General features: G+C 45.5%; 2 protein-coding genes across 10 annotated transcripts; one reads left to right on the forward strand and one right to left on the reverse strand.

Annotated features, from left to right (window-relative positions):
- Positions 1-5,519: 5,519 nt before the first annotated feature.
- LOC149342581 (DNA (cytosine-5)-methyltransferase PliMCI-like) lies at positions 5,520-117,841 on the reverse strand. Of its 9 annotated transcripts, none has more exons than XM_089544939.1 (34): positions 116,863-117,839; positions 116,487-116,706; positions 115,763-115,858; positions 102,127-102,255; positions 99,635-99,745; positions 93,845-93,931; positions 91,008-91,283; positions 83,483-83,552; positions 81,624-81,706; positions 76,438-76,556; positions 72,531-72,620; positions 71,784-71,935; positions 70,728-70,915; positions 69,436-69,631; positions 65,885-65,983; positions 64,811-64,932; positions 64,074-64,179; positions 62,600-62,706; positions 58,628-58,739; positions 55,435-55,587; positions 53,383-53,507; positions 49,152-49,225; positions 47,779-47,894; positions 44,129-44,194; positions 43,882-43,948; positions 35,235-35,386; positions 34,223-34,354; positions 33,108-33,310; positions 29,413-29,506; positions 26,632-26,781; positions 22,760-22,923; positions 13,446-13,668; positions 9,953-10,069; positions 5,520-8,057 (listed from the first exon to the last, which is right to left on the reverse strand). In XM_089544939.1, the coding sequence occupies exons 3-34, from the start codon at positions 115,855-115,857 to the stop codon at positions 7,989-7,991; spliced, it is 4,047 nt and encodes a 1,348-aa protein (XP_089401065.1). In that variant the 5' UTR covers position 115,858; positions 116,487-116,706; positions 116,863-117,839; the 3' UTR covers positions 5,520-7,988. The 9 variants fall into 9 exon arrangements, with proteins under 9 accessions (XP_089401065.1, XP_089401064.1, XP_089401069.1 ...); XM_089544938.1 differs by having other exon boundaries at positions 116,775-117,839; XM_089544943.1 differs by having other exon boundaries at positions 9,953-10,045; positions 116,487-117,840.
- Positions 37,858-39,281, forward strand: LOC149342582 (uncharacterized). The gene has a single exon (XM_089544947.1). The coding sequence runs from the start codon at positions 37,998-38,000 to the stop codon at positions 38,868-38,870; it is 873 nt and encodes a 290-aa protein (XP_089401073.1). The 5' UTR covers positions 37,858-37,997; the 3' UTR covers positions 38,871-39,281.
- Positions 117,842-139,946: the final 22,105 nt, after the last annotated feature.

Here is a 139,946-nt window from a genome sequence, read left to right on the forward strand (position 1 = left end):
GCAGCAGCCGAGATCGAACCTTCGTTCTTCAGATCAGCAGCTGAGCACCATAACGAACGAGCCATCGCGGTGGCTGATCCTAGTAATACTTGGTTTGGTTTATTGGGGTTTAACGTCCCAAAGCGACTCAGGCTATAAGGGACGCCACAGTGAAAGGCTCGGGAAATTTCGAACACCTAGGGTTCTTTAACATGCACTGACATCGCACAGTACACGGGCCTCTGGCATTTCGCCTCAGTCAAAATTCGGCCGCCGCGGCCGGGATCGAACCCGTGTCGTTCGGGTCAGCAGCCGAGCGCCGTAACCACACACATGTTGCAACCACACACAACTATGGAGGTCAACCATGCTTTCTGGGACATAAGTGATGGGCAGCATGAAATAGCCATAGGGAAAATGTCACACCAGTGGAATGTGTATCGTCAGGAATTCTCTCGGGGCTCAGCCATCGGCGAACGAAGGGAACACTGGAATTCCAGGAAGAGTGGAAAGTTCTAGTATGTTCTAGAGCGGTGGTACGGGTGCGCTGTTTTTTTTTTTTTTTTAAGTAGAGAGTGCAGGCATAGCCGACTCGGCGACGCCTGTCAGGAAGACCTTTTGCGTTCCCTCCTGCTCTCCCGCGCGGCGCTCCGAGGGAACTTCGCGGTTTAATGCGTCCCCTCTGCCCCGTCGTCACCGCGTTGACAAAAGCGCCCCGATGATGAGGAAAAGGGAAGAAGTATGCTATCTGCCGGCCCGTCCAGGTTGCAGAGGGCGGTTGGCACAGTCGGGAGGAAATAGGCAGCTGAAGAGGTTGGGTGGTGTGTTTGCGGGCGTGGAGGGCCGAGTTACCGCGCCGAGGCACGCGTTCCATCGCACAAGGCCCGCCGCCGTCGAGCCATCGTCGCATCCACAACCACCCGAACCAGAGTCATCGCCGCAGCCCCCGTATGTGAATTGTCCGTCGGACTTTCCGCTTTTCTAGCTCTAACTTTTTGTATATTACTTCTTTTCATGCCCTGTACGCCTTCTTGTTCTCTGTAGTTGGATTTGTGTGTTCTTTGTATTGTCTCTCTCTTGCTTGTCGCGTTTCGTGTTTTGTATAGTTTTTCGGCTACTCCTCTGTTCGTTTTACCTGTTTTTGTGTTTTCCTGCATTCGAGTAAATATTTCTTCTAAACCCGCAACCCCTTGAGTTCCTTTGGAGGACTGACGCACCGACACACGTGCACCTCGCACGGGCTGACCGACCTCAACAAATAAATGTTGCACAACGCTCGCTTTTAGGCCACAGGGGAGCGTAAAGCGGCCCCTGTGCCTCGACGGCTTGCACCAGGCAGCCGGTTGGTGGGCGATAGTTGTGACAATAATTGGCGTCCGCGCGACAGGACCGGTCAGCCGCGTGTCGGGGCTGAGGCTCCGAAGGGACTAAGGAGAGGGTCGTGCTAGTGGTTAGATATCCACTGTTTCCTGAGCATGATGGCAGAGGTCGAGTTTGACAAACTGGTCGAGCAGGGAAGAAGCTTCGGCTTCGACGGGAAAGAACTGTGCTAGGCGCCGAGAGGAGAGAAATGACGCACTTGGCGCAAGGAGGAAACCGAACGCGAAGCACGTATGAGAGATGAGGAGTTGGAGAGGCAACGAGAAGAATCCAATATAAGAATGGCTTTGCTAGAAAAGGAAAAGGAGGTGTTACTGTTGAGGCGGGAACCTGCAAGTGCCTCTGAAACGGACTCCAGGTCCGACTCGGAAGAGAGAGGGACGATGCAGGGGAACAAAGTGAACCCGCACAAAGTTATGCCTATTTTTAATGAACAGCGCGATGACCTCGATGCCTATTTGAGGCGTTTTGAGCGCGTGGCAGAGAGCCAAGGTTGGCCACGGGACCAATGGGCCACTTATTTGAGCCTGTGTTTGAGCGGCGAGGCTCTAAACGTTTTTAGCCGAATGTCCGCGCGATTGTACGAGCTACGACAAGCTGAAGCAAGCTCTGATGCTGCGATTTCGGCTGACGGAGGAAGGATTCCGAGAGAAGTTTAAGGGGGCATCGCCCATGAATGGAGAAACGTGCTCCCAGTTTGTGACTCGGCTTAGGAACTTCCTCGAGCGGTGGGTAGAGCTTTCCAGCACAAAGAAGGAGTATAAGGCTTTGTTTGAGCTGATGGTGAAGGACCAGTTCCTTTCAAGCTGTGCGGCACCGCTGGAGCTCTTTCTTAAAGAGAAAAAGGACCCTACCCTCGAGGAAATGATAGAAAGAGCGGAGCAGTACGTGGACGCTCACGCATGGTCGAATTTTTCAAAACTTGAAGCGCCAAAGAGGGAGCTGTCAGTTAGAGCCAGCTCTGAACAAAGAGGCGAAATGAAAGACGGGAGCAAGTCGGTTGCGATGCCGAATGATTGGAAAGTTCAAAAATGTTTCATTTGCTCACGCCTCGGACACCGACCCGAAAATTGCCACGTGGGCAGAATGGAGGGCAACAGACCACCTCCGAAGTGTTTCAAGTGCGGGCGAACAGGCCACACTAGCTGGAAGTGTTGGCAGAAGAGCTCGACGAAGCCAACAGACGGCGCTGAAGGATAATCATCAGTATGTATCGAGGATGGATACATTGAATTGAAAAATGGGACAAAGGTTCCCGTTGTTGGCGCCGCTCTGTCTAACAAGACTTTAACTATGAGTGAGAAGCTTCCTGCAGTCACCGGTTTGGTTGGCAAACAAAGGGTTCGCGTACTTAGAGACACCGGGTGCAACACGGTGATAGTGAGGAGGAGCCTGGTCGAAGATGCCGATCTTACAGGATTCAAATCTCCCGTTTACCTCCTCGGTCGGTCGTTTCTCATGCTTCCGGAGGCTTGGGTCGACGTTGACACCCCTTGAGTTCCTTTGGAGGACTGACGCACCGACACACGTGCACCTCGCACGGGCTGACCGACCTCAACAAATAAATGTTGCACGACGCTCGCTTTTAGGCCACAGGGGAGCGTAAAGCGGCCCCTGTGCCTCGACGGCTTGCACCAGGCAGCCGGTTGGTGGGCGATAGTTGTGACAGAAAATAATGGCTGCAGAAGCCACACAAACATTTCATTCATGAATGTCACTTTATTTAATATTTTCAAACTGGCCAACAATTACACAAAGTCTATGAGGGAGCCTACTGTGCACATCAGTGAGCTAGAAGAGATTTTATGGGCCCATTTTGCTTTTCAATACTGTATTTTCTGGTGTATAAGACCCACCCTTGTATAATACCCCTGCCACACGGCAAATTTAATGTCATTCCCATCGAATGACATTCGTTCAAAACGACATTAGTTTGCTGCCACACGAGAAAATCTAATGTCATTCGATGAAAACGACATTAGGTATCGAATGAGTTCCCTGAACACATTCGCCTGCGACGTCCGAGCTAATGTGTTCCCTCGACACCAGAGACTTGGTGAGAATATACACCGAAAAACACGATTACAAAAACGGCGCAAGCACTGTAATATTTCCGCGTCCCCACGATTGTGCTGTCGTTCATTTATGTATATAAAAATGCCAAATAGAATTGGAAAAAAATAAAACTCACTCTCGCTGCCAGCCTTGCGTGGTTAACATTCGCAACATGGCGACGCCCAGCTCGCCCGCTTCGGACCGAATACTGCGTCGCGCTGCATTTTTCGACGCGATAGCTTGCTCTAGACGGTTGTATTCGCTTTTATTTTGTGCATTCTCATCCCTCCGTAACAATATAGGTTTGAAATATCAGTCGCTTTTGAGATAAATTTCAGAATTTCTTGATGCTAGGCTTAACTATGTACGGCGTACACTGTCGTCATAGCAACGACCCCGAGCGAAGTATTTCTCCAACTTTGCACTAGAATCTACATTTTCATTTCATACAATTGATTTACATTAAAAAAAACAAAGCCTTCGAATGCATTCATTACTGCCGTTAATAAAAGAGAAAAACGTTTTTTCGGCACTCAGTTCAGGAGGTTTGGCTTGCTATCGTTATGTTATGCTCCTCGCGCGCTACGCTAGTCACACCCAACCACCGTGCTCCCTACTAAAACTGTTGTGAGGATGGGCGGCAGTGCGCGCAAGGTGCGCCCGTAGCATGCGCAAAGCTTTTGCGGACGCACAGCTAATACTGTCTAATTTCACCATAGTACACTCTAACCATAGAGAGCATTTCACAACATGACGTCCCGCCATTTGCCTGCCGCCGCTGGCTGAGGTTTGGCTTGGCTTGGACTTGTGGTGGATAGCAGTGATCAACACGTTATTGAAATCAGCGCGCCTATCTAAATACGTTGATTAAAATGAGGATGAAGATTTTAGAATCAGTTTCCATTAGTAAAGAAATACTTTTTGCAACGTATTGAAGCATACATCGAAATTTTTGTATGCTGTACTCACTGTACTCTCTTTCCATCGCAATCGCCATCATTTGCAAATGACATTAAATTTGCCGTGTGGGACGCACCCGTGTATAAGACGCACCCCAATTTACCCAGTTAGGCTAGTGAGACTTAATTAAACACGCTTGTGCGGCTATCGCGAAATTCACGGTACCTGTGAGAAATTTATAAGCAACGCTAAGTGATCGAAAAAGGCACCGTGTTACAACCGCGGCATTGGTAGTGATATTTTTCGGTGAAAAAAGCTTGAACATGGACCTAAGTAATTTCTGAACTCGCAAAAAAAAACACGAAAAATTCGCGTATAAGACGCACCAGCAAAATTTTTGAAAAAAAGCCGCGTCTTACACACCGGAAAATACGGTATTATTATTATCAACAAAAGTAATGTTAAACAGGCACAACACATGTTAAGCTCAAGGCACATTTCAGTTTATCTCACTAAGCAGCTACTGAGTGTTAACTGCACACAAGACACAAGGAATCTACACTCGCTGTCCCATATGCATGCAGCCTCACATGCGTGTAGCCTCATTTTGGTGCCCTTCAAGATATTCCACAAAAAACAGAACTATTAAGTCTGACAAAACACACTGTGCTCTGCTATGAACTATAAAGTATAATAGATATATACAGTGAAACCTCAATACGTCCTAAAAAAAAAAGAGAAAAAAATCATCCGGGAAAACGTATTACCCAAACTGCCCGATTTTGAGAAACTGTTGAATAAGGTACAAAGGCATTGACTGCTCAGACAAATCGGGCACGGCCGCAGCCTTATCGCACTGCGAGCACGGGCAGGAATCATTCAGTTTTAATGAATAAAAATGTGGGACGTGTTTATCTGCTGCAACATGCTACAATGCAGGCACAAGGAATACCCCCATGCCAGGTGTCACTAGCATTATGGTGCCAAATGTCACTCCTCTCGCTCCTATGTATAATGTTATCGCGCAGTGTTGCCAGCCATTTTTACGATTTCTCTCGCATTTTTTATCTCATATAAAAGAAAATATGAAAATGAAAATTGGTTTGAAGAAAAGAAATAATGCAGTAAAGGTCTCATCCAAACTATGGACACCCGAACTGCTTTGTAAGGGATGGGATAAAGGAGGAAATGAAACAAAAAGATAATTTCGACCGCTTGGGGATCTTTAATGTCAATGCACAGCACACATGCGCTTTCTGCGTTTCGTCTCTATCGAAATGCAGCCGCCGCGATCGGGTTCGAACCCGGGCACTCCAGCTCAGTAGACAAGTGCCTTAACCACTGTTTTAACTGTTTTTACAACTTTGCAGTCAACTTGTTCAGCAGAAAGACATGAAGATCAGTATGGTTTTATTACCAGGCAAGCACAGTGTCCTTGTTTTTAGGCATGTATATTAGAACATAAGTCAGAGCCATATTTCTGTGCAATAGAAATAGCCCTGCAATAAAAGCCTACATATTATATAAATAATGGCTTCTTGTAGCAATTAAAACATGAAAATTGATTAATTACGATACATGATTCAATAGCATCTGATGCAGCATAAAGATGCAGTGAAGGGATGCTGACAGCTGAATTTCATTAGTATATCTCTAGTAGAACACTGTTGAAAGAGGACTGCTTTTAGGTAGTGCCCCTTCTCCAGTGTCCTGTTTGTGAAAACATGGTTATGAAATTCACTGGAAAAAATGACCAGGGGCAGAGGGGAGAAGGAAGGTTCGATAATATGCTTCCTGTAAAAAAATGTGTGCGCTTAGGTGTGCTGTAGAGGAATGTTTGTACAGCAGAAAAGGAGTTTTTGTTTTCGCCAAATGTGTAAGAAGGCGGCCTAATAGATGGAAAATTGCAAAAAGTAACCTTTTGCGCAAGCGATGCACTAAAAGCATTGCCTAAGTGCACAATGCCAAATGTCAGCACTACAGAAGCAAGTCCTGATTATGTATGTACAATACAGCTATATCACCTGAACATGCAAAGAAAAACAATGAATAAAGGATGCTACACTGCTACAAAACAACCGGATCACTTGAACAACACATATACCGCAAAGCTTCATGCAACACATGCAACAAACATAAACTTCAACCTAAACACAAACATAAAAAGTACATGCAACAAACACAAGTTTATATAAAAACAAAATCTAATTAATTGCACAGCTAAGTGGTTAATCATACTGGCTAGGAAAAGAGACCATGACTATCATGTTACCTGCCCATCCCACCCTTATGACTGCACACCACAACTCAGACAAACCATTTTAGACCAGATGGGGTAGTGAGTTGTCCATCAGTCATTCTGAACCTCTTTGCTCCAGCTGAATAAATCCACAGATTTTACCTCCAATCTGATCAAAGGAATTTTAAACAGAAGAGTAGCTTTCTAACAAGGAATTATTTATCGCAACATCTACTTGAGCGCAGTAGAGGCCTGTTCATTCTGCAACCAGGAAAAAAGCTTAAGAGGCTAGACTGCAATTACTGGCCTGCTTAGCTGATCTAGCAGATGAACCTGGTGCCAACTCTGCCAGTGAGGCCCAGCCATTTTCACCACACCCGCAAAAGCAGTGCAACTCGTTAAAGTGAGAGTGTGGCTGGTTACGTCACTGCAGGTTTGGTTTGCATCATAAACTCTCGATGCTGTGTCTCACTTTGGTTTGTTCACTCACAATTGACAATAATGCTGAGACTGATTCCTGTTGCACTCTGAAGTTCGACTAAAAGCCCTCCTGGCTACACAGATGGTCTCGCACTCTGTGTTATGTAAGTTAATTTATTTAAACTGGTAGCAAGGTTCATAAGCTGCCTTGCAGCCTGTCACAAGGGCAGTTTCACCGTACAATGTAACAAAGTATTGCACAAAATTTCACGGTTGTCGCCAAACGTTTTCACAGATATGTTACACCATGTTAGCAATACAGATCACAACTGAACCTTAAGCACGTTGAGCCAGCAAAGAAAGGCAGTGGAAATCAAAAAAGAACATGAGCAATGGTACCCAATTCTCATCAACAATATGAATCTATGACATTGCAACACACATTGTTACTGTACAATGTAACAAAGCATTGCATAAAAATTCACGGTTGTCACCAAATGTTTTCACGGATATGTTACACCATGTTAGCAATACAGATCACAACTGAACCTTAAGCACGTTGAGCCAGCAAAGAAAGGCAGTGGGAATCAAAAAAGAACATGAGCAATGGTACCCAATTCTCATCAACAATATGAATCTATGACATTGCAACACACTGTGACTATGGCAGTCTTCACAACAACGATCTGATGATTGCCTGGCCAATGGCTGCAGCAAGTTATATAAGTTAATTTAAACTGGTAGCAAGGTCCATACGTTGCCTTGCAACCTGTCACGAGGGCAGTTTCACCATACAATGTAACAAAGCAGAGTAATTAAATTTCACAGTTGTCACCAAACGTTTTCACGGATATGTTACATCATGTTAGCAATACAGATCACAAATGAGCCTTAAGCATGTCGAGCCAGCAAAGAAAAGCAGTGGGAATAAAAAAAAAAACATGAGCAATGGTACCCAGTTTTCAGCAACAGTATGAATCTATGACATTGCAACACACTGTGACTATGGCAGTCTTCACAACAACGACCTGATGACTGCCTGGCCAATGGCTGCAGCAAGAGGAGGTGGCACAGCATTACCCACCTACATCAAAAGAAAAAAATGAAGAAAAAGAAAACAAAAACATCAGTCAAATGCAATGGCTCTGCCATGCTGGTTATGACAGAATGTTGTGCACTGATCTTCCACATGCATGTGCTCTGGTTTGTCCAGGTGGCACTGGCACCAACGTGCAATGGTGACTAAGGGCAACTTAGTCGCATTGTTGGCAAGCATGCTAACTATTCTGCAACACTGGTTAAGGCACCCGGATCTGACCCAGACGACTCGGCCGTGGCGGTCGAATTTCGATAGAGGCAAAATTATAGAGGCCTATGTAACCTTGCATTGCCAGTGCATGTCAAAGAACCTCAGGTGGTCAAAATTTCCAGAGCCCTTCACAACGGCATCCCTCATAGCTGGAGTCACTTTGGGATGTTAAACCCCATAAACCAAACCAAACCTATTTTGCAACATCTCTCAAATGAACAATTTGCAGCAAGCAGTTACAGAATGCAATTTTGACGGCAGGAGAGAGAGTCAAATATTAGGGGTGTGCGAATATTCGAAATTTTCGAATATATTTCGAATATTATGTTTTTAGTATTCGAATTCGATTCGAAATCCAAGTATTCGTGTTGTGTCGAATATTCAACACGACGCGAATATTCGTATCTAGCCGAATATTCATTGTGAGCACCGGCGTTCATTTCGATCCGCAAGCCCTATCGACAGATACATAACAACATGGCGGCGCCTACACAGAAGGAAAATTCTTTCTTCCTCCAAGGGCCATGCCGTAGCTGACTGCGCTGGTGAGCTTCTTTGTGGCTACACCTGCGAAGCTGGTATAGTCAGAGCTGTGCACGAAGTACCTCGCAATACGTGCCAGGTCAGTGCCAAGTGAGAGGGCAATTTCTGTGGCTGGAGGAGTCGTTTCAGTTAGAAGGGAACCACTTCTGCCTGACCATGTGGTGCAGCTGGTTTTCCTTCACGACAACCTTTTACGACCTCCCAACAACGCGCTTTTGTGCTGATGGCAAGCTAGCCTTAATCAATGCTGTGTACTAGCCATCTTCTCTGATATTTCCACTCTTCTAAGAATAATGTTCGAGACTTTGATACTTTTTGTGCAGCCACACACACCTTTTGTGCTTATTTAATCATCGATAGTTGAACTGTGATGTTCGTCGGTGCCCAAATAAATGTTTTGTAGAGATTAAATGCGTATGTCCTTGATTATTCGATATTCGATTGATATTTGGAACTAAGTATTCGTATTCGATTCGTATTCGAAAAATTTGATATTCGCACACCCCTATTAAATATGAATGTACCTACAGTTCTGCACATTTGTCACGGTCAGACTCAGCCTTATCTCTGTACCCTGTTACATCACTATAATAACAGCAGCCACTTTGCTACACAGTTAAAACATTGCCATTCAGAAGCCTGTAATCATTCACTGCTGATGATCATTTTATTGAGATCTCTCCAGAGATTTATTTAGGAAATTTCAAAGACCATGACGCATCATGCAAACAATGCACAGGTTGCATGTGATACCCATACCCTTCCAACCGTGGTGCCAAGCATGAAAGGTGCATTGCCAAGTGAGAAATGTTCAGCGTGCCACTATTTTTGAACACCTGCGAAACGTCTCGTGCACTTACAGATGTAGGTACAGTTTTAACGAGCTTGAGCTTCTTTTGACAGAGCTGGTACATACAAGACTGCCTATCAAGAAAAGATGACAAAAACTAACGACAAAGAGGCACACTAGTCTGGAGAAGTTCCTTTGTGAGAACAAGTGATGTGATTTCACTCCCACTGAATCTTTAATGTGATGCATAGTTAACTGAATTAAGCACAATGCAAGGGTATAAAGTAATGTCAATACCTACAGACATCTCATTTAGTCAAATGTGGGTGCAAGTTACCTGCATGTACTTGTCGGCAGTGGAGCCCACAAACACAAAGCTGTCCGAAAAGCCTTGAATACGGGCACATTCTCGAACTGTCAGCAACCTGTTCTGCGAAGGGTGCAAGACTGCAGACTGAAAAGACCATACATGGTAAGTTGCAGCGCTCCTTCACAGTGTCTTCAAAGAAGGCCTAATTTTTACATCATTTTTGTTCAGTCATCCTACTGCTCATGAACGCAAGGGAGATGTATTTATAAAACCTTCATTTCAGAGCACAGCCTTGCATAGCAAGGTGCACCTTGTATTCTGCAACATGCAACTCCATTTAATCGCACCACACCTTTTGAGCTTCTGATTACAAATGCGTATGCCTATGAAGAGAAGAATCAGCTCTGGTGCTCGCTGTCAAACCATTGCCCCTTTCTCCACATAATTGACCCACATCTCAAGTCTAGACTGTCACCTATCTTCCTTGCCATCTGGAAACTGTTCATCGTCGTCTCCGTTTGAGCACCGCATTGCGACAACTGCTGCTCAACAAAAATAGTACGCAGAGTATGCGAGCGTGTTATGAACACTGTATGGAGCTGCCAAGTGCCTCTGACAGTGGACTGTGTGTTACGTCTCTTGGCCTGCTTTACGCAGCAGAGACATGCAATCAACTTTTTATTTGCATATTTAGACGACACTGGTCCACTCAACAAACTCTAATATTTCTGTAAATCTCATCATTATGCACTCCTCATGCATTGAACTTTATCATTCCCTTTGTAGGACATTGCACATCACTATTTAATATCTTGTGGCATTACTCGCTGATGCACTTCAGCCCAAATACAGTGCCCATTTATTTTTTTTTCTTTTCACTTCTGTTTCAAACTTCGGAATTTTGTGCACCTCTCTCCTTCTGTTGTTCTATCCCAAATTCTCTTCCCCAAGCAAAGTAGCATGTCAGCGAATTTTTCTTGCCAGCTGTAAGGCCGCACTTCATTAATGCCTCATTACCTTTTTAATTACTTTAGCTTGAGGCCACAGCACGCCCCTCCTCTAGTGTGGAGAGTTCTCGGAACTCCTTGCCAACACGTCTCCCGCAAGCATACACAAAAGAGTGGAGGTCACTGTCGGCTTAACAGCATTTCTACGATAGCCGAAGACCCCTAGCATTGTTAAGCGCGTGCATCCGCCAGCGCACCAAAAAAGCACGCGGAGGGTAGTAGGCGGACCCGCCGCAGTGGCTCAGTGGTAAGGCGCTCGTCTACCGAACCGGAGTACCCGGGTGCGAACCCGACCGCGGCGGCCGTGTTTCGATGGAGGCGAAATGCAAAAGGCGCCGTCTGCTGTGCGATACCTCCACTACGGCACCTCTTTCTCGCTTTCTTCTTTCACTCCTACCTTCCTCCCTTCCCTTTCAGGTGTCCGCTGATATATATGTGAGACAGATACTGCGCCATTTCCTTTCCTCAAAAACCAAATTTTTTTAGTAGGCGGCAGGTGGCGGCGCTTGATCCAGTTCCACAGAAACATGCGACACTATGAAGAGTTTCCCAGGGGCCCTTTCCTTTTCAGGCATTCTTGCCAGCACCCAAGCGTTGCTGGGCTCGTTTTTTGCCTCCGCCATCAGACACTTCCATTATGAGCCAGCAAATTACTCGCCCTGTCAGTTAGCTAGAAGAACTCGTCTTCCTTCGAGAAGTAACACGCAGGTGCAGCGGCAAAAAGGGGAAAGAGCATCACACGATAAGGGCAAGGACTCCCGTGAGGAGAGGGTGTTCGGAATATTTTCTCGGTGTGTTTTTTTTTTTTAGCCAGGACCAGGGCTCGAGGTTGTGCCCAACCTCCAGGGGCTGTGGCTACTTCGTATTAAACTTCATTGGTTATCGAAGTTTAGGGTGGGCCTTGAAACATGACCGCCCTAATTTCTTTATTTGCAAAATGTATAAAAATGCCAGGAAAAGCACTGGACAGTAGTACAGTTAGAGGCACCGTGCTTAGCATGTAGTTCAAGATTATCTAGGAATATATATACAGAGACCTTCAGTCGATCAGTTCCTTTAAGTTACACTTTGCTCAACTCGTCTGAGTGACTTTGCTCAGGTAACTTGAAGTTTTCACTATTGCAATTATGCAAATATATCCCCTCGTCTTCTCTTCATCATCTGTATCATCGGTCGTCTCCTCCTTTATCATTGTCAAATCATCCACATTTGGAGAGGCCTGAGCCCTTCTGAAGAACCCAACAAACCATCTTTAAATTTACTCCGGCTAAAAACTCTGCTTTTCAATAAAGGGTGTCTCTCTCTCTCTACCACAGTATATATAAGTTAATTTTTCCTACCATAACACTTTCAAGACTACAAGATGGAAGCAATAAAGGTCAGACATTTTTCAGTCATGTATAAGTTCAGGCTTTTGTGCTACTAGTGGCGGAAAATCTAGATGGCCGAACTGCGTGCAACAAGTGTTGCATTGCAGGCTGCTTTCATGAGCAAAGACTTCATTTCTAAAATTGATGAGTGCATGTTCTCAGCAAAATAACATCTGAAAATTTCCTATCAGGGGCACTAATTTTACTGTCACATATCCCATAGCAAAACTGCTGGAGATTTTATGGAGACTGTCAAAACAAGAGTCAAAGATAAACAATTTGCCAGTATGTTCTACACTGACTAGCGACTGAAAGCTTAAATAGGTTATGGTTTATGGTTTATGGGGTTTAACGTCCCAAAGCGACTAAGGCTATGGGAGACGCCGTAGTGGAGGGCTCCGGAAATTTCGACCACCTGGGGTTCTTTAACGTGCACTGACATCGCACAGTACACGGGCCTCTAGAATTTCTCCTCCAAAGAAATTCTAGCCGCCGCAGCCGGGATCGAACCCGCGTCTTTCGGGTCAGCAGCCGAGCACCATAACCGCTGAGCCACCGCGGCGGCTGAAAGCTTAAATATGCATTTTAACAACCTGAGGGAGTGCCAAATAGTCTATGCTACACAGCTAATCCCAAATCAACAATAATCAATTTGGTAATGAAAAAAAAAAAAAGTCCCAGTGGCACATGGATGAAAACAAAACAAAAAAATGACAGGTACCTAGCTGCCCTTTTACAAGCTTGAAGATGCAAAACAACGAGCACATGAAAAAAACAATGCAATAGCGCCACAGTCATTTCTACATCCCAACATGCACCTGAAAATTTTCTCCATCAAAGAAGGCCAGAAAAGACCTTAACACTAGAAATTTGCACACAAGCTACACATTGAATGCAAACCTGAGTCGGGCACTGTTTCTCAACAGAAACTCCTGAACCATGTGATTTTTCTGCTGTGCTGTTTCTTGTACTTGAACATAAAGATCAGGGAGGCACTCGATAAAGCAGCAGTGATTTTCAGGCTCTCTAAAGACTGAGAAGCACTGTCAAATCAAACTGTTCAAACCACTTCCCAACAGTGTTACCAGAGTGTAGGTATTAACAGAAAGGTTCTTTGCCAAGATTACGAAGCGTTTGCTGTACCTTCTGAGCACTGAGTTGAGTGCGGAGCGTTCCGGTGCAGCCATGCCACCGAAGGCGTGAATAGGCTACCTCCAGCTTGCACTGAGGGGCCTCCTGGCCAGCCTTGTGAGCCAGAAACCAAGGGATCAGCGTGCGCTTGCTCTTAGCTGGTAGTACGCTGCAGCTTCCACCAGCCGCACATGAGCACACTCCTTGAACACCATTGGGGTACGTCTTGAAAATCCTGCGCAACCAAAAGCCGCTGCCGTGGTCAGCTGTAGATGGCTTCCTCGGGGACACTCCCACTCCACACAGTTTATGTTCGAAGTAAAAAAATTGCTGACGATTACGTTACTTCCTAATGCGAAATTTGAGCGCAGCTCATCAGCTGCTTCAGCTTTTCGATAGATTGAGGCAAAGAATTCGAGCAAGACATGTATGTACAATTACTGGCAACTTGTCATTTTTCACACATGTTCCTTCTTCAAGAAACACTCCACTAACAGTTCCTGATTGTCATGAAGGAAGCTTTGTGGTCACAGAAATAGTTGGATATATGCTCGAATTGCTGCACCAATGCCTGGTTCTCAAAGACTAGGTCTACATAAGTATTTCGCAACTGAGCAGCGAGAGGAACGGATGCTCTCCCACATAAGTGGTAAGAAATTCCTATTTGTCTTTATAAGTACATTAGAGTCCCCACCCACCCTCGTAGATGGCAGCTAATGGTTCACCATTGTCAGCGCTTCCCCCTTCCATCACCTCACACACCTATAAGCGAACTGCAGCCCACATTACCCCTCATACCTATAACGGCGATTCAGGCGTCCACTTACCCAGAGAGCCAGTTACGCGCTATTCCTTTCCTTAAAATGACACAACATTGTCAATGCCAATGCACATCTGTCACTAATCCACATAGCTTAAAGCACGACTGAAGTGTCCATTGTTCTAAGAAGGCAGTTATGCCGCTCCATTGGTTTCCCAGCTTAAAGGGCGACTAAGGAGTTCACTGCTGGTTACAACTGACAACAGGGAGGACCCGAAACTCAGAAATGGGCACCAACGAGCTGCGCTCTAAAATACCAAAGACACTTTGAAAATTCTAAAGTGCGCTTGGCGAAAGCCTTGTGGTCGACCCACTGCCGCTTCCCTGAACCGCTTGGCACGGAATCACTGGGCCCCTTCGGAGCCACGCGTCTCACTCACTCGACTGCAACGAGACGTCTGGCAAAGAAGCGGCGGTGCAGCTGCCACCGCCGACGTGCGCGTGCTCGTTCTACCGCTACTGTGTGACGTCACGGTTGCTATGCACAGCTGCGCCCCCCACCGGCGCACCGGTTGCTGAGGAGGGGAAGTGGCTGCGTTTTTACTTTCTCCTTTCCAAGCTCCCGCTCCACTGCTTAGAGGGTGTCCACTGCTGGTTACAACAGACAACGGCGACACCGCGAAATGCAGGAACAGGCGCCTAAGAGCAGTGCTCGAAAAAGGTGGGAGCCAGGACGTTTATTTCAATATATTAGAGGAATCGGCTGCACAGAACAATAATTAGAAGCTTCTAAGTATGCTCAAAGTGTGCAGAACGAGTTATCGTGGTAAAAAAGACGAGCTTAGAACCCTCTTTTATGCACCTTTCACAATAATAAGCAATGTGCTTATCACATCTCTAGATTAATGTTGCTTGCGGCACTGCTAGTGCCTGGTGTAGAACTCCTGAAACTCTCATCAGCCCTCACTTTTTCTCTGTGACAGTGGCCCTAGTTCCTCCCAGATAACTAGAACATTAAAACATCACGGCCCTTTCCCCAAAGATCTCTAGAAAGTGTGTACAGTAAAAGCTCGTTAATTCGAACTTCACGGGACCGGGAAAAAAGTTCGAATTATCCGATGTTCGAATTATCGAATGGCCGCGAAAAAACCGGCAAGAACCATTTGCATTAAGGTATATGTCCCGTATTTACTCGCGCAACGAACCCACTCGCATAATGACCCCCCTCCCCATTTTTGCCAAAGAATTTGAAAAAAAAAAATGCGTCCCTCCGTTTCGCGTAGTCACGGTCCACAACGCATTTCTTGGCGGCGCACCAAGATGCTGCGCAGCGATAACATCAGGGTGTGTTTACTTTTGGCGTTAGCTCTAGCAAGGGGGGAAGCGAACTTGGCAGAGTGCCAACGCTTGTCGGGTTGTGCAAGCCTCGTTTTCAGTACGTTCGCCTTATCGTGCCATGGGCTTTTGGGGCGGACTGTGTCTACTGGCACTCAATCATTGGAAGGCGCGATAGCAGCAGCAAACGCCTTTTGCAGCGAACGATGCTAAAAGCCGGCGTCATGACTGCGCGGACCGTGTGCTTCCGTTGGCGACTGAGAGGTGGAAGGATGGAGGACACTCGCAAAAAAAAACGTTTTTCGCACGTAATTTGTAGCGCCCGTCCAAAGTCATAAAAGGGCGTCGGCTGGGACCGCGCCGACAGTACTTATCCGTATTTCCGAATTAACAGGGCTCAAATTAACGAGTATTTAGTTGCGAGTTCCGGAGGTTTAAGCAGCCGCCGCGCCGGTGATGGCGCCATATAGGCTTTAACCACTCATCCATGGTTTTATCTGGTTCCATCTTCTGACCCCGTTTAGGACTTGCGCAGCCTCTAACTATGCGGAGATGCTTTTTTTTTTTTTGGCGACGTGCTGGCGCGTAGTTCGAATTATCCGTAGCGGAACCGACTCGCTTTCGAATTAACAGGCTTTTTTATACACAGATCTCTATGGAGCTTGGCCGGACCAAGCAGTGTAGTTCGAATTAGCCGAAATTCGAATTATCGAGGTTCGAATTAACGAGCTTTCACTGTATATATAGCATGAGTACTACCACGGCCGCTTGATGCAAAGCGCAAAGCGAGGTGCGGCCAGCCACGTCGCGCCGCCGACAATGGGTGAGCATGTCCTGGCGGAGTTTACAGTCGCGGCCGCTGTTTTCGGTGGGGGCGCCACTGTTCGGGGACAGGTCCCGGGAGTGGACTCCCGAAGCGCTCCTTGCTTCGTCGTGTTCGAGCGCGTTTGCGTCATGTAAAACCGCGTTTGCGTCGTGTAAAACCGCGTTTGCCTTCCATATTCAATGCAAAATAAAAACCACTACTACTACTACTCACGTTCCTCATGTCTGCAGTGCTTTATTTGGATTTTCTGCTGTGCGCGTGAGTGAGCACGTTTGCCTCGCGTCTGCGGTGCTGGATTTGGACTTTTCGCGTGCGCGTGAATGAATGTTTGCCTCGTGTCTGCCGTGCACTCTTTGGGATTTTCGTGCATGCGTGTGTGGAGGTCAGGGACGTGTATGGGGCACGATGCCGCGCATCTGCCGTGTGCCACTGTCCGTCACGAACTCTATAAAACAGCCAACTGTGAGATATCATGAGTTTCCCTCTGAACTACAGCGTCGAGAAGCGTGGCTGAAAATATCGCTCGCCAAGGACTGTCAGGGAAAGGAAGAGAGTGGGTGCCAAGCGACAGGTCTCTGGCATGTTCCTTGCATTTTACAGAGAATGACTACAAAAAGTAAGGTCAAGGAAGGTTCTTGTGAATGGTTCCTTCCTTTCTTTTATGACCATGCAATAAAAGTGTCAAGTACTTTGTGGTTTTCTCGGCTGCAGGTGGGCTTATGAAGTTCCACAACTTCAGCTATGATCGTTTTTTTTTTATAAATTGCAGTAACTTGTGTATATAAGAGCCAAAATTCGATGTGACACGAAACGGAAATTTACTGCGTGTGACCAGCTGTGCGTGTCCGTCTCATTCACGGTCTACATGGGGTAGCGAGAAGTGAAAAAAATCAGGGAGCACTTTGACGATCTAAAGTGCGAAGAGGCGAAAGTCTTTAACCGCCTCTGTCGCTGCCCTCTGCTTGGCAACTGTTGAAGATCGTTTGGCGACTCTTGAACGCTTCCGTACGGCATCGCGAGCGCGTTTCGTAGCGGGCGACATTGGAGCGCGCGCGGGCTGCATCCTTCTTCGATCAACGTTCAGAGAGCACCTGAGAGAGCTCTCGGTGATACGGCCATTGTGCAAACTTTTGACGTCAGTGTACATGCGCCGTTGTTAAACCACCTGAGGATTGCGCATGGGACACTGCGCATGCGCAGTGTGCGCGTTTAGTGGGTATCATTAACTAATCATCATTACTGTTCGTACATCTACTGTTTCGCTCCTGTGCACCGTTAGCAAGGTAATGGAGCACTTTATTTTTAAGCATATAAGCAGTTTTCTGGAAAATAATAATTTCTTTTCTGAGGGACAGCACGGTTTTTGACGTGGCCTATCCACGGTTACGCAACTACTACACACTACTAATGATCTCATGGTAGCTTTGGATCAGGGTGGGCAAATTGATATACTGTTCCTCGACTTCGAAAAGGCGTTTGACCGAGTCTGTCACAAAAGGTTATTACTTAAGCTAAAAAGTGTATTGCAAAGTGAACAAATTTTGAATTGGCTTGATTGTTACTTATCCAATCGACAACAGTATGTCTGCATTGAAAACTCACTTTCTTCATCTGCCCCTGTATTATCCGGTGTACCACAAGGTTCTGTCCTTGGACCTCTTCTTTTTCTGATCTATTTAAATGACCTGTCTCTGGATTCCTCTGTACAATGCCGGTTCTTCGCCGATGACTGCATCGTGTACCAGGTCATCGAATCTGTGCAAGGTCAAATTGTGCTACGTGATTACCTCTCTGCAATTAACAGTTGGTGTCAATCCTGGCGTATGAACCTAAATGTCTCTAAATGTGCCCACATGATGGTCACAAGAAAGAAAAAACCGTTAATATATACTTACAAAATTAACAATGCTGATGTCAAGCGGGTTGACAACTTCAAATATCTTGGTGTTATAATTGACTCCAAATTAACGTGGAACGCACGTGTTGAATATGTTGTGTCGGCGTCACTAAAAAAGCTGTGGTTATTAAAGCACCACATGGGGCACTGCACTAGTGCAACAAAACTTGCAGCATTCACGACACTCGTTAGGCCAGTTCTTGATTATGCTGACACTGTTTGGGACCCTCATACTAAGAAAAACATCAATCACATTGAAGGGGTACAAAAGAAAGCACTTCGATTCATTTTTAACGCTTACCATAGAAGTATCTCTGTTTCAGACCTGAGAACACGAGCTGGGCTCCCGTCGCTAGAAATGCGCCGTAAACTACACTGCCTACACATGATGTACAGTATTGTCAACCACCATGTCAAAATAAATTTTCATACTTACATGCACTTCAACGAATCCAGGAAAACGAGAGGCAAGCACAGCAAAACAATTGTAATGCCGCAGGTTAAAACTAACGCCTACCGCTCATCATTCTTTCCTCGAACCACAGCCGAGTGGAACGCCTTACCCTATGAAGTAGCTGACATGCCCTCAGTTGAATCTTTTGTTACGGCCGTGTCATCTTATCTATGATGCAGCAAGTATTTCTTTACAACGCTTCTTGCTTTGCCGTCCGCCTTTCAAAGTGTATTCCTTCTTTCTTTTTTTGTGTGCTTTTTGATTGTGCACATTCCTTCGTGGCTGATTGTCAATAGCATGTTTTCTTTCTTTGCCGCTGTTAAACTCACCTTAGCAATTGTTCAAGAACAATGTATCCACTCCTGCTTTGACTGCCAAGAGGCAGTTGGCAGTATTTGATAAATAAAAAATAATAAAAAATACTACTACACCATTAACTATCATTACTGACTTTTCAAGTAACCATTATTGACAGCTGCCGCGGACGCATGGACGGACGGACACGCTGGCGAGTCACGAGCCATAAAAGGCTTACGCCTTAAAAGTAGATCGAAAGCTTCAGGCGCATTAATGCAACATCCTCAGGTACAGCCGCGCGCGCCGTCGTGCATCGTATAGGCGGCCGTTATGGACAGCGTTCAGGCATACACTTCCTACCTGCTGCGGTGATTGTGACATAATCGGCGTTTTCAATGACTACTTAAAAATGCAATCTTTAATGAGCAAGTAGAAAGTGCACTGTTTACGCCTCAAACAGTGAGCAACGGGCGTACCGACGCAGCTGTCGCGGCGTTTCCCTGCGAGCAGTTGTCCCCGAGCAGTGGCGCCGCGGCGGGCGCACGGAGAACTAGGCCCAAGACGCCGTTTTTGTGCGACGTGGCGGGCCGCACCTCGCTTTGCGCTTTGTATCTAGCGGCCGTGGTACTACATTTGGTTGGTTGGTTTAAGGGGTTTAACTAGGGGTGTGCGAATAGTGGTTTTTTGATTCGAAGCGAATTCGAAGCGAATAGCGATTTTCTTCGAATAATTTCGAAGCGAATAGTTCGAATAGTACTTCTGGCACTAAAAAGAGGCAGAGTGACAGTAGGCATTTCCAAAACCATTTATTTTCCCAACACACGATGCTATTACACACTGCACTGAGGCTTTATTTAAAACCACACTCCAAAATTTTAACACCTAGAGTGAAGAACAATTTTTACTGGCAATTTATACTGGAAGAACAACTTTTACATTCCCAGACTTGCATTCCCTCGAGCAAGAATGGAAACGGCTGTACAAAACTCACGCCGCAAGCGAAACGTCATTCGCACCGCTCGCGCGTCCTGGCAAAATTGTCCCTGGTAGTACTTCCGAGCTGCACTCAGCATCACACTTCCATCAAGAATGCTCTCAGCCTCCAACGTATGTATCGGAGTGCCCGAGTTACGGCGACGGAATTCGGCACACCACCGAAGATGGCTCAATGCCCTGATTACGGCGGCGTTCCGTTCCCATCAATGCGCAAGCAGTCAGAATAGCAAGAAAAGATGCCAGTCGTAGATGCCGAGCGTTAACGGCAGTAATCCTCCACGGGTGCACAATAAGCTTAGCGTTATCACACGCTAAAGGCGCCCTTCCCATTGACGTAAGTATACACTTCGGCGACATCGAGTCCCCGCACTGCCGCTGAATTTTTTGCGCCTCCGCCGGTAATATGATGGCTTGCTTGAAAGCTGCCGAGAACGGTCGCTCATGTTCCGTACGCATGATTCGTCACCTGACTGGGTGAAGCGATAGCGCGGTAGGGCTGCGTGTTTATCTTCGCATCTGTCCTATCTGGTAATCTCGGGGGAAAAAAATCGAGAGGCGGTGGAGCGGGCGCGGCTTCGGTGCTTATCTGATCTTCCAGCCAGCGTCCGCCGCGGCGTGTGACCCACGTCTTTTTTCGTTTTTCTTTCTTTCCTCTTATCTTTGAACTCTCCTCTATCTGCACGTGGCAGCGGTGGTGGCTCGGCTGGAGCCAGTTGGCAGGCCCGTACACTTTCCTTTTCATCCTTCGCTCAGTCGCATCAACAACAACAGTAAACTGAGGTTTCTTGTTTTGAAGCTTAGACGACTGATGGCTGTGCTCTTCCTTCTTTGGGTCTGCCTCCACACGGTAGCAGCGACGCGGCTTATGGCAGCCTTAGTGCGGAGGCTCGAAGACGGCCAGAACGCAGGATCTTCCGCAAGAGCGCGTCGCCCTCACCTTTATTTCGTTTGTAGCTGGGTTCGCACCCCGACCTGGTTGTGATTCGTGTATTGACTGACCCCCGAGCGTTGAAAGCGCGATAAAAAAAAAAGCCATCTATGCGGCAATACTCGGAACTGAAACCACATAAAGCAAGCGGGCAAGCGCCCCAGAAACACTATTCGCGCGAGGCGAATACTTCGAATTTTCGAATACCGAGAATTCGGTTCGAAGCGAATATCGAATACCGTGCTATTCGATCGAATATTCGAAATTATCGAATATTCGCACACCCCTAGGTTTAACGTCCCAAAGCGACTAAGGCTATGAGAGACGCCGTAGTGGAGGGCTCCGGAAATTTCGACCACCTGGGGTTCTTTAACGTCCACTGACATCGCACAGTACACAGGCCTCAAATTTCTCCTCCAAAGAAATTCAGCCGCCGCGGCCGGGATCGAACCCGCGTCTTTCGGGACAGCAGCCGAGCACCATAGCCACTGAGCCACCGCGGCGGCTTGAGTACTACATTTATTTTTCTTTATTTAGGGAGTATGTATATTTAAAATTTTGAACACAAATCAAATATGTTTGTTATTCGGTCCACAGTCATATCTGAGAAATTGATATCTAAGATTCGGCAGCGATCGATTACCACTTTGACTTACATAAATATGCCCGTGGCAAAATGACAATATCTGGGAAAATAATCGAAAACCAAGTTTAGGGTGTCAATGAAACGCTACAAAGAAGTCCTCTTCGCTTTCATCTTTATCCTCTATTGCGTTGACCAATCACATTCAAACGCTGCTAGACTTGGGCCTCATGCAAAATTCCGTAAGCGGGCTTGCCCACATATCACATATGATGCAAACAAGATGGCTGACCACTCGCTTTGAACAAGTGCAGTACAAAAGTGCGCAGCATTTTTGTTTTATCTTTCTATAATGTCAGACACATCTAACGCCCACACCCATGTCACTCAACCCGTCACCTTCGCACTAGCATGAGCTCCACTGCAATGTTTTGGTCAATTATGATACATGGAAAAGCTCCCTGGCGGAATATCACATCTACAGCATCTACTATGCGGTGCACAGCAAAATGCTCATCTCTGACAAGCACGCAATGGCAAGCATGGTTGGCCATGTAGTTTCAGTTTCTGAGCTTCGCACCAGCCCGCAGAGACAGCGGCTCTCGGCTGCGCGTTCGCCAACCGTCCAAACCCACCTGCACGCAGCTTTCAGACACTGATTGATGTGTCACTGGACATGTACATTCCCTTCGCTTATAGATAGACAGGTAGATAGATAGACAGATATTCCTTATTTCAGACAACAAGGTCTCGGACACAAGGGCAAAAGGCAGATGTACTCTGCCTGACAGGGCCCAAGCACCCGACACAAAGCTCAGTACAATGTCCACATTGTTCTTCCAGCACGATGCATTTTGCACTCGTCATGGGCTTTTCGCTATTTATGTAATGGAGCGTCTTCTCAAGGCTTGACCGCACTTCCGCATATTCGACATTTTCTTGTTTTAGAGGGGGGGGGGGGGGGGGGGCGAGATGCATTTAATAACTCGGCTTCGAATAATTAGGGCATTTCTTCCGGTCTCCTGTAGTCCATGTTAATGAGTTTTTACTACTCATCATGTTACCTTTAGTTGCTAGCTGCGTATCATTCATGGATTTTATTTTGTTACACATTCTTTGTGACCACATTACAAGCTGCATACTGTTATGCTGTCTAATAAAGCAGTTTACATTTCTGTACACATAGTCAGCAGCAACACATAACATGCACGCATGTGGAAACAGTATGCCACAGCTTAAAAGACTCTTACAAGGTGTCTGTGTAGGTTCCATCTGAAAGCCGAACCCTGGCGTTGGGCAGGTCCCTCCAGTTGGCATCCGGAAGGTGAGGGATGCGGTCCACTCGTGCTTGCTCAAGAGGCGACAGAGTCTGCACCTCATGGTCTCGAATGGGGCCCTTGTAGTCGCCTATCACCTGCAGTTTTGTTGCCAGACCATGATGAACAATAGGCCTTTCACCCAAATAAAATGCACTACAGAAATCCACATTTCTACTTTTCAGCTATAAGGGCAAATCTTTCATGTGCAGTCCATTCACGGATACAGAAGACTGCATCTGTGAAGATAAAGTGGGCTAAAGATCTTGCCCTTTTTCTCCATATAATATACATTTAACAGTATGGCGCTTGTAACTACAGTCAAGTCCACTTATAACAATACTGGTTATAACAATATATTGGATATAACAATGGTCGGTCATGGCACCATCAGCTTTGCCATGTGTTCTATGGTAAAATAAACTGCTTATAGCAATGCTGTCAGGGCACATTATTGGTTATAACAATTAAATCTGGTAATTGAGTGTCAACCATTACAGAAAAAGAAAAGAAATGCTACAACCACACCAGCAAAACTATGCTTACAACACAAAAGCATGCATGTGTGGGGCCGACCAATGGACTAAGCTGGCGCAGCAACGCCACGAAAGCAAAAGAGGCAGGCGTCATCGCGTCAGGAGAGCTGCTGTACATATTGCTGCATTGGCTACGCACGCCATGCGTACCCCTAATCAGTCAGTGCAGCGCGCGTGCATGCAGCCAGCGCGGTTTTTCTCTTGTCAGCTGTCACCGCACCCTTGGTTCTGCATGCTTCTTGAATTTCGCATAAGAATAGCTTCCAAAAAGCCGGCTTGATTCCTGTGACGTGGAGGTGCACTAAGCTCCCGGTGGCGCAGTGATGGCGGTGCTTTGGTCATCGGTGAACGGTGAACATTGTTCCGGTTCCCTGAAGTTCGATTTAACGAGCTTTTACAGGCATTAGAACAATCAAACCCCTCTGGGTATTTAATGTCAATAAATGCTCTGAAGTTTGTCATCCTTTCTTTTTTTCGGCACAACCCTGTTATAACAATTATTGGTTATAACAATGGTATTTCCATGGCACTTGAATATTGTTATAAGTGGGCTTGACTGTAGATACATTAATTTAAGAGGAGAAAGTCAAACAACTTTTCTTCACTGATTAAAGAAGTTATTGGGTCAACTGTAGTATACTTCGTCAAGTAAGCAAATAGTACTGCCACATCTAAGAACAATATCATATGTTTTATTCTGACGAGAGATCCATGAGAAAACAGTTACACTTAATGAGCACTAGACATGATCACTGAAGTTAGAACATGAATCCTGCCAGCTGATAACATGCCCCAGGTAGAAATTTGGAGCGTGCATTGTGGTTTATATAAGCTTTTTGTTTCATCGTGATCCAGACGAACAAGACGCAATTCATGTGCACATTCAGAGGCTCAAAAGATGGATGTGAAATTTATTAAATTATAAATAAGAAATGCACATCTGGAAAAAAAATATATGATACAAGATAAAACTCAGTTAGGGACGTGCAGATAATACTCCTTCAATAGCGAATCAAATACAAATAGCGTAGCTTTGCTGCCGAATCAAATATGAATGAAGCAGCTAATAACTGAATGGAATTTGAACTGAATAGAAAATTAAATGAATCAAATATGAATTGATTATTGGATATCCAATTCGACTTGCAACATGTGAATGAAAACAGTGAAGCACTAGCAGAGGCGTGCTACTTATGAAGTTTCAGCTAGATCTGGCAAAAGACACAGCTTTGTTCTTCAGCAGGGGAATACATCACAGTCAGATTAGTAAAGGGACACTTATGAACAATTTTTGTTCTCAATAAAAATCAACTGTGCAGCACTATTGGCTACGCTGGTGTTTGTTCAGTGGCAGAAGACACATTTATTGCATCAAAAATAATTTCAAAAGGAAACAATTTTTTTCCTGCCTTTTGATTCAATCTGGTGACAACAGGACTGAAAAAGGCTCTACAAGGTAATGACAGTGTCTGCCATTCACTTCTAAGTGGTAGACCTGTGCTAAAAACTGTTCTGATGGCACCACCGCTTCCCTAAGAAAATGACCAGTGGCAGTGATATCCGCATCTCAGTTTTTCTAGCTTATTCAAGCTCTCTTTTCGGTGAAAGTAGCCCTATTTAATATCAGAACGCGGTAATCTATCCATAAGGGCAATTTGTCCTCGGTGGCCCTTTGACTCTTGATCGCTGTGCCATATGCATAAAAAATTAACTTGAACTACTGGCGACGACAGTGAATGAACTAACAGTATAGCTCACTAGATGAGAGGGATATGAGAGAAGCCAACAGCCACAGAAACCAAGGAGCACATGGGATTTTAAAAATTTTTTTTTTTTTTGTGGTGTTGATCAAGTAAGAATATTACTGTCGCTTAAAGCTAATTGATTAGAAAAGCAGAAGAAAAAACAACCACATGCCGCCGGTGGGATCTGAACCCACGACCTCCGAATTACGCGTCCGGTGCTCTACCCCTGAGCTACGGCAACGGCTGTCAAACCTTCTGCTTTCGGGGGTATTTATGTTTACAAATAACCTAACCTTGAGAGTGTTCATCAGCGCCACCCATGTTCATAAGCGGCGGACTTGGAACGTCCTGAGTTACCGCTGGTGTGACGTAGAACGCCATCGAACGGCGAGGGTGGTAGCTGTGTGAGGACCCTCTTATGCTTCCTATGGCATCAAGGCTGCCAGAACCGAGGCCCTCGCTAAGCAATTAAGTAAACAAGAGAAGGGGAACGAAGGGCTCGTTATAAATATGAGAGAATGAATATGCGAGTTATGACTGAAGGTCTCGGAGATTGGACATTGAGGCAGGGTTAGCTAAATTTGGCTGAAACCTGCTGCGTCGCCAAACCCTGGAGGTCCTGTATGAGCATTATGAATGCTGATGCAGAAATGGACCACGGTGCGGTGCTGAACCTTCCAGCCCGCATAAACCCCTGTGGCAGCACGCGGTGCAGCATAACAGTGTGCCGCTTTCTAAACAGACGTCGATTCATGTTTTTTTTCTACTACTATTTGAAAAATATTTGAATACTTCATAACATATTCAATTTGTTTCAAATAATTGAAAATGTGCACTATTTTATTCGTACAGCGAATCAAATAGGAGTTATATTTTCATTCCCTATGTGAGAATTTTGAATGGTCGCATACCCCTAGACTTAATGCTACAAGTTGTCAGTGAACACGAAAAAGTCTGCAGTTAAAAATCGTCATTTTGTGTACATTCCAAAAACCTCATCACCCCTAGAAGTATAAAGTCCCCACCATCACCAGCGCCATCATCATTAATATGACCCGTGCCACCATGGTGGTGGTGGTATACCCTGCCCTCCCAGAGAAGATTAATTGCGCAATTTCTGTCAGGTTTTCATATCTTCACATCAACACTGAACACTACTTTCAGGGTTTTAGCTAACTCATTACTGTCATGCGAGGTTGTTATGTAAACCACTGAGCACATTCTAACCTAAAGCACTTGCACCTGACAAACAAGGAAACGAAAAATAGCACTAACCAGAGTCATATCAGAGCTGCCGTAAAGCACAGAGGCACCCATATTTTATAACGATTTCATGCATTCATTTTGCATGCCCGTCTTCAGATATTTTCACATGACTCGTCACAAATGGCTCCAAACATACGCTTCCGCCGTTCACACCACATATTGTCCCAGCAGTTACTGAGAGAGACACCAAACAAATTATGTGCACATATGGCAACGCTATGACCGAAACAGTTAACAAAGAGGTAAACTTGCAACGCACCACTTGCTGGTAGTGCGTGATGGGCTTGTGAGTGTTGCCTCCTCGTCGCTTCCCTGGCTGCACACTGGACAGGTCCGAGATGGCATCATACAAGGTGACAGCTCGTAGTGGTGCGTGCGCAAGCCACTTTGTCCCTCGAGGAAACTGCGGCTGTCCACAGAGTGGCATGGTATGCTCGAAAGCTCGACAGCAATCACATTGCAATTTTACGCACACAGCACAACATGTAATTCAGCATGGCATACAAATGCGACAAAAAGGAAAACATAAGTGGCACTGGAACTTTACTATATTGCAAATTCGGCAATTATTATATAAACTATTTGTAGCGTCTACACAATTTATCTAGCACGCAATACACAAGAAGAGCACTTCAGTTTCCTTAGTTTACAAATAAAAAATAAGTGAATGTCTTAGTTCTCAAATGTACAGCAGCTGAAAGGGAGCTTTGCAATCTTAGGATGTCATGAGTGACTGCTGCTCATGTCAGACTAGTACTTCTTAGGAAACACACCGCATGAAAGATGAAGATAAAGGCGGGAAATAACAGGACATTCATCCACTGTCTCAGCCTTCATTTCTAGCATAAATATTCATCTTTCATGCTGAGCATTCCCAGAGAAGTGACCATTGCAACCAGCTCCATTGCTGATCCTGTTGCATATCAATGCTGCCAAAATTATACGGATTCTTGGATCTCTATCTACAGAATACTCGAGAGCTCTCTACAGAGTACACAGGTGTGCATGAAAAGTTTTGAAATTTGCATTGTCAACACGTGTGGACTTTGTAACATGCTATAATGACAAGCCAGCCTACCCAACAAGCTTAGTACTAAGGAGGGCTAACGTTAGGGAGTGTTGGTTCATCGTCACACAGAAAGAATAGCGCAGGACTCATCCTCTGTAGGTACTGCACTATGCGTTCTGTGTGAACCTTGCTAACTTTATCATTACCTGCTAAAATATATAATGGTAGCACTTTCCTGTTTGCCATTTATAACATCATACAGCAAGCATTCTTCAGAGGAAGGCATACCTTGCAAGGCATACTAAACATTCATTTGCAGCTGAGATGATACATGGCAAGTAAAAGGCATTTTGTGTCACATGAATCATGCAGAGCCCACTACTCCTTCTCACACTTCCTCAACATCATGACATTACCATGACGGCCTTTGGCTTAAAGGCCTTTACCTTGAAGATATTTACCATGATGGCCTTCACCCTAAAAAGGCCTTTAACTTCCAGGCAAAGGACAGCCAGGTGCACACACCTGGAAGGTTGTCCACAATCCAGTGGACAGGTGGGCCGCCAGCCACAAAGGCTTCAGGAACATATACAGGGTGTCCCAGCTAAATGTAACCAAGCTTTTAAAAAAGACTAAGTGCCCTAGCCCCAGTGAGACCAACTGAGGGTTGTTGCCAGTCGCGTGTCCTAGTCTGCAGTATTTTTCTATTATGCAAATGTAATTAATTAGCAGAGACTAATTAGCTAACTTTTTAATTATTGCCTTCAGGAAGAAAGTGTTAATGCGGGAATTGTAGATCCCATAGAAAAATAACCGGTTGCCGTGTTTGCAACGAAATATCGCTGAAACAGCTTCTTTAATTTGCCTTAAAAGAAAGCCCGCGAAATACAAAAAGAACCACGTGACAGGGAAGCAGTTTCAGCGCTCCCAGACGGCCGGTCAAGCAGTGGCATTCGCTTACTTTGCAACGGTGTGCTGCACGGGGTTCGGCGTTTTGCGACGGCTGCGAGATATACGCCAGCAAATCTTGCATGGGCGCTAGGGCGACTGATTCTCCATCGCGTGACGGTGCAAGTTCGGCAGCACGGCCACATGACAATCACTCTAGGCGAGGTTTCGCGTGAAAAAGCGCTCCATGGGAGCCGCGCTTCACTTCCGTGAAAAGCAGCGATCGCTTGCTTTCCATGACGCATAAGCAGTTCCTGGCGCATATCTCACCACCACCTCAAAACGCCGAACCCTGTTCGGGACAGCGTTGCAAACATAAGCGGATGTCGTTGCTTGACCGGTTGTTTGGGAGCGCTGAAACTGCTTCCTTAACACGTGGTTCCTTTTGTATTTCGCGGGCTTTCTTTGAAGCCAAATAAAAGAAGCTGTATCAGTGGTACTTGGTTGCAAACACGGCACACGGTTATTTTTCTATGGGATCTACAACTCCTGCATTGACACTTTCTTCCTGAAGGCAATAATAAAAAGTTAGCTAATTAGTCTCTGCTAAATAATTACTTTTGTATAATGAAAAACTACCACAGACTAGGACACGCAACTGTCAACAACCCCCAGTTGGTCTCACTGGGATAGGGAACATCCTCTTTTTTCAAGCTTGGTTACATTTAGCTAGGACACCCTGTATATGCTCGAAATCGAAAGATAAGCCTAATAGTGCTACCACAATAAAACAGATTCTATGGCTCTTTCTGACTATGTTGACCTTTGTCCGGCAGCAAAAGATGCATCTAGAGCTGAGAAAATTGGATTTAAAAATTTTCCTACCACCCAATTCAAACTCACGACGTGAAGGCCAGAAGGGACTTCGTGGTCCAATTTTCCGAGTGAGTGGCAAAAAGAGCCCACAGTGATGACACCTGTATTTCATTTTTTGACCTTTCTATAGCTTATTAAAACTCAGTTTTAAGTGAAAGTATAGTCTCTGTCATTAAAACACGGCAATCTATTAATACAGATGAAGTTCAATTTGTCCCCAGTGTCCCCTTACTACGCTCACATACAGCAACAAAAACTAATGCTTACAGTAGCATGGAACTGCTTCTTGTATGTGAATGAGGTCTTTGGATCGGGAAATTTGGGCAAGACCTGGCCTGGTGCAGCTGCCATAACAAAGACCCTGAAAAGTAAAATAGGACAAGAGTTCCGCAAGAGCTCTCCGAGTGAAACAAAAAGTTGAGGAGCTTCAGCCCAAATATTCTCACGAACATTTGCAACTTCCTTTAAGCTCTGCTGTAGTTCCTAGCTTGGAAATGAAGTGAGCATACAACTAGCCAACAATACTTACCAACTTTCAGGTCAAACGTGTGTCCTATTCCCTTCTACATCTTGAGCACGTCCCAACTACCACCCATTCTTTCAATATGCATTCATACAGTGCTTATACAGATAGTAGATTTAATTTCATTTTCAAGAAAAATATGTGTAATCATAAAGATGATATGCTGCCCCATTTAGCCTTTGGTAGTTACAAGTATTAAATGCTTGCAGGTATTTAGTTCCTTTAATGCAAGCAACAGACATTTTTACGATATTTCCTGATACGAAATTTGAGTGCAGCTTTTTAGGTGTTAATTCTGCAAGCGCATCTTTGAAGCTAGAACTACAGCATGGGCAGACCGGCGATGCTAAACGTTCTTCATGTATAGGGTGCGCCGCGTCTGTTCGTCACATCGCACCAAAGCAGGCATGCGCACACACATAATGTCCACAGTACAAATGCTCTCTCACCCTCCCACCGAGGCTCACGTTACCATTGGTTAGGTGATGAGCAAGGTTTTCAGAGGTTTTTCTCCCTCCGACCCAACGTCGCCATGCACGATCGGAGTGGAGAGGGCATCACACAACACCCATGAACTTACACGCTCTCAATGGGTAAACGGGTTATTTCTCCAACCTCCCGAGTCCTTCTGTGGCATGCGCGCGTGGGTGTGATTCCTTTCGAGCTGCACAAGCTTTCATGGCGCTATGGCGTGTACAACTCTGGCGCCATCTTTGAGCAAATGGCAGCATTGTAGTCCAACAGAGTGAACTACAACAACTGACTGTCCCTTTAACCCCTATGCTACATATCGTACTACACGAATATAATGCAGGAAAGGAGGAATGGAAACGCAAAATTATGCCCAGGCAGAAGGTGTGCGGCCAGCGCTTAACAAGATGCGGTTGTGAGGGTTGGCGCCGAGGCATATTTCTGAATTCCGCGCTTTACTTGTCCTTTGCAGCTTTAAAACGCAATTTCTATGTTCCAATAGACAACAATATAGGATCGTGGCCGCCACGAAAACAGCACAGAAGTGTGCACGCATGCGCCAACTCTGCCCACTTCGCGTGTTCCTTCCCTCTTCGCCGCAGCCTCCCTTCGGCCAACAGCTGCAAAAACAGGTGAAGAGCCATTGCAAGGTGTGTAGGACATTGAGCACAGGCAAACGATTGCGAGAGCCACAAAGCCTTGCGAATTCTCGAGGAGCCCATACTAGAAGTACAAAAAGAAAAGTGGCAGAAAATTATGAACGTTTTTAACGTGTGCTTCCCAGCTACTGTTTCCCAACTGGTACATTTGTTCCCAGCTGTCCCATCAAAATTTTGACTGCGGGGTCCTACTATAACGCAGTCCCAGCCTGTTCAAGCCAACTAGAGGTGAGGGCTCAGAAAAAAGAGACAGCACGCAGAACTGCGATATTATTTGAGAGGCAACACTTCAGAAATGCGCATGACATCATCGAGCACAGCACTGTTCGCCGTCATCATCATGCCACCGATTCTACATGTCTCGTGCTGCCCAGCTGCCCAGTTTGTTCACCCGCCTCTTTCTCAATGACCCGTGTCGCCATTTTTTCACCTTCGTAGTCATCCTTTCCTTTGCCTGTGCGCGCCATGCTGCCCCAAGGTTCTCAAAAAGTAGGCTTCTCCTAGCAGTTAAGAAATGTTGCTACAGCTATCCTGAATAGCATGAAAAAAAAACCATTACATGCATACCTTGTTGCCAAATATAATTCGAGATGTATTTTAAAACACAATAAAATCCACGTCATAGTAGTTACAAAAATATGGTACTCAAGAGGGTTCAACCTGTACTCATGACAATAAACAGTGGTGTCAATGACATACTGGAGGAAGTCTCCCACACAACATAGAAAACTTTTTTGAACTTGAGTGCTACCCCAAAACATTACTAGCCACCATGGCATTACATATACTGGCAAGTTATGCCACACAGCTACCAAAAGCTGCACAAACTGCACAGGCCCCGCACACTTCAAAGGACCAAGTGAGACAGCACTAAGTCAAGCCACCATCCACATAAATAACTGGCAGGAAGTGCTCAACATTGTATACAGTACCTAAGAAAAGAAGTGCTCAAAAAATTGAATATGCTACCCAATTCGCATATTTGGTCACCCAAAACAGCCCACACTTTCAAAGTAAAAAAAAAAAAAATGTTGAAGATTGACATGGCATGCTGACAACATGCCACACTTTCAAAGTAAAAAAAAAATGTTGAAGGTTGACATGGCATGCTGACATGCTGACATCATGCTGACATGGTAAGTGTGCCACTCTTGCTTGCATTTGTAACTTGGCTTTGGCATGACCACAGCTAAGGTCTAATGCTGAATAGAGTGATATGTTGACATTGTACTTTGCAACTCAAATGACACAGAAAGAATTGAAATGCCAATTAGTTTGCCATAGTGGCTCAGCAGCTATGGAATTTGGCTGCTGTGCCTAAGGTTGGAAGATTAACTTCCAGCTGCAGCTACTGCATAAGAATGGAAGCGAAATGCAAAAATGTCCTTGTATAGAGATTTTGATGTACAACCAAAAACTAAGTGATTGAAATCATTTGGGAGCCTTACTCACTTTTAAACGGCCACATGCATCTTCCACCTCGCATACCAATTAACCAAATGCCAGTCATCATTGACGGTGCCACAAATAAGTTAGGAATAATGAGCATTTCGCCACAAGTGCACGGTGTGCACTCTGAATAGCACTGCTGCATTCCTGCATCCATGATCCAACTATCAGCATTAAATTACTCTCTCTTCATACTTATCAGGCAAAATTACATTTTAAGTGCCTCGCACACCTTAATTGCAGTTCAAGACTGCAGGAAGAGAACTTGCAACGACTGTGTGTTTATACATGCGGACTGACAACCCCCACACTCTGAGATACTCCCTTTAATTTAAATAACACATTATATAAACTAAATTTTGGTCCCCTCTTGTTGAAATTGAGAGGGTTTTCGTGAATTGAAAGAGCGAAAAAAAAAAAAGGCTGAGGCTTAACTTGGTTAAGCCTGGAGAATGCGAAGCATCATCGTGTCGCGTAATTTGGAGGCGCACAACCACAGCGACGGCGCGAGGTGGGCCCCCGTTTCTCCACTGTTGTGACGTCATCGTGTCACGTGGTGTGACGTCATGTATCACGTGATTTGGAGGCGCACAACCACAGCGACGGCGCGAGGTGGGCCCCCTTTTCTCCACTGCCGTGACGTCATCGTGTCACGTGGTGTGACGTCATGTATCACGTGATTTGGAGGCGCATAACCACGGTGAAGGGCTGAAGTGGTAGTTAAAGTAGTATGCTTCGCATAAAAAAGATGAAAGGGAGGGCACAATGCCTCAATAAAAGTAAAAGAATGAAGAGGGACGTTAAGAGCTAACCATGTCATTTGGGATCGTGAATGCAACTGAGAGGCTATGACAACACACCTGAGGCGGCTTTGGGGCACACCATAGTTGCCAGCCTGGAGTCTGGCAAAGGTACACTGGTAGCCCATCCGCAGCAAGCATTTCATAGTAAGGGGCAGCATCCTGCCTTCCAGGCGGCACAGGAAGCCTTGCACATTCTCCAGTAGGAAGAGCTGTGGCCGGTAGTAGTCACAGCAACTCAGATACGTGCACACCAACGAGTTCTGCAACACGGGAAATGTCACGCAGACCACAACTCAGCAGCAGCAGCGAGTTCAAATGATGTACATAAAGGCATGCTAGTAAATTCAACACACGAACCAAGAGAAGGTACGAAGCTGTGGCGATACGAACATTTTTGTGACCCCATGAGATTCATACCATTGAGATTCTACAGCAGTGCACAGAGAAGCATAAGCAAAGAAAAAATTTCTTTTTCATGCTACACAAAATGCATTAAAGCCGGATATTGGAAACAAATCTTATTATTGGAATCTTATTATTGCGTTAGCATCACAACAGCCTGTGCAAGCAAAATTGGCAAGTGCCGTCTGTCAGTAGACAGTGGCAAGTGGCCCACATGACATGGCGGGCAGGGAATAACCTGTTCACAGGGCTATGAACGAACTTCGTATACTACCTCGGATATAGTGAGGCCTTAGTACGCCGCCTCAGATATAATGAACTTAAGTGTGTGAACCTTAGATATACCAAATGCAAGTATGCCACCTCAAATATAACAAACAAACTTTCGTGTTAACCTTGGATACAATGAACTTTCGTGTCTGGACCTTGGTTGAAATGAACATAGTGTGTTGACTTTGGATATACCAAACCTAAGTGTACCACCTTAGATATAAAGAACCATAGCGTGTCAACCTCAGATATAACAAACGTCTGGCTGCCAATGCATTCAAACGGTTCACTGATGATCACCTAGGAGTTTTTTTTTTTTTTTTTGTTCTGAGCGAGCGGCAGGCATTCTACAGAACTAAGAATCACACAGGTGCTATTGTAATCTGCCCTAATGATACCTGGTGCCACTATCACAGTATAGCTACAGTACAACATGAATAGTAACTAGCCTTTAAGTCAACATTTTTCAAAAAGAAAATTATCAATCCCTAGCAACACACCTTAAGCATGGCCTTGTCTGTGTGCTGAAAACGATTCAGCATGCTGAAGCCCTGACAAGGGGGACCTCCGCAAAGAAGCTGCACGTCCCCCTTCTGTGGCAAGCACTGCCCCTTCGCATTTGTTGTCTTGCCCTGCACATGAATCACGCCAGAGCAAACACCACTTTAGCCCTTGGAGGTACATATAGTGTCAACAGCCACTGAAACATGCACAATTTGTTTGAACCAAACACACACTATGCTGTGTCTCTATGTTCATCCAAAGAAGCAAGCAATGTGCTTCATGTTATGGCACAAGCCCTAATGCAAGAGTCATGTAGAATGATGATTCTGTTACTGCCTGTAAATATGTTCATTTACATTTCTGGATTGCTGACATACATGCTAAAAAACTGTAGCAATCATTTTCTCTCTAATGTCCGTGTCATCTTCAAGATACTCCAATAAATAAACAAAAGAGTTGCAGGGAAGCAAAACCTCCCAGCACAAATCAAATCTAGCACTGGCAAGACAATTAGTTTCATATTGCACAGTGTATCATCTCTCATAAGCTCTCCAGCAGCTGGATTCTGTGTGCAGGGAAAAAATCTTTGGACCTTCATCACTTTGTGGCGAGGTAATATCAAGAGAAGAATGTCATGCTATCAAGAGATGGGAAATGCTTATCAGACACCTTTGAATGCTGTCATGCTGAGGAACATGACAGACATGGAAAAAGACACATGAAGCACTGAGATAAAGAATTCAAGCCAGCAAAACAGGAAAGGTGGCAAATCCTGTACATGTTAAATTTAAAATTTTTTTAGTCTCCTATGTCTAGCTAGAAAAGGACAGCTAAGACAGGCCACAATCATATTTAACTGCACTTAAGACATCTGAAACAGTCTCTCTGCACAGAGACATTAACTTTCAAGGCACTCACAGTGCCACACTATCACGGGTTCTCATCAGCTTTTGAAACGGGTTGTGATGACTACAGCCAATTTTAACTTGTTTTTTTTTTTGCTCATACCTTCAAGACGTCGCTCATAAAGGCATTGAAGTCCTGGGTGATAACGGTAGCCTCTGGGAAATTTCTCTGAAAAGCCCGCGATGCCACTTCACTGTTGTCCACAGCCCAGCATGCTTTGCTGGCGCCCACGGCTTCCAGACCCCAGGACAGGCCTGCACAATAATACAATGTAAGCACAATTAAGTAAGTTTCAATATGAAGCCACAGTGCTGCAGACTCAAGACAACAAAACTGGGTACAGTGATTCTGCACTTGGCAAAAATTCACTGCTCACTACTAACCTATTTAGCTGCAATTTTAAAACACAAAAAGGCACAATCTGCAGTGACCTTCTTTCAAACAATAACTTGTGCCACAGCTGTATCAAAGGGATCCAGATAGGCTCATTTAAAAGCATAGGTGACGGAACTTGCCTCAGACTCATACCCCAGTACCTGCAACAAAACAAAGGATGAAAGGGCATCACAAAGAAAAATAATCCTATCTACTCGCATAATAAATCCATTGGCATTCATAATGAGCTCGCCCTCAGTTTTGTCGCTGAGAATTTATATATTTCTCTTTTTAAAGCGTTAGCTTTTCATAGCGCGTTCCTCAGTACCGCGTCATCCGTAGCGCCGACCTTGGAAGCGCGCCAAGACGCGCCGATAACATCACCATCTCCCTCGCTCAGAGTGGCGAGCGCGCAGCTCGCGGCCGGCGGACGCGCGGTCATAGAGAAAGGCGCGGTGGCGGCCGCGTTTCGATGGAAGCGTTTCAGTCGAGGCGTTTCGGTGGAGGAGAAACGCAAACGTTAAATATCCCCAGGCGGTCGAAATTATTCCGGAGACCTCCACTACGTACGGCACCTCTTTCTTCTTTCACTACCACCTGTCTCCCTTCCCTTACGGCGCGGTTCAGGTGCCCGCGGAGATAAGAGACCGATACTGCACCATTTCCTCTCTCAAAAACCAATTTTCAATTTTCAAACGCAAAAGGCGCCCGCGTGCTGTGCGATGTCAGTGCACTTGTTAAGGTGGTAGAAACGATTCCGGGGACTTCCGCTACGCGCCTGTTTCTTCTTTTTTTCCCGCCTTTCTTCCCTCACGGTGCGGACTTTGAACAACTTTTATTTCTATCAGAAAAAACGATGCACCCCGCCCCCGGCGTCCGCGGGTCAGACCCACGGCAGGACTGGAGAGACGGCAGGACCGCGCCGCCACCGCTCGAGCCCGGCTGCGGCAGTCCCGGTAGCGGCCTCTTCCGCCAGATGAATGGAGGTGCGCTGGAGCACAGAGTCGGTCTCCCAGGCTTCTCTACTGTCAACATTGTTGCCCGCCCCGGGAGAATTTGAGCACTCCCAAATTATGCGGCCGATCGAGAATCGGCCCCTCTCGCCCGACAGTGTGCATCCATCATGCGACCTCAGCTTTGGGTACACGTCGTACACCCATACCGGGTTCATAAACGTATTAGTTCACCGAGATGCGAGACAGTTATCGCGCCTTTTATTTCCTTATGAAGATTGCAGCACTCGGAAACATGGACGACACGAAGTACACACCACATGCGCTTCGCGGTGTCGTGCCGTCCGTGTTTCCGAGTACTGCAGTATTCATAATAAATAGGGCCCGGAAATTTAGGCACTAAAGAACCCCGAAATAGGCAGGCATCTAAGCTCTAAAAAATACTGAAATAGGCGCTATAAAGCAAAAATAGGCGCTTTGAATAATACTCTTTATTTATTAGTACAAGATTTGTCAGTTAAGCACGGAGCGTATACCAGTTCTCAACTGAAGCAATAAAGCAAATTCTCAGGTTTTCGAACTCTTTCGGTTTTCGCTAAGCATAGCTTTGTACTTTTGAAAGGCTTTTTTCGACGTCACATGAAGTTAGTGGCGCGAACCTAAACATGAGAGTTGATAGTGGCTCAGGCCTTGGGTAATGTGGCCCTACGTCTCCACGTAGAAAGTCTCTGATTTGTGACATTGTTTATAGGCCTCTGTTTTTTTCTACAAATTGTTGCATCTTCGTAGAAGCAGTAGCGCCCTTTTCTTCCGGTCCCTGAAGTGCTGCTGGTACTTCGGCGACTGGCGTCAATGATTCATCTATTGAGAGTAAGCCATTTCCGGAAAACTTTGGCATCCTTGCCGTCAATGTTGAGAAGTTTGCGCTATGCATGACAGGTCTCTTTCCAAGCTCGCCTCTTGATACACTTGAAGAAAAACGCTTCGCTCAAGTTACACTACGAGAAAAACGCTTGGAGAAACGCGCGCCTTTTGTGCGTGCATCGGCGCGCGCCATTCACCATACTTAGCAGATGTCTCAAAATTGAAAAACGGCACCGAGGACCGAAATACTGGATGTAGGCATTTATAGGCAAAAATTCAGTTAAATAGGCGGTATTTTCTAAAAAATGACAAAAAGGCAGGCAAGTGCAAAAATCCTCCGTTTAGGCATTTATAGGCTTGTTTAGGCAAATGCCTAAAGTTCCGGGCCCTAATAATAAACAGCCAACTTGCCCAATCAGCTAGTTTCACCGTCATTGCCCCCATAACCCCGGGTCGCCATTGGGTAGTTGGGGCGCGCAGCAGCAGAGGCCTAGATTAGGGTGCCTCGATGCGCGCGCGCTCCGCTAGGGCGCGCGCGCATCAAGGCACCCTAGCCTAGGTGGAGCCCAAGGACCCCAGGTGGAGCGACACAGAACTCGACACATCTATCGGGGCGACGGGCCAAGTTCCTTGAAACCTGCACGCTCACGATCGGCGGGGCTTGGCTAGCGGCATGGCGGGACGTATGTGGAAAGACGAGGAGGCAGGCGAGCTCATCCGCATCTGGGCTGCAAACCGAGACCTCCTGGATGGCACCTCGCGTAACAACAAGGTGTACGAGAGCATGGCGGCGCAGTTGCGTGGCCTGGGCCACCTGCGCACCGGGCCTCAGGTCAAGGAGAAGTTGAAACGCCTACGCAAGGAGTACAGGTACGGAAAGCGGAACAAGAATATCTCCCCCTATCACGAAGAGCTGGCCACTGTGCTCGCCCAGGGCTCCAAGGGCGACGCGAGCGTGGGGTCTGAGGAATCTGCCGGCACGGCCTCCGAGGCGAACAAGATGGACGACGGGCCAGGATGTTCGGCGCCGCCGGCCAAGGGCAACGGCAACGATGACCGCGTGGAGTTCTGCGGAAGCAACCAAGGGTCGCACTACAGCCGGCTGCCGGACTCGCCGCCCATCGATAACGCCACGGTGCTGGGGTTCCTGGCCGACGGCTTCCCCATCATCACGACAGCCACCGCCGAGCCGGGGGACGGCGCGCAGTTTCCGGCGGCCATCGCGGCCGGGGACCCCTGGCCGCCGCGCAAGCGCAAGCGCGAGCTGCCCGACGCGTCTTCGCCGCCTACGCAGGACGCCTCCGCGCTTACCGACCTCATCACGCGCGGAATTGACAAGCTAGTCGAGCTGGAGCACAAGCGCATGCGGCACGAGCTGGACCTCGAGCGGCTTCGCCGCGAAGAGCTCGAGAGGCTGGAGCGCACGCGCCGTGAGCAGATGGAGCACGAACTGCGCATCATGAACGCGCTGGCGTCGCTCTTCAAGGCCTCGTCTTCCAGCGTGAACATCAACAGCAGCGGCAGCGAGCCGCCGGCGGGCTCGTGATGCGTGCCCCGCGCTCCCTACGACAACACTCCTGCTGCACTTGTGATGACTCGACCCCAGTGACTCGGGGCTCTCTTTTCACCCCACCTCTCTGGTGCCGCCTCACGGGCAGAAGGGACAGCCCCGCGTCGAGCCGACAGCGAGGAGCGGGCAGCGGGCCTTCGCCTGTCTCAGTGTTTGCTTTCTCTAGTCTGTGTTTGGTACCGTCGCTCTCAAGACGAAGTTCACCAGCCGTTATAAAAGAATGTCATGGCCTATGAGGGTACAGAGGACTCGTTCCAGAGAGCAACGACTGTTTAGCTAATTCCAAACACTCTAAAGCAGATGCGGCCATTCACATTTGCTAATGGAGCAAAGTCACCTTTTTGATCATTGTATTTTGCACCGGCTTTATTAAACTGATCTCCCACATTAAAAGTGTAGTGTCTGCTTTTGTCAAAAGGGCCAGGGTTGCCAGGTTTGGCTACTTTGCGCCAAATTGGCTACTTTTGGGTGCTCTTGGCGACAAAAATTTGAGCTTGGCTACTTGGCTACTTTTTGGCTACTTTTGAGGTGCTATTTATGAACACCATTATCCTGTTGTACCTGCCTTGTTGTCGATAAATGGGGAACAATTTAGCGGGGTTAGGCCAAATGCGAATTAGTCGCGCAGGCACTTCAGTTTTCACTTCGATTTCGGTTCGAGACTCGATTTTACACGTCAAGCAGGCTTCAGACAAAGATCGGCGACTTAATCAGATTTGAGCTTTGTCTTAAGGGCATGATGAGATAGCATTAATGGGTTAATGCCCAGATATGTGGAATCTGTCATTCTATACATTTACTGATCGCTGAGAGTCCTACCACTCCTGGCGCCGTGGTACAGTGGTGAAGCAATACGCTACTGCCCTGCGATGGCAGGTGCTGCCATTGGTGGGGCTTGTGCCCTGGTTGCTCTTCCCAAGCAACCAGTCTCAACCAACCAGTAATTTAACTTCCACAAGCCATGGTGGGGAGAGTATGCATAATCTGGTAGGCAGTGCTTCACTCCTAGAGTTCCACGTACGCCTTCACGTAGGACTCACAAGGGCTTCACTTTGTTTACCCGTCACGAAATCGCGACATGTCCCCTCTAATGCTCACGCATTAATAACTATGACTGCGTCAAAAGAACACAAAGTATTTGCTCTGCCGAAGAGAAAATGGTTTATTCTGGTCACTTTTCAAGTCATGTCATAAATACCTCTTATGCTTCCAAGTTATTTACAAGCCCTGTTGCCCCATAGGTTGCCCCCTGTCTTTAAACTGTAAATTTCCTGCCTCTGGTGACGTTTTTTTGGTGTCTTGGCGCCAATTCTGGCTACTTTTGAGACCGTGGCCGTAGACTGGCTACTTTTTGGCTACTTTTATCATTTTCTTGGCTATTTTTTGAGATTAGGTGCTGGCAACCCTGAAAAGGGCCACAGTGGGCTTTACCGCACAAGGTGGATTTTGGTCCTTCGTGGATAGACTTTTCATCGAGCAAAAACCGAAGAGGTGGCCTTGTGGTAGAGCATCCGCCTTGCGTTTGGAAGGAGCTGGGTTCGATCCCCAGTGCCGCCATGCACCCATCAGTATTCTAATGCGTACAAGATTTTCTCCGGCCTGTTGCTCAGTTCTTCTGGGATGAAGTACTTGGGAAAAGGGTCTACGGTCACCTCTACCTCCTTCGATGGAAAATCCATCCGCAAAGGACCAAAACCCACCTTGTGCGGTGAAGCCCATTGTGGTTCCTTCGAGGACCAGAGATCAGTCGAAGAGTGGAGTGAGCACTCGAAGACTTTCTCCAGAACATTTCACCCCTGAAAAGCCAAGCACGAGGCCGGTGGAAAGCTTGTACCGATTTTAAAACCAGTGTGTACCCAGTGGCACTGCCCACCCTATCGGCTATCACATATTTGTTGGATTAAGCCGTGATACACCACCTTTTGGAGCAACACCTTTTGGAGCAAACGGTGCTTAACACCAGCGACATGAACGAGGCTGACCGTGTGCGGTGATGATGGATGGACAGACGGCAAACCGGCAAGTAGGCAGGTGAATGCACGCTATGAAATTTTGAATTTCGGTGTAATGATTCCTTCCCCCCAAATTTATGTCAACTTTTCTAGAAGAGAAAGTGGGTTCACTATGCGAGAAAATATTGTAATAAATCTGAGCAATCGTGGCTGTGCGCTCTAAATACTACACCGGCTTTTTTAGAAAGTCCAAACAAGTAATAGGCAAGAGTCGAAATAAAATGAAATCTCGTTAATTTGTGCTTTCAACTAGCAGTTTATTCAAACTTCCAGTTGACGTTTTGGCCTGATCAATACCACATTGCATTACAAAGGTTCCCCTTAATTACAAAAAATTTTCATTCCCTTTCAAGCTTAAATTTCTAGAGTTGACATTGTTGTAGAGATTAAGTCTCGCAAGTGAGCATGGTTGAGCCGGTTTCAAAACAGCATGAAAGAGTTTAATACTTGAAGTGACTTTGGCAGAGTCAAACCAAAAAAAAATGCAGATCAGAGAGTTTTTGTCGCTGCTACTATTGGAGCAGAGTATCGTCACTTCATGCAAGGAGCACAACGCACAAATTGCTGCAAAACCTCCACCATACACAGACATGCCCGAAAAAAATGCTAGCACACCCCTTTCCTTACACCAGGGGTTCTCAAAGTTTTTTGCTTGGAGGAACCCCAAAAGCCTTCAATAAGTTCCAGGGAACCCCCCCCCCCCCCCCTGCTTTCACTCACCAGCAATGTTGTCGAGTGCGTTTTTGCAAAGAGAGAGTTGCAAAAGTTAAATGTTTATTGCACAGATTGATATAAATACTAATGTGATGGGTGGTACTGCTTCCCTTTTAAGAGCAAGTCAAAGCGTAGCTCAGTAGCACTCAGAGCCAGTCTCATATCAGCTGCCGGGTCAGGGCCAGTGAGGGTTCTCGCGGAACACAAGAAGACAGCCCGCGGAACCCCTGTGTTCCGCGGAACCCAGTTTGAGAACCCCTGCCTTACACCATGCAGTGATTGCTCTCTCCCCCGACTGCAGAAGGACCAGAGATATCAAACAAGAGCAACAGCATATAAGTAAAGAAAGTTCAAAGCCTTTGACATCTTTACAGCAAACAACATGAAACAGTACTATCTACTAGTGATATATGCTAACAAGATGCAGTTCGAGTGGTCATGAGACCCCCCTTTGCAAGACAATCAAGGACATCACTGTGAACATCACAGCCAAGTCAATTGTCTATGCACTGCGTGGAACTGGCAAATAGAGCACGAAGTTTAATTACATGAGTAGCCTTCTCATTCGTTTGCAGCTGCTAGCAGGTGTGGCAGGTGCGGCTACTGATTGAACACAAGCAACCAGATGCTAAGGAAGCAAGTCACCTGCCAGTCATGATGATCGACCAATGAAATGTAAACCACATTTTACACAGAGCAATACAGTCAATTCTGAATATATCGAACAGTCAAAGCACCTGCTTGAAAATCCCGTGCGAAAGAACAGCACTACTGAACACGTTTATTGAATTCTCATCAGCGGAGCATATAAAATATCAAACAACGCGCTGCACCCCTGCAAGCGGTGCTTCTACTAACGGACCTCTGGCGATAATTTCAAAGCTTGGTTCCGAGCCGGCTGTGTGCAAGACGCCGTAAAACTTCACGACATCAGGAATGATTGGCTGCAGCCTTCGGTCTCCCGGTCCCATTTCCCACACGATCCTGCAGCCATGTGAGGAAGCCAGCAATCGGTATACCGGCTGCTATACAGTGAAGGTAACCCACAGTTGAAGGCTACTGGTACTTCTCATCAGGCCTGCTTCGTTGCTGCTGAATGCATTGCAGAACCCAATTTTACCTTAATCTTAATGAAATAGTATTGTGTTCATATCCTACCGATAACACGATTAGGCCTCATGATAGGCACTGGTTAGTTCCACAGCACGTCACTGCAGAAGGTACATCCCTACGTTGACGCACCATATCTTTAGTTCTTCACTTCAGATAATCTTATTTATTGTCGTATTTCATATGTCGAATTATCGATAGATCGAAGTATTTCATGGTTGGTTGGTTGGTTTATGGGGTTTAACGTCCCAAAGCAACTCAGGCTATGAGGGATGCCGTAGTGGAGGGCTCCGGGAATTTCGACCACCTGGGGTTCTTTAACGTGACACCCTTCGAGTTTGATATATCCGGGATCGACTGTACTTGTTGCTGGGCTGTGTTGTTCATACTTGATGAAACTACAGGTGCAAAATTCAAAGACATGGAGGGAGAGGGCGGGACGAGCACTACCCATTACTCCTCCTGCCCCGCCTTCTCATTTCGTCTATGGCTTTGGTTGGCACACCTGCATTTTCCTCAAGCACCCCCCTTATAAACAGTGAACGGGTGCCTTTCATCACCATCTGGACCAAGGATATCAGCCATGCTAAACTAGAAAAACAGAATGCGAGTGAGCTTTGGTTGAGGTTTTTATCAGCAGTTGGGGCACATATGGCTCCAAATAAGACTAACAAACAGATCTATGCAATATGCTTGCTTACTGGAAATGTACAAATCTGGTCAGGTGTCCTTTAAACCTGCCTGTGCACTCCCTCCTTCACGTCGATGCCACTGTTGCTTTGGCACCTTTGCACACCAGAAATGCTTCAGATGCTGGCCAGTGCACTGTGACATAAGCTTTGAAGATGGGGCATTGCTCCTAAATAGGTGGACTGAATGAAAAGTGAAGAGGCTCAAGTTGAAGAAAATGGCATAAGTTCAGTACTCCTCTTTATATTACTTCTCTTGTTAATGGTACAAAAGAAAAATGAACAAAAATATATTATATGGGGCCTCTTAAAAAAAAAAAAATCTCATATACCATTTCAGGGCTAAATTGGCAAATATATTATTGGCTCATGAACCTTTTGATTTTTCTCTTCCCACACCATGCAACCATGCTCGGCATCAATCAAACGGGTAGCCAAGTCATGCCAACAGAGGGAGCTCACCACCACAGCCAGCGAAGGCATCAAGAGTCCTCAGCCTTGGTCTTGGCATCTCCTTCTCTCTAGAGTTCTGGGAGGAAGAGGATGCTTGCAAAAGAATTACATATGCATATATTTCTCTGGCTTTTACTCCAGTGTACAAGTGCACAGAATGCAAAAGATAAACAAAGCAATATCCTTCAGATTTGTTATGGGGCTCTTTACAAAGGAAGAATAAAAATGCTGAAATGGACTTTAGAATGCGTCCTACCTCATGACCGATGAGCTCGTCTTGGAGTGCAACATTCAAGAACTTCCTGGTTCTACTGTTATACATCTGAAATTTAGGAAAGGCCAGAAATGAGCTTCGGCTGAACGCATTATGGTCATAAGGTGGCACATTTAGTCATGCAAAATAAGCCAGAAATGGTACAGCGCAAAGCAGGCTCCCTCAGCAGTAAAAAGAAAAGAAAAAAAAAAAACACTTGAAAAGCCTGTTTTTTAATTTTTTTCCAAGTTGATACCACAGCAACAACAGCAACATTGGTTAAGTGTTCAGCAGTAACCAACAAAGCAATGATGTCACTTAAATGTAATGTATGCCATCACACATTACATGCTTGCAGGTTATATTATGTCTGTGCCGCTTGGTGAATGATCACTTATAGTAATTACAATAAGATTAACATCAAACAGTTTTAAAGATGATACTAAAGCTACACAGTGTAGTCCCAGCAATGCCAGCTGTCCAATGTGGAACTCTATGAAGTTATATGCACTGACCCTTTCTCAGGTTTAGCACTCCATGTACTCCATTTCAATCCCGTGAGTACCAGTCAATGTAAAATCTTCAAACTAAAATTCATAATACCTTTTAATGCGCATTACAAGAAAAGCTGGCATGTGCGTGCATGTGTGTGTATTACAGATGGTACAGAAAATCCTAGCAATGTCAAGAAGAATAGGGTGACATTATCAAGCGGCAGTATGATGCACAGCAACCCGAGCACTACCACTTCAGACAATCCCATACACGTTGTTCGTCTACATACACTCGCTACTGGGTGACCTTCATGTGGCGCCAGTTTTCTCGACTAACATTCGTGACGCAACTGTTTGTCGTACAGCATTCCAGGTGTGAAAGAAGCCAACAACCACAGAAACCAAGGGGCACAGGGGATTTTTTAAAAATTTATTTATTTATTTTGTGGTGTTGATCAATTTAGAACATTACTGAATATGTTGTCGCTTAAAGCTAATTGATTAGAAAGCAGAAGAAAAAACAACCACATGCCGCCGGTGGGATCTGAACCCACGACCTCCGAATGTCATATGATTTCTTGTTGCATATAGCTTATACGTGCTAGTTAAGTCAGAGCCTAGCTTGCGACAGGGATCCTAACTGACGACACATGTGCCTTCATATGTACCGTATTTACTCGATTCTAAGCAGCCCCTTTTTTTCACGATCGCGATGCCCAAAGTGAGAGGGGGTGCTTAGATTCGAAAAATCCCCCCCCCCTCCCCCCCCCCCCCCCCCCCCCCCCCCGGGCTCCTCTTTTCGCGGCGAAATCTCGATGAAACGGGCGCGAGAAAAAACATTTTATTTAGGAAACATTCAAAAGAAAAATAGCTGCAGACAGTTCTGTGCCGCCATCTGTCTTGTAGTGTCGGAACGCAGCAACACAAAAAGCGCCGTGGACGCCGCTGTCCTCGCTTTGGCGAGCGCGGCCTCGCCCGCTTATCTGTTTTTTCAGCAGCGTCCGCTCCGGCTGACGCATTTGTTGCTGCGACGGCGCGTCTTATCTTTTCTCGTTATCTTTCCTCTGATCTTTTAACTCTCCTCTATCTGCACTTGGCAGCGGTGGTGGCTTAGCTCGAGCCAGTAGGCAGGCCCGTGCAATTTCCTTTTCACCCTTCTCTCAGTCACAACAACGCGCAGGCCGCGCCTCCTCGGGACTCCGACTGCACAGGCTCGACGAAAAAGAGAGCAAGTGCACTTGGCGGCCTCGGCAACGCTCTCTTCCGCGCAAAAAAGGGGGTGCTTAGATTCGCATGCAAAGTTTTTTTTTTTCAGAAATTTTTTTCCGAAAATAGGGGGGGGGGGGGGGGGGGTGCTCAGATTCGGGGGGTGCTTACAATCGCGAAAATACGGTATACCTTCCCAGACATTTCGTATCAAAATTGTGATGTAACTGTTCATTGTACAGCGTTGTGGGTGGTGTCATACGTGCACATGTGTGTGTGGGTGGGTGTCAATGCCCCCAGGGACAGTATAATGCTTTCACGTTCCCTCATGTAAGCAGCTTTAAGTGCCTCTGCTGAATTTTATTCCAAGTTTTCCCCTTTAAACGGCATTGCGTGAACGTTATCAACTTTTAATGTAGTTAGCCTTCCTCAAGGACAGGCTTGCATTTAGAAATCTAATGAGTTCGCTAACAGCGGGCACAAAAATTTAGGGGGCACTTTGGCCCTCTAAAGTGCTCCAAGGCGAAAGCGTTTCCTGGCCACTGTTTGTTTTTATTTACTTTTTTATTTTTCATATTTTGTTTTTGTTTATTTTTTGTTCCTTTTAATTTGATTGTTTTTTATTTTCACATCTTATTTTTATTTTTGTTTATTTTCTTATTTTTATTTTTTTTCCTTTTCATGACTTTACTCCTTTTATATTATTTATGAAGCCCATGCATTCACTAGATGCGCCTTTATTCATGCTGGAACCTTGAGCCTTTTAAGCAGTGACGCCGAAAGGCGGACGAATCTGCCGACGCGTCTGTCGACACGGCTGCCGACGCGTCTGCTTTCGCCTTAAAAATGCAAGTGAGCACCTCTCAGGCATTTGAATACATTCAGAAAGAGTACTGATAAAGGCTGGCCCACATGGAGCGAACAGACGCCGCGAATTTCATGCGGCGTGACGGAACGCCGCCGCGCTGCCGCCGTGCTGCACCACATACGGCGAAAAACAGGTGACCGCCGCCAGACCGCAGCCGTCTCGATTTCAGTGTTGCTAACAACGGCATGGCCTTAAAACGATTTTTAAACTTACTCTAAAGCCATTGTTTATTAGAGGGCGTATTCCCACTTTTAGTTCAGCGTATGCTAGCAAAGACGTAAAAATAAACTCAGCCTATAGTGGCGCCATCTGGTTCTCAGAACGGGAACCATTACTGTAAACAAACCGACGGCCCTCTTAAGCCTAAAAGTGGAAGAATTGTCACTCTAAATAAAAAAAAAATAAAGCAAATCTATCACTTATAAGTTTTCTTATAGGCAAGGTGAGACGAAGCGAAAGACCGGTGCTCCATTTACGGCCTGTGAACGCACTGAAAAAGGCCGCGCAGCAGAAATCGGTCTAGACCGATCGACGGTGAAAGCTAGCAGGCGGAAGCTAGATGCGGGAGCAGAGCGCCCTCATTGGTCCACGCTGACAGCTCGCATTCGCCGCTTCTGGTGAGCAGCTGACCGCCAGACGAACGCATCTAGCACTGCTTGGTCGGCGGCAAACGGCCGGCGGCGGCCATTCGAAGGTTTTTCAGGAGAAAATCGCTCCATGTGGGTCGGGCTTAGAAGAATTAAAAGACAGCAAAGCTTACTACACTTTCAATTCTTTCTTTTGGGTGTCTGCTGTGTGCATCTGCATCTGCTGTCTTGTCATCTACACTCTCCAAGCTTTCCTTCCTTTCCTTATACAGCTGTATTAGCAGACAGTCAGATATACACACAAATGAAAAAGTTGAGCTTTAATGCAGCTGCTCTAGAGTCATACAGGACGTAGGTTTGCATGTGCAGTTCAATTACCCCCTCGTGCAGATGTCACATTTCAAATTGAGACAAAAAGACATCTTCATAGTGTGATCACTGATCAGCAGCACAGCAGACATGGATAGGTTGCAGTGGAAGTTCAAGGCTGATTCAGACCTTTGAAAAAAAGAATGTGTCTCGGACAGACCAAATTCTTCGACAGCTAGGCTGGCCAGATTTGTCGAAGACAACCTGCACCTTGCCACGGACATCACGCAAGTCCACATCTGCGTCTGCAAAATGATGCATAGGAGATCATGAATGACAGGTAGAGGATATAGTACTACTGTTTCCAAGCAGTTTTGCAATGTTACTGCTGCTCTACAGTGTTACTTCACCCTCCTAGCAAACAAAACAGTCACAGGCAATACTGTCACAAGGAGATTCAGTAGTTATTAGCTACAGTGACTGGCTTGAAAAGAGAACGTGGAGATCATGAATGACGGGTAGAGGATAGCACTACTGTTTCCAAGCAGTTTTGCAATGTTACTGCTGCTCTACAGTGTTACTTCACCCTCCTAGCAAACAAAACAGTCACAGGCAATACTGTCACATGGAGACTCGGTAGTTATTAGCTACAGTGACTGGCTTGAAAAGAGAACGTGGAGATCATGAATGACGGGTAGAGGATAGCACTACTGTTTCCAAGCAGTTTTGCAATGTTACTGCTGCTCTACAGTGTTACTTCACCCTCCTAGCAACCAAAACAGTCACAGGCAATACTGTCACATGGAGATTCACTAGTTATTAGCTACAGTGACTGGCTTGAAAAGAGAACATGAGCTCACATCGCACAGCAAATAAGCACCTTTTGAGTCTCACATACATCGAAACGCAAAAGGTGCCCATGTGCTGTGCAACATCAGCGTACATTAAAGAACCCCAGGTGGTCTAATTTAGTCTAAAGCCCACCAATACAGCGACCATCATAGCTCAGGCGTCGCTTTGAGGTGTTAAACGGCACGATTCACAATTTTTTTTAGAAAGATTGCCGCAAGGAATTTTGCGCAAATTCAAGAAAGACGGCAATGACACAAAAAAATTCCAAGTTCAATATCTTAAGCCCAAATAGAGCCCATAACATGTAGGTAATAGGTTGGTAAGATGACAGAGAGTACATCGCACTTCAGACGTGTTAATAATACCACCACCACTAAAATTCTGTTTTAACAGCAAGAAAAATGATCAAGAGCATCTGTCATGCAAACTGCGCTGACTGCGCACAAAGGAGGTTCCTGGTCTGCAATGTACTTCGCTTTGTATAATTTCTGGTTTGGTTTGGTTTATTGGGGTTTAACGTCCCAAAGCAACTGAGGCTATGAGAGACGCCATAGTGAAGGGCTCCGGAAATTTCGACCACCCGGGGTTCTTTAACGTGCACCGACTACTTCATGGTGTTCAGGTCTGCACAAAAGTAGGGTTATGAATCATCTTTGAGAAAACACTGAAATGTTAGACCTTCAGTGAACTATGTCGCTGAAAGAACTTACCTTCTTCAGTGTAGTAGAGCACGTTCAAGCCCTCTCTAAGGCAAGAGTCCTTGTCCATGTGCGTATCCTCAGGTCTGAATGATAGGTGGGAAGCAGTGGACAGTGCAATAGAAGGATGCATCGCTACATACTTATACTGTTCGTGCTTTAAGATGCTAGTCCTATTTTGCTGCAACCTGCTGAGGTTAGCAAACAGTATGTGGCAATGAATGCATGATGTCATGAAACCCATCTGAGCGAAGTGCACATTATGCCAGAACAAGAAGGCTGACTCCCAATGCGGTTCAAAATTATGATGCTTGAGCATGACACAGCATCTTTCAACAGAGCTTCAAAGGATCACCTTCACCCAGATGATGTAAACATGCAGATGTTTCTAGACTGCCACTATGCCAGGAGTAATTATAAATACTATTAAATGTTCCTCTACTAAACAAAAAAAACTTGGATGTTACGAACTCCCACAAGAAATGCTTGCTAGCTCTTAGCCTATTAAATACGAAAGATCAGATTGTTCTCAAAAGGTGTCTAATTCACAGCTAACAACTACAGCAGAACAATTAACAGTAAAACACGCGGAACTCGCAGTAATACAGTTTTATGTTCATCGCTACAGACGAAGGTGGTGCTTGTCAATACTGTGAAGGTTACGTTGCACACAACTCAAATACATCCAGAAGTAGAAGGTTGGACAGCTGCTGCTATAGCTCATTTGCATCATACATGACATACGGAGGACGCCGGTTCGAACCCCGCTGGTGGCATGTGGTTATTTTTTCTTCTCCTTTCTAATAAGTGATCTTTCGGGCGTAAAATGATCACACTGCTAATTTCCCATTGATCAACACACAATTTAAGAAAAAAACATTTCCCCTATGTTTTCCTTGGTTTCGGTAACTACACTTCCATGCATAAAACAATAAGGAGGCATTAAAAAAAAATGTGTACTAAAAGTCTGACAATATTCCAGCCAGTACAGCAGGTGTGCTCAAAAGAAGCATAAAGGTAAGCATCAGTCAGGTAATGACTATAAGAGAATAAAACAACCAAAAGAAGGGAGAGTCTACAGACTTATCTTTGCCATCAATAGGAGCAATGCTCTTTCCTCTCCTTCATTTCATGACGCAACCAAAAGTGAGCCATCTTCAAAGTTTCAAAATTTTCTTTGGGTTTCGAGGTGTACAAGAGCTAATCCATGACAATCTTAGGCTGAAAGCTCTACAGGTCACAACCTTTCTATGGAACCTATGGCATTCAGCTTGCATAAAGTGGGATGTGCAAAGCTTAGCTTATACCAAAATAGAATAATATTCAGTGTCAGAAAATTACGCAGTTTGACCTTGTCAAATAATGCAAAGGGTGCTGACATGCCGATCAGCACAGATGGTTGTACTTTAGGAATCTCGCACAAGTGATGGATGAATGCTGCATTGTTCTATTATGTTCGTACGCAAGAATAACAATAGCAGAAAGCATAGGGACAAGTTTAATACCCCTGCTACACGGGCATTTCGAATGTCTTCCAACTGAATGTCATCCGACTCGACTGCCGAACTAACGCAGCTATACAAAGTTTTTCAACGGCATTCAGTTGAGATGAGTCGACGGAGCTCTGCGGAAACATTCCAGATTTTGGAATGCCTTCGAATCACGAACACAGCCCGAACCGACCAATAGGCGTTGCCACTGCCGTCGCTTCGCCCCGCCCACAGCCGCGCGACTGCTTTCGGCTCTGCGGCTGCTCATTTTGATATCCGCTGCTCGCTTTTTTCTGCTGATTGTTTAGCAAACAGCTCATGTTCTGTCTAAGGGAGTGCTTGAAGATAATATTACACCAATGAACATTTACCGCGTCAGCATGAAATTTCCCCAGGAGTGCGCCGATGAGGACAACTGCACTCATACTGTTGTTTACATCGCTGCGTACGAACAGGTAGTGCTCGTTTTCATGACATAAAATGCAATCTGCGCTTTAGTTCGACTGAAAATCTGTTTTCTTTTATTACCGGTTGTGCCCGTGCTTGTTTACGCAGTGCGACAATGTGTGGGAAGCGATGATGCAATCGCACGCCTGAGAAATACTTGACAGCCGTGTTGTTGACATCGAGCACGACCGGCGCTTCTCGCTTCTTGTCCTGGCTTCCTCCGACTTGACCAGTACTTTATTTCAAACTACTTCATGCAGAAGTATGTTTTGCGACCATTCACTTTAACTGAAATGGCCTAACTTGTTATCCACAAGCTAGCGATGAAGACGGCTGCTTCTGGCCATAAAGCACGGCTCGGCAATCTGGGTCACACCGGCGTTTCCCGTTTATAGTATGTGTGCCCTGCGATGTAAGCAATAGTTAATTTTAGGTCACTGTTGCCAAAACTACACTCGGTGACCATTTGCACTCGCTAGCTTGTGATTCGCTCTTCACTACCGCCGTAATCACAGATCCAGCCCTGCGGACTCGCTAGGCCTAGTCGTCGCGGAAGGGAAGGGAGTCGTAGTCGACAGAAATTAATTTGTCAAGTGCTTATCGCTGCTGAGTGTTCAGGTGTGCACATGTGAAATATAGCCGTTCGTTTCAGTCATTTATTAGCGCGAACATATTCACACCGTTGCCTCATCACCATGTTTTCGCTCTGCCGCCGAGAAGGCTGACCGCCCGCCGATCGGGTTCGTCGGTGTGATTGGCCTGAAAAATTTGTCCCACTACAGTCATATTATAGTAAACTAGATATTTCACTATAATCACATGCTGCTGTTGAGCGTGATATATAGTGTCGTTGTCGGACTAGTGTGACTGCCGTCGTCGTCGTTGTTGTACGCTGAAAACGAGCTGAGGCTTTCAAATGCATTTGGAAAGTGTTGTGTAGCACCGCGGGAGTCCGTCGAGTCCGAATGTCATTCCAATTCTCGAATGTCATTTGACTCAGATGTCATTCGAATGTTCCCGTGTAGCACAGGTATAAGAGGTGATGTTTAAAGAGTTCAAGAGAACCAGAGTGAAAGCTCTAAGAAGAATCTCACTACTACAAAGTACAGTGGAACCTCGATTATACGACATTCAGGGGACCGCGCGAAACCGTCGTATAATCCGGGTGTCGTATAATCGAAAATCAAAGAATGCGGCCAGTGGCGCTCGGCCTTGCGCCGAAAACTGTTGACTGGCTTCAAGCCCGCGGCAAGTACGCCAATCAGATTAAAAAAGACAAAACCCAGTATTTGTTTGAAACAGATTTGCAAAAAAATCTTTATTACCGTTTAAAAAAAAATCGGTAATTTTTTTTTTTTTTTGCACCTTTGCCCAACCTCGGCGCATCAACTTTCTTTCAAGGGCTGCCACGTCCGGCAGTAGGTCGCCAACATCGTCGCGCGCGCAAGCAAAGCGCCGGATGTTGTCGACGCTCTGCAACACGTCCGCGTAACTAGGAATGGGAGCGCAAACCTCTGCATCGTTGTCCACTTCGGAAGTTTTATCGTGGGGCACAAGCATCCATTACTTCCATTACAAAAAGCGCCGTGGACGCCGCTGTCCTCACTTGGGCGAGCGCGGCGCCCGCTTATCTGTTTTTTCATCAGCGTCGGCTCCTGCGGACACATCTGTTGCTGGGAGCCCGCTTATCTGTTTTTTCATCAGCGTCGGCTCCTGCGGACGCATCTGTTGCTGGGACGCGGGTCTTATCTTTTCTCTTTATCTTTCCTCTGATCTTTTAACTCTCCTCGGCAGCGGTGGTGGCTTGGCTCACGCCAGTAGGCGGGCCCGTGCGCTTTCCTTTTCATCCTTCTCTCAGTCGCAACAACACGCAGGCCGCGCCTCCTTGGGACTCCGACTGCACAGGCTCGACGAAAAAGAGAGCAAGTGCACTTGGCGGCCTCGGCAACGCTCTCTTCCGCGCGAAAACGGGGGTGCTTAGTTTCGCATGCAAAGTTTCTTTTTTCAGAAATTTTTTTTCCGAAAATAGGGGGGGGGGGGGGGGTGCTTAGAATCGCGAAAATACGGTACATCCCGGCCTGCGTTTGCTGACGACCTTTTTTGACGGACGGTACGAGCCAGCCGTCGTACGAAGCGGGGTCCTTCTAAAATTTGCGTCGTATAACCGAGGTTTTTAATGCATTGTCTCTATGGGGGTTTTGCCGGGACCGCACAAATTCGTCGTAAAATGCGGGTCGTCGCATGACCGGGGGACGTATAATCGAGGTTCCACTGTATTTCCTCTTCTTTCCAATGTGACAACCTACCTGTAAAACTTCCTTATCCTGAGGCTAGCAGTATCTTGCCTACTGCAGGCCTTTTTGCCTACAATTGACAGGATCCTAGCAACCTGGAATGGTGTAGAAGTCTTCTTTTCTAATTTGGGTTGAGCCTACAAAGTAGTACAAAGTACAATAACAATTAACCAACACCAAGAACAGCACAATCTGAAACTTTCTCTCATGGCTTTAAGGGCCCAAAAGCTAAGCGGTTGATAAAGCAGCACAAATCAGTTTGCAAAATATCTTTAACAATCTGAAGCAAACAAACTAGATGGTGTGATACTTGATATCTTATTTAAAAGGGCTGAACTAACCATTCATATTTCTATCCAGCCATTGTTTTGCATTAAGGAGGTCCCAATAAGAATCGGGAACTCCATTTTTTTGTGTGCTTTGGAATTTCACTACTAAACTGACTGCAATTTATTACATGACAGTGTCAGCGAAAAATGTCAAGGATTTGTTTTCATCTGAGAAAGACATTGTGCAAGTATACACAGTCATAATGTGGCGTAGCTGGCTTAAACATTGCATCTAAGCTTCTAGATCTAAAAGAAAACAGAAGGTGTCCAATGCAATTGATCAGATGATATATTACTTCAAAAACTTGAGAAATTATGTAATGTCAAAGTTACATCAATTCTTTTTTTGCAGCCACACAGCTAATCGTCTCCAGTAATGTCTGTAAATGAAAGCTAAAATGCCACTTCCTCACTGTCTACAAATTGTCTCACGTGCCTCCAGTTAGACTCATACATGTTTCGGTTATACACAAGCAATATAACACAGTTGCTAATCTATGCTGGCATGCCATATTTACTTTAATGTAATACAAATTTTTTCATCAAAAACAGAAATAAATCACCCCTCGTGTTATAATCCTCACCATAATTTACCTTCGACGGTGAAAGTAGCGCAACATCCAGACTAGTGTGACCTGTGATTGGCGATCTCCCACAATGATCTCCTATGACGAGTACAGCCCGGGGTTGACGGTTAAAAGGTTAAGCTTAATTCCGATAGCTGCCACCCTCTAGTTAATACTGCAGAATTCTCTTTATGTTGCCAGCTATACCCTGATTGATCAAGAATCCCAAACCTAGTTCTCATCTGTACCCTACTCCACAATAGCATTAAAGTTCAGTAAACACACTCAACGTCTGCAGCGCAGTCGATGTCGCACACTAATGGAAAGCTTGGCTTTGCTCCTGAATGTGGAAAAGTGCTCTTGTAGGCTTTCCTCGCATGCTGCCATCTAATTTTTTGACAGCTCCGCACATGAGACGACAATTCATTTAAATGTTGCCAAGAACTGCCAATGATGTACGGGAGGCATGACTCGCTGCATGGCTGAGCAGCTAAGTGCTGACGCCAAATGCATTATTACAAAAAACAAATTTCAAAATGCATGCACAAACTGAAGGATCAAAATCAGTTCCCAGAAGCTCTTCCCCAAAATGTGCAGGAGAAAAATGACCAACAACTTTATACTTGTTACAAATAAATCACTGATTTGTGTTGTATATTACCAGACAATATAGCAAAGCAAAAAAAAAAACATGTCATTGCAGCTCAAAGATGCGTATACTCTGTGGTGCTGCTGCTTTCATCTCAATTTCCAGCAATTTTTACACTCGACCAACAATTCACTCACAAGGTGGAGCATGGAGTGGAGCTGATTACGAGTTTGAAATGAAAATTAGCAGTAATCCCACAAGATAACTTCCATGGCAGTACACTTTCTGAACATAAGATAAACAGGAAAAGATGTGGGGTTGTGAAGTTGTCTGATGACTTGGTTGTTTAAAGATACTTGTCTAAAGATAACACAGTTGTTGTCTAAAGATAACACAGTTTGAATGTTGAACAAGTTCTTCAGCATCATAAGTAAACAAGGCATCTAGAGCTTTGCAGTTCTTTCTTTGTTTTACCAACACTGTAGTCATTATGCGAACGAACTCTTTTGTTCCTTCTTATCCAGTCATGCTAGCAAGTGGTGCTTCGCCATAAATACAGTGAAATTTATGACAATCATACCTCTGCTTTTTGAAGACCAAGGCTGAATGCTCCTGGCTTAAGGAAGATGCAGTCACCAACATGGTATACGGACTTTTGCCACTTCACAAATGAGTAGCGAGCACTGCCATCCTTCCCCTTCGATACCAATCCTCCAAATTTGCAGCTACCAGCCTACGTAGAGAGATGACAACCAAAATGAAAATTAAGAAAGTAGACGAGGAAAGTCCAGTTGCTGCAAGGACAATACGCGTGAGGCTGCATGAGGAACCTCACACTGTGCCTGCAACAACTGCACTTATGTGCAAAGCACTGAAACAAGGAACAAAAGGGCTACACAATTACCACAAACAGGTATCCACTCAAAACAAGCAATTTCAGTAGATCAGCACTGTTGGCATTAGAGCAAATCTTCAAAAGTAGGTCTGATGTCTTGCTTAGAATAAAACAAATTTGAACAGCTGGAACCCAAGAATAGACAACATAAGAGAAGCATTGCACTTGGTAAAGCTTTCATGGAGAACAAAGAAGAGTAGAGAGGGGAGCAACAAACCACATGAGATAGTAAAATGAAGGCACGGCTTAATAAACTTTCAATGGTGCAGTGTACATACTACTCATCATATATATATTGATAGTATATGAAAACCCTGCTGCATGTAAAAATAACAGGTGGCTTACTGGAGTTAGTAAATATATTGCTGCACCTTCTAAAATTAAATGCAGCCCAACTACTTCTTGCCAGTTACAGATGACGATGCTATGGCAAGAAGACTGTTTTAATAAATAATCTTCCTTGGCAGCCAAAGTCACATACATACACACAAAAAAAAACCATCAGGTTAATGCAGATAGAATGACGCACAAAAGTAATTCATCCTCCCTTAACCACTTTTTTAGAGGTTCTCCACTTTAGATAAGAAAAATTTTGCCCACTGAATGTCAGCCCAGCATAAGATAAACTTGAAATGGTAACTGCGGAAGCACATCCGACTGAATTTTTCATAAAAATCGAGGTCTACATTAAATAAAGTAATATACATTGATTTGGGATAGTTGGTCCATAATTGTAAAGGATTCTGAAGATGGCACAGAAGAGTAGAGGGACTAAGAAAGCACCAGAAAATACTGGTCCCGTCGTGTTCATGTGCTTTCTTTGTCCCTGCTCTCTGTTGTGCTGTCTTCAGAATCCTTTACAATTATGTACGTATTAAATGACTGTTTGGACTAGCTTGAAGATATAAGCTTCCATTCAAATAAGAGTGAAGATTGCTTAGTGAAACGTACTACAAGTTCCCCAAGCATCTTGATAAGAGCTAAACCAAAGTAGAGCCAACTAGAGCTGTGCACGGGCTCGGGCCGGCCCGAAAGCCCGTACCCGGCCCGGCCCGCGGGCCGGGCTCGGGCCTTGCGGACGTCTGTTCACCCGGGCCGGGCTCGGGCCACGGTATATTTGTTTCGGACGGGCCGGCCGGGCTTCGCGATTGCGATTGCTCCTGCGTGGCTCACGCCGCCCTACTGAGGTTCGAAACTAACCTCCACATTCAGCGCTGCCGGGTTCATTGTGCAGGAGCGCCGCACTTGCCTCAAGCCGTCATCAATGGACAATTTGTTGTTTTTACATAACAACTTGGAGCGATAACTCTCTACATGCGCCGTGTTTGCATATACAGTCAAGCCCACTTATAACAATATTCAAGTGCCATGGAAATACCATTGTTATAACCAATAATTGTTATAACAGGGTTGTGCCAAAAAAAAGAAAAGATGACAAACTTCAGAGCATTTACTGACAGTAAATACCTGGAGGAGTTTGATAGTTCTAATGCCTGTAAAACTCGTTAATTCGAACTTCAGGAGACCAGAAAAATGTTCACCGTTCACTGATGACCAAAGCACTGCCATCACTGCACCGGCGGGAGCTTCGCCAACCTCCATGCCACAGGAATCAAGCTGCCTTTCCGGAAGCGATTCTTAGGGGAAATTCAAGAAGCATGCAGAACCAAGGGTGCAGTGACAGCTGACAAGAGAAAAACCACGCTGGGTGCATGTGTGCGACTGCACTGACTGATTGGTAGTACGCATGTCATGCGTAGCCAATGCAGCAATGCAGCAGCTCACCTGACGTGATGATGCCTGCCCCTCCCCTGGGACACGTGAAATTTGTGAAGAGGGGACTGTGGGGAAGTTAGCGAAGAAGAGGGGAAGATGAGACAACGTACGCGCTGCCGGTGCCGGCCCTAGCTCAGGGAGTAAAAACAAAGAAAGACGCGTCTGCGCATTTTTTTCTGTGAGCGGTGCACCCCTCTGAAACGTTAATAATGGACTGCTCCGCCAAGGTTCTCTACCATGCTCCCTACTTTCTTCTCTGCTTGGGTCTTTGCTCAGGGGAACGCATCCATTGTTTCTCCTGCCTGTGTCTTTGTGACACGCAAGCATCCTCAGCGTGCCCGGTGGCACTGTTTCTGAGTGCGTTGTCACGGGTTCTTTTGCTTTCGTGGCGTCACTGCACCGGCTAAGTCCATTGGTCGGCCCCACACACGCACGCTTTTGTGTTGTAAGCATGGTTTTGCTGGTGTGGTTGTAGCATTTCCATGTTTTTTTTCCTATAATAGTTGACACTCAATTACCAGATTTAATTGTTATAACCAATAATGTGCCTTGACAGCATTGCTATAAGCAGTTTATTTTACCATACAACACATGGTAAAGCTGATGGTGCCACGACTGACCATTGTTATATCCAATATATTGTTATAACCAGTATTGTTATAAGTGGGCCTGACTGTACTCACTAATTTTCATTTAGACCATGAGAGCCGAGCATTTTAAAAACATTGAAATAAACTGGTTTTCCTTAAATTATCTCTTTCTGTGTCATCGTCACTTCAATTTCAGTATTGCAGGTCGGGCCGGGCCCGGGCCGGGCCTTAACTCGGGCCGGGTCCGGGCGGGCTTAGGTTTCTTCAGTGTCGGGCTGGGCCGGGCCTCCGTCAGTAGTGTAGGGCTCGAGCCGGGCGCGGACTGAAATTTGCGGCCCGTGCACAGCTCTAGAGCCAACTCCTAAAGCTTACTGCAATGCAGCTTGCACTGTCCTCAGAGCAATGTCCACCTTTAAACAAGGCACGCGACTTTCACTTAAAAAAAAAAAAAAATGAAAGTAACCGTGCAACTTGGCGTGTGGATACCTAGAAAAACAATATGCGTAGCCGACCATTTTTCTGCTCCTCTTCTTTCTGCAGCTGTAACAGTCATACTGCCACGGACTGTGATCCTCCTTCGTTATCACAGGTGCATCTTCAAACCTGTCGTTTTCAGGCCAGTACCTTTTTGAAATAAGACAAAACATGGGGACAAAAATCAAAACACATGCTTCTGGAACTCAACAGTGCTCCAGGATTCAAATCAGCTTAATAAAACATCAACAGTTGACGATGGCTCAGTGTAATCATATCGATGAAATGCTCTCGCAAGTAACCAATTCATTTATAATGAGACACATAAGTAAACACTGGAACATTGTTCCAAAAGCAAGTGTTATTGCTTGGGGGTGTGTGAATATTGAAATTTTCGAATATGAATATCTGTATAGTATTAAGAAGAAAATGTCAGAAGATGAATAATAAAATTTCTTTTCTCATTCTATTTTCCTAAGTAGCATATGGTCTTTGCAACCCAAAAATTAATCACAACTAGACTTGACTCAGCACATGTAAGAAAAAATGGTTTAATGGAGTTTAACATCCCAAAGCAAGTCAGGCTATGAGGGACGCCGTAGTGAAGGGCTCCAGAAATTTCGACCCCCTGGGGTTCTTTAACGTGCACTGTGATCGCACAGCACACGAGCCTCTAGAATTTCGGCTTGATCGAAATTCGGTCGCTGCGGCTGGGATCAAACTCGTGTCTTTCGGGTCAGCAGCCGCGAGCCGTAACCATTGAGCCACCGCGACCCAGTAAGAAAAAATTATAACAACAATGCATAATGCTTAAAGCACAGCAGAATAAAATGGTAATGCGGTCATGCAAAATGAATGACAAGATGAAATCCATGAACTGACACGAGTGGCAACATGACTCGAAATAAAATTCAAACTAAAAATAACATGACGGTAGTAAACCCTTAATAATTTGGACTTCAGACGACCTGTATAAATGCTTGGATTATCCAACGGTCGAGTTTGAAATGCCACACCACAAAAAAATGGCAAATGATTACCTGTGGTTAGGCCAAATGAAAATGAGGTGTGCTAGAACTTTGGTCTTCACAGCAGTATCGGTTCAAGGCTCTGTTTTCATTCAAGGTCAAGCAGGCGCCAGACAAAGATCAGAAAAATCGGTGAGTGGGGGCTTTAGTGCTAGCACACTAAAACTGGAGGGGACACAATGATCATATATGTGGACTTGGTCACGCTCTACTTGACATTCATAACGAACGCTTGCTTATTACGAAAGAGGGTGGTGCTACTGTCAAAATATGTACAGTGAAAGCTCGTTAATTCGAACTTCACGGGACCGGGAAAAAAATTTGAATTATCCGATGTTCGAATTATCGAATGGCCGCAAAAAAACTGACAAGAACCATTTTAATTACGGTATATGTACTGTATTTACTCGCGTAACGAACCCACTCGCATAATAAACCCACCCACCCCCCATTTTTGCTTAAGAATCAGAAAAAAAGAAAGCGCCAGCAGTTAACGCTTCCCTCCGTTTCGCACCGTCACGGTCCACAACGCATTTCTTGGCCGCCGCGGTGGCTCAGTGGTTATGGTGCTCGGCTACTGACCCGAAAGACACGGTTTCGATCCCGGCCGCAGCGGTTGAATTTCTTTGGAGGAGAAATTCTAGAGGCCCATGTACTGTGTGATGTCAGTGCACGTTAAAGAACACCAGGTGGTCGAAATTTCCGGAGCCCTTCACTCCAGTGTCTCTCATAGCCTTAGTCGCTTTGGGACGTTAAACCCCACAAACCAAACCAAACCATTTCTTGGCGGCACGTCAAGATGCTGCACAGCGATATAATCACGGCGTGTTTACTCTAGCAAGAAGGGAAGCGAACTTTGGCATAGTGCCAGCGCTTGTCCGGTTGTGCAAGCCTCGTTTTCAGTGCGTTCGCCTTATCGTGCCATGGGCGATTGGGGCGGATGCCATCTACTGCCACTCAATCATTGGAACACACGATAGCAGCAAACGCCTTTTACAGCGAACGATGCTAAAAGCCGGCGTCATGATGACCGCGTGCTTCCGTTGGCGACTGATGGGTGGAAGCATGGACGACACTCGCAAAGGAAAAAAAAGTTTTTTGCACGCAGTTTTGTAGCGCCCGTTCGAAGTCATAGCCTTCATGGGTGTTGGCTGGGACGCTGACAGTACTTATCCGTATTTCCGAATTAACAGGGCTCGAATTAATGAGTATTTAGTTGCGAGTTCTGGAGGTTGCGCGGAAAAGAGGGTAGGCAGCTGCCACCTCGGCCGCCAACCCCTACCCACCGGCGCTGCCGGCCGCCGCGCTGGTGATGGCGCCATTTAAGCTTTACTTACTCTTTCGTGGTTTTATCTAGTTCCATCTTCTGTCCCCGTTTAGGACTTGCGCAGCCTCTAACTATGCGGATATGTTTTTTTTTTTTTTGTTGGCCACGTGCCGAGTGCCAAGCCGCCCAGACGCAGCGGCGCGTAGTTCGAATTATCCGTAGCGGAACCGACTCGCTTTCGAATTAACGGGATTTTTTATACACAGATCTCTAAGGAGCTTGGCTGGACCGAGTAGTGTAGTTTGAATTATCCGAAAATTCGAATTATCGAGGTTTGAATTAACGAGCTTTCACTGTATTAGGGCTACGGCATCATATCCCAGATACAACAAACAAGTGTGACCCCACAACTCGGTTACAGTGGATGAGCAGGCTGTGTAAAATCATCCCCGGGGTCTGAAACTCTCATTTCTGTTAAGAGCAAAGAGCAATGGACGCCTCCAGGCCTCTGTGACATAACCTCCCCTCCTTTCTAAGAAAACAACAATGTGACCCCCTAAAAGTGAAAAAAAAACGGGGTGGGGGGTATGTATAGAATGCCGACTAAGCTTTCTGTGGGCGCCGTGCGTCTACGGGCAGACTAGCAAGGCGCAGTGTTGTGAAAGCTACGCTCTCATGCGCACGACGCAAGGTGCTGGGCGATGTGCGCGACTTTTGTTTTTGATGTCACTATTCAGAGGAGGTATAGGGATGACAGGTGACTTGTGCGCCGTGTGGGTTGGAAAAAAAAAAACAAGAAAAAAACAGGAACATCCTGTCTGTGCTCGACAACCGTGCGGAGCACCACATGCTGCCATCTCAGACTGCGGTGACTACGCTCTTCTGCCACCGAACGAGACAAGCCAGACCTGCCACGTCACATTGGCATAGTTCATGTGCTTGAGGTGTCCTACCAGCACCGCATCACCAGTGCAAACTGACAGCAATTTACGGACCATGTGCCGACGTCCCAGATCGGGTAGCTGTTCCCCGCCATCGAATAAATTCGTGTGGGTGGCAATGACTGCATATAGTGAAGAATTGTTTCTGTAAGACAGTGTTTATAATCTCATTAACAATAGGGGATGCTGTCGCACACCCATATTATCCAACTTATGTATAGATTTCCGGAAACATGTCGTTGATGCGCACTAGACCGACCAGATGTTGTTGGTGAAGACACCGAGATCGGAGAGCCATTCACTGATGAAAATATTACTATGTTATAACTAAGAACACTGTCCGAATGCCAGAAAAATGATGAAGGTGATGACAAGGAGGCCAACCTACCACCAGCTGCCATGGAGGCTTTCACTGTGATTAGCTATATCGCCTCCCTAAAGCATCTTGTCGGCAGAAGCACTATCAGCGAGGGGTATGTGACTGCTCTGGAGAGCTTAGAAAGCACCAAAATAAGGTCTAGTATGAATAAACAGATGCGCAAAATGGGCTTACACAGTCCGACTTCGTATTTCTGGTTCTAACATGAGAAGCCCACTTACTATGAATTTCGGATATAACAAACGCAATCTGTGCAACCATCAGGTTCATTATAAGTGGGCTCGACTGTATTTTGAGCTCGCACTTCAGTCAAAAAAACAGCACCTCAACTTTGGACCAAGTAATAAACTGCATACAGAGCTGGCAATCCCAGATAAAAAGATAAAACAACTTACATCTTTGAGAAGAAAAACCCATCTTTAGAGCGATGGGTCGGTGAGCTGTGAACATAAGGCTTGCCACCCTCCTTGTACCACTCTCTATAGAAGTATCTGCGCTCCACCTGCACATGCAAGGAACATGCTTCCTATAAATTTATTTTTTCACAACACAGTATTACAATCACGACTCTATCAAGAATTTAGTCAATTAATTTAGCATACAACACACAACACGTATGTAATTTTGCTAGCTTCTCATAATCCCAAGCCATGAAAAAAATACATGCGGCCAATTCAAATCACAAAAGAAGCTGGTAAGCTTAAAGCAGACCTGCAACACTATTCAATAAAGTTGCAGTATGCCTTGGATCCGCTTCACGAATATCCTCCGGCAAGAATTTTTTAGAATGCGTCTTGTAGAAGTCGACTTTATGCATTCAAAATTTGAATTTCAGCACCTTTGCACCTTTCGCCCTTCTCTCATTACTTTTTGCAGGCTCAAAGACTGCAGCTTCTCTGCCAGCCTCATCTACATGGCCCCAACATCGAGCTGCCAACGTGTGTAGGAATTCCCCGGGCAGCAGAGCTTCCCGACATGCCGGCGCAACATGGCTGACCGGCCACAGCCTTGGTAGCTGCGTAACGTTTAAAAGAATCTAACTAATAAACATTTCTTAACTGACATATGCAAACGTGCTTCATGAAGGAGGGCATGAGTTGGAAAAATTTGGCACTGGGAAGGGGCTTTTGAGCTTTTGAGCACGACTGTGGGTTGTCTGCTATGCACAGTAGTAGTGTATTATTTGCCTCAGATATACATGACAACTGTGGGATATACAAATATCCTTTATCGCCCCTGCGCCGCCGGTTGTGGGGAGAGGGGGCATCCGGCCATTCTCCTCACTCCTAGCTCGGACGTGACGTCACGCCTACGCCCCGGCGTCTTAGGAACGGGGTGAACGACCCCTCTTGATTGCAACCGGTTGCTCAAGGGGGAGGCAATGTCGTAGGGGTTTAAGGAGAGCTCGCACGGGAACAAAGGCTCTCGAGTCTCTCCTCTCGCCGCGGTGCTACTGCCGCTCTGCCCCGCCGACCCCGTCTCCTGCCCGCGCCTCTCCGGACTATCCATCGCCGGTCGACGACGACCTGGTAAGCTGCTGAACCATCTATTATCGGATAGAACATTCTTCCGCAGTGTGCTTTGCCTTGCGCTAGGTAAATAAACGGTTTCCTAGCGTACTCTGTTCGTTGCCTACTTCGTCCGAACCCGCCGTGGCTGTGACTTTGCGCCACGGGTTGGGGACACGAGAACACCCGCGCATAGCTGGCACGGAAGCGCGCCTTCCCGGCCGGCTGCACGCGAGTGACCCCATACAACACAATCTTGCCACTGAGTGAGCTTACACACTATGCTCAAAAGGTGGTGCAGGGCCCCTTTAAGCTCAAGTCTTTAGCTACACCAGCCAAGTTACATGCATAGGAGACTCACAGTGCAGAGGGAAAGGATCTGTTTCACTTCTATGTCCTCACATTCCACAACGAAGTAAACTTCAGATGGGTCAGCAACCTGGCCCAGAAGGGTCTCACACGAGCATCTGTTGGTGACAGACAGGAAAAAAAGGAGGAAACAAGGAAAGGTGTGCATGTTCTCAGCAGTGTTGATCAGGAAGTCTCCGATATCCTAAATATTGCCAGCATCATTCAAGCACTGCGATGAGTGAAGTTTGGATGCAAATAAGCCAGAAGTGAAAAAGATGATGTCAACATGACAAACATGATAACACCATTTGCTCATTGCCTGCATTATAGTGCATATCGATATTCTGAGTACCTGATGCCAGTGGGTGTTGTAGGTCCTACGACAGAGGGAGGTGAACGAAAACTGCTAGCCACAGCAAGTTTAGAGAAGTGGTATTCCACAGCTTGTGCCCACACACTTTTAATTTGCCCCTTAAAATTTACAAAGGCATAACAAGGGTACCCTTGCAAAGGCTCACCAGAAGTACTCGACATCCAATGCAATCATTAGCAAGCTGCGACGATGAAACGTCAAGACAGCTGCGACAAAGAATTGAATGCCTAAGTGGTCATAATAAATGGTTGGTTGTCACCTCTTCATGCTAAAAAAGATAAGCCTCGGTTGTCAGTGTCTACAAGCATTCCGGTCAGCCCACAAGCGAGCAACTATACAAGAATATCCACACATAGAAATTTTTCAATACTCACAGAAACCACTGAATGTGCACCATTTTTCTGTCTGCATGCGCTTCAAAAAGGTGCATGACACAGCCGACTCTGGGACAGCAGCGGCCAAGGCGGGAAGCCAAAACAAAGTCGCCACAGGCTATCTTTTGGGGACAAGGGGCAAAACAAAACGCAGCTGAAGTCAGAACAGAATTTGCCTGCAACATCAAGGCACACACGGGTTGAGTGCACTGCAAAAAGATACAGAACATGAGCAACAGAAATATGAAGCCCAATAGAGCACTTTTCAAATCGTGAGCCCAGCTCCACAGCAATGGTGCTCAATGGTAGACCAGCCAGTTCTGTAAGCAGGAAATACTGCTGCAGTTAATGTAGCCCATGTTGATGTGGTTCTGATGACAGCACCATGGGCACATCCTGCCAAGCGCTTTTGCATGTTCTCAATCTTTCGTTTCAATTTTACTTTACTGATGGCCAGCCAAAGCCATCAGTTAGGACAAAGTTGCCACATGGCAAAAGCAATTAAACAATTTCCAAAGGCATCTATCACATTTATGACAGCAAGATCAGAAGACCAAAACTCGGCATTCACAAAAAAGATCTGTACACAGGGTGTTAAAAAAAAAAAAATTAACGAATTAAAGTACACTTCCACAAATTTACAACAACAGTGATTAGCTAGCAAGCCAAAGCCAGTAGGGGCAACAATCTGTAGGGCATTAAGAAATGGCCCAAGAAAGGCACAAATAGCTTATGAAAAGTATATTTAAAACTGCAACAGTCCCAGTGAATTACACAGCAGAGGAAAGGAAAAGAGCATGGTGGTGAAGCTATCTCAAAGAGCATCGTTTTATTGTCTTTGGTATGCATTTACCTCTGAATGCCGGCATCGCGCGTGCCGCGCTGTCATCATTTCGCGGGAGGTACGTCACCACGGCCAGGCGAAATGGGACTGCAGTTTCAGTTTACTATAACCGAGTTTACTATAACGGGTTTCTACTCTATACAGTGACGAACACTTTTTTTTTTTTTTCACTACGTACAACAGATAGCCATATAAAATGCACTGCAGAAGTGCAAGGTTCTCATCCTCACCTTCTCATCTCCAACTGTCACTGCTGGGTACAGCATCAGTTCTCCTACTTTTTCTGGGCTTCCACACCATGCTATTTTTTTCTTTTTACCAGGTGGATGCTGCAGATTTTATGAAAAAAGGACAAAATAAATTTCTGGTTGGTTCACCATGCGGCATATGTGTACAAAGTAGAAATGCTTTCCAGGGAATAGTACTCCCATCCAACAGCCATCCAGCTCCAGTGACCAGTCCCGGCTGTCAATGCGTGTGTGATTATGGCTTCTATTACTCGTCGATTGGGTTCACCTAGTGTAGCTACAGCTGCCAACGGCCCACCCCAACTGTAAACCACCAGGGATGGGCCATTGAAACCTGTAGCCACACTAGGCAGACCCGATCAACAAGCTATAAAAGCCATAACCACATGCACACACAGCATAAATAGCCAAGCCGAGTCTTTACGAAGCACCCCTCACATCCCCTGTCTACTACCACCATCTTGAAGTGAGGAGCTTTCAAGTGCAGCATGCAAAGTTGCCAATGCCACTACGACCTGGCAGTGATAACGTAAATGCAGACAATTTTAAAGTGTCTGTCCAAACATATGCACAGCCTTCTTTTCCTATCTTTTGAAGAGAAAATATTATCTGAGGTAACGCACTCAACAGCACCTGCTTTTTGATTTTCAACATGCTTTAAGGGGCACGCAACTCTGATATCATGAAAGTCGGATAAAATTCAGTTTTCTAAAAACCAAAGTAGCCACTCGTACGACTCATTTTCTATGCTGCTTCGAAGTAAGTTTCATTGCTGAAATCTACCAGAAAGTATTCCAAAAAAAAACTATTTTATCCACTGTGGTGGTGCTTGAATTGGTCGTAAAATAGACACTTTTTAAATCCAAGAATCTTTGCAGCGCTATTTTTGGCTAAGCAGAAAGCTAGTTCTTTTGCTTCAAAACTGGTGCCTCAGCTCGATTGCACACTTAGAAGCAAAAAGACAAAAAAGCTAAAATTTCGTGGCTGCCCGCATCTGCTATTGCACTAGGCTACCTATGCTTGCTCGTCTCATCCACAAAAGGGGCGATATGGCTCTCAACAGAAGTCTTTATTTCTAGATGTATTTACATAAACTTTTTTGAGCATATCAGAAATAATTTTACGACTAATCTTACAAAATTTCATTGTTACATCTTCGTAAAATTGTTTCCTAATGTATAATTTGCCTCTAAATTTTGTGAAAAGGCTCCAGAGTTGGGAGAATGTGCCAGGAAGCTGGTTCAACATTCACTGCATTCCTACTGGTATGCTACAGATTAAGACATTCTTAGAATTACTTTTTAAGAAAGCACTAATTTTGGTTTTGAATTTTTTGCTACGTAGTCTGCATCGACGTATGTAGAGTGACAAAAAAAATTTTATGCAAAGCATCTAAAATTCCCGAATATGAAAAACAAAGAATGTCTTTACCTGTACTATGGTCCTTGGAGAGCAGCAAAACAAGCGGGGTAAAAATAGATAAAACAGTCGTGAAGAAATCTACTTCGCAGGGTGAGTATCTAGGCGCAAAACTGTGATTGAATGTTCGCCCGCAATGCGCAGCCGCTGCGATTCACAAAACAATTTTTTTAGAGTATTTCCCGGCCAATTCAGCAATGAAACTTTGGGACACCATAAAAAGCGAGGCATACAAGCAGATGCAACAATTAAAAAAAAAAAAATGCCCACTTTTGGGATTTCAAACCTGCGTCCTCCCTTAAGTTTGGAAACATTACTAACATGCACAAACATTTTCATCAAAATCCATAAAAAAATAATAAAGTTTGTGCTGAAAGCCACGTCCCCCCTTAACACATTCACTACAGCAGCAATTTTCGGGGCCCTAATCCCTGTACATCATGGCACATCAGTGGGCCACCCTCATCTTTCCTTGGGTATGGCATAACACCAGTGAACCTTGAGCAAAGTAAACTTTTTGGAACCGACCTGGCATGTATGTTTTTCGCGGGCTCTTTGAAAAATCCGAGTGGTCCCATTTCTTCGTAGAGCCACTCAGTATTCGTGCCAAACAGCAGGATTACACGACGTTACCCACCGGTTTTGGGAGGAACATTTTTGGTGCCTCCCTGTGTTGGACTCTCCTATATGTTTCAACAAGCAACATTTGTTTCTTACCTCATCGCTTAATTTAGTTTGCCATGTTTCTCAAAGTTTCTAATTAGTACTATATGCATGATACTGTCATTGCGAGGCATGCTTATTTCTCTCATTTCGGTGTTGTGAGCTCGCGCACCACAACTGTCAGCTCTCTCAGTATCAAGTATTTCATCACAACCCAGGAACCTGCAGCACCTTATCTGATGCCCGTGTCGTGTCGCCTATAATGTTGCGATAATAGAACACCTAAAACACCTGTGTAAATAGCACTGCATTCAATCTTTTCATGTATTGTTTTCTTCACAAAAAATAATAGCATTCACTAAGAAATAAAAACTGACACGTCGTAGTGACCTTTTGGTTTTCTGTCATTTCCCTTGCTCTACAGTGTTTCCAAAAAAAGACCACTTTTATCCACCAATTTGTATATAAATCTCAGTGTACTTGTGGTATTCTTCCTTCTTGACAAGGTATATCTGGCAAGTGTTGTAGTGGTGCATGCTATTTTCTGGGAATGTAATCCGGGTGAGATCACATTCTAAAGAAAAGTTGCAACAGGGCAGTAATGGGTCGACTCTTGCGACTCTTATGTAATGTTTGATAAGATGCCAAGTGTGCTTAGACCCCAGCATTTCAAACCATAGCATCAGTAGCTTGACTGCTCGAAGCTTACTAGACAATAATACTTTTAACAGGCAGCTACAGGCAATACCATGCCATCAATGCTTCTGTATCGACTGCATATGCATATGCACATAGTATCTTCATGGATCTTTGGCTGTCAACACAGGGTAGTGTAAAGGCTGGTAATGTTCATGCAGTTGCTGAAAGGCTGAGACATCAGTTATGTATGGTCTCACTGAAAAATATACTATGCAGTACAAATCTAAAGAGTAGCTCACTGCAGGACAATGTGTGTTCAAAAAGCAGGTTCTATCAGAGCTCTGACATTTCTTTGGTGCCATTTTAAGAATATACTTGAGGTATGACAAGCGCTATATAAAAAAAAATTCCATCATCAGCATGAAACTGCACGAGTGTTTCTATTGCATGTTTAACAAAAGTAATAATTTTAAAAGAAATTAAAATTGCCCAAAAGAGATTTTCAGTCCCTGCTTTTCAACTTTTTATATTGATATTATAAGCTGCTTGTCTTCATATACAGTACAAACCATCAGTGTTAATGATAGTGTCAGAAACATCTGGTGTAAAATTACGGTAACTCTACGTTGCCATCAAGCTTGCAGGCTCTGCTCAACTACTAGCTGAAAGTGTCTGCAAGACATGAATGTAAGAGATTGTAGTGAATGTAAGACATGAATGGTGGCGAGACACCAGAATTGCAATCTGAAGCCGCTTTCCTTGCATAAAAGACCAGCATTCTGAATTGTCACTGAGGCTGACAGAGCACACACCTTGGGCAGCCAACCTTTGCAGGAGGAGCAGATCTCTGGACTCCGACTGTTGGTCACACCAACACTGCGCCTTCTGTTGGTTCCAGCCATCTGGGAACCAAATGCTTCCCAGAACACTTCTCGAACCAGTGGGGTGCATGTGGCCAAAGTTTCACCGGCCTGACTGTAGTGCCTCAATGGTGTGTCCTTACTGACCCTGCACAATAAGGTCAAAAGGCAGAATGGTCAGACAGCTGTGCATCACAGCGAAACAAACACTGAGGACAAACTGACGCTTGCGTGTATCAATAGGCTAGAGCAGTCTAATGACAAAGAGGATATTTTCACTGAAGACTGAGAAAGGGCAAAAGATAAAATACAGGTATCACCGCACCTGGCCATTTTCGTATGCAAACTACGATGACATCAAGGCCTATTTTTGCACATGGGTCTTTGAGGACAGGCTGCACTTCCATTCACTTCCAAACAGTTATCGCGAAGCACTTTTCATTACTGACGTCACAAGCTTGAATTGCTTCTGGAGGGCAGCTGGCTTTCCCACTTAACGCTCAGCTCTCAGTATTCGTCCTGTCACTTTCATGTTTCTTCTAGCATAAGCTCAGTCATCTTGCTTTGGTCAACTGTGATATGTGGAAAAGCCCACTTGCTGAATTTCGTATAGTGCTTCTGTGGGGGCTCAGTCAAGGTGTTACAGGCAAAGCAAGTGATCCATGTTAATATCCCGCCTATTACGTACTACAATGTAGCAGATGCACCTCTGACGTGCATACAACAGCAGGACTGATGACAATTGGAGAGGTACTGATGCTAGGCCAGACAATAGCTAAGCCAAGCTGTTATGCTATAGCCCGATTTTCTGAGCTTCACCGCCAACCTGCGGCTCTGGCCATTTTCAGCCACGCATACACCAGACAACAAAACTCAACTACGTGCTGTTTCTGAACCCTGACTAGCGCATCGCTAAACATTTCATTTTCCTTATAGAAGCAGTCTAGCCAGACTGCTGCCAATGAGCTCCCCTTGCTTACGCAGTGCTTTTTTGGCACTAGGTTCTGGCCACAGCTGCTCCCGGTGAGCTGAGGTCAGAACCCGTAGCTTGAAGCAATGCCCATAAAACAGAAATCTGCAAGCTTCTGTAGTGCACTTATTCACGCAAGTGAGAAATGTGCCACAATTTATAGGAATGTAGGCCATGGACTTACAAAGGAAGCTCAATTTTTCTAAACCAGTGAATAACCTGCCAGCAGCATCAGCAGGGCCATCACTGATGTAAGTACACGAAAGACCCTTACTCAAGTTTTTTGATCTGGCACAAATCAACCAGACGCTGAAGGCATGGCGCTCTTAGTGCCGTAGGTTCACTGCTGACATCCCGGGCAGCATCATAACTGCAGGCATGCTTGGCAACGAACGCACCATGCTCCAGCAGCTCCTCCTCAGAGAAAACATCTTCGCCTTCCTGCTCCGGCATTTTGGCACCCTGCATGCACACACAAGAACAATGATTGTGGTCTTTCCAGGACTGCAGATCAGCACACAGAAAGAGGAGATAGCCTTGACAAAGGCAGGGTCTTCTCGGTGGCAGCGATTAGTTACTGCTTCGGTGGCGCGCACTTCTGGATTCTGGCGGCTGCGGTGCTGAGCCTCTGCTTGGGCAGCTCGTTTAGCAGCAGCGGCAGACGAAGCATTTCCACCGATTGCGTCACTCATTCTTCAGAAAAAAACTGGTTGAGACTATTTTGTATTGTAGTATTACATAACCAGATAGTTTATACTAGGAAGACAATGCTGTGAGTGGTGTGGCCAACATGGACAATCTATCGTGTGCAGCACATCTCACAGCACCAACGGAGTGGAGTGCGGTGTGACTGCGAGGAGGCAGTACGTGGGTGCGCATGGGCATGTGCCACCGTAGACAGACGTCCCCTCCCCGAGCCAACGTACGTCCGCTCATGCAGTGGTGATGGACAGTGGCACACACAGTGCACCTAAAGCCTCTAGGAACGCCCACACCACCACTCTGGCAGCATCCAAGAGCGAGCTGCGGTACTCTGTTCACTCGGTTACACCGACGGCGACGCGGCTTAATCCACGAATGGGCGCTTAAGAGCTGCGCTCTAAAATTTATTCCCCACAATTTTTGCGATACAAGAATTGAGGCTTCTCCTTCTGAAGAGTAACTGGCCTTACATGGTACTTGCAAGTGGGCTAAACGGAAAAGATGCCGTGTTCTGCATTAGCTTGATGCAACAATGACAATGACAAACTCTTTGTTTCTTTACTGTTTTCTCTCTATAAATGCACCCTAGCTGAGATGAGTAGAACATGCTTTTACCTCTAGCACTTACCTGGATCAAGCTGACCAGGCGCTCATAGCTGCAGTTAGGATCATCATTGACAGCATCAACAACCAACTTTGTAAGGTACATCTTGCGGTGCAGAGGCCTTACAATGTCAGCATAGGCACTGTGCACACTGGAGATGTAATAGTCTGCTGCATCTGCAAAGATAAAAATGACCATTGCTCCACTTTCTTGTTGAGTACAACCACAACAGTCAGCACAGCAAAGCCTCCACTAACTGATGTGCATGTTGCATGAGCTAATTGTTCCTTTCATTTATCATGGAGGGTGCCTGTGCAAGTGAAACAACTTAATTTTTAAATCATTTTATGCAACAACATTGGGGCAGAGGATGTGACGTATGTGCATCACGGAGTGTCACTATTTGATTGACACTGCTCTGCGCCCTCCCGCAGGTGCGCAGTTCTTGACTGGAATGAGAAATGGCTCAAATAATCGATTTTTCAAAATTCTAAAGGCTGAAATGACTATTACTAATGGCTGGCTACAAATCTAGTTGCAACCAGGTTCAGCGGTGGCAGCACGTGTGCATGTATGTGTGTAATCCATTGAGATGCCGCAGTCTTATTTTGATCATTTCACAAGCAGATATATCACAAGCAAACCCAAGCTGCTAGATTTGTTACTCATATAAGGTACAAATATTAGAAACAGCCAGTATTATTCCTGGCAAAAAGTTCATCCATCCATGACCAACACACAATTAAAAAGAAGAAAGAAAAAAAAGTTTACCAGTGCTGATTCCAACCACAGGCTTCTCTCCACTTCCATATCCCACTAGCCACCAAGATATTATTGGCCCAATATCCTTGCATTCAATGCCTGTAAAACACCAAGCATTCACAAATTCTCGTCACAAATAATGGTCAAATAGACATGTGCAAAACCAGCAGAACACTCTCAGCATTTTCAAACGTGTCCGAAACTGCTGTAGACTGGAACAAAGACCAAGTTAAACCAAAATTTTAAACAAACAGCCATGCAATCCAGATCAGCTGGTCTCCTAAGCATGTGATGTCATTTTTCTTATCAACACAAATTAAATGAATATAAACAGGAACGTTCCATAATCCCCCCCCCCCCAAAAAAAAAAACATAGGTAGCTCTCAATTAAAACATTTGAAAAAGCAAATAACAAACATTACTCAATTTTTTTCATTTACTCATAACCATTATGGACCACACTAGTTTCACTTAAACGTGTTGACTCAGACAGGCCAGAGTGAAACTACTGCAGAGGTTGACACGGAATTATTGCAACAAAAACTGTGCCTCAGCAATTACAACAGATAATAAGGAATCATCTCCTTACAATTGTCCAAACATTGTCAACACTGTCAAAAAGTGCGCTTGGCAATGCTCCCATTTTCTCAAGTATTCTCGGCAGCTTTTGTGCTCACAGGAACAAGTGAGGAGTTCTTTTTGTCGAACTGAGCCAGATCCAGTAAACGAAACTAAGTCAAATTATACTGTAACAGCAAGCAAATCCATACATCTTTAATTTGGAAAAACTGGGACAATGAAATGGGCTCAGAGCAACATCGAGAAAACCTGTGGGCAAATCATATTTCAAATATAGCTCATAGCTTTTATCATAGCTTGGACTACTTTGAGTGTGGACTCGGCAGAAGACCTGAGACCAGAAGACGGTGATAAGAAAGGGCTCACTAGGCCTCTTACCGAGGAAGCAAGAATGTGCCCCTGCTATATTGAATGTTAAAGCATTTAGTTAGGCTAGAGCTGTGCACGGGCTCGGGCCGGCCCGAAAGCCCGTACCCGGCCCGGCCCGCGGGCCGGGCTCGGGCCTTGCGGAAGTCTATTCACCCGGGCCCAGGCCGGGCTCGGGCCACGGTATATTTGTCTCGGACGGGCCGGCCGGGCTTCGCGATTGCTCCTGCGTGGCTCCAGCCCCCTTGCTCAGAGTTTGAGCTATCACAGTTTTGGAGAAGCAAGGCAGCGACGTACCCAAAGCTTTCTCTTCTTGCCAAGAAAGTGTTAGCCATTCCGGCTACCAGTTCAAGCAGCGAGAGAAATTTCAGCGATGCCGGGTTCATTATGCAGGAGCGCCGCACTTGCCTCAAGCCGTCATCAATGGACGATTTGTTGTTTTTACATAATAACTTCGAGTGATAACTCTCTACATGCGCCGTGTTTGCATATACTCACTAATTTTCATCTAGACCATGAGAGCCAAACATTTTAAAAACACTGAAATAAACTGATTTTCCTTAAATTATCTCTTTCTGTTTCGCCGTCACTTCAATTTCAGTTTTGCAGGTCGGGCCGGGCCCGGGCGGGCTTAGGTTTCTTCAGTGTCGGGCCGGGCCGGGCCTCCGTCAGTAGTGCAGGGCTTGGGCCGGGCGCGGGCTGAAATTTGCGGCCCGTGCACAGCTCTAAGTTAGGCCAGTTCATGCTGGTTTCCAAAAGTAATTAGCAAAATGGCAGACGCAGGGAAAAAATGACAGGAGTAGTAGTCGTCCTGTCATTTTGTGTCCTGCCTGCATCTAAAATTTCGTTATTAATCATGAATACAGGATGCTAAAGTGAAGTAAAATACATTCTAAATCTTATTCAATCTTGTTAGCTTAACTTTCTGCTGCCAAAGTGTGAACACAACAAAAGAAGGCTGTCACATCAGCACTTGTGACAGAAGCCTGCTAATCACCTTTATTTGCTAATGTTGCTGAAGCACAAAAGTACCCCCGATTACACACAGTGAATGTTCTGTTTTTGTGCTGAATTCAGTGTCAGTAATCATTTTTAAGGAATATATTCATAAACAGAGCTTGAATTACTATTGCAGAAATATAACAAAACTGGTTCAAATCAAGTGTCACATAAAAACAGCAAAATCCAAAGTTTACATGCAGATACTGACCAAATTATTTGCTTAATTTTTCATTACATGGTGGTTTAGAGCGACTCCAACGTACATGCAAAACAGATCCCATAACAGCTTAGATAGCACTATGGTTTATGCGGATAAGAAACTTTCATGTTTTCCCCAGTTCATGTTTTAGTGGATTAGGCTCATTACGTCACTGATCTTATACTACTGGCTTCCTCATCGGAGCCACAAAACGAAAGAGTCCGACTGACCCATCAGTTGATTTCATCAGCAATGAAAATTCAGTCGATTGAAAGCTTCTATTGCAACAGACTATCAAACGAGAGAACAGGAGGAAATTTAATGTCTTCAAGCCAAACTCAAGCTTTACAGCTTTATCCTGTTTCAGATGGCACAAAAAAAAAAGTGTGCTCACAGTTATATGTTTCTCAGTCGTACAAAAGTTGCAGTACTCTATTGTCTGTAGCGCTGGGCAAAATATAGCAAATATATATGCCTTTATTGGCATGTAGTATTGGCACTCAAGAGGTAGGCTCCGGAGAAGTGAAACCTCATCGCATCTACTTTGCCAGGGGTAAGGCGCTTGAGCCTGTGCGGTTCTCATATTTATTCAGCTACGTTCAAGCGCAACTATTATCACTAAAAGTCAACACCAGAGCATTGTTTCCTTTCCTCCACACAGCACCACTCGAGCCATTTAAACAAGTGCGATCGGGTCTGTAACTTTTCGAGGACAAAATAGGGCGCACAAAATTTTCCTCACAAAAATGTATCCTCAAAATTTTGTGCACAAAATATGCATTGATGCAGCCATTAAAGACATACGTGCCTAACAGAAATTAAAAGCGCTGTCACAATGTCAACTGAAGCATATCAGTGATGGGCCGCTTAGCCATCTTGTTACTTTTATAGGTTAAATAATAATTCCAACTGAATGCTGTTAACTTTTCTTCAGCTCCACTACATGACTGGCTCTCTTCAAATAACACCATGCTTCAGAAACACTACTTTTTTTTTTTCATGCATGCTTATGCAAAGTTCACTGCACGCTTCCAAGGTAGCAAAAAAGATAACCTTGAAACAAGAAAAAAGCAATATAGATAAAGTAAATTGCAAGAAAAAGTACTAAGAAGGCCCTCTGGTTGCTGGTAGAGAAGGCCCTCTAGAAGGCCCTCTGGTTGCTTTTTACAAACAGTGGGACGTCGCGTGCAATCATGAGCGGGCTGAAAAGCTGGACTGGGTGGCCAGTGCACTTTCCAGTTGGGTCTCTCTGCAGAGCACAACGACCTGCAGCTCTCTGATGATGAGAGTTTTTGCTTAAAACTGAGAGTTAGAGTTGCTTAGAGCAGTATTGCAATCCATGGATGTGAACGCAATGATACCAGTTGGACTCGTACAGAACGATCGTAGAATTAACAAGAGCTCCTAACCTAAGAGTATTAGCAGGCCTGGAAAAAGCGTGCTCTGTCAGTGCTTCCTAGCTGCCACTTTGCTCTTTGCATGGCTTGCAAGCATGCTTTTCGCATGTTCCATTGTTCAAAAAGAAGAGACTGAGGAAAAGAGAAGAAACTGCTTTTCTGCACGTGAACAGTGCATTCCACCATATAACAACATTCTGACATAGAGAAAACTAGTCATCTTTTGCTAACAAGAACTAATCCACAGCACCATGCAGCAAACAGCCAAATATTTTTACCATCAGACTATGCCAGTCGCATGTGCAGCAGTACATCACCCGCTGAACTAAGCAGGAACAGCTCAGCTGAATGGCTGAAACTAAGTCGCACTCACCTTGACCTTCCTCATCCCACACTGGTGAAACTCGAGCAGACAAGAAAAAGCGTGCCCTGTCAAGCCTTTGAAGCCCGGGTCCATCGAGGGCAACAAGGTGGTTACTGCTGTCATAAATCCTGGGACGACAAAGTCACAAAGGTAATGATGGCTACACAGCCTACATCTGACACTGCCTGTCAGCCATTAAATGCACACAACTTGCCTTCCTGTTCATGCACCGGGAAATTACCTGGTAGAACAAACACATTCAAACCTCGATATAACGAACATAGATATTGCGCATTATTGGCTGTATAAAATACTTCCTAGATAATTTTAGCAAATACACGCAATTTTTGCTTTATATACCGAACGCGGTTGGCCACAGAACGGATATACGCACCCCCCCATTGCCAAGTGGCGCACACTCAGATGGCAGGCGGCAGGCTTTGCGGCATTACACAAGTGATCAATGGTGATGGGGCAAGCATTTGAGATAAGTTTGCATTTTTATTTCGCAATAGTGCTCTTATCATACACTTGACAATAACACCGTGTATGATACAGCGGAGAGAAAGATTGTTAGCTAGACGCTTGGCACATGCCTCTTGCACCTGTTGACAGCACTCCGAACACGTATAAATACATATAAACAAATACACATATAAATAAATAAAGCACCTCGAAAGCAGCACATGGATGGTTGTAGACTTGCAGTAGGTACCCTGCGCTCACATTGTGGAGAAGCCATCGTAGTGAGAGCTTAATCTGCTACCATTGCGTGCTGGAAGTGCTGTGCAGCGAAGCCAACCTAACTGGCACTCGGTTTTTCGCAGCTTGTGGAACCACCTCAAGTGTCTTTGCAATGGCACTAGAACTTGGAGAAAAGTCTTCCTTTTCTTTTGTAGGGTCCGCCTGAGTCACCATCCCTTCCCTGACTAAACCGTGCTGCTTTTGCGTGCATTCTTGACAAAACCTTATATTCAAAATTTTGGCTACACTGAACTATGTTCTACCTGTTTCTTATAAATAGGTTAAACTGTATAATGAGTGAAAACTTTTTCAGCCATTTTTTTTACGAGCCAGATTGTTTATATTACTGTGCAGTGGTGAACTGTCTGCTATCCATTTTTGTTAGTGTGCTCATAAAGCGGCACATGTGGTGTGGCTCAAATGTTACAATACACCAGTGCATATACATTTGAGTATAATGTAGCAGTTCATAAATATGCATCACCGTGAACAGATCTATTGAGCCACAATCAGCAGCTCTGTGTTAACAGTAAAATGAAATATGCAAAAATACTCTAATAGTTCTCTCATCGAAATGCACCACAACCTTCTTATTTGCAATAATAAAACAGGAATATAGTAAACACTTTCCAGCAGAGAGGGCTCTTTTCTATGACCATACTTCAGCGGAATTCAATTGTAAGTACAGTTGAGCCCACTTACAATGGCTGCAGTTATAACAAACTCTCGCATATTATAAAAAAGGGCAGTGCTACTACCAAAACATGTATTGCAGTGATGCCACCACGTCCTAATTAAAACGAACACCTGTGGCCGCATTAAGCAGTTACAGTGAATGAGGAGAATGAGCAAACTCTTTTATGTAATATAAAAACTCTCACCTGTATACTGCCAGGAATCTTTGTACTGTTTGTTCACATGGCTTTATCATTTGCTTGTCATGCAAGATGCGACCAGACTTATCTCGAATGATTGCAGTCACCTGCAACTGCTTCCACTATATTCCAAATATTTGCTGTGGCTCCTCCTTATCTCAAAGGCTCCTTGCTAGCTTTAAACTGAGCCCGACTGACAGCAGCAGGATTTGTGTTCGAGCACGCTTGTTGCTATCGCCGCTGTCGAGTCATTCAGTTCTTTGTGGCCGTGAGACAACCCAATAAAAAGTTTCTTTCAGAAGATTTTTTGCTGTCTTCCTGATTGCCGTCCCCACTATGCAACAGTGCAACACCCATGACCACTGGAAAGAACATGGTGATCGCCCGAAAAGGTGGCCTAAAAATTGCATTTAACCACGGGCCAGGCCTATGCTGATGGGCCACAAGGTCAATCGCATGTGTGTGTGCTGGCTGGACAAAGCGTATGAAGTGGAAACAGAAGCGTGGTGGGCATGAGATGGGGCAGCATTTAAAGTGAAACTACAAGACATGGTCAGTGATCAACTAATTGAGGCGGCTGAGTACCAGTCACATGGAGCACATCACCTGACCAATTGGATGTCCCCCTTGTGCGTTGCTGCCATGCGCAGGCAGTGCGTAGAGGCCACACAGTACAATCTTGGTCAATTGTGGTCCCGGGTTCGAACCCCGGAACAGGACGAATTTTTCTTTAACTGTGAAGTTTCTGAGAAAGCTGTATAGCTTTCCTTTGTAGCCGTAAGGCTGCGCTTGGGTGGATGTCAATGAGTAATTACTCCCTTATTACAAATCTACTTCACCTTGGGGGATTCCCCTAAACATTTGCCCAACACTGTTCCCACTTCGAGTTATTGATCAATTCGCTCTCGCCCTACCATAAGCTTGCCGTCCCGGTTAGCTCAATTGGTAAGCGACTGCTCCGGTGAAGCGGTGGTCCTGGGTTCGAACCCCGGACCAGGACGAATTTTTCTTTAACCCCGAAGTTTCTGAGAAAGCTGTATAGCTTTCCTTAGTAGCCGTAAGGCTACGCTTGGGTGGATGTCAATGAGCAATTACTCCCTTATTACATTACAACCTGCGCATACATGCACTGTTTCAGCTTCATCGTTACACCATTACAGCTTTTGCCAGGATCGGAGATGTGAAGGTCGACCTAAAACCAGCTGTCGTCAGCACTTTAACCGTGATTAGTTACGCTGCATTCCTAAAGCAGCTCACCTGCAGCAAGGTTTTGGTAAGGAGCATGTAACCGCACTGGAAAGCTTGGAAAATGCTGCGATAGGGTCAGCTTTGAAGAAGACGTGCTTAACGAATGCAGGTATCAAAAACCGAATTCAAAATAGATTCAAACAACCGAACTGGTGAATAGGGCTACCCCTAACAACCACCCCTTGCTAGAGCTGCCCATAAATTTGCCCCCGATGACCACTGCCATTCCTGCTCACTTGCCAGCACGAAGAGCACTACTACTTTTTGGCTCCTATCAACCTGAAACAACAAAGAGATGAAGAGGGCAAGACCTTCCTCATATCTGCCAGCCCTAGCACGCTCACACAGCTATGTAGAATCCTGTGTGAAGCTTCAGAGAATGGCAGGAAGGTAAGGCTGCTTCACCACTAGCACCAATCCAGGTTAAGTTATCACTATTCTAACTACGAAGTGATGTCCCCGCAAAGAACAACTGCAAAGACAACTTACCTTTTTATCATCCATACAAGCGTCCAAAAACACATTTTACTAGTGTCCCATGACCACCCAACCGCATGCCATCTCAGATTCAGGCGCACACCTCAGAGAATTCAGGATGAATATATTGCCAGCCATGCCCATGTGCTCATATCACAACATGTCAAGATACGCCGAAACTGTCAAAGGCAAAAGGTTGGCAGGTTTCTCAAAGCCAACTGCACCACTGACGACAACATCCTAGCAGACCAAGATGAACCCACTCAGCCCCTTCCTAACATCAACGCCAGGTAATAAGTAATATGTAAATTGTTGCAACCAACCTGCTCACCAATTATGCTGCTTCAAAAGCATTGAATAATGGTAATGCAGCTGGGCTTACAAACATTTTCATACAGAACATCTAACCATGGCATGGTTCCTCAGAAGTTCTCGAGATAAAGAATAGAAGGCCATTTAAGGCCGAGCTTATGCAAGCTATTCTGTACCATAATAGGACTAGCCACCAAAGGACCTGTCTAGGACCTGTCAACCAACAGCCTCATGAAGAGCTTAAGACCATCACAGGCATGCTCGCAATGTGCACTGATATGGGACGAAAGACATGACATGCCACCCTTCCGGATGATGCCATTTTTGCCTACACTACTGCACAGCGCAAATCCCACCTTTCAGGCTTGTCCACAGCAAAGAACCTGCAAATCGTGATGCTGCATGTCATTCTTTCCCAAAGAGACTAACCTTAGCACTGCTCCACGCCTCCAGAATGAACAAGAAGGCCAACAGCTCCGCCTATTTGCAATTCAAAGATCAGCAAGAGACTCTGTGCAAAGATACTCCCCTGCCATCTGAAGACCGAGTGAAAAGCCTGCTCACAGTGTTTTGGATTCTTCAACACACAAGCAAAGAAGCAGCCCATGTGATCCACCTCTAAAACCTTATTATTTGAGTTAGTGAACTTTAAAGTTGAATTCCTCTTTTTCAGCTGCTTTACATAAAGCTTCTTAAATTTAAGAATTTAGCATTTATTTTGTGAGCACATAATGGTACAGAATTTTGTTTTCTTTATAATTCTCACCTGTGCTGCAGCAGTATACATGCACTTACATGGCTCTTCTTTTTTTGTGTGTGAGAACGGAAGAGTTCTCTTATGCATGTCTCTGTAGCTCAAATGGTTTGCGATCATGCAAACGTGACTCTTCAATGTTGAGACTGGCTTCAGCAATACATAAGGGTTACTTGGTCAAGTTTAATTAGAGCACAACAGAGAGTTCAAGCTGTTCCGATCCTGATAATTCTGATGAGGTTGGTGCGTTACTCTTGCCGCCCCTGATTTCCTTGTTTTGCCTTGTGGGTTTATGTTTGCCAAATAAACTTGCGTTCCTTTTGAAGTCTTTATTGCTTGCATTCCTACCTGCCTGCTTGCCTGCCTGTAATCACTGCTAAGTGACAATACCTTTGTGCCCAGTATACCAAGTTGGTCTTCCAATTACATTAGGCATTGCCTCAAGCTGATCTGCCAAGGCAATGCTTTTCTCAAAAATAACAATGCAACACTGGCATGTCACTAGAATAACCACTTAAAGAGAAGCACCCATAGTTTGGCGTACCCACTCCTCACCTGGTGACCTGTGGTCACTTTTTAGACAGGCACAGCACCTTATCCTCGGCCATAAAAGAAATAAACTACTGAACACAACAGCATACAGACAAAATCAGTGTAAAAGGAACCTAAGAAGTGTATGAGCAAACAATTTTCCCAAGTGTGGATGGCACACAGCAACATGTCCCAAGGCAAGACTGCCTTGCCTGATGTTGAACATGCTTCACAACAGTGCAAGGCATACTCACTGGGCATCAGATGCTTTGCACGCAGGCTTCTCCCCACTTTCACGGAGGAACTCAGGCCGCTGCATCATGTGCTCTTCTGTGGCCTAACACAATTGACAAAGAACTGTCACTACTTCAGGTATATTATGCCAATAACATATTTGCCAATAAGGTAACTTGTTAACAAATTACAGATTCAGCCAGACAATCCGTGCAAAAGCTGTGCTTGTACAAACGCCAAAGCCTGTACAGCATGCGATCATGATCGCATAGGCCAAATGTCATGCCTCTGTGAAAAATATTAATGCACTTTTCAGCAGCAGAACTTCTTCCTCATCCATCCCCCGGAATGTCAATCAGTTTCAATCCTCTGTGTGGCCAGTTTTTATTCTACTTTGTATGACTTCCATTGAAAACAAAAATAGTCAACACAACCATTAAAATTCTCATTGGAATACCAAACAGAGCTCTCATCCCAATGCATTTGAAAGAAGCATTTTGCCCTTCAAAATTCTGAGGCTAAATGATCTGTGACAGCGCCTTGCCAATTAGGCAGGTTTTAACAAAGGATGAAACACCAAAGGACAAGACGTGCAATAACTTCTGTTGCACCTTTAAAGCAATCAATGTTAACATCAATCACCTAGCTTGCCGCGCAATCTTCCTGCACAATGCATTCTTTCAAAATGTTCTAAACTTGCTCCACAAAATTTTTTAAACCAAGCTTATGTCCTGAAATACTAAATTCCTATCTCTGAACTCTGCTTACACGTTAGACATTCAGTACAAACAGCCTACCTTAAGCCCACATTACAAGATTTTCCGGCTAACCAACCATAAGAAGAATTAAAGAAGTCTGAATGCTGATTATCAACCTCAGACATACCCTATAAATGTGGGTAAGGGCCACACCCGTGTATGCGTCGCACCCTGTTTTCCTAAAAGAAATAAAAAAAAAATTCCGTGTAAGGGCCACACCGAAATTTTCTATGATCCAAGCGGGAATAGCCTTCGAAATGCACGCGCTGTGGCCTTCGCGATTTACTCTGGCTGCGAGCAACAGTGCGCGTGTTCACAGAGGCCACACGCGCGCATAGGAGGTGCCGTCAACGGATGGCGCCCGAGGCCGTGGCTCATCATCATCATTGTCAACTTTTTCCTCTGTCGCGAGCTTCTGCTATCTATATTGGCATTAGTATCACCAGCTCCAGCTGCCAAAGGCACGGAAACTGTGGTAGCATGTTAGTTCACTGTAGTTGTGGCTTTCACGGGCTGCCGCTGAGCATTGCAGTTCTAGCACGATGGGCAAGCACCTTAATAGCTACACAGCTGGGAGTTAACTCTCGAACACGGCAAGCGGGTGGTGGGCAGGAAATTGGACGTGGCCAAGAAATGCGTCCGACGATAGTGCAACCAAAAAGATTCATTGAGAAACACAAGTTGCAAAAAGCGTGCTTTCCGAGGCAAGCTGTGCGAGTTTCCCGAACTGGAAGAAGAGCTTCTCTGTTATGAGATGGAAGTGCGGAACAACGGCTACGCATTGACAGTGGACATGCTGCGCGGCTTCTTGTGGGATGAGCGTGCACCAGAGCACAGCACCAGCTATGAGTCGAAATACTCCGCAAGTGAAGACTGAACATAGAATAAATGCCGCTCATTCCCTGATTGGCGTTTTTTTTACTTAAAAAAAAAAATTTTGCACGTTGCATGTATGGGCTGCACCCCAAAAATTGGCCCTCGAATCTGGAAAAAAAGTGTGGCCCTTACACATGTTTATACGGTAGCTTGCAACCATAAAATATTAGCTGCATGTCATCCAAAGCATCCACGTGTTGGAGAAAAAAATAGAAACACGCACACAACAAAGAAAGAACACTCACAGAGCTTTTTGGAAATGTTGCCATTATCACTTCTCCCAAACGCTGAGAGCAGCATCTGCAGCGAGTCATGCTGCCAACAAGAGAAAAATAAGCAAGAAACACAAGATTGTGTATGGTTTGTGCGACTAAACACAGCACAGCTTGCAAGTAAAAGCTTGATTAATATAGTCATATAGTCTGAGGTCCAGATTAGACATCTGAGAGAAAAGAAAACAAAGCTAGCAATGTGAATGTAGATGTCTACAAACAGCACAAAGAATTCAATCAATCAGTCAAAGCACCCCTCATTATGTCCACAAACGAAGCTTACACATCAAAATTGGGGCAAGGGCCACTGGTTCATAAATGCAGTCGTAAGCAACAGCAGAAGAGAAGTGAACACCTACACAAAGTTCCAAAAGTGCCCTTTTTTAAATAGCTCATTTATTTCTCACCTAAGGATGCAGCACCAAATAGAACGAAGTGATAAAAAGGATTGTGTGAAGGCATTTAATAAAATGTTGAGCTCACTATTCACATACAATTCAAAGATGCTAACACCAATTAATGATACTCAGGCCATGTAGTCTACTTTTCCCTACAACACTCTGTGATATTGTATGATACTTCCTTTTCAAAGTTGTAACTCTTCAGGCCATGCAGAGGGGTGCTACAGGAAAATAGAAAGGTGAGAATACAGAAAGACATTACTACGGCAAATAGAAAACAGAGAGCCAGTCTAGGTCTACGCTAAAATGGAAAGCCTTAGCTCACTACATAAACAGACTTGTCAGCCAAGATTTTACTATTAGGCCAAGAAATGTGAAGCTGCCTGGCCAAATAAATCGTTCACATTCTAAAAGAGAAATGTCAACAAGGAAGTGGAGTTATCTTCTCACTGAAAGAAATAATAATAAAAAAATTGAAATAAAATTATTACTTAACTAAGTTACGACTGAAGTTAAAACATTTGACAAGAGCAGTCATGTTCCTCCAGTTTCTCCCCCTTCTTTCCTTCTTTTCTTTCTCTCTCGGCTTGGCTGGAAGATTTCTACAACTACAGAGGGTTTCAGTTACACTACGACTCAGGGTAGACTGATTAAAAGCAGGCACACCTATCCTCCAACTAATTTCTGCTTTGCAAACATATTCCATGAATACCTTGTTGAATTGTTTGCACTGTTATGTTTTGAGATTAATTTACACGCATTTGCATGCAAGTATGCAACGCTACGAGATTTATTAATTGCAAAGTCCGTAGCTGTGGCAATATCTTAATCATCCAACACCTATATTTTGCAGCGCCGCCACGGTGGCTTAGTGGTAATGGTGCTCGGCTGCTGACCCTGCGCATGATTGGTTACCACACCAGCCAATAGCAGTGGCCGCAGATAAGCGTTATATACTGTCTGCGTGCATGAATGGTGACCCCCGCAGCACCACGTCATGATGTGAAATCTTGGCACAGTGGCACTATTTTCTGCCATGATAATGAACATTATAAAGCCAACAAAACCTCCCTAACACAGATGCTACTGCAAATAATATCTACATGCCCGAGATTTGCACGCTTTACAGAAAGCAGGCAGTACTTGAAATTAGCAGAGGTTTCTCTGTGTGATAAATATGAACTGGGTCAGACAGAACAGTGGGCCAGCCATGAGCAAGAAAAGAGTCTCAACAGACCCCTCCAGTGTCACACCTTGAGAGCAGGTAAGGATTTGTAGGGCGCCCAACAAGTCAGCTCTCTCCTCCCTGAGCTTCTATCACTCAACAGACGACAAACCAAGCCACACTCCTCTTTCAAGTACTGCATGGGCCAACATGATTGCACTCGTGCAATCTGGGACTGCCCATATGGACAAACCACCGTCAGCTTGTCTCTATCTCAGGTCCCAGCTTGAAACCACTTGATCTTCTCCAGGCAGCCCAGGAAGCTTTAGGTAAGCAAGCCTATTAGGGCTACCTTAGATTCTAAACAACAGGGTCTAAACTGGGACAAGAGAAGATGTTTTCTCTTCCTCCTCTCTCTTTCAGCCAAAGAATCACAGCAGGCCAATAAAAAATTACTCAAAAAATAAAAAAGAACAAGACAGCTACTAACTATTTTGCTTCTTGATAAGAAAAAAAATTAAAAAAAACTTTCGAATTGTAAAGTAAAGGTAAAAGTCCAAAATGCTTTCCAACTTTATGCCAGTCTCGCCATGCCTAAGGGAGCAGAAAAAAGTAAAAAGTTTGTCGCCCAGTAAACTGCATTTTATGATGACCCTTCAATACACACAAAGCCCACCTCCCACACGACAATAACAGGCTAGTCATTAGAAGAACAGTTTAATTTTCATCTTCATCCAGCTGAGTGGCGTGCTTCTTTCAACAGACAAGACTATCTATCGTAACTTACACATAACTCTAAAATATTTTGCACCGACCTTGTGCGAGATGCAATAAAGTTTTCTTGTTATTAGATCCATAAGCTGCATTTATTTTTTTATAAGCTCATTAAAACCCAGTCAAATTATGTAAAAGAAGAAGTTTTAAATGAAAAACTATCACCTCCCTGCCCGACACTTAAAATTATTGTCATAAGATTAGAATAGGTGTTACCCACTCTTGCCAAAAATATCCTTAGTTATATGAAATGAATCAACCAAAACCACCTCATTAGGCACAAAGATCTTTTGTCAATGTGTAACCATAAGTTGCAGTATTAATGGTAACCTGTTTACATACAGTGGACAAAAGTGCACAGTGGATATCTAGTCCTGAACGGATATCAAGTGATATACCAGCTACACTTGCTGAAATAGGGTTGCTCTCTGCACACAGCACTGCCAGTAATCCACTCAAAGCACATAAGTGAAAGTGACTGTTGCAAATGCAGCACCCCCCTCCCTCTACCCCCGTTCAAAAAAAAAACTAAATCAAAGCAGCAGCCTCGTGAAGCAGCCTAGACAAGCCCCAGGCACAAAACTCCTGCCGCCCCAAGCAGCTAAAAGAAAGCTGCAGTCCACTTGGCAGCTACATAGTGCCAATGTTAGCTCTTAAAGGGACACTGAGGAGAAATTGAAGTTGGCTTGTATCGACAGAATACCAGCTCCTGATTACAAAAACGCCACTCATACTGACAACAAAGCTCTTGTAACGTAGAAAAGAGCAAGAACCAAAGTACAGGTATCGTCGCCACAGGCCAAACTCGCAAGTACAAGCGTGATGAGGTCATACGACAAAGCAGTGTTGCTAGAACGAATGGTTCTAGCAACACCAGGAACCGAGAAGCCATGAATCACTGAGGCGCAGCCAATGCATGCGCAAATCTCCTTGACGTCGCCAGATGGCGCCACGTGCCCGGCAGCTACGCGCGCTCCTGAAGCATCGGGACAAATCAGCGCCTGTTTTCCGGCGGTAGGCGGGCTCCCGGTATTCCGCTAGCGGTAACAAGGTACACGGTATGCTAAAGGTGTCTATTTGCGAGAACTTCGTTGACGACTTCGAGAACGAGATCCATCGTAACGCTGGCAAAACACCAGTGCAAACGTAATCGAAGTGACTGTAGCGACGGCTGCAATAGCCGATAGATGCCTTCAACGTGCGGCCGGCGGTAGCTTTCTTTTCGGCTGCTGCTAGGCCGCACTGCTGGCCGCCAGAAATCACGGAGTCTGCGCTACGTCATGCGCACGTCATGTTTCACGTCACTTAGTCCTGTGTCGTCATAGGAGAATCCCAAGTTTGAATCAGAGCGGCGGGAAAAACTTTTTCAACTTCGAATTCAAATTTCTTAGAAATAAATGCATCTTTCGCTGCCGGCCAAGTGGCAACAAAGCCATGACATGCCGAACTATCGAATTTTACTATAAAAAAATTATTAATAGTGCTCTCCTCAGTGTCCCTTTAAGTTGGAGCAGTGATACCAGAGCCGAAGTTCTTCCCTATAAGCGCTATACCAAACATACATTTCTACGAGAACAAAAAACTCATCTAGCAAGAGGCATGCTAGTGTATAACTTCAGTTAGCCATGTGCCCATGGTGCTCTCCTAAAAATGCATTGTTTTCAAAAAGGCATTCTTTTTGAAAGTGTACAGGAGTTTCCAATACTTTTTAAGCTATTTGGCACTTCCCATACAATGGCCAAGCCTTGTAGTGGAGATCCCTTTTTGCTGCTCACTCTGTGGAGGCTTTACAAGCTGACATGATCTGCACTTTCCACCGCCTAAAGCATTTCGAGTGCCAGGAGTGGAAAAAAAAACCGTTTTGGCAGTGCTCCAGAGCACGAGTGAAACGAAGAGCAGGTCAGCAGTTCACACACTGCCATGAGATGAACAATGGTTTCAAAGAAATAAACCAGATGTTGGCAGATTTGTACCATGATAAATTGGAGATCAAATTTCAGTCCAGCTTTCATTGCAAAACACCTTTATGTAGAACCGTCAGTGTTTTGCAAATACATCCAGTTTGCTCTAATTTTAATCTACAGCTATATAAAAACGAGGCTGCTTCACAATGCAATCGCAACCATCTTTTATGTCACCCCCTTGCGCTCACTTTCACATACAATTTAATGCAGTAGAACCCCGCCACAGTAAACTCGGATATAGTAAAGTGAAACAGTGGTCCCATTTCGCCTCCGTAGACGACTGTAAATATTTTTTCAGTTATAGTAAAGGTATTTTTCAAAGAAATGGCTATAGTAAAGAGTGTCTGGCCGTGGCGACGTACCTCCTGCGGAATGACGACAACGCGACACGCGCGAGGCCAATATTCTGAGGCAAATGTATACCAAAAACAACAAAACAGAGCTTTTTTTTTTTTAGACAGCTTCAGCACAAAGCTCTGAAGCTGTGAGGAGAAGCCAACTTCTTGGAAGTCCTTGGGTGCCGTAAGGCAAAGCGCGAGGCACGCACGAAAAAAAAAATTAACCCTGGCTATGAACACAAAAAGGAGGAAGTGTGTGTCGCAGAGAAAGGAAAGACAGTAAAAATACAGTGAAGAGTAGGGAAGGGAAGAAAACGGTTAACGTTCGTAGCATGGCAGCGCAAAATACAAGGAAAGCGGAAATACAAGAAAGCCAATTAATTACCAGAGAGCATCCTCAGAGCTATGCCATCACCAACAACTGATATTACAGTAAGGATCCTGATATAGTAAAGATTTTTACTGGTCCGAGACACTTTACTATAGGGGGGGTTCTACTGTACCAGTTTTAAAACGACGTCAAAGAAGTACAGAACACTTTGAAGCGTGCTCTTTCTTTATTCGAAAGCACACAATACACAAAAGCAAGATGCGCAAGAACAGACCTGCAGACAAGAAGAGCAGCACAGCAACCAGTTACGGATGACTAGTCCCGAGCGAATCCCCTTTTGACTGCACCAAGCCTAAATGCAAGAGTGAAACTACGAGCTATGCTTGCTCCTCCTTTTTTTTTTTAACAACCTGGTGAAAACAAAAATATCCCGTGAGCACAAAAGTCTATGTGCATAAAGACGGGAAGTAGTCAACACATTGCTTTACACCTTATAGTGAAGTAGCAAGTGGAAAAAACAAAACACAGAGCTGCTATCAAGGTCAGGCTAAGCCTCACAAAACTACCACACACAACAGGATTTTATCTTTTCTTTGAAGGCTCACCCCACAAAAAAATAGACAGACATTCACGCACTACACAAGCATATTGCAAATCCGCTTCCAAATATAGGTTAAATATTCAAGCTGTCTCTTCCTTTAGCAGCAAAAGGTTGCCAAAAATTATGTTTAGCCCCCTAACGGACCATTTTTAAATTTTTTTTTCAGAAACCATATCAAAATGGTAGTTTTTTTTTTTTTTTCAGTAAATGGGAATATGCTTTTTGAAGCTGAATTTTTTTTTTTTTCAATAAAACAATCTTCATTTAGTAGCTGTGTTGCCATATGTCAAACCTAAAAAAAAAAAAATCCCACAGGACGAGCCCTACTCGCTTTAAACCAATCACTGAGAACCAGACAAGGCATGACGAGCTGGACTTATAATAAGCGAAAAATGACCGTCACAGTCTACTAGGGGGTTAAACATGCCTCTTCCTTTTCTGTGGCCACCCTGTTCCAAATAACCCAAACCGGGAAAGAGATGATCCCAGACGACTTCCCCAACACTTCACAGCCAGGGCCATGCAATTAGTAACGGTCAAAGCAAGCTTGACAGGCAGGCTCATGAACATGCAAGTTTCTGGCACACGCACAGCTACACCCGTTAGCTAGAAACAGGCCCAAACCTTTCAAGTGCAGTTGGCAAAACGCCTGTTGTCAGTGGCACAAGCGAAATGAGTAATTGTTGCTGAAGTTGTAGACAGCATCAAACCAACGGATTAACAAGAGCAGAAAGAGGGCAATTTGTCATGCCGTGACAGTAACTGAATGCAACTTCTTCTGCAAGGACAAGTTCACATCCCAGCCTTGCATTTCTGGCCCCCAAGTTACTTAAGAAGCAGAGCCCATGCACTTTTGTTCTAAGCTTTCCCTTTGGCAAAGTTTAAAAAGAAAACCTGCACAAGTGCTTCACCATTATCAGCACTGTACCCACATGCTGGCACTACCATTATATAAGAAGCAGGAAAAGTCGGCAGAATGAATGCCTCTATTTTGTGGCAGGTGTGCACCATGAGATAACTCATAAAGCATGGCTGTTACATTAAAAGGGAGCATTGAACCACTAAGAACTAACTCAGAAGTAGGATTCCTGATCTTAAATTTGAAAATTTACCAGACAACTGTGCAACAAAGCACGTCACGAATAAGATCAATGTTTAAACACTGAAAGCTGAAAACCTTCCACTCCAAATTTACCAGCTAGTGGATGAGATGGGTGCCTTCAGAGCTAGTGAAGAAAATTTATCAGTCACTACAACAGTCTATACAACAGTGTATGAAACTGTCCAAACTCAAGAAGCAGACATTACGGCTGCTCCACAATACATATGCATTTCTGATAACCTCCAGACCTCGTGCCACCCTCTTTGTGCCAGGACATATTACGTATAACAAGCTTATGTGTACTGCAAGGCTTTGTTCGGAAAAGGTTTCGTTCTCAGATTTTAGAAGGAAAATTCAGTCCAGATATTAATTTCAAACAGTGCCGTGATCATTTTCCTTTCAATGCTCATGATAACTAATATCCTCCGTGCTGGCAACCCATCCCATGCCCCAAGAAACTCCAGACAGGGAGCAAGAACACACGTTCGAATCGCGGAAAGCAAGCGTCTTTTTCACTCTTCAGTTTCCTCAAATGATGCCAGTAGACTAACAGGAGTCCTTGGAAGGGATGTTTCACTTACTTTTTAAGCGAACAACAGACATTACCTGAGATTTAAGTTGAACTGAATGAAGCCTTTTCAGGGTTCACTGCATCTTGTTGTATTCTGCTGCTTCCGTCAACAGCAAAGCAGGTGAAGCGACGAAAAAGATTTTTAAATTCCACACAACAAGGCAGTGGTGGCGCAAAGTTCAGAACAGTCGCTGCACGTGTCATCATTTGTCCCGGCGAGTCAGCGCCAGAGGCGTAACGAAGAGACTGACCAGTTGTCGTCCGAGGAGTCGGTCTCTCGGTAGGCAACTGGGTTAGGCTTGCGTGGACTTTTGCCAACCTTCCTGCGACTTGCTCTCGGTGGGGCAAGGCGACTGCTGTCATCAGATTCACTCTCAACGGCATTTCCAGGATTTGGCTCCTGGTCGCTGGCGCTTACGGTGGCCCGGGCGGGTGAACCAGAATGAGTGTAGGCAGAAAAGTTCTTGAGACGCTGAAGTTCCACAATAGGAACTCCTTTGCTCCGTACACCGAGCATCACTGACAGGCTGGAAAAGAAATAAAAAAAGGTGTATTTTATTGCTTCCTGGATCACTTGTAAAGCCAACAAAAGTTTGAATAACTCGGCAAGCGCAATTTACTTTTGCCACACCTGGCCAAACATTACGGCTCTTATTTGCTACAGCCATTGGTCAAATGTTTTGTTTTTTCCCCTAAACATTTGACCAACACTGTTCCCACTTCGAGTTATTGATCAATTCGCTCTCGCCCTACCATAAGCTTGCCGTCCCGGTTAGCTCAGTTGGTAGAGCGACTGCTCCGGTGTAGCGGTGGTCCCAGGTTCGAACCCCGGACCAGGACGAATTTTTCTTTAATCACGAAGTTTCTGAGAAAGCTGTATAGCTTTCCTTTGTAGCCGTATGGCTGCGCTTGGGTGGATGCCAATGAGTAATTACTCCCTTATTGCTACAGCCATCAAAGCAAGTCTGTCCCATATCCAGGTAACTTGTGCCGCAACTGCAATAACTTGTACCGCAATTTCAGTAACAAAGATCAAGAGGCAAGACAATAAGCGAACCTTGAATGATGTTGATAGGACCACAGATTGGATAGGCCACAATCACTGCTCCAGTAGAGGTGTTCACTATTGTTGCAGAACATAGTGTGATGCTAGTGCCATCGGATGCATGAACCTACAGTACTAGTAGCCATAGTGCTGAACCTGGTCCGCACAGACAGAACACTACGCCTGGGCAAGAAGCTTGTGCAAATTTTTAGTAGAGTGAGTACTACCATCCTAAGAGACGACAAAACAAAAGATTAAAGGCTACAAGCTCCTTGCAGATCGCCTAAAATGTGCTTCACTGAGCATAAATGACCAGAACAATGCACCTCTCACACCCGTTGATAGTGCCCTGGAACCAGCGACAGGGTCGGTTGTTGTAGCTTTCTAGCAGCCATCCTCTGCTCATGTCGGCTGTCATGGAGTGAAAGCGATGAAAATGGTGATGGATTTTGTCCTGACGTCCGACAACACCGCTGTAATACGAGGAAGCCACCCTGGCTGGCATCTGACTGCCACCACCACGTGCTGCAGTGCTGTGCGGAGAAACCAAGCTAAGTGGCATTTTGCGGCCGCTGCAACCACCACGGGCAGCTTTGAAAGAGCGCTAAAACCACGGAAAAGGTATCTCCCAGTTGCTTTTCTTTCGCTGGCTAAATTTCGCACCTCCAGTGTGAGTTCCAGGGAAATTTTATATTACAAATTTCAACTACTATATCGAACTATTTTAGGATTTTTTAACAGAACATTCCCCTCAAGCAAGCATGCCCTAAACAGCCGAGTGAGGAGACAAAAAGGACAGGAGATTAGTCGGAGAAAGAAAGCGCGGCATAACACAGCATCTCCTAAGCAGTGGCTCCACAGCACACAGAGCAAGAGTAAATGGACGGGAAGAAAAGACAGGAGAAAGGAAGTGCACCACATCTTTTTGCTGTTATCACTTCATTTTAAATAGCCCGTAAAAATAACCTAAGTGCACATGGTGAGTTAATGTGCCGTTAGATTGTGATAAGCCCGAACTTTATGAAGGGATTTTTATAAAGGGATCATTCCTTGTGAGGACTCAAAGTGTGGGTAATTCTCAAATTTTTGGTTTGAAAACTGTGGTGTGCAGTGCGATGTCGCTGTGCATTGAAAGAACCCCAGGCGGCACAAATTTACCAAGAGACTTACATTACGGCGCCTCTTTCTCCTTCCTCCTTACGCTCCCTTCTTCACCATTTCTCTCAGGTTGAGGTGTACAGCGAGAAGTGAGGCAGTTGCTGCGCTCTTCGCTTCCTTAAAGGGCAACTGAAGCGGTTTTAGAATTCCATGAGTTTAAGGTTGCCGAATGTGCGAAATGTGCTGGTAAAGGCTGCGAAATTGTTTTGCTCTAGCATTTGAAATGATGGCGTAATCGCCGAATAAAGTCGTCGTCGGCGTTCAGGCTTCTCTGAAGTGCACAGCGACACACAGAGGCCCCGATAATGACGTCACGTATGATGGCACTACGTTTCCAGCGAAGAAAGGGTCATTCCATGGAAGAAAACCGACGCCATCGAAGGTGATGCTCACACTGCATTGTTTGGCGCCATCTGACGACGCACAGTAGCATGTAGGCGTAAGCAGTGGACATCTGTAGTTTCGGCGATAATGACGTCACCGCCGAGTTTCCTTGCACTCCTCGAACGTAGTGAGGAGAAGCCTGAACATCGTCGTGGTTTTAATTGACGATTATGACACCATTTTGAATGCCAGTGCAAAAATACTTTGCATGCTTTATCTAAAAGCTTGATAGATTCAAATTCTTGAATAACCTCGAATTCTCAAAAACCGTTTCAGCTTCCCTTCAAAGCCTTTAAGCAAACAAGGGAAGGGGAATGAGGGGCTCGTTATAAATATGTCATAAATATGACAGAAGCCAACAGCCACAGAAACCAAGCCATTGTTTTTCTTTGGTTTGAAACGGAAGACAGCCTTTAAAACTCAGAAAAGGAACATGTGACAGCTAGTAAAAAAAGATGCTATGATATGCTGCAGCACTTCTCCCTACTTGATTTTACTTACATCTGTGTCTTAGCCTGTCCATCATGGCAATCTGTGCTTCCAGAAGAACTGGCTTTGGCAACCTCTGGCAGTGACCGATATTTAGTGCTGTAAATAAACGAACAGACAAATACTTCAACATAGAGGCTACTACACTACTCTAGGCATGTCGGGGAGGAGGAGGCACTATGGCTGTAACTGGCTACACTGGGCGCATTTGTTTTTCCAGTCCCGGACTACTTGCTGACAAGTCTCGGCTTCCACTCTGACAGAAAACAGCGTCATGGTCACATAACCTATTTGCCAGAGGCTGCTTGCGGACTCACCACCAGAGCCAGGCTCCACCTCGGTTACTGTACCATGACGCTGTTATCTGCTAGCAGACAACGCAAGCCATGGCCACCACGATGCCAAAGCAATGCCGTGCACTCGATCATGATACTGAGTCGATTTGAAGACCCTACCGTCAGCTTAGCGTAGGTGCATTACAGAACTCAGCTTCAAGGGTATGGTCGCCACTACTGCTCGTGGCGAAGTTCGCACAAAGTAGCCAAACTCGTTGCGGATAGGCAGACAGACGAAAGCCTTCGCAAAAATGTTGACAACAAGCGCTATAGCTGCTCCAGTATACGAGTGATTCACCTACGATGCTTTCAGGTAAGCGTGCAGACAGCATGTCACAAAACAAGCGAACCTCTTGATGACACGAGCAAACAATATGCGCTCGCAGCTCCGAAAACGCATCCGTGTGTGGTGGATTTAAAGAAAACAGAACGAACATGCAAGAACAAAAAGTCTTACGATGGCTCAGAGAGCAGCTACGGACCTCATGTGAAAGTTTAATGCACGATATCATCCTCCAGGAACACGAAAAGTATGCAAAATGCACACAGAGTCTAACTCAATATGGCTGCTAGCGTGGCGTGCAGCTGTTGTCTGCTGCCTTCCACGCAGCCCCAAGTAAGCCCGCGGACTGCCATAGACGAAAAAAGAACACGTTGCTATGGCGATACAGGCAGCTTTCTGACCGGTGGGCAGAGCTTTCAGGCTGCCCAAGAAAAACAAATACCGCACTAGAGTCCGCAAGTAGCCCCAGACAGTCCGGGACTGAAAAACAAATGCGCCCACTGAAGCAGTGAATACAACCTTCTTTTCCTTACAATGTCCACAGCACCGATGAGGTATAAAGTGGGGGACACAAAACTTCATAACACGACTCCACAGTCCACATCTTTCAACCTTCAACATTAACACACGTAAAACAAGAGCAGGTGGACCCATGTTGTGCTAATACATAATTACTGCAATTAGCTAGAGGCCACTGCACGTCGAGTGCATTCTTTTGATTGATATGCCCAGCTTCTTGTTGGCCTGTCAGCCTGGCCTTAGCGAGCACTACTTTCAGCATCTACATGAACTGAGAATTTTGGGTGTCACTAAATTAAGCCATTCTAATGACACTCGAGCTGCTGAGAGTCCAAGCCAACCTCTTCCACCCCTCCCTTTACAACCTTTGCACTAGCCAGTTTAAATATACAGTTTGGCTTGGTTGTGATCCTTGGAAGACAGTGCACAGAAAAGAAATTTGACAAAAGCAACTGCCATAAAAATAACAGCTAAACTACTATTAATAACTAATACTAATTAATAATATTAATAAGCATTTTAATTGGAGTCCCTTTACTGATGCAATCAAGTCATAGCAAGAGCATTCTGCCTGGTGTCATACTTCAACTGTCACCTTTACACCCATTCTGTCAGTCTCCTGTCACTTTTGAGAATAAAAGCATGCCTACAGCTCATTAGTGGTGAAGTAGAACCAATGCTAGCTTTCTGTAAATACATTACATACAGCCATTACGACACTTTATTCACCTCGTTACAGCGCACAATACCAGCTAGCTATGAGCTCTGAACTCAGTCATAAATGCAAACACTCATGCATTTACACTAACGTCGATCCCAGATATATCAAACTCAAAGGGGATCGTGAAACGTATAAAACACGGCAACAGATAAGTTTGTATGTAACCCAAAGTGTGAATACGGTGCCCCCATGCCAGTCGGATGCTTCCTGCAGTGACGTGTTGCTCGCTGGTATACAAACACATCGCTCGCTGAGTGTCGCTGGGCCAAGCTCAGTATCGAAACCAAAGCGGACAGTACTATGGGGAAGCCACCGCCAATTATAAGAGGTGTATTCCTTTACCGGCATACTACAAACACAACAATATCTCAATTAAGGTTAGGACACAGTTGGTTTCTGAGTAGCCTTCACCAGCGAAGTCGCCACAAGACTTCGGTCAGCTAGGCTCGGTTCACTGCATGAATTCTGGTGTGTGAACCCGGCTTTGCCGCATGACAGCAGCGTCGCATTGAAAATGAGCACGCCAGACTGAAGGACACCCTCAAGCACATGCCATGTTCACATTGTCACGCGGCTGTACGGCGCTAGAGCTGTTGACGGATGCCCAAGGCCGCACAGCTGACCAGACTCGGCGCATGAAAAATGATTGTGGGAGTGCCATTAAGAGAAACGTCACTTGCAGAGGAGCAGCGCAGTTCAATATATCGAATGCTTCACTAAAAGGGAGTTTGATAATTCGAACAATACTGCTACACTTTTTTCATGAGATTTCCATTCAGAGAGTTGGATATAAGCAACGATTTGATATACCTGGGTTTGATATACAGTCGAACCCGGATATATCGAACCCGCATATTTCGAATTATTGGCTATATCGAACACACAGATTACCCCCTTGAAAATACTATGTAAAAGTATAGGACAGTTGCGTTGTATATCGAATTCCATTTTCGCCGGACATTGGATATATCGAACGCCGCGCCGCGCCGCGCCCCTGGAAGGTGCGCTTTCCCCAAAGACATTCCTGTCCGGTCCTCAGCCGCCTCAGCGGAGAACATTTCCGCAGTCAGCAGGCGCAGGGCCCTTTTTTTTTTTTTGTTCCCCGTTTTTGCGACCCACCGGCGCGAGCTTTCCCGCTCCTCCTCTCCTCCTGTACCGCCAGCGTGTGCTCCGTCAAGGTCATTGGAGATAGCGAAGAGAGAGCGCCGCATGGAGACGCGCGGCGACCACGCTTCTTGGGGAAAGAGAGAGAGAGAAAACGGTCGCTCGTGGGCACATCGTGGGTCTGGGGAAAAGAGAGAGCTCAGAAAAAAAAGAAAAAAAAAAAACGAAGCCCAGAGCGCCGATCTTTCTCCCTGCTCTTTCTTTTCCCTCTGTCGTTCCTTCGCAGCCGCGTTGACTGCCGCTCGCATAGGCTTCGCTCTTATCGCTCCATCTGCGCCTCGCGTGTTTTTTTTTGTGTGTGTGCCTGTGTTTCAACGCGCGACGTGAAGCAGGCCCCAGTAGCCAATTGTTTTGGCAAGGCAGGCCTTGAAGTGGCCGGAGATTAATGTCCGGAAGATTTAGATGACGATGAGTGCTTGGACGACGCGTTTCGCGACTTGTCCAATTTTCTCGGCGCCGTTCCGTCCGAAGTGACTGTTGAGGACTTTAACGCTGACAGCGAAGTTCAAGCGGTAGCTGGCGTTCAAGACGCCGACTCCAGCGACGACGAGGGCAACTGTGTTGTCGAAGAAACGCGTCCGTGCGCAGCCACTGAACTGGTGTCAGCGTTAGCCTGATTCGGCGCTGTTGCGGCGAAATGGAAGGCACTGTGCTCTCGCACCTGGACAGTCTCGAGAAGATCGAGGCCAGTGTTTTGAACTTCGTTTCCCAGGGGAAAAAGCAGCCCAAAATTAGTGATCTTTTTTTCCGCGAAATAAAGCGCTTTCACATTGCGCGCCCATACTATGTGATTCGCGGCTGTTCCAAACGGTAAGCCACAATTTGTTATGATCGGGAGTGCAGTTTTAGCCTATATCTGTATATCGAATTTTCGCTATATCGAACTATTTTCCGATCCCCTTCGAATTCGATATATCCGGGTTCGACTGTATTTGAGATCGCCTGTAATCGCAATTACAGCCAAACTCGAACAGGCTATCAGAAGACTGCAGCAGAACAGAAAATTGCAATGCAGTTCTGCAAGTAAGAGATTTCAAATGTGCTGTGCAATTGTAGCTTTAAATGAATGAAAATTGCCTCCTGTTTTGAAAAACTTTGAAACCATAACACAAATTTTTGCCAAAAGACCGCCTAAGCTGTCATTAAAGTTGTCCAAAGAAAAAAGTGTCATACACAGTAAAAAGAGCACACAGTCAACACGAGATGCAGCACGCAAGCTGCGGTCTATTTCCAGTACAAAATACAGTGTGTTCCTAGAGATGCCCACAAGCAATGCTTCCAGTGACAGCCCAATAAGTGTACACACCACAACGTGTACTGCGGCTCCCACTGCGGTCTGTCACACATCCCTTTTTCATCCCTTCTTTCTTTTCTCCTCTACAACTCTTCGTTTCACAGACTTTTCGCAGTGCATTCACTCTGATCAGGGTATCTGAACTCGGTCTTGCATGCATGTCAAGCGAGGCCGTTCAGCATATGATCAGAGGGACAAAACAATCAAAGCAATACAAGCAGGTGCCACAAGACTATGGCAAGAGCGAAGCAATACTGTGATCCGGGAGTAACTGCAACTACTGCATTTACAAGCATATTAGTGGATACAGTGTAAATGTTCACCTCTAATTTCAGGAATTAAAAAAAAATAGAAATATTGTACAAGCAGACAGACACAAGCTTCAAGCCGTCAAAACTTAATCACGGCAACCGGAACACTGTGCACTTATTGCAGCAAGGGGAAACAGAAACTAGTCACAGGAGGTGGTGCATCCATGTGCCAAGCACGATGATGCATTGGTTTCGAACAGCATACTAAAGGAGATGTGAGACATGCATGCCTTCATGTTGCACAACATCTGTAGCGCCTGATATCACACATCATTCTTTCAGAAATCCAAGAAAGGCCTGGCAGTTGCTACTGCACGCGAAAAGGTGAACTTCTGGCCGTATCTGAAGCACTTTTTGGCAACAGGGCTTGCAGGGTTCTTTGTGACTTGATTACTGTTCGCCCCCCCCCCCCCTATGTAATGCCCCCTGGGGCCCTTAAGGGTAAATAAATGATGATGCATGATGACGGCTCACTTTAATGCTACCAGGAATCGTCGTCGACACCTGGGAGGCATGGCTTGCCAGGTGGCTGAGCCATCTGAGCGTCTGGGGGCAGTTCTGTTTATTGACAACCACGACGCTGCCTCCAAACACAGTTTCATGGTTGGTTCAGGCATAGCCAGGGTGGATGGCAGAGACTGCTGTAAAGCCTGATGCTAATGCGCGAGGTGGGCGAGGTGCAATGCCAATCTGTGCTTAGTGCCAAGTTGGCCCTATCTCAAGTCTTTGGTGTCTTAAGAACCGGGTGCACGTGAAGCCTTTGCACAGCAATGGTGGCAGCAATGGCTGTGCTTTGTGAAGGCTCGTAGGCGGCTGCAGGGCAAGGTTTTCTGCAGCTGCGCCGTTTGCGTTGTTCTCTCTCTCTCGTCCTTTTCTTTTTTGCATTTATAGCTGGGTTCACATCTCACCCTGGCCATGATTCACATATTGGTTGAGCTCCAAATGAGAGTAAAAATGACTGACTCATGAGCGAGCAAATATGGTAGACGATGCCCTACTGGCAAGGCTTCATTGCCACAGGCACAAATTAAGGGAAAAAAAACTCCCTTTTTAATTACTGGCAACATTCACACAACCTTTCGGTACACAAGTCATTTCATAAGAGCGCAGGTAACCGAAGGCAGGACCACATCAAGTTTTTCAAACGCAGCACCAACATTTAAAAAACAACTCACTTTTCTTTGGCGGCTTTTCGAATCGATCCGATCAAACTCATCTGGGGGAGCTTCCGTGGGCTTTTGTTGCTGAGGCGGGCACGCTTAGTTGGTGTTTCAGGGCAGGCAGGCCTGGAGGTTAAAATAGGAAAGAAAATAAGTGGGCCTTGCAAACAAAATTACCAACCACGAGACAATAAAAAAAATTGCTTCAGCCTATGAAACTAAAAGACTGACAAGCCTTTCATTAACAGGGCTTGTATGCACAAGCAATTGTATATTCAACCACTGTTCAGCTTCATTGCTGAAGTCAGCTACTTTCATGAGGCTTTTTTGCAATTCATAGTTCGCAGCTGAAGCACAGAAAAAAAAAAAGACATGATCAAACCCCGGCTGTACCACTTCGTGGAAACAAACTCAATCTTAACGAGCCCCTCCAAAGATTGGGCTGACATTTACCTTCTGAGTTTGTCACCACATGTTGCAGTCACGTTTCATCCTGAGCTGGGAACAATTGTTCAGCTCCAAAGGCAGCAGAAAAGTTTTGTGGATTTAGCGGCAGCATCGAGGAGGCAGATGTTAGCAGTGCACAATGAACTTGATGCAAACAGAGTGAGTCAGCCTGTGATGATTGTGACAGCCCACGCATAACACGCATAGGTCTCTGCACAAGTCTCTTCATGGGGGGGGGGGGGGGGGGGGGGGGGGGGGCTTTATGGTAGTGCCATTCAAGTCTTCTGGGTAGCAGGGAACAAGAGGGGATAAAATGTTCGCCTCCCTCCCTCATGCCGATTGGGGGGGGGGGGGGGGGGGGATTCTATGACAATATGACAATAAAATATGACAATTTTGGAATCTACAGCTTTTATACTCGGATTACTAATTTTTTTTTCCTTCCGCAAAACAGTATTTCGACCATAATATTAAATCTCGGTCACCATGTGCACTGATTTTGTGCAGCAGATGATTTAATGCACTGAAAATTTTGGTCAACCGGCTGTTTTAGTATGTTGATATTTCAGCATCTAGGACATATAAAGATGTCATTTTGCCTGCAAAGGGAAGCTGAAGGCACAACGTTTGCAATGATCAAGGCACAACCGTTCCAATCACACTTCAAAAATTTATGGTTTTGAGAAGTTTACTAATGCACGATAGGCCCAGCCTGAATGCTGCTTCTCCAAGTACTGTAAAATTACGAATAAGAATGAAAAAAAAAAAGCTGCATTGATTATTGCACTCTTTACTCATTAGGCTGTGTAGCTATGCATTAAAGAATATTTTTAAGTGAGCCAGTTTTATCCACTGAAGCAGTACACAATGATTAATTACAATTTATTAGCTTAGAACTAACTAATAAACGGAAAAAGCAACTTCAGGTTTCAAATAAACATAAAAATACTGAGCAAAAGCAAAATTTTATTACGATTAGACTAAAAATAAGGAAATAGATCAGACAAGTTCCCCCATTTCAATAACGAATATTGACAATATAATATGTTTTAAGGGAAAACTAGCAATAGCAAGCTGGGACTATAATCCACTGTGAGGAAAGAGAGGGTGTTGTCACGGAGTATAAAGCCATACTGATAGCCTCTTAAGTTTATGCAAGTCTTTTCCACACAACTTGAAAACCATCAGTAGTGACATGAACAGTATTTCCTCCTTTTTTCTGTACTTTTACTCTAGCTTTACTCATTTATAACCACAATATTTCAGTCCATTAGCAAGTGAGATAACTAAGCCATACTACAATAAGTAAATGATATAAAACACCATCAATCATAGCACATGATGACAACAAAAGTCCCATGAAAAGTAGCAATGGCTTGGTTTATGGGGGTGCAACGTCCCAAAGAGACTCAAGCTATGAGGGACACCTTAGTGAAGAGCTCCAGAAATTTCGACCACCTGGGATTCTTTCATGTGCACTAACATCGCACAGTACACGGGCCTCTAGCATTTCGCCTCCATCGAAATGCGACCGTCGCGGCCGGGATCGAGCCTGAGTCTTTCGGGTCAGCAGCCGAGCACCACACCCACTGAGCACCGTAGTGGCATTGAAAAGTAACAATGGCAATGGAAGAAACCTAGACATGTAGCAGTTATAAATGGCATAGTGATATATGTCCACCACAGCTTTGACAAAGTTACAATATAGGACATATTTTACTTCTCCACGGGAATGTCAAACTAACATGCATCGCAGCAGTCTAAATTTTATCTTGAAACAATAGTTTAGCAACCATATGTTGTGAACGTACCATGTCACACTGTGTTCGACAGCATTAGTGATAAGCAGCAATCTGTCGGCTGCCAGTAGACAGCAGCTGGTTACACATGTTCAAGCGACGGCTGCCACCCATGAAGCCCCAGAGCAGGAGAGAGCCTCCAAAAAATAGCAGCTAAACCTTTCCCAATAATACAGTTGCTTATCCACCCACCCACAAAGTTTTGTCAAAAGCTTGTTAATCCTGATGCCAAAGTGAAGAAAAACAAAGAAACCCACATACTCTGATGGACCGGGTGACAGGTGCCTCTTTGGAGACTTTTCTTCTTGGCCCCTGTTAGCATGCTCACCCTGTGCTGGTGTCCCACTAAGGATGTTTACGGGGAGCTTTTCCAGAACAACAACTGGACTCCTGCAACACAACACAGGCGCAAGACATCTAGGTGAAATGTAGCCTACAAAATATAACAATATTTAACACAAACACTATACTCTGATAGTGAAATTTGGAGATGTCTGAAACTTGCAACACACTCATAACCAGATAGATTGAACCAAAATGTGTTCTGGTACTAGTTTCGGCTTCAAAACTAAAGAAAGAAAAGGCCAGTTCACATTCAGATCTAGAGTAAGAAAATGAAATGTTATTACTGGTTCAAAACCGTTACGCATGCTCAGGAGGAACATACTTAACTTTGATAAAAAAAATAAGGTGCACTAAATTCATCAGAAGTTTACACAACACCAAGAAGTGATAAAACACCTTTAACACACTTAGAAGAAGGCGATAAGGATCTTTTCCTCCAGGACACACAACAGGATACGCAAACTACAACGTGCCAACACACTTGAGAAACACCCTTTTGCCTAGCCTGCTCGAAGGAAGCACTTTACAGTGGACAGAGAGCTCGTTGGCTGGCTAGCACAGCAAAAGTAGATGGTCAAACAACAGTTAGCTGGGCCTTAAACAGGGGTACAAAGCAAAAGGGCAAAAAAAGAAATGAAAAAAATTCGCAGTGATAACACAGTCAAGAGTTACCTGCAACTGCAATTATAATACTGTTAGGTATCCAAGCCTGGGGGCCGCACTGCTCTCAGTAATCACATGCAGCAGCGTCCTAGGCCAAACGACCAACATTAATCCTTGGCTTGAGAATACATGACTCAAACAGAGGGAAGGTGGGGGAATACGAGAAGGACCGGTGTGCACATAGGTAGAAAACAACGACAGGTGCCCCGGAGGAGACACATATAAAAGGTGACCAGCTGGTTTCGGCTCTACCATTAGCAGCAGGCAAGAAGGAAGGAAGGAATATGTGACAAACATGTGCTAAGAGCAGTTGACAGTCACTGCAATAAGCTAGCACATATACAACATTATTATGTGTTCCTTAGTCTGCAGTCTACCTGCAAGCAAACCTAGGTAAAATCACGAGAGCTCACTCAGGCTAATTCACAGAAATTTTGTCAATTATGGACTCACTCAAACTCATTAACCCGCTCATTTAGGCTCACAACCGATTTGGATTCATTCTGGGTCAACCACTGATTACAACTTAAGACTCACTTCGACTCACAACCCATCAAAGCTCACTCACTCATTTCCACTGACAACTCACCTGAACCTATTCACTTATTTCGACTCATCTGGACCCACTCATTTTGGCCCATGACTCATCATTTGGGCTCACTCACTCGTTTCAACTCATGGCACAGGTAGGCTCACTGGAGCGACCAAGTGGCATGCCCCCGAGCCAACCTGACCGAGCTGACAGTGGCTCCAAACACTCTATTTATATCGGCATACAGGAATGTGAATATGCAGCCTAGCCTTCAAACAGTTACCCTGCACAAACAAAAGGAAAACACAGAGAGTTAAGCCCTCATAATTACACTGACTGCTGGAAAGCATTCTCTGCCTAAATATAAAATGGCTGAGAGAGCAAAGATAACTATTTTTCGCAAAACAGCAATGGCATCATTCTTTTTAGAGGAAAGTGGAATTTTTCTGTGGATTCCTGGCATGCTACTTACAAAAATCGCAAAATTTGAAAAATTTCCCTTAGAGAATGTTTGAAGAGGATATAGCAACTGCGCACAGCAATGAGTGTTGACTTCAACCACTAGATGACGAGGTCATTTTCTACCTAAATACAGTCTTGCCCCATTAATACGACCCTTGTTAATATGGACAACCAAATTATGAACAATTTTTCTGGGGACCAAACTTTTTGGATGCATTTACGCCTCGTTAATATGGACACTCGCAGTTCAGTCAGTGGACAGAGTGAGCATACAGAGCCCATTGGGGTTCGTGTATTTTTGTCCCGTAGATACGGACAGCAAATTGGAAAAAACAGCAGTCCAAATGCAAATCAAAGAAAGGCGCGCAACCTGTGAAACTGCACAACAGCCGATTCGACCGGAGACCTGAACGAGGCCTGCGTGGTCAGAAAGAATAAAAGCAGGCTTGTCTTTATTGCATGGGGAAGAAATACACACGTCTCGAGGGGAACGTACAGCAACTGAAGGTCAGCTACACGATAAAGACCCCAAAAGGAAGGATACGGGAAACTTCTGGGATGGAGAAGGTGTCCCATGTGGCTGTAATAAATTTTGGAGAACACGAGCTGGAAGACTGGTAAAACAAAGGTACACAAAAAAATAGACAAGGAAAAAGAAAAGAGGACAAAAGGATAGAAAAAACTGAAGTTGTCTTTTTTTCAACCTATGAGCACCACATACCATGTGTATTCCACGAAGCCATTAACGTTCCCTGGTCAGAGTGAAAACACCCACTCGCAGGCTACAGAGACAACAGAATGGAAACGAGCGCGCAATCGGGATCAAGTGTCCCATTCTGGAGGCGCTTCCCTCTACAGTGTCAGGCTCCGGGGCATCTGGTTTTCATTGCTGCTATGCTCCTGAACTGCCGCATTTTGAAACCCCTCTATACCCAAGGGGTCTGCATGTCGGCCCCACTCTAAGCTAAGAACGTGACCTTGGCAAGGCCTCAGTTCTTCGCAGTCGGCTAGCACGTTAATTATACTCCAGCTTGCAGTGTTTGTTTCATAAAAACCCACACGAATGGGGCCAGGGAGGGGCTACTCCATGACCCTCTGCACAACAGCCTGTTGGCTGAACTCCCTTGATTACAGTATAATCTTAACCTGAGCCCAGTGGCTCAAGTTAAACTTCGTCTCAGCCTCGCCATGTCAACGGTTGCATCGATATTGCGGGACTCCAAAAAAAATGGCTCAACGTCAGAATTGCAGCGTCAACCACAGTCTGACAGCGCCCAGAACAGTTCAACGAATTGGAGTCAGCCTTAATAATCTGATTCGGGGACGTGCACGCAAATGGTGCTGTTGTGAGTAACGAAATGCTTAAAGAAAATGCTTGCTGCATCGGCCAGCACGATGAGTACGTATATTTCTGCTCATTCGTTAAGCTAGTTTCTAGCTCTGTTGGTTTATGAAATGTTTATTTCAGTTAAAAATGCTGACAGTTAGTGAGACAAGTTACCTTACACTGTTCACATTTTATTCACTAAAAGTGGGGCATGAGAACACTCAAAGTTTTGATCACAAATTTCATAGTTTTGAATACTTGAAAACAGACAAACATTTACAACGGACCGAACATACAGAACTGCAATAAAAAATATGAGCTTTCTTGCTAGTAGATGAAGCTTGGCTAGAGTTAGCGACCACCAAACCCCATACAACGGCACCACACACTGCCCTATCGGTTATGCAATAGAATTTTTACGTGAGCTTCTGACTGCATTTAGTTTTGTAGTATTTTGGGAAATAGTGTAATGGAGGACAGAGACGAGTGCAGTTAAGTGTCAGTGATCCAGAGAAGCTACGCCGAGACGTGTGGCCCCAATGTGTTTTTGATCTGCTGAAGACAATGGCATCGATGGCACAGTGCGCAAGTGCACTCTTCCAGTTAACGACATGCACTCCATCTTACTGCGCTCCTCTCAATAAAAAATGCAAGGGCTAACAAAAATGGCTGCTATGCTGGTGCTTTTGTTCTGTTTTGTTGGGTTTTATATCACATAGCCAACTAAGGGCCATCAAGCGCCAAGCTCAAAGTATAGAAAAAGTTTTCTGCAGTTTCACAGAAATGTGAAAAATCATTGGTGGTGTAGAGGGCCTAAAACGTTAGTACTACCTAGTGATGACTAAGGAAAGTAATTTTAGAAATGAAAGCTTTAAGGAGGGTCGGGTCACCTCAGTGGCCATCCTTGGCTGAGCAAGGATCTTGAGGCTACCAACCAATCAAATAAAGACCTCAGCCTTCTTTCCGGGAGTGAGAAAGTGGCTGAGGTGTATTACAAAATGAAGCGAAGCACTGGGTAAGATTTTACAATTTTTGAAAAAACCTGCTTCCTTAAAAAGCTAAAAATGCAAGACCTGTCAGCAATTGCATTAAGCCTGGAACGCATGTAAGTGAAAAAGAGAGCGACACAACAAGCGGCGCGACGAAGGCGAACATGGTTCGCTCTGTCGCGTACAGGGGGAAGACGCATGCACGCGACAGCGCGAAACCGACGGCAACGCGAAACGGCGACAGCGCTCAGTCTTGCTCGCATAGCACAACGCAAAGGTATTCACAAATGCAACAGCAGTAAAAAAAATTGCAAGAATTTAAACCGGCCACTGTTAAACCCGCCACAAGATAAAAGCCTGTACCGTATTTCTGTGAAATAGTATAATTCTAGTTCTGCATGCAATGCTTTCCTTGTCAGGCAAATCTGCTACGCGGCAGCGGGCATTTCCTAGCGAATGATAACGATCGCTCGACGACAGCTAAGACCACATGCATGAAACATAAATGAGCGCATTCACTTCGTAAATGTCCAGTCCAGTCTGCCTACTGAAGCAGTTAGCAGTCAATGAAACCAACTCAATGAAATTGTTTACAAAACTGGTGCGCCTGGTGCACCGACGGCTTCTGCAACTCGGCGCCAAGCCGCATCAGAATGGCCGCGATGTTTATAGTACCTGTGCTGCAGGTCCCAAAAGACCTGCTCGCACTCGACGGCGTCAATAAGGCGCTCATTGAAGTTTTGGTTGGCCGTCGTTTTGTAGGAAGCACGAATACGCGGCGATCGCAATGCAAAGCTTCAAAAAAAAAAAAAAAAGCACGTGAAATGACCGGCAGTGACTTACGCTAAGCGTTCATGCTATTGGCTGATTGCGCATGCACTTCGGGCGAAATTTTCTATTTCGGCAGATCCGAGCGACGAGCAAAGCGACACATACATTTCCGTTCGCGCGACGCGTGCCGCCGTCGCGTTCACGTGAGTTTTCGCGTGCATGCAACTCAGCCTTTATCACTTAAGAGCTGCTCTGGGCGAAAAGGAATGCATTCTTTATAAAATTGAGTAAAGTACTTTTTTGTTAGCTTTTGGAGTTTTGAGCATGAGAATATAATATGGTTTACTGTGACTTCATCTATACATTCTTCACAAGGGGCTTGTCTTGTTTTGTCAACAGAAAATCATGTGTCAGGTGAGTGTATCCAACGCGAAGTCTACAAAAGATTGCTTCTATTAAAATTCCTGATGCCTGAATAATTTCCATTCTGCCAAGATGGGCTTAACAAAGAGTAGTTTGTTGTTTGCTTCACTTTCCCAAACTGCTTGACATGTATCTTTCAACTTAACGTGTATTAACTTCATGCAGTCTCTATGGGGCATGAAGCCTTTCTTGATTTCACCGCTGTAAGCTCGTGAAGTGCATGTGTCTGCTCTCTTATTTTCCTCTATCCCGATGCGTCTCGGCACCCAGCAGAGTCTTATCCTGCGACCTTGTGCTGTGATTTTTTCTATGCTTTGTATTATGCTTACGACTAGGGGCTCAACTACATTTCTAGAACAAGTGCATGGAGTAGACTCAGCGAGTCAGTGTAAATTATGCGGTTTTCAATATTGCAATTCATTATTCTGCCCACAGCTACATACACATCACTACATTCAGCAATGAAAACTGATGCACAATTCAGCAGTCTTAGTATTTTTCCTAATTTCCCTGTACTGAAGCCCTTCCGACATATTTTCTCGAGTCTGAGCCATCTGTGTAAAATTCTGTATAGCTTGCATATTTTTCTTTAACAGCCAGATATTCCTGTAGTATGTGTTCATGTGGCATTTGTTTTTTGCGAAGGTGTGTTAATGCGAAGTCACACACAGAGGGTAAGCTGTACCATGGCGGCAGTGGATTATGCCGTGGGGCAATTTCAGGTAGGGCACATAGCAATCCTGACTCTTGACAGTGAATTTCGAGGCATAGTAACAGAGGTCTTATTGATTGGGGCTTATTATAGAAGAGAGTTTTGGAAGGGCACTTTGTGACTATGGGGTAACGAGGTATTTCAGTAGGGACTTTATTTTTAGTACTTGTACGCACATAAGCATTGTTCTCCTATCTGTGAGGGGCGGTTCATCTGTTTGGACATAAAAACAATTCATGGGGGATGTTCTGCTAGTGGCTGCAACAGCCTCTAATCTAGTTTTAAGTTTTAATACATATCATTTTGGGTGGAAAAAACAGCGCGAAAGGGACGGAAGACAAAGATGAAGGAAACCACACGGAAACCACATAGGAAACCACATAGGAAGGAAACCACATATCCACAATCTAACGCAGAGCGTACTACAGAGCGGTAGATTTGTAAAAGACTTGTTCTATCGGATCCCCAATGTTTTCGTGAAAGTACTTTGAGCATGTTCAGGGACTGTGAGGCCTTCTTCTTGAGAGCGTTAATGTGAGGTAGAAATTTGAGTTTTGTCAAATGTAATGCCTAGAAACTTATGTTCATTTTTTACAGGTAATTCACTTTTGTATAGGTGTAAGGTGGGGTCGGCTTATAGGCCTCATTTGAGAGAGAACAAAACAGCCACTGTTTTCTGTGTGGAAAACTGCAAGCTATCCCAACCTGGCCATGTTGCTAGTTTGTACATTGTCAACAGTATTTGCCTCTTGCATGCTGCTATGTTTGAGGGTGTGCAGGCTATTTGAAATCATCAACTTAGACTGAATACATAATAGACTTCGTGATTATTTTAGTTATGGAATTCATTTTTACAATAAAGAGTATCGTGCTTAATATACACCCCTGAGGTACTCCATTTTAGGTGTATATAAGGAGAATGGTTGGACAGGAAATCATTTAGTCAGTTTAACATCCATCCTGCTATGGATGCAAAGCTCTGCTAGGTCGCAAAGAATTTCAAACCTCCAGGTTGTATTGTATGCTTTCTCCAGATCAAAAAAGACAGCAAGGCAGTGTTGTTTCTGTATAAATTCTTCTCTGACTGTATTTTCAAGGCAAACTAGATGGTCAGTTGTTGAGCATGCTTTTTGAAACCACACCGATGGATGTCAAGAACGTCACATGCTTCCAAGAACAAAAGTTAATCTTATGTACAGAACACTTGCAAAAGATCTGGCGAGACAGCTAGTAAAGGCTATTGGCTACAAACTACTAGGGAAGGTTGACAGCTTTCCAGGTTTCAGGAATGATACTATAATGGCTCTTCTCCACTCGTCGGGTATTTTTCCTTCTATGAAGATTTTGTTCAAGAAAATCACGAGTGCCTCTATGGCAGGCTGGGAAAGATGGGCAAGCATTTCATAGTGTATCTGGTCAGGTCCTGGAGCAGTTTTATTGCGGCAGACAGTACTCTTTTGACTATGGTATTCTTCATTTACACCTCTACTTGTTGGAGTCTATTTTTCGGCTATGTTTTTGTATTTTAAAAATGACTGGCTCAAGTGTGAAGGACATGAAACCGCAGCGAAGTGCTCCCCCAGTATGTCTGCTTGTTCCCCTATACCTGTTTGTGTACCAGGTGTCGTCAAAAGAGAAACTGTGAAAGGTGAGTAGCTGCCATTTAGTTTCTGAACTTGCTCCAACATATTTTTCCATGTGGTTGAGCTTTTATAGAAGCTACACAAGCTTTCCATGATGTTTTCTCCACACTGCGCCGAATATACAGTGCTTGTGCTCTAGTCTTTTTGAAAATGATAAAGCCTTCCCAGGCTTTATCTCATTGCTTCTTTGCCTCCTTGCATTCTCGTGTGTACCACACTTTGTGGTTCTGCCGGACCACTCCTGTGGATTTTGAAACTGATAGGTGTGCGGAAGTTAGAATGCATGTTGTGAACATTTCATTTACTTCATCTATGCTGAGATTATCTAACATAATATTCTCTAAACTGGCTTTTTCTCTAAACAATGCCCAGTCAGCTGAATGCAGCTTCCAATGCCGTGGTTTTGTTGGGATGATGTTGACGAGGATGACAGGCTTATCATGACGGGGAGATGATCATTTCCATACGGATCATCCAAAACGTCCCGGTTCAAATCACTAAAAAACAGACGGCGAACAAAAAGACAAATCTAAACAGCTCATTTTCCCTGAGGTTGGGGAGCAATATGTGGGTTTGCCAGAATTCAGCAAACAACTATAGCTACATAGAATAAATTCCTCTGTAATCTGACCGCATTCCATAATCTATTATCTTCACACCGGATTCTAGGGTGCAAAAGGAACAGACTCAACTGGCAGCTGCAGCATCACTTAAATTTAAGTGTTAGTTTAGTTTGGTTTGGTTTGGTTTAGTTTATGGGGTTTAACGTCCCAAAGCAACTAAGGCTATGAGAGACGCCGTAGTGGAGGGCTCCGGAAATTTCGACCACCTGGGGTTCTTTAACGTGTACTGACATCGCACACTACACGGGCCTCTAGAATTTCTCCTCCAAAGAAATTCCAGCCGCCGCGGCCGGGATCGAACCCGTGTCTTTTGGGTCAGCAGCCGAGCACCATAACCGCTGAGCCGCCGCGGCGGCAAGTGTTAGTTTAGTAGTAAATACACCCCTTACTCCTCTCCCGGAGGCCTGCGTGCCGTGCCGGAGAGGGAAGGTAGGGAGGCTGGTTAAAACAATGAAGCTATTCTGACCTGAACTAATCTGACCTCTGGTAACTACAGTTACTCTAAAAGTTTTCTAACTCACTGTGAGTTACTTTCAGGTGTGGACCGAGGTATACGGAGCACACTGTTACAGATTTATATGTAAGCAAAGTGGCTGCTACAGCATCTAATCTAGTTTTAAGTTTTACTTCACAAGCTGCGAGACCAATTTCAACTATAATGGCAACGCCCCTCGAAAGCCTGCTCACCTGCTCTCGATTGCAGTGGAAAACATTATATTTCTTTAGCACATTTGTGTGCTGGGGACCTAGGTTGGCTTCTTGTGTACAAATAGCGAATGGAGACAGTGAAGCAGATTTCTTTTATGCCGCTTAACTTGCCCAAGAGTCCCGTGAAAATCCAATGCACTATGAACACAATTTTAGTTTATATGAATAAAGTGGAAAAACTAGACTAGGCTTTTGTTGGCCCCGTGACTCGGAGCCTGTCTTTGTTTGCCATACAATAAGCCTCGCTGTCCGTCCGAGACAGCCTTGGGTCGTGTCCATCGCCTCTGCAGAGGCACTGGACAACTGTGCAGCAGGCACATCGACATTCGAGTTAGACCTCGACCTGTGGGAAGAGGTCTCTAGGCCTGCCGACTCAAGAGGTCTGCACAACCTACTTTTGGGGTTGGCGGAGTAGTGTTGGCTACTCCAACCAGGGGCACAAATGGCACTGCCACAGTCTCAGTGCATATGGCCTGGACAGGTGCCGAAGCATGGTGTGGTGTGCCATGCCCACGCACCACATCAGTGAAGCTTGTTTTTGCAGTGAAAGAGAATGTTCCAATGGTGTGTGAAAGTCGCATATGCGCTTCTTTGTACGAGATGTTTTCCTTTGTTTTCATAGTGATGATTCCTTTTCAGTGTTCCACATTGGGCAAGACCTTGAGTAGGCGGGGTGTCTGCCTTCACAGTTTGAGCAGTGCGCGGAGCTTGACAGCTCTTGGTAGGATGTTCTTTTGAAGCACATTTGGCACAACTTTGTGAGCAATGACCAAACTTCTGACAGTCAAAACATTAACAGGGATTAGGAATATATGGGCAGACATTGGTCTTCAGGTATCCTACTTCTATTAAGTCTGGAAGTGTGCCGTGGTTAAACATGAGGTATAGGTGCTTTGCAGAGATTTCTTTGTCTTTCCGGATTTTTATTCTGTGGACATCAGTGACGTGCTGGTCACCGAGTCCTTCCAACATTTCCTCTCTGTCAGATGTATAAAATCTCTTTCCGAGACCCCATCACGGATGGTGTTTAATGACCTGAGAGCAGTCACTGTGACAGGGATGCCCCTATGGATACTGTGTTTGAAAGCTTTGAGCAGTGGGTATTATCTTTGATTTCAATCAAAAGGTCCCCACCTGCCATTTTGATTATCTTATACACTGAGACACTTTGCTACCAAAAATGGCGATAACATTCTTCCTGGTTTTCTTCAACTTCGCTGTGAATGACATGGAACGAGGTGGTGGGGAAGGTTTTTTTTTTTTTTTTTTTAAGAATTCTGCTGTCCCTTTGGTCTGCACTCTTTTCTAAAAGCGGTCATTTCTCAAGGTGAGCAAAGCTATAAAAATTTTTTCTTTCGGCTACGGTGCCAGCCGCCCACCATAGAGCCTGATAAGGGGACAGGACAGGAACTTGCAAGCAAGCCCTGCCCACGCCAGCTCTACACCCCAATTATAAACCTATATGAAGTAATTCAGATTAGTTACAGAAGGTTAACCCTCATCGCCTGGAAAAAGACAAAAGTCATTAAAGAGACACTGAGGAGAAATTGAAGTTGGTTCGTATCGACAGAATACCAGCTCCTGATTACAAAAACGCCATTCATACTGACAACAAAGCTGTTGTAACGTAGAAAAGAGCAAGAACCAAAATACAGGTATCGCCGCCACAGGCCAAACTCGCAAGTACAAGCGTGATGGCGTCATAGGAGAAAGCAGTGTTGCTAGAACCAATGGTTCTAACAACACTGGGACACGAGAACCACGAATCACTGAAGCGCAGCCAATGCATGCGCAAATCTCCTTGACGTCGCCAGATGGCGCCACGAACCCGGCAGCTACGCGCGCGCCTGCAGCATCGGGACCAATCAGCGCCTGCTCATTGTCGGTAGGCGGGCTCCCGGTATTCCTCTAATGGTAACAAGGTACACGGTATGCTAAAGGTGTCTATTTGCGAGAACATCGTTGACGACTTCGAGAACGGGATCTGTCGTAACGCTGGCAAAATGCCGGTGCAAACGTAAACGAACCGACGGTAGCGACGGCCGCAATAGGCGATAGATGCCTTCAACGTGCGGCCGGCGGTAGCTTTCTTTTCGGCTGCTGCTAGGCCGCTCTGCTGGCCGACAGAAATCACGGAGTCTGCGTTACGTCATGTGCACGTCATGTTTCATGTCACTTAGTCCTGTGTCGTCATAAGAGAATTCCAAGTTTGAATTGAGAGGCGGGAAAAATATTTTCAACTATGAATCCAAATTTCTTAGAAATAAATGCATCTTTCGCTGCCGGCCAAGTGGCAACAAAGCCATGAAATACCGAACTATCGGATTTTGCTATAAAAAAAATATTAATAGAGCTCTCCTCACTGTCCCTTTAAGAGAGGAGAAGACAATGCAGTTGTGAGAAAGAAGATAAAAAAGTGAAAGATGGAGAGAAGGATTGGAAAAGGCATTGCAGATTTCCCCTTACAGGGTCAGGCCGAAGGTGCAGTCTACAGGAAACTGGGGCCAAAGTGGTGTGTTGCCTCTGCCAAGGGGCCTTAAAGGTCCAAACGCTCGACATCGGCTAAACCACCAGGATCCCCTTTTCCCTAGACGCGACGCTGCCACGCACGGCTGAACATGAGTGCTCAGGTCTGTGGTGGCACGCTGCTCGCCATCGTAGCCCTGTAGGGATATCCCTACAGATGCTTGGGAAACCGTGTTGTCGCAACTCATCATCATCTGTACGCTACAGATGCCTCTGCGAGGTATGTTGCTTTAATTTTAATCTTACAGCACTTGAATGCTGCAACTTTATTGAACCTGCGGTAGAAGTTATCATTAGTCATGGAGCTTGAGATTTGTGCGTGCGCGTTGCCATGCACGTATGGCAATGTGTGAAGTTACGGAAAAACTGAGATGAGCAGCCTCTGTGGTCTTCACTAGCAACATATATACACAATGTATACTAGCACAACCTATACAAATTATGTAGTTTATTTCTGTTCACGTCACGTGTCACGACTGCCATATGCAGCCCGACAAGCCTCTTTGGCTCGAGCTGACCTGCTTTGTCTATACAGTTTCTTTTTTTGTTCAGAATAAAAGCTATTATTATAAGCTTCAACCAACACCTTCTCACTCCCGACATATAATGCTGAACTCAAATTTACACCGCTTTCAACCAGCGTTGTTAGCACTGCTTCTATATGCTTGATAATATGTGCAGCAACTGGCATGACGCATAACGCCTGCAATATCTGTGCAGCGGATATGGGCTTCCAGCCACTATAGCCATAATTGTAAATTGGGCATTCCTTCAGACTTCCAAGTCAACAAAAGATTAGGCAGCAATACAAGCCATCTGGATACCAGGCGAGGAGCATTTTCTATGGCTATTGAAATGGTCAGCTAAAGAAAATGGTCAGCTAAAGAAATGGTCAGCTAAAGAAATGGCACCTAAAGAAAATGCTCCTATCTGACCACATAGAACAGTTGATTATTTTACTTGCCAGCATGTTATGTTTTCTATGCTCTTTTTCCACAAAACACAGATACAGTCGAGCCCATTTATGACAGCCGCAGTTGTAACGAATGCTTGTTCATTACAAACAAGAACGGTGCTACTGTCAAAATATGCTTCAGTACACTTTTGTACGCTACAGACCGAACACAAAAGCCTGCATAATGTGTCACTTTTTGCTGTTATTCGAGGAGTGTGAAACAAGAAAACAAATTTCATAAGAGCAATGCATCATTTTCTTGTTCAATCATGACATAGTTAAAAGAGTAGAAGCTCCTGCTTGTGCTTGACAACTTTGTGACATCTCACATGTTGCCTCCTATGACTGTGCTGACAATGCTCTTCTAGCTACTGAGTGAAATGAGCAATGCAATGCTGGTGCCATGATCTGCACCTCACGAAGTCATCTCATGCGAAATCATGTTCGGCCATCTCTGCATCAAAAGCGTGTTGTTAGAAACCTACACCTGTCTAATCACACGGATGTTCAACAGCATCTTCAGCTGTTTCTTGACCCATTAACCATGCTTTATGAAAAAAATTTCCGATGCACTCTGCCATCAGACCCATCCACACGGCCTTTGCACATGGAGAGGGCTGAGTCGGGCTGGTTGGTTCATGCTGAATGGTACGACAAAACAGCGCTGACAAACGAGACAGAAGCGCATGTGTCTGTCTCTTCTTCTTCCGTCCCGTCCGTCAACGCTGTTTTGTCATACCATTCATTCCTTTGCACATCATTTCCACAACAGCGAACAAAGAAATCCGAACCGGAACGTCACCACCTAGTATGTCATTTGCTATCAGCATGCGCTGTATTTAGTGCTGATGCTAGGACATCTTGAGCACATGAGTGACGCTCCTGTTCAGTGGCTGAATCTGCCATTCCACCGGACATGGGCGTCAACAGTTGCCGACATGAGCTGGCAGCAGGAAATATTTGAGGTTCTTTACAGCTGTAAACAATGCACTGCAAGAAACTCTTTAATGTACAAGCGCCAAGACTGGCGACCTTCATAATTTATGAAAGGGAGGGCCTTGTGTGAGAAGTGCACAATGACACTAGCCTTAACGGTGCCTCAAATCATTGTCTCCTCTCAACTTAAAATCAATGCCGATACGGCAGCGATTTCTCCCCATGAGCGCCACAGAAAATTACAGGTTTGACCTGCACAGAATTTAAACTCGTTAACTTCACCTCTTGGCAATGGGGATGCTCTCAAAGCTGCCTTCAAATGACCGCTTCGCATCGGCCGTTAGGCGCTCCAGCTGCACGTATGGAGCTTCGTCCATGCTGTAACAAAAGAGAAAAACCATGATATTTCAACCGCAAATGCGCTTTAAGTCAGCCAAGAGGCAAGACCAATGTACTTTTTTAAGAGCGTACCGCGGCTGTCAGAAGTTGTGCGAGCAGAAGAGCAAGTGTAGGGCTAAAAAAAGATAGCTTAGCACTGCTGACGTATTAGAACAGCGCAAACCACGCAAGACAGCACCGTTTCAATAAGTTCGAACAAAGCTGCCATCTCTAAACAACAAACCGGCCGTGGGAAATGAAGGCACGCGCAGAGTGACCGTTGTAGCTGGTGCCAAACAACGTTTTTTTCTTTTTTTATATATATACAACTAAGACCTACACAAGAAGCACCGTGCCACACGGCTACGGTACAAAAGACCAAACCACGTAGCGCCAGCGGCGTTCGGATCCAAAAACAGAATAAAAATACACAGGACGTGAAGCGGCTTACAAGACCCCGACGAACCTCCGAGCCTGTCGAGCCCTCGAGGACACAGCAAGAAAGAAACAGGGTTGACAACACAAGTTACGTTACCCTGAATTTAAGAACGACTGGCGTGGACCGCTCAGCCACTCGTACAGGATACGGCACTTAACGCTTTGTTGTGCTAGGCACAGGCATACTTACATTGAACGAACACAGGCATCCAACGTCAACGCTAGAAAGGCTCAGATGCCGATGCCCGCGATTACCGCGATGTCGATGTCCTCTCGATCGCATATGAATGGTCGGGCTTTCATGGCGCGGGGTTCAAATGATGTCGTGGGTGGGTATTACTATTACCAACGTTACTAGAGGGCGAACAGAGGCGCATGTGCTTCGTATGGGCTCCGCGTTCGAGCACCTTCTGCAAGGAAAAAACCCAGGATACTTCGACTCCGACACACGGACAAGAAGCGTGAGTCTATACGGCACCTTTCAAGACCTCATTTAAGCAAATCGGAGCTCGGGTGACCGAGCTCCGACTGTCTAAAGCCAGCGTCGCTCCGGCGCCCTAGCTTACCCGAACGCCAGGCCTGGCGCGGCGCGAACGCCACGGCGGCAGTCATGGAGTACGCCGTAGCTGGGACGAACGCCTCCCCAGACGAATTCGAAACGCCCGATTGGAAAACGATTGTGTCTTATCGTAATCAGGACAACAAAGCTGTGTCATTAACAGCTCAGAAGCCAAATAAGCAGGCCGAAAAGTCGAAGGCGCCACCTCTCCCTCCACTCCATCCTAAAAAACCGCTTCCACGACTACCGGAGGAAGACTATAAGATCATCTGCAGACCAACGGGTGGTGTAGACATCACGCGCTACACCGAGAAATCCATCAGGCAAGCTATCGCGTCAGCGAGCGGCATTACCGCGACCGAGGCTGACAAAGACCAATCCAGAACGAACTGTACAAAGAATCGACGCCGGTGCAGGCAAACGCACTACGTTACGTCGCAGTCAAACAAATCAAGATGGAAGGCAAAGACATCATCATGACGTCGTACATCCCTCCTCCGGACAAGGCCTTGCAGGGCATCATCTACCGGGCTTACGATGGCGAAACGCAGCAAGAAATGACGACAGAACTTCGCAAAGGAACCCTTAAATCGTCCAAGCACGAACCATGGGAAGAACATCAAAGTCCCTCCTGCTCCACTTCGACGCGGACGAATTGCCAGATAGCATCCTGTATCCGGTCTACCCCTTCATTCCAAAAGTAGAGGCGTGCACGAACTGCAAAATAGTCGGTCACAGAAGAGACGTATGTCCGGAGCCACCGCAACAACGGTGCCCGTACTGCGGAAACCAGCACCTCAAAGAAGAAATCTGCGACCCAGTCTGCATTGTCTGCGGAGAAGGGCACCGCACAGGCGATAACAGCTGCAAGAAAAGATTTCTACGACCCCACACTAAAACGTCGGAGCACCAATCAAGATCAAAATCCCGGACCAGCGACGACTCAACATCCACCCAAAGGAAGGACCGCTCGAGCTCCTTCCCGCCCTTGGACAGCGGACGCAGCAGCAGCCGCAGCGGACGCAGCAGCAGCCGCAGCGGACGCAGCAGCAGCCGCAGTGGAGGTGACAGCGGCACCAGCAGCCGGACGCAGAGCCCCGGACCGAAACAGGTGAGCTGGGCGGGAGTGGCCTTTCACGGAAAGGGGACGGAGCTGCTGTTATTACAGTCTAAACTCGATCAGGCACTCCACCACATTCAAATACTTACGGACCGCATCAAACACTTAGAACAGGGAAACAGTAAACTAAAAGCACCCGCCAAATCTAAGGACCCTCCTCCAAAACCACTTGCAATGCAGGAAGTTACAGAAATGGAAACTACTGTGTCCGCAACAGTCGAAACCCCAGTAAGCGTAGTAAGCAAGGAAGAAACACCTCGCAAAAAACGAGCAGTAGCTGATGTTAGAAATCCCTCATTGGAGGATAGAGTCCCAAAACTCGAACAAAAAGTGGAAGAGCACAGTCAGAAACTCGATAACGTAACACAAACAGTTGACAATTTATCACAAAGACTCGAGCAACACATACAGGATGTAAATAACAAGTTCGGGGTAATCGACACCATTTTACGGGAAATTTTACGTCGGCTTCCCCCGTCAGCTCAAGGGGCGCCAATCGATCTATCCCAGCAAAATGGCCAATCCTAAAACCATAACAATTTGGCAGTGGAACTGCAGATCTATGCGCAACAAAAAAGCAGATCTGCAGTTACATATTCAATCGCAATCCGAAAAACCTGACGTAATAGCGATCCAAGCACCCAGAATATCTCGACTAAAACTGCCAGGGTACCGGGCAGTTCTGCCATGACACATCACAGAACAACCTTTAACCACTACGATGGTACATAGAAACCTTACCGTGGTTAACCACGAAATTGAAAACGTATATTAATCGAAATTTTACCCAGCAAAAGAAACTCCTCTTCTCTGTTCACACTGAACGCATACAGCCACCCCAGGGCGCAGGCTGGACCAGCGAAAGCCGCTATACTGAAAGCCCTACAAATTGCAGGCCAAAACCCAATCCTAATTGTGGGCGACTTCAACGCTCAACACGTGCAATGGGGACACGCAACTATATCTAAGAAAGGCACGGCCCTAATTGATTTTATCCAGCAAAGAGGGCTAACCCAATACACGGATCCCATGCAACCTACCAGGATAGGCAACAGCGTGAGCAGGGACACGTGCCCGGACCTCACGATAGGCAAAAATCTCCCAGACTTAAGCTGGAGCAACACCAGACAAAATCTGGGAAGTGACCATTATATCATAGCATCTAAAATCGCCATTGCCAATCTCAAACCCCAACCCAGAAAAAACAAGATCACCGACTGGGACAAACTTAGGACGATCCGCGACCAAAATCAAGAACCGATCACAGACCTAGAACAGTGGACACAAACCCTCCTATCAGATGTGGGAAAGGCCACTAAAGAACTAGTACATGACCTAGGCGTAAATGCTATTGACAGCCGACTTACACACATGTGGGAGGCAAGGCAAAGCCTAGAAAAAAGATGGCTTAAACAAAAATACAACAAAAAGCTTAGAAACAAGATACACTCACGGAAGAAATTCAACAACACTCCGCAGAATTCGCAAGGCAGCAATGGGACCATATCTGCGAAAATGGAAATGGCAATCTAGGCACGAGAGAGACATGGAATCTTCTGCGGCATCTCCTTGATCCGGAATCAAACAAAGCTACGACTCAAAGGGAAATCACCAAAATTTTAAACATGGACCCAGGCACGGATCAAGACATTATCAACACGCTACAGCAGAAATACTTCTGCACAACCCGAGAGACGCAGTCACTACCACATTATAAAGGACAACCTAACCCCCTCCTAGACGCTGACATAACAATAGCGGAAATAAGAGCAGCCCTCCATAAAATACGCACGACATCCGCCCCGGGAGAAGACGGCATTAACAATAAGACACTCAGAAACCTAGACGACGCTTCCATCACAGCCCTCACGGACTTTGCGAACGAGTGTTGGAGGGAGGGCAAACTCCCAGCGGCTTGGAAGCATGCCATCGTTAAATTCATCCCAAAACCGGGCAAAAAGCTCGCGCTCGAAAACCTCAGACCTATTTCGCTTACATCTTGCATAGGAAAACTGATAGAGCACGTCATACTAGACGGACTCCAGTCTCACATGCACAAAGAGAATTTATATCCACACACTATGATTGGCTTTAGACCACATTTATCAACACAGGACACGATGCTCAGACTAGCAAACGAAGTCCTATCTCAGGAGCAAGAAAGGAGCACCAGGGCAATCCTAGCTCTAGATTTAACAAAAGCGTTTGATAACGTCAAACACAAAGCAATCCTAGAATCTCTTTCACCGTTGAATGGGGGCGAAAGAGCGTTTAACTACATCAAGGACTTTCTCTCCGATAGAACGGCTAAAATTCAAATTGGCGCAATCAAATCCGACACCTTCAGTTTAGGAGACAGAGGAACGCCGCAAGGATCGGTCCTCTCCCCCTTCTTATTCAATATAGCCCTCATCAAAATGGCACACGCACTCGCAAAAATCCCAGACCTAGAACACTCTTTGTACGCGGACGATATCACCCTTTGTACCACCAAGGGGAGTATCGCCACGATACAAGATACGCTACAACAAGCGGCAGATGCAGTAGTAGAGGAGGCACAAGCCGCAGGACTTGCGTGTTCCCCCCAAAAATCTGAAGTCCTCATCCTACACCCAAAGCGTCAAAGGAAAAATAAAGCGCCTGAGATCAAAATCTACGCGGAAGGGGCAGCCATCCCAGAAGTGGAAACACTAAGAATCTTAGGAATGCTGATACAGTCAAACCAAGAAAACGACACGTTAATTAAGAAACTGAGAAACACTGTCAACCAAATCTTCTTTCTCATCAGACGCATCGCGATTAGGTGAGGAGGAGTTAAAGAAGCCGAGACCAGGAAACTAATACAAGCCTTCGTTCTTAGCAGAGTCAACTACACTACACCATACGTCACCCTCACAGTGAGAGAAAGAGACGACCTGGATTCTCTAATTGGACAGTCCTACAAAATTGCGCTCAACCTCCCTCGTCATACTCCAAATGAAAAACTATTACAGTTAGGAATTCATAACACCTTAGCGGAAATGATAGAAGCACACCTCACCGGACAATATGAAAGACTATCAGGCACTGAAACGGGACGTTTCTTCCTAAAGAAAGCAGGAATACAATATGAAGGAATCCGTACACACACCTTGCCAATTCCAAGACACGTGCACGAACACTTAACAGTCCCTCTTCTGCCCAAAAACATGCATCCACACTACGATACGGACAGAAGAAAGGCTAGGGCACAAAAACTTCACGAAAGATTTTCAGTTCAGAAAAACACGGCGCACGTGGACGTGACAGAACATGCGGACAGAGACGCCTTTTCTCTGGCAGTTGTCGATCATCGAGGTTCTCCCCTTGCATCGGCGACAATAGATAAAACAAAATTTCCGGAGGAGGCCGAAGAAGCTGCCATAGCTTTAGCCATTACCTCCACCGCTGCCAAATACATCATAAGTGACTCCAAAACAGCAATTCGAAATTTTGCAAAAGGAAGGGCCCACTCAGCAGCCATCAAAATCTTACAAAAAATCTCCAATACCGCCAGATAACATTGATCTGGGTCCCCGCCCATTCGGATCATCCTGGAAACGAGGCGGCGCACCAATTTGCCCGAGGATTCGTGGTTAACCGGGAGGTGCGCTACCCCGAGCTCAGGTCGGCCAAGGAGCGAATGACAACCTACAAAGAAATTACTACCCACTTCAAGAAAGAAAGACAGATCTTCCCAGAACCACATAAATCCCTGAGTAAAACACAACAAGTCAGTTGGCGGCAGCTCCAAACAGACACTTTCTTTAATCCGTACATGTACTCCAAATGGCTCCCGGAGCAGTACAGCCCCGTCTGTTCTCTCTGTGGCCACCAAAAGGCAGACACACCGCACATCCTATACTCATGTACTCAAGACAAGCCATCGCACAGTCTGCAGCTCTCTACCCAATCTCAGTGGGAGGCCGCGCTGCTCAGCTCGGACCCGGAGGTTCAACTTCGAGCCACAGAGCGAGCCGAAGAGGTCGCCGAACGACATCGTCGGTCGGCCACCTGGCGTCCGGCCTAGAATAGGAGCCCACCGCGGGGAGGGGAACATGACCCCAATCCGCGCCTAAGACCTCTTCTTTAATAAAGTTTATCTCCTCCTCCTCCAACGTTACTAGATAGGGTCCCTATCTAGTAACAGGCATCTCGGGTCCCCACTAGCAACAAGCAACATGTGTTCTATGACGTAAATTGAATCAGCAAAAAAAAAAAACAGGTGCGCGAAGAACTAACCACAACTGTGTGTAACCAAATGAATGTCGGCGATGAGTAGGGCCCGGAAATTTAGGCACTAAAGAGCCCCGAAATAGGTAGCCACCTAGGCTCTAAAAATATTGAAATAGGCGCTATAAAGCAAAAATAGGCGCTTTGAATAATAATCTTTATTCATTAGTACGAGATTTGTCAGTCAAGCACGGAGCGTACACAGGCCTCAATTGAAGTACCTTCTCAGGTTTTCGAACTTGAAGCTCTTTCGGTTTTCGCTAAGCATAGCTTTGTACTTTGAAAAGCTTCTTACGACGTCACATGAAGCTAGTGGCGCGAACCTGAAACATGCGAGTTCATAGAGGCTCAGGCCTTCAGGTGTTGTGGCCGTATCGTCTCCGCCTAGAAGGCCTCTGATTTGGGAAATCGTTTCTAGGCCTCTCTTATTTTTTTCTACCAATTGTTGCACCTTCGCAGAAGCAGTAGCGCCCTTTCCTTCCAGTCCCCGAAGTGCTGCTGGTACTTCTGCGACTTCCTTCAATGATTCATCTATTAGAGAGTCCAGCCTTTTCCAACTTTGTCATCCTTTCCATCAATGTTGAGAAGTTTGCACTGATGTATGTCAGGGCTCTTTCCTAACTCGCCTCTTTGAACATAGTTCTTGCTTTCATCACGCACGCTGCGTCACCCTTGATTTTCTCAAAGACAGATTTGACCACTTCAAAGTGGTATGCATAATATGCTGCTGCGTTCATCCATGTTGCCCATTTAGTCAAAACAGGCTTTGGCGGCAGGTGCTATGGCGCGGAAAGCAGCAATTCTTGACGGAGATTTAAGAAACACCTGTTTTGTGCTAGATACTAACGCGTCCACTTGGGAAAAAGAGAGCCAGACACATTTGGCGACACGATGCATTGCATGAACAACGCAGGTGAGGTGAACCATCTTGTATAAAAGCATCAGCCCCTTTCCTGCCTTGCACATGTAGGATGCCCCATCCGTGACGAACAAATTGCCTTCTCATACTGAATATTTCCTGGCTATAGACGCTCCAGAGATGAAGTAAAAAAAAACGCGCTATTGTCGAATGGATCACCTTGTCAATAACATCTGCGTTGAGCAGGATTGCTCATCCGGCTTTCTCTGGGCTCAATGTTGGCACCACATACAGCCGCTAGTGTCCGTGGTTTCGTCGACTGACACCCAAATGTAGTTGTCCCCAACTTCATCTCTGATTTTGACGAGCGTATCCTCGTAGCGCTCTTTCACGTATCTCTTACGAAGCGTTTATTCATCTGGAACATGCTGCTTGGTGTACTTTTCCAGAAAGCTCCGAAGTTCACTGTTGGTTAGTTTCCACAACGGGATATCTTCCACCAAAATGCTTGACACAACTCTTTGCAAATGACGATTCCTTTGCTGTCGAACTACCTCTAAAAGCCTCTGCCAGTAGGAGCTGCGATGCCCTCTCTTTCGTTCGCTTCAGGTTTGCAATATGCTCGTTGGTAGCGACGTGTTATGCTACATGACACCGCTTCTCACTAGTTTCGCACGCTTGGCAGAAAAGTACAGTTCCATCAGTTGAAAATACATCTTCAAACTGCGAAACTCACTGGCTGCATCGAGCGCCTCTCGACATCTCAATACGAAATGAAATTGAGAGCGCTGACGAAGCAAAGGTTGTGAGCCCGCTCAAGTCAGTGTCGAGTTTTCTGGAAGCGGCAGGCAAAGAAGTGGCCATTTTCTGCGGAGGGATAGGCAGCCTAGAGTCGACCGAGCGACGAGCGAGCAGCGAGGGCGCGAGTGAGCAAGTCTTGCGCACGTTGAGGAGACAGTCCCCGGCTGGACGGCGCCGGTTCGGGTGTGCGGTTACACTCAACGAAGTTATATAACCTCTTAGGTTGCGCCAGTTACACTTCGAGAAAAACGTTCGGCGATACCCACGCCTTTTGTACGTGCATCGGCGAGCGCCTTTCACCATACTTAGACAGACGTCTCAAAATTCAAAAACGGCACCGAGGACAGAAATGCCGGATTTATAGGCATTTATAGGCAAAAGCAGTGATTAAATAGGTAGTATTCCCTAAAAAATGACAAAAAGGCAGGCAAGTGCAAAAATCCTCCGTTTAGGCATTTATCGACATGTTTAGGCAAGTCCCTAAAGTTCCGGGCCCTAGCGATGAACAGTGGCGTAGCTAGAAATTTTGTTCAGGGGGGGGGCTTGCAACGTGGCCTGATCCTTATAGAATTTGTCGAGAGATAAAATACATGAATAATAATTGTATCGTCATTGCCAACGACATTGTGTAATAGATGCGGCAAACGAATTGTTGAACGCTACGCACTATAAAGGTTTTGGTTTTTGGGAAAGGAAATGGGGCAGTATTTGTCTCTCGTACCTCGGTGGACACGTGAACCGCGCCGTAAGGGCTGGGATAAAGGATCGGATTTGAGAGAAGAAAGGAAGGAAAAGGCGCCGTAGTGGAGGGCTCCGGAATAATTTCAACCACCTGGGGATCTTTAATATGCACTGACATCGCACAGCACATCAGCGACTTTTGCGTTTCGCCTCCATCGAAATGCTGTGAAGGCAAGTAAAATATGTATTTTTTTTCATAAAAAATACATCCCCATGTCGCAAAAAAAGTGGCAGAAATAACTGATATCAGTGCTTCCAGCTTTCGGCTATTTAATAATCAAAGAAAATATCACACGAACTTTAGAAGACAAGTCCTTTAGGATTGTCCTGTGCTTTTCGAACCGTCGGAGTAACTGTGTTAATACATGGTCCACAGTTCTCCGGAAATATTCTTCAGCATTTTCTGATGCAACGCTCCCACGATCCTGCTGTCGGGCACTTACTTGTCGGCTGGTGATTCCCAAATCCAATTTTGAAGCGAAAAGCTTCACTAGGCTCGTCAACACCGCGCTTCGCGTGGGCCACCCCTGGGCGCCGCCGCGGCGCGCCCTTCCTCCTCCTCGCCACCCCCTCCCTTCTCCTCCTCGCCACCTGTTTACCCTTCGCCGCTGCTAGCGGTTCTTATCGCGTTATCGCAAGGCGTTGTGATAACGCCCGAGCGGCGGCGGCGGACATAAAAGAGGCCGCGCGCCGCGGCGCGCGCTCCATCGCCACTTCTCCTCCTCGCCACCGGTTTACCCCTTGTCGCTGCTGCGCGGTCTCCGCCGCCGTCCCAAGAGAAGATTCTTTCGCAAGGCGTTGCGAGAACGCATGTGTGAGCGGAGGCGGCGGCCGTGAAGAGACGCAGACATTCGCCATGGAAGGAAGAAAAGAAGACCCAGAAGTGGTAGCGAGGGAGTTGACTCAAAATCTACACCGCTATTGGTGCTCCCAGTGCATTGTGCGCGAACTGCGACAGCCATGACGTCAAACAAAGCATAACTGCAGCTTTTCGCTTGTATATCCAGGCTTAACCAGAGCTAAGCCACTGCCAATTTTTTTGTGCCAGTCCCTGTACTTGTGCAATGATTTTTGAGAATGAAGCAGTCGCATCATTGCGGTCATTTCTGATCGCCTGCTGTACCACATCTATGTCGTCAATGGCGGCCCTCATATCGATGTTCCTCGTCTGCAGCTTCTTTGAAAAAGGCAGAGTCTCCACTAACACATGTTCCGCCACATGCAGGCACACAAGGAATGTCGGTGACAAAAGTGTCAACGCTAGACTATTTGCCTGAATTGGACATTCGCCATTTCCGTTTAATTGTATCTCCTCTAGTGCCGCGATCACTGGTTCAAACAGATTCACAAATGAAAGAACTGCATCATGCTTTTCCACCCACCGCGTTTCACATAATTCCAGAAGTCATTGCCTTGTGAACTCAGGGCACATCAAACGTCATTTCTCGTAAAACGAGTGGTTATGAGATTTGCGGAAAAGTTCGGATACCAGTTTCGGATACCTGTGATGGAGCATGCCGCCCAGACTATGTTGAGGGAGTGGCTGGCGCAGTGTGTGTTTAGCACGGCTGGATATTTCTCGCGACGGCAGCTTGTACACCCTTCGTTTTGCCAGCTATCGAGCTGGCACCATCATAACCTTGGCCACGAAAAGGATGCATATTAAATCCAAGGTCTCGGATAAACTTTATAACGATGCTGGTGAGGGCCCTGCCACTTTGGTACTGAATTTTTCCACTATGGCCATGCACCTTTCGCGTCAAAAGTTCATGAGAACTTTATTCCCATAAAGTTTCGGAATTGAAATCCGTGCGCTCCGTAGATTCCGCGGCCGCCGCGAAATATTGCGAGGAGCCCGCTCACCATCGAAAAGCCCTTGAAACTTTGTACTCGGATGGAGCTCCTTGCGTTATGCGATTCCAGTTGCATGGGCGTTGGCACGAAGTCCAGCCAGAGTTCCCAATTTTCGCGCCGAATCGTCTCATAGATCGTGAAAAAGACATATATAGAAAATAACCTGAATGATTTCCGGCATCGATGGTTGTTTGTGGTCGGCCGTGCATGACAGTATGAAAAAATTGCAGGGGGGGGGGGGGGGAACTGAAGTTCTTTAAGCCCCCACCTACCTGCCCCCCGAAATTATTGCGAATTTTCTTCAGGGGGGGAGCCACGGTCCTTAGGCGGTGCGCTGCTGGACAACATTATTTTTCTTTTTCTCTCTCTGCCCAATATATGTCATACACGGCCTGTCATGAGCATGTTTTTGCAGTGCGTCCGTGCGCTCGCTTAAATGGGAGGCGAGCGGAGGCGGCCACCACCCGGACAAAATGCCGGGCCACACCAAAAATTTGCGAGTCACTTCCTTCAAAACCTGACGAAGAGGAAATTTCTCGATAATGCAGGCCGCATTAGACGCTCTAGCTGTTAAGCAGGTGTGTGAAGCTCTCGTCGCCACATTTTAATTGTTGTATTTATTTTAACTTTATGTCATCCAAATCATGCAAAATTGTACTCGCCCCCTCCCCCCTTTCCTTGCAGGTGAGTGCCGGTGGTGGTCGGTCACGCCAAGTTGGCGACGCCGCGCTGGGCGCACATTCGGCCCGCCTACAGTCGATCTAGAGTCAGTCGCACCGCTCCAACGGGGCTCAGCGGCTGCGTCTGGAGAAGCGCATGCGCAGACGTTCGACACGCCATCTGTCATGGATTTCCGAAGCAGCGCAGCCTTTCCCCGTGCCTGGATGAGAGGAGGAACCAGTCGGTTCGGGCCGGCGGCGGCCGGAACGCTCGGAGCGAAATATTTCAGAGTGAAAGCTTTATTACTGCATGTCTCTCAAGGTCAATCTTGATGCGCGTTTGACCTTGAGGCACGGAGCGCAGTCAAACCGCGCGACTCGCCAAACGCGTCCGATGATCGAGTGGATACAGCTCGCCGAGAAGGTGTACTGCAGAGGACGCGAGCTAAACGAGCCGCTGAAACCGAAGAGCAACGAGAAGCTAGACTTGCGCAGCAACGGAACAGAGCTTTAGCTCTGTATAACTAGGTTTAGAGGAGAGAAATTTCACATATTGAAGCGAAAAGCTTTACTAGGAAAGCTTCACTAGGCACGCAAGTGCGTGACGTCACTCGGTTTCGCATGCGCAAAACCGAGTGACGTCACGCACGGCGCAGGTGGCCGCGGCCGTCGCCGCCGACTAGTCACTACTTAAAAAAAAAGAAACTGCGCAGAATCGAACCAAGGCCTTCGGCATTTGAAGCGGAGACGCTACCACTCTGCCACTCCACCAGGTTTGAGCACGAATAAAGGCGCATCTAGTGAATGCATGGGTTTCATAAATAAAATAAAAGGAATAAAAAGTAAAAGGAAGAAAAAATAAAAACAATAAAGATAAGAAGAGAAAAATCAAATGAAAAAAAAATAAAATATGAAAAAAAAACAGTGCGCCAAGAAACGCTTTCGCCTTGCAGCGCTTTAGAGTACCAAAGTTCCCCCTGAATTTTAACCGCGCCGATTACCGTCTCCTCCGCCTCCGCACAGGCAGTGTGTGAACGGCCGAACTCCTGCACCGTTATTGTGGTGTTCCCAGTGCATTGTGCGCCATGACGTCAAACCAAGCAAAACTGCAGCTTTTCGCTTGTATGTACAGGCTTAACCAGAGCTAAGCCACTGCCAAATTTTTGTTGCGAGGCTTTTCTGTTGTCATCGCATAGCACAAGGGCGCCTTTTGCGTTTATTTGCTTGAAATGTTTATTTAACTTCAGAATTCACTTCTATTGATTGAAATATTTCTCTCAGCACCAAATTTTCAGCAGACCTACAAGTATAGGACGCTAGGCAAATACACTACGTATTACGTGTGGTAAAACTTGAAACATTTGACATCGACTACAATGTCTCATTTCTCATCACATGTGGTGTTTTTCTCCGAGCAATATTCGCCAGTCTTGTGTGCTTTTCTTGAGGAATCACAACGTGGTAAATGCGGTCGAACCTGCTAAGCGCTTCCACAGAAGACTGACAGCTCCTGCTGAACGCGTACAACGCACACAGCACAACGCTCGCACAGGAAAAGTTCAGCCTACAGAACATATGTGCAATACAATATACTTTTATAGTTACTGCTCAAAGCAGCAGTGTCCTACATGTAGGACTCTATAGGTGTATATTTGTTAAGTAAGCATTAACGAGGAACTCTGTGGGACCAGTTAATCAGACAATGCTTGAATGAAAACATAGTGTTAATATAGCACACAGAAAAGGCGGGGACAGCGCTCATCTTGTCCTCGACCTTTCTTTGTTGCTGCGTTTTTATCTGAACACTAATTGTGCACGTGTATAAAATGAAGCGTGAAGAACAAAACGAAAAAATGGGGAAGAAGGGACAATAAAGGCGCTATAGCCGCTACCTAAAACCTCTTTTAATAAAAAGATAGTACAGTGGTACCTCGTTATAACGAAATATACGGGTCCCGGCGATTACTTCGTTATAGCCATCGCTTCTTTATAGCTCGTGTTGGCCGAGCTGCCAAAGGGAATCGTCGTTGCTTCGTTATATCCGTTACTTCATTATAGCGAGTTAAAAACCTTTCCAAAAAGTGCAACCTACGCGCCACCATGTTCCTCGCCGTACTGCATGATGACTGCGCCTGGCGAAAGCAAAGAGGAAGTGGAGAGCGAGCTTTCTGCCCCTATTCTCGATATTCCAAACAGCACATGTATTGACTTCTTTGTGTACAGAATGAAAAAGTGTACGTTAAGCACGCACACATCTGTGCCGGCTACGAGCGTTCAAAACAGGAAAACGAGACCTCCACGTACTGCGCCGCCAAAAAATACTGCTGACAGCAACTGGGTCGCGAGGACAGCGGGACCACGCACATTCTAAACCATGACGGCACACGGGCCTGTCTTATTTATAGCGTTCCTCAGTTTGATGCGACCGACACGCAGATACAAGCGGCGTGTGGCCTTAGCAAAGCGCAAATTCTTGTGCCTCGAAACCAGTGAAAGCTTCGCGCGCACCGACCACAGCTTCTTTTTCTGCTCAACTCTTCACTACGCTGCATTACAGTGCTGCGATCAGCATGGAAAACTTCAGCAAAGGCTCTCTGAGGTACCGTAAACAACATCAAAGACGTTTGCACAGTTCAGTGTGGCGCAGGTATAGGTAATCTGCTTATCCTTCATTCTGTTGCTGCTGCTGCTGTCGGCGTGTGTCATGGCCTCTTTTCAATACATGGAACGGGTCTATAACCAGACGGTTGTCCCTATGGGCATGTCTCGCCGCAATGCGTATCAGCAAGAATAGGCTGGAATTAACTGATTCAGCGGGATTATATAAGCGCGCGCACATGTGTTTTCAAGCAAGTGCTACATTCTTCTGAATTTAAAACACCACTGACCCTCTTCAAACCGTAAGTTTTTGTTACACTCCGATGGTTGTGAAGAATCTACCAGGAACTCCCCCCCCCCCTCCCTTTCCCACTCGCCTTAAAATAAAAAAAAATAATTGCAGCGACGACAGTCGGGTCAGGTGATTTCAACGCGCTTTTGTCTGCCGTGCTCTTTCCACGGCGGTTTCTCTCTCACTACCGGCAACGAACATTTTCAAGCGTTACTCTCTACTCTGGAGTCTTCAAGCTGTTGAGAGACAGCTTACTTAAAAAGATTTCCGAGAATCTCTTTCATTGTCAAAACTGTATACTACTGTTATGGCGCACAAATTACCGCTTACGAAGATTACATCCCTAATAGCGGAACTCCTGAACGAATACCTTTGCATACTGAGCCTGCTGCATGACAGAATTTCCTTACCACAATTTAAACATCAAAAGGCAATATTTCCCAGTTTCAGGCTTAGAAATTACTGCCCGAGTCTAGATCTGATATCAGTCTGGCACAGTGTGCATCTCATTAAATCTCATTTTAGTAAAATATGTATGTTTGACTTTACAAATTATGATACAGGTGTAATAGTTATTTTGGTTACTTGTATATTCCGCCGTTGCTCTCTTGTGTCCCCTCCTTAAAATTACACTGTTAAACGGCATTGATTGCTGTAGCTGTCTTTACCTTCATCCATGTATTGAGTCTGAATGATGTGAAACCCTATGTTAGAAATTGCGTTTTGCTGCGAGTCCTGTCAGGGTGGCATAATCACTTCAGGCACTTTTTGGGCCTTTTGTTGTGCCTCCTGAAACAATTGTACGCTACTGTCTCAAATAAAGAAAAGAAAACGACCGGACCAAAGCTGGGGACTTTATCATTGCATGAAACTTCAGATCAATTGCATAAACTAGCAAAGCCCATGTGAACATATTGACTCAAAACATCTGTCAGGTTATCTAGAGATGCGAAAAATTATCTTCTGACCAGCATGCATTCCGCCGTGGGTTGCAGACCATCATTGAACTAACAGAAGTTTTTACGATCTCTTGACGCTCAGTATTGACGATTGCAGTCAAACTCACATTCTACTCGCGGTAGACAACAGCGCGGACTTGAAGGAAGGAAATGGGACGGAACAAGTGCTGTACAGTCACGTTGCTTACCTTCCATACATGTTATTCACCATGCTGTTGTGTGCCATGAATCTGTACCAACTTGTCCAACTTTCTTCGCTAATCAATTGAATTTTGCCACTAGATTTCCCCAGAAAGGTTTATTGCCTATGCCAAAGCGAACTAATTGTAAAGCTGAATAGCATGATCGTAGACGGATAGGTTTTGTACGGGATAAAGGACTTTCATTTCAACCGTCGTTAATTTGTGATCGTGGTCTTTGAAAATATGGTGTCTAGAATAACCTCTATTTCTTAGGGAACTCCCCAAGGCATCATCCTTGGTGCATTGTTATTTATAATTTTTGTTAATTATATCGCCGCATGTACTAACTGTAATATTGAGCTATTTTTTTAAACTGTGTCATGTACATAGAAATTAAAAGCCATGACGACCACAAAGCTTTTTGCAAGTCTCTCGATGCAGGGGTCGCATGCTGCAATAAGTGCCAGCTGCCAATTAACTCGAAATAGCCTGCGTGCATGTCCGCAACGAGCGATAAAAAAACCTCCCGGTTTAACTTATTCACGCCCCTCCTCATGGATTTTTCAGCATAAACACCTTGGTCTCACGCGAGCCGCTGACCCAAGCATGGAGTACACACACAGTGCTCGCCCTGCTATATACTAGCCGTCCCGGTTAGCTCAGTTGATAGAGCGACTGCTCCGGTGAAGTGGTGGTCCCGGGTTCGAACCCCGGAACAGGACGAATTTTTCTTCATCTGCAAAGGTTAAGCTGTATAGCTATTATTTGTAGCCGGATGGCTGCGCTTGGGTGGGCGCCAATGAGTAATTGCTCCCTTATTATTGCGAAATCAATACTACTCCCAAGAACGGCCTTTCTCGTAGCGGCGGCCACTTCGCACGTTTGACCTTTAGAATGACCCCTGACGTCATACCATGCCTAGTGACGTCACAGCGTGACGTCATACCAGGAGCGAGAGACGGGCTACCAACTCGGCTCGTCGGGTAACGGCGGCCGCTTGGCACGGCGCGCCGCGGTCCTCCCGCTAGAGGCGCTAGTTACGTTATGGCGCGACGTCATACCAGGAGCGAGAGACGGGCTACCAAATCGGCTCGTCGGGTTGCGGCGGCCGCTTGGCACGGCGCGCCGCGCTCTTCCCACTAGAGGAGGCGCTGCATATGCAGTATAAAACACCTGCTTTCGCAACCTACCAGGCTTAACCAAAGCTAAGCCCCCGCCAATTTTTAGTGCTAATGTAGCATCACAACATTACGTAAACTGTTCTTCCTGAGAAGCTCTATCCCGACTGCATCCTCACCAGCTCAACTCTTAACAAATAAGACATAGCATCCGCCTCGCATTCGGGAGGTGCTGGGTTCGATCCCCTGTGCCGCCGGGTACCCACCGGCGATACAATGGGCACAAGCTTCCCCTGCCCTGATGCTCGGCTGAAAGAGGGTGAAATGCTTGGGAAATGGGTACTTGACCCCACCTTGAGCAAACGAAAATACCCTGTGCTATGGCGCTCTTTGGCCGCAGACGCACTTGCGACATAAAAATTCACTATCATCAACAAATAAAACATTCCTAAGACTTATACTACAACATGCTCCAAGTCTAGCTTTCTTGGACATCAATTTTAATCGTGAGGTACTCTGGAATATGAACATACCGATAGGAATAGCCAAACCTTCCAATGCGCAGCAAAATCTTGCTTTGAAGTTCGTCCCGCGCTCGCAACGAGTAGTCAAGATTGCCATAGTAAATAAATAGGGTGCGTTTTTGACGATAATTTTGAGACAACTGTGAAATACTGTAAGATACGGTTACGGATAGATTGATGGGAATAGTCAAAACTTCCGATGCGCAGAAAAAAATTGCGTTTGAAGTTCGTCCGGCGCTCGCACCGAGTATTTAAGACTGCCATGGGAAACCAATGTGGTGCGTTTTTGTCAATATCTTGCAGAAACTGCCAGCGTCCCGATGGAGGATCTACAGATATATTGATATTAAGATACACTCTTATACGAAAAACTTTCATTCATAAATACCTTTCCAGTGTGAAAATTTTTGAATTTCCCTTTTCCATAATTTTTGGGTATGAAACTGTGAGGTTTCCGCTATCTGTGACTAGTATAACAATTAAGGCAAAAAGGTGGGCTAGTCCGTGTTTAGATAGAGAGGACATAGTACTAGCGCTAAACAACAGGGACGAAGGGAGAGTGAGTGGGTGAAGAAATGGCTGAGGCTTAACTTGGTTAAGCCTGGAGAATGCGAAGCATCATCGTGTCGCGTAATTTGGAGGCGCACAACCACAGCGACGGCGCGAGGTGGGTCCCCGTTTCTCCACTGTCGTGACGTCATCGTGTCACGTGGTGTGACGTCATGTATAACGTAATTTGGAGGCGCACAACCACAACGACGGCGCGAGGTGGGCCCCCGTTTCTCTACTGTCGTGACGTCATCGTGTCACGTGGTGTGACGTCATGTATAACGTGATTTGGAGGCGCACAACCACAGCGACGGCGCGAGGTGGGCCCCGTTTCTCCACTACCGTGACGTCATCGTGTCACGTGGTGTGACGTCATGTATCACGTGATTTGGAGGCGCATAACCACGGTGAAGGGCTGAAGTGGTAGCTAAAGTAGTATGCTTCGCATAAAACTTTATTTCCGCCAGAAGAAGACCCATGCGCCTCCGGGTCCGCACGCAGGCGTCCGGGGAGGGGCAGCGTCGCAGCTGGAAGAGCAACGTTATAGTCGCGCAGCTTCTGCGGCCAGGCGGGTAGCGTATCGTAACACCACAAACCTCAGTGTGGTTGTGTCTTCTCCCCCTTCGTCCCGTTTGGTTAGCGCTATTACTATGTCCCCTTTACTATCACAACAAAACCGGAAAAAATAGAAAGAAAGGTACTCTGGTTCATTCATGACAACTATAAACGTGCTAGCTCCCGAACCAACCTTGAAGCTATTTCAGGCCTTGCGATTCTGTTAACTAGAGAAAAGAACGCGTGATTAAATTTTTTGTACTAACTGTTAAATAACGATTATGACATCAAAGTTCCAGAATATATTTATTTCCAGTCTAAACCGGAACGGCATAAACATGCATACTCATTAAATTAATATTCTTGAAACACTAACGCATTTAGCTATTTTTATTTTCCTCTCGTCATCAGAGAATGGAGTAACCCAGACACCTCAATTGCCCGCGCGTAGACATCAAGTTTTACTCCATAACCAACGCCGAAAAATACTCTGTCACGCACAACGGCGCTCTCACGGGAGGCTCTGGCGACACGCAAGGGCAAACAGTGCAAGTGAGTATAGAAAATGCACTGTCGCGATCAAAATATTACGGAATGCCACTTTTCGAAAAAAAAAAAAAACTTTATTCCAGCTCTGCCTCGCCACCCTAGTAGTGTGGTATTGTTACCACTGGATAAAGCATGCACGTTCCTTCATAACCAGACACATTTCAGGCGAGTGGACTACGTGACTGCGTAGAAATAAATGCATTCCCGCACACTAGCGTCCTGTAAACTTTTAATCGCGATAGTTTCTTCGCGTTAGTTTGATCGCGATTGTTTTCTTCGTAATAGCTGCAGCCACGCGTTTCTTTCGTGTCGTTAGTAACGACGCGCACTTTACATTGTTTCGAGTGAATTTTGCGCATTTGCGTCGAGTACGCTACCTACTCTTTGCTGAGTTTTCATTGTTTACTCTTTGCTGGGTACAAAAAAGCCATTTGTACTCTTTATGTAACAAAAGCTAGCAAGCCAGCTGTTTTCTATTTAAGCAGCTGTTTATTTTCACCGCGTAAGTTTCTTTTTGTGCTTGTTGGCATGATGCGGCTGTTTTATTGAGGGTAGAAGCTTTGTGCACCCACCTCATGAGGTCTCGTAAACGCAAGCGCAGGGCATTTATTTTTGAGCTTTTGTTGAATAGAAGCCATGAACTAACTCACCCATCACCATGTACTTCAAAGCAGGGCATTTACATTGGCGCCTACTGAGGCGGTGCTCCAGTGAGCCCACACAATGAGCAAATGAACTCATGATAGGAGGCCACTTTCTCGAAAAAAAAAAAATTAATCGCAGATGAATAGATAGAATTAGTTGCATGTCTTAAGAAAGACGTTGTTTCAGCCTGCAGCTGAAAAAAAAAAAAAAACCATTTACTTTATTATTGTTCTTAAAAAAAATTACGAGGAACTTTAGCGGCTAACGTGGTGAAAGGCGAAAGCCTGAGTGCTGCATTCTGCTACGCGATTGTTCACTTCACATTCTGTTGGTGCATTAATTAACAGCCAATTAATGACACTTAATCTTTGCCTTTAGGAGTGGAACGCGACAGCGTGTTGTAGCGCTGCCAGGGAGTCCACGGAACGCCACCACCCGTTCGGCGCGATGCGTTGCCCTTTGAACGCAACGCTTTTTGAGGAAAGGAAATGGCGCTGTAATTCTCTGTCATCTCGGTGGACACCTGAACCGCACCGTACAGGAAGGGAGGAAGTGGAGCGAAAGAAGAAAGAGAATGAGGGGCCGTAATGAATAAAATTAAAATTGTGTTTGAGGAAAGCAAATTACGCAGTAATTGTCTCAGATATCTCTGTGGACACCAGTCGAAAATTGTATTTGAGGAAAGGAAATTGAGCAGTAACTGTCTCACATATTTCGGTGGACACCCGTCGAAATTCGCGCGCAGTGACGTCACGACCATTTCGACCAATTTGAAACGCGGACAAATTCGCTAACACGTCTTGGTCACGGTAGTATGAGCCATTAAAGGCTTTCGCCTTAAAAGGTGCCAAATAAAGATCTGACGTCAGCAGCCATAACTTCAATTTGGTTCATCGCAAGGCAAATCGCTTTTGCGCTTACATTCATAAAGTCATGAGCCGTGGAATTAATCAAAAAAATTATGCCATCAGTTCTCATTGTGCGATAGTGGAACGACCAAAAACAATGGTTTTTGTATGGGCATCTCTTGAGAAAAAAATGCAGCAGTAAGAAAACAAATTGCACGATCTGACTTTTTGTAATTGATCTAACAGCTGGATATATTAGAAAAAAAGTACAGAAAGTTTCAAGAGAGAGGTCTTGTACAGGGATAAAGTTAGGATTTCTAGCGTAAGAATGAACCGGAAGAAGGGAGTTTCGAGAAAAACGAGAAAGAGTAGTAATAACTACAAATGTCATAAACTAATGTCCAAGACTGTTAAAATCTACCATATCTGAAGCTCTGCTCCTCATCAGATTTGCGTTTCCTTGATTTTAATTATGGGGCAGTTCACTTTTTGTGTGGTCTGCGGCATCAGTAAACCGAAAGGAAGGTTTCTAGATAGGCTTTTGGTCACCTGTCAGGCAAGCTTTCTGTGTGTATGGGCCACGTTTGATCCAAATGCGCTTCAAAACGTCTAGTGTACCTTTGATACCACTGCTGAAATCCATTGCTGCCATCACACAAACAAAACCTCAGTGGTTCGCATCTTGACATAACCATCGAATGTGTTCCAAACGCTTGCGTTGCTTTAGTGAGCGTTTTAGGTGCTAACTGCAAACAAAAATAGATATAGATGGTAAGCAACAGTTGTTGCGTGTGAACTGAAAAAAATAACTAATAATGTATAACGCAGGGTTTTATTCGGCTGGAACACTTTTGGTTTCGGTTTCGCGAGATGCGCAGGGGGTTAACAACTTTGGCTGAATTTTGTTACGATGTTAATTAGAAACATAATTTCTGTAGCAGTTCATTGAGAATTTAGTCGGAATTGCGACAAACAGTGACTTTTTCAAAAACACTGCGGTAAAGATGTGAAAGAACGGCCGAATACAAGGCCCAAAGGCCGACGAACTCGAAAAAGAGTCTAGAACGCTTGCTTCACCTTGGAAAAATACCGACGCATCGAAATGCCCAGAGTACAACCTGTACATAAAGATGCGTAATAAAGATGCTTAAAGGTGTAATAAAATGACTATGGAACACTTGACTTAGTGGGCATACCTTTGACGTCACTGGCGAATGAGTGAAGACCGGCTTTATTGAGATGCAATTTGCGAATGTTCACCGTTCTGATGGCTCTAATGTTCTGCGTATGCTGGCGGAACCACCGCATGTGTTGAACGGAGGTAGGCTAAAAACGGTGAAGAGGGAACTGAAGTAAGCATAGGCAAAGATCAGACGTAAGCGCAAAGATGGGTTTGGTTTATAGGGTTTAACGTCCAAAAGTGACTCAGGCTATGAGGGACGCCGTGGCGAAGGGCTCCGGAAATTTCGACCCCCTGGGGTTCTTTAATGTGCACTGACATTGCACAGTACACGGGCCCCTGGAATTTCGCCTCCATCGAAATTCGGCCGCCGCGGCAGGGATCGAACCCGCGTCTTTCGGGTCAGCAGTCGAGCGCCGTAACCACTGAGCCACCATGGCGGGTTGTATGCGTAAAGAGACAAAGAGGGCAATGTGATTCGCAGTATGATAAGGATAGTTAAAGTATCCGAAAAGTTCTACACAAACAGTATCCAATCTAATAAGGACGTAAATGAGGTAGGCAGTATCAGGCAGCAATGGGACATCCCGCCAGTAACAAAAGAGGAAATAAAAAATTAAGCTTTAGGAGCAATGCAAAAAGGGAAAGCAGCTGGTGAGGATCAGGTAACAGCAGATCTTTTGTACGACGGAGAGGAGATTGTGCTAGAAAAACTAGCCACCCTGTATACGAAATGCCTTACCTCGGGCGTGCCAGAGCGCTAAAATAACTTTAATCCATAAAAAAAGGAGACATCAAGGACTTACAAAAATTACAGACCGATCAGCTTACTGTCCAATGCCTATGAGGTATTTACTAAGCCAATCGCAAACAACCTTAAACTTCAATCAATGATATGATGAGTCATGCTTTCGTAAAGGATACTCGCCAATGGACCATATTCACTCTAGAAATAATGTGACAGAGAAATGTGCAGAATATAACAAACCTCTATATGTACCCGTCATAGGTTACGAGAAAGCATTTGACCCTGTCTAAACCTCAGCAGTCATGCAGGCATTGCGAAATAAGAGTGTAGAAGAGCTTTTTGTAAAAATACTGCAATTATCACGATCGACAGTAGTCGTCCATAAGATCAGCAATAAAATTCCAATAAGGAAGGGTGTCAGGCAGAGAGACACTATCTCACCAATGCTATTCATCGCCTATTTACAGGAGGTATTAAGAGGTTTAGATTGGGAACAGCGAATCTGCCATTCGCTGCTGACATTGCCTTGCGAAAGCACTCAAGAGATGAACTGCAAAGCATGATAAATGACTTATACAGGCAGAACAGAACGGCGGACCTAAAGATTAACACGCAGAAAACCAAAGTATTGTTCAACACCCTCTGAAGGGAACAGCAGTTTACAATCGGTAACGAGGTGCTGTAAGTAGTAAGGAAATATGTCTACTTAGGGCAGATAGTGACCGCAGATCCGAATCACGAGAGCGAACTGACTACAAGAATAAGAATAGGGTGCAGCAGATTTGGTATAGATTCTCTAAGATTATGAATGGCAATTTGCGAATATTCCTCAAGAGAAAAGTACATAATAGCTGTATCTTCCTAGTGCTCCCCTATGCGGAAGAAACCTGGAGAACAACGAAAAGGGTTCAACTTAAGGAGAACGCAGCGAGATATGACAAAGAAGATGATAGGTGTAACGTTAAGAGTCAAGAAGAGGGCAGAGTGAGTCAGGGAACAAACGCGGGTTAATGACATCCTAGTCGAAATCAAGAGGAAGAAATGGGCTTGAGCAGGATATGTAATGCGAAGGCAAGATAGACGATGGTCCTTAAGAGTAGCGGTCTGTATTCGAAGAGAAAGCAAGCGTAGCAAAGGGTGGCAGAAAGTGAGATGGGCAGATGAGATTTAAGAAATCTGCGGGGATAGGGTGGCGGCAGCTGGCCCGGGACAGGGTTAATTGCAGAAATATGGGAGAGTCCTTCGCCCTGCAGTGGGCGTAGTTACGCTGATGATGATGTTTATTTTAAGCCTACGAATCCATTCGGACAGCTAGTAGCACTCGTGTTTCTGCGCAGCATGGAAACGAATGCATGCGAGAGAGTGGCTGCTCCCTGTAGTTTTATCTGCTGCTGGTCCGGCGTTTCTTTGCTCGGAATGGCAAACACTGAACAATTTCACGGGCGAGGAAAGACCCACATTATCCTTATCGCTTAGCGAGGTTTTTCAAGCTGCGCGATAGAACGGTACACATGCGGAATAACGGCTCTGGCTTTCTTCATACTTCCTCTTTTTTGCACTTTCAGGGAGTAAAAATGGCCCCGCAATCACTGTCGCTGTTGGAGTCTTGGTATGTCGTAGTAGGTAACGTGGTCGAGTTGGTCCAGGGAGTCCTGATGGTTTGGTTAAGTTTATGGGGTCTAACGTCCCAAAGCGACTCAGGCTATGAGAGACGCCGTAGTGAAGGGCTCCGGAAATTTCGACCACCTGGGGTTCTTAAACGTGCACAGACATCGCACTGTACGCGGGCCTCTAGAATGGAGTCATGAGGTGGACTGAGACATGCCATGGGCTTCCATGGGGGCTACTTGTTGTGGTGCGTTACATGCATATCGCAATGACTTTTCCGTTCCCTGGGAGGAAGAGAAATGTTTCTTTTTTCAATGCTGTTATTTACACGTGGGATCAGTCCTCTTCACGGGCTCCTCTGCTGCACTGCCAGTCATAGGAACAGGGCAGCATACCTACCTCAGACTCATAGCGTGTTCATGCGCGGAGTCATTTACCAACACTTTGTGAG

Source organism: Amblyomma mixtum, chromosome 5 (genome assembly GCF_055824585.1).
Source record: "Amblyomma mixtum isolate Tamu chromosome 5, ASM5582458v1, whole genome shotgun sequence".
NCBI lineage: Eukaryota > Metazoa > Arthropoda > Arachnida > Ixodida > Ixodidae > Amblyomma > Amblyomma mixtum.

Bases quoted from the DNA above. Each gene is read 5' to 3' on its own strand.
- LOC149342582 (XM_089544947.1), top strand. From the start codon at position 37,998: ATGGCGGGACGTATGTGGAAAGACGAGGAGGCAGGCGAGCTCATCCGC.
- LOC149342581 (XM_089544939.1), bottom strand. From the start codon at position 115,857: ATGGACGAAGCTCCATACGTGCAGCTGGAGCGCCTAACGGCCGATGCG. The intron at 58,740-62,599 runs GTAAGTTGTTTT...TATTTCAAAAAG, and splicing joins GGGTTTTTCTTCTCAAAGAT to GTACTGGCCTGAAAACGACA. The intron at 35,387-43,881 runs GTGAGCTCCCTC...ATTATTGTGCAG, and splicing joins TGCCTTCGCTGGCTGTGGTG to GCCTGTCCTGGGGTCTGGAA.